General features: G+C 42.7%; 1 long non-coding RNA gene across 1 annotated transcript; it reads right to left on the reverse strand.

Moving 5' to 3' along the window:
• Positions 1-71,268: 71,268 nt before the first annotated feature.
• On the reverse strand, positions 71,269-95,296 carry LOC141145992 (uncharacterized). The gene is made up of 2 exons (XR_012244710.1): positions 95,247-95,296; positions 71,269-71,560 (listed from the first exon to the last, which is right to left on the reverse strand). It is a non-coding gene; the product is annotated as an uncharacterized lncRNA (long non-coding RNA).
• Positions 95,297-144,179: the final 48,883 nt, after the last annotated feature.

Consider the following 144,179-nt stretch of genomic DNA (forward strand, 5'->3'; position numbering starts at 1 on the left):
GGATATACACGTTTTTGGACTTCATTTATTCACTGTTTGTTATATCCTCTTGTATTTTATTTTGATATTTTAATTGATATGTTGTTTTGTTTGATCACTCACTTGCTGTGTTTCACATAGCACTGTGCACTTTATACTTTAGCACTTAGGGGTAGTTTTACGCATGCACATATATGTGAGGGGAGCTGATTATTTTAAAATCCTTTATACCTACATATTGCGCTATGGAGTTTTTTTCTCTTGCATAAACCATCTCCACTTGAGAACATTGGAAGTCTGCACAGCTGGTTCCTAATGAGCACAGGAGTGGCTCCAAGGCTTTGTTTGACATAGTCTAATCGCTGTGTCACACACAGGAAGGTGAGCATATACACCTGTGGGGGCGGCTGGAAGACACCACAGCATGTTTTTTGGTGGCACAGTTTGGAAGATAGGATATGTGAAATTCACCAAATTTTTGGACTAATTTATTTGGGCACTTCTATATCATTGGATATACACGTTTTTGGACTTCATTTATTCACTGTTTGTTATATCCTCTTGTATTTTATTTTGATATTTTAATGGATATGTTGTTTTGTTTGATCACTCACTTGCTGTGTTTCACATAGCACTGTGCACTTTATACTTTAGCACCTAGGGGTACTGCACTTTGAGTGCAGCGATTTTTTCTAGCGCAGACACATTGTTTTTTTATTTTATGAATGCAGCCCCCACCGTATTGACATGAATGCAGCCCCCACCACATTCACATGAATGCAGCCCCCACCGTATTGACATGAATGCAGCCCCCACTGTATTGACATGAATGCAGCCCCCACCACATTGACATGAATGCAGCCCCCACCGTATTGACATGAATGCAGCCCCCACCACATTCACATGAATGCAGCCCCCACCGTATTGACATGAATGCAGCCCCCACCGTATTGACATGAATGCAGCCCCCACCACATTCACATGAATGCAGCCCCCACCGTATTGACATGAATGCAGCCCCCACCGTATTGACATGAATGCAGCCCCCACCACATTGACATGAATGCAGCCCCCACCGTATTGACATGAATGCAGCCCCCACCACATTCACATGAATGCAGCCCCCACCGTATTGACATGAATGCAGCCCCCACCGTATTGACATGAATGCAGCCCCCACCACATTAACATGAATGCAGCCCCCACCACATTCACATGAATGCAGCCCCCACCACATTCACATGAATGCAGCCCCCACATTGACATGAATGCAGCCCCCACCACATTGACATAAATACGGCAGCCCCCACCACATTGACATGAATGCAGACTCACCATTGCTGTCAGTGCAGCCTGATTCATGTCCATCTGCAGCCTTGGAGGAGACAGGGAGGGGGCGGGACGAGCGCCAACAGATATACAGGAGAAATTCCTGTTTACACGGCGGCCTCTTTAATTGAAAGTCCCGCCTCCTATGATGGACAAAACAATTGTCCAATGGCAGCGCAGGAGACGGGACTTCCTTTTACACAGGACGCCGTGTAAACAGGAAATTCTCCTGTATCCTGTACGGCGCTTGTCCCGCCCCCTCCAAGGCAGCCAGCATATCTATCTTTTATGGCCCCCGGCGCTCGGGGATTCGTTGGGGGCCACAAAAGATATATATGTCAAAATTACCAGGCGGGCCGTCCGAAACCGGACCGCGGGCCGCGATTGGCCCGCGGGCCGGACTTTGGACATGCCTGATCTACAGCGACTGCACTTACAAGTGCACTTGTAGTGCAAAGTGGATTTGCCTTTAGTAAAAAAAACCCCAATGTCTTAACTTATACCTGGCGAAAACAGATATCTGTTTACTAAGGGGTACTGCACTCTGTGCACCATCTTTGTTTTTGGTATTAAATAAAGTTACCAGTCCAGTAGCAATATCCATGACCAGACTGTACTGTTCCTTGTTTCTTGAGCTGTAATAGATTCACAAAATAAAGCTCATTTAGTATTGCAGACTGGACAACATCAAAATGTTTAGATTTCTTAATGTTGGCAATTCAAAAACAATTTGCATGTGGGCAAATATGAAGTTCAGACAGGACCAATAAATGGTATCTTTCTCAAAGAAAACATAGAAAAAAAAAGGAATATTTTCTTGACTAGACACCTTGCTTCGTTAACAGCCATGAATAAATACAAGTTTGAAAATGTAATATAGTTTAACCAGGAAGTGATTGACCACAAAGGAAGTGGTTCCCAGCCGCAGGGACGAGTAGTCAAATCACAGTTGTGCAGTGACTAACAAACAGCTCTTCTACAATGACTGGATTCAGGACCTTGAATAAATAAATAAATCAGTAAACCTTGCGGTAAGGGAAAGCTTGTCATTGGTCCTTTAGATACACATACAGTTTGCTGACATGCATAGCCTTAAGGCAGTTTGAATGTTTTGTACTGACCTTTTTTCAAGGACCACCACTGGTAATATACAAGCAAGTTTATATGTGTGTAAAAGATGTTAGTGGATATTATGATGTATATCTACTGATGTATAATGATGTATAGCAGATGTATGAAGGAGCATGTCCTAAAATGTATACTGTAGGCCAGACTTTTAAGTACGAATCAGGTCAACTGTATCCAAGCAGCATAGGTTGCACATGACGCCATACTCTGGGAAGGTGGAGGCGCAGCCTGATTTTATCCCTATTATAAAATATACAATATATCAAAGTGTGATAAATAAAACAATAGAAAAATTGTACATAGCTGCTGAACTCCTAAAGTGTCACCAGCACCAGTGTAAATAATAATGCAATTATAATGGAGCAGTGCTAAATGCATATACTAATATAACTTAAATAAAGTGCAATCTCCTCAAAATCACAAAGATAATTCATAAAGTGCATAATAATCATAATAATCATTAAAGTGTAGATGCAATTAAAGTGAATTCATATATAAGACAATAGTCCAAATGATTGAGTGCAAAAAACAGTATGATGAAGATAAGCAAAAAATACTCCAAAATGTGCAAAAAACGAGCCAAAATAGGGGTGAGGAAAAAGTGTCCAAGTGCAAAGAAATTAAGATGTAAATGTGATCAAAATAGTGGACCCCTTTAGTAATCCATAACCAGTGTAAACTCTCAAATGACCTACTAATGGCTAAAGCCAATGGACACTATTCTGTACTACTTCTCCTGGATCTCTCTGCTGCCTTTGACACAGTGGACCACCCCCTCCTCCTCAAAAAACTCCACTCCTTTGGTCTCCGTGACTGTACTCTTCGCTGGTTCTCATCCTACCTATCACACCGCTCCTTCAGTGTCACTTACAACTCTACTTCCTCCTCTCCTCTTCCTTTTTCCGTTGGGGTCCCCCAAGGTTCTGTTCTTGGCCCTCTCCTTTTCTCAATCTACACCACCTCCTTGGGTCAGTTGATTGCCTCCCACGGCTTTAAATATCATCTCTACGCTGATGACACCCAAATCTATCTCTCCACCCCCCAGCTCTCTCCATCTGTCTCCTCATGCATTGCCAACTTACTAGCAGACATATCAGCCTGGATGTCACATCACTTCCTTAAACTCAACCTATCCAAAACCAAGCTCATGATATTTCCTCCCTCAGGTGCCACTTCCCCTGCTTTCCCTGTCAATATCAACGGCTCAACTATCAACCCATCTCCCCACATCAGGGTCCTAGGTGTAATCCTGAACTCTGAACTAACCTTTCGACCCCACATTCTATCACTATCCAAATCTTGCCGCCTCAATCTCCGCAACATCTCCAAGATACGCCCCTTCCTAACCAATGTCACCACAAAGCTTCTAATCCACTCCCTGGTCATCTCCCGCCTCGACTACTGCAACTCCCTCCTCATTGGTTTACCTCTAAATAGGCTATCCCCACTTCAGTCCATCATGAACGCTGCTGCCAGGCTCATCCACCACACAAACCGCTCAGCGTCTGCTACACCTCTCTGCCAATCCCTCCATTGGCTGCCACTCAGTCACTGAATTAAATTCAAGATACTAACTATAACTTACAAAGCCATCCACAACCTGGCCCCCAGCTACATCTCTAACCTAGTCACAAAATACCAACCTAATCATTCTCTTCGCTCCTCCCAAGACCTCCTGCTCTCAAACTCCCTTGTCACCTCATCCCATGCTCGCCTTCAGGACTTCTCCAGAGCCTCCCCCATCCTCTGGAATGCTCTACCCCAATCCGTCCGATTTTCTCCTACTTTATCCACTTTCAGACGATCCCCGAAAACTCATCTCTTCGGAGAAGCCTATCTGGCCCCCACCTAACAAATGTACACTTATCTTCTCAATCAGCACATCACCCACAGTTATTACCTCTTGTATCTCTTGACCTTCCCTCTTAGATTGTAAGCTCTAAGGAGCAGGGCCCTCTAATTCCTACTGTATCAAAGTGTATTGTATTTGTACTGTCTACCCTCAAGTTGTAAAGCGCTACGTAAACTGTTGGCGCTATATAAATCCTGTATAATAATAATAATAGTAATAACCAGTGTGCCTCTAGCCTCTCATTTCAAATAAAGACCACAATAGGTCTAGTCACGTAACCAGATACTCCTTTGGCAATCTCCAATCACCTTTTTCTCAGTTTGGAGGTGACACAGTGGAACAGGGAGGCAGCAGTTGTTGTAGATGATAAAAGCTCTTTTCCTATGTAATCCACATCTTTTAAGATCTCTCTCCAAATCTCCTTCGAGTGGTAAGCGTTAAATGAGAATAAAGGGAACCTCCATTGTGTAGTATTTAAAGAACAAGTAGATTTATTAAACGGAGCAACATACATTTAAAATGACACAGATCAGCACTGTGTAAGAGCCATGACCGGAAGTGACGACACCCGGCTCCTCGGGTGACGTTCCCGGTTGGCATCACTTCCAGTCACGGCCGAGACCAGAAGTATTTGATTTACACACTGCTGATCTGTGTCATTTTAAATGTAAGTTGCTACCTTTAATAAATCTACTGGTTCTTTAAATACTACACAATGGAGGTTTCCTTTATTTCCATATAACGCTTACCACTCAGAGGAGATTTGGAGAGAGATCTTAAAAGACGTGGATTACATAGGAAAAGAGCTTTTATCATCTACAACAACTGCTGCCTCCCTGTTACACTGTGTCACCTCCAAATGGAGAAAAAGGTGATTGGAAATTGCCAAAGAGGAGTATCTGGTTGTGTGACTAGACCTATTGTGGTCTTTATTTGAGGTGAGAGGCTAGAGGCACACTGGTCATGGATTACTAAAGGGGTCTACTATTTTGATGATGTTTACATCTTAATTTCTTTGCATTTGGACACTTTTTCCGCACCCAGCCCCCCACCTCCCATTTTGCTCCTTTTTTGCACATTTTGGAGAGACTATTTTTTGCTTATATTCATCATACGTTTTTTGCACTGAATCAATTAGACTGTTGTCTTATGTATGAATTAACTTTAATTGCATTTGCACTTTAATGCTTATTATGCACTTTATGAATTATCTTTGTGATTTTGAGGAGATTGCACTTTATTTAAGTTATATTAGTATATGCATTTAGCGCTGCTCCATTCTGATTACATTATTAATAGCATTAGGTTATCTCATAAATTCCTCTTCCTAATCTCATTCTATAAATTTTGAAGGAGCTATCTTACCTCTCTGAAAACCTAATGCTGGGAAGGTTGAGAAGCATATCAGGACCCAGCAGCATCAGTATAAACATCTTCTTATCCTGTAGGTTACAGCAATGTGTATATATTGGTATTGACACACTAAACCAAAAACCAGCACAGTGCTGAGTATATTGCAATTTATGTGTATTCCTTATCTTTGCAGTGGGGTGTTTGTTTACAAAGCAGAGATGCAGCCTTTGATGGGGACTGTTACAAGAACAGTAAAGAATGTTTGAACCTTTTTATACATCCAACTGGTTGATGAATGAGATATTTCAAAAGTAATAAGCTCTCATGAAGCACAAAGGTCAAGGGCCAGGCCATGAGTTGGCAGAAATGAATACCACTGGGCCTTAAAAATGGAATGATGAAAACAAGATAATTCAACTGAGACTGTAACACTTTCTTAGTGTAAAGAGTTTTTTTCTTTAAAATGCAGTAACCAACCAAATATATAAACACAAATTTGCCTCTTATCCACATTGGGTCAGACTGAAGGAATCCCGATTACAGTGATAAAATGGCCAGCCTAAGGTCTTTCATTTTTAATGCTCTCCTGTTAATAACAGTGTGTACCTTCCAACATGACAATTAATATTCATATAGATAATGAACATGCAAACATCCTTCTGTTGCATCATTTCGGTGCCAGTCAGTCAGAATGGTATATTTTTAGGGGAAGGGGCAGTAGTTGGTAAACTAATTCAATGATCCAAGTTCAGCATCAACAACTAAACCTAAATGCCAAAGAAATTAATCAAGTCATGCATTTGAAGCTGATGTTTAGTTATGATTTTTTTTTTCATGTTTACATCTGACCAATGTAAGTATGCATGTCTCATACCTGACCAATTCCTGTGGAAGCTGCAAATCACTGTAGTAGTCAGCACTACTACAGTGATAGCAGCAGTCTTGCAGGTTCAGTGCCAAGTGGCTGTCCTTCTGCTTTGTAACCACAGGGGGTCAATTGCTTGGTATAGCCACCATTTAGATAACTTAATATATATATTTTTTTAAATAAATACAAGACGTTCTCTGATTGAATCAGGTGGAGTTTGTGACATCGCCTACCTCCTTTTCCACCTCGTCCAATCAGAGAATGCCTTGTATTCATTGAAAAAAAGATATATGGGGCAGCCACTGAATGGCAGCAGTGCAGGGCAAGCAACCCTCTCTGGTTACAATGCAGAGGGGAGGCTGCATGGCATTGGACCCAGAAAGGCTGCTGCTACCACTGCAGTAGCTCTGACTATTGCAGTGATGTGTAGTTTTCACAGGGATCAGTCAGGCATGAGATACAGGTATGCATACTTCATTACATTGATCCAAACTGGACTAATGTAACTATGCAACAAAAAATATATCTAAACTTCAACTTAAGGAAGGCAGTGGTAGGACTAAGGCTTGCCATACACATTATCTCTTGTTCAGCCACTCATACTGATTGTGAGAAATCTATAGGTTTTCCCATCCTACAACTGTCAGAACATCCAAACAGTAACTGCATTAGATTGGCTGCAGTCCATTGCTGGGCTAAGAATTTTCAACCAAGCTTGATTTTTAGATTGATGTTTGTCAAGCTGGGTGGTGGCAACAGGGCCCCACAGCTCAAATTTTAGTCAATTCAGCAAGAATCAGATGAAATCCAAGTCATGTATTGCAAGGATGAGTCAAGTTTAAGCCAAGAAGTCATCCTCAGAGCTGGGTAAGCAAAGCATGCATTTAGTGAGATATAGTAAAACTGAAAATCATCTAAACAGCTGTAGAACTGGAATACATAAAAAAAAATATTTACAAGGCTATGTCCAAGAAAAACAGAAAACCGATGCTTGATTGTGGTTAATTTGTATTGTAATATGCAGGGTTGCCACCTCCTAAAGTAGATCTAAAGCTAAATCTCTTTTTATTTTGGGGAGAATAGGGGAGGGTTAAAAATCACTGTACTTTTTTGCCATATGTGTCTCACTGGGGAGATTTCCCTTCACTTCCTGTCCAGTAGACATAAGGAAGCCAAAGTATATGTTTCAACTGTACTATTGTATTTCGATAGTGGGGATTCCTCCACTGTCAGAATACACTGATCAGGGCTGCAGACTAGGATTGCCACCTGTCTGAGATTCACCTGGACAGTCCAGGTTTTGAATCATGTGTCCTGGTTTCAGTACACCTGAAACCCAGACACATACCTCCCAATCGTTCTGCAATGTCATATAAATATGTCCTGCAGATCTGGACTGGAGTTTTGGAGCCAGTGCAGAAGCAAGTTCCGGTACTGGACTCCACTCAGTAAGGTATCCCCAATGAGTGCAACATGTGCTCTCACACAGTGCATCCAGTGAGGATAACTGTTGGCAGCGCCTGCGTGTGCTCTGGCTTCTCCCCGCTTTATTCACCTTTGCAGTCATTGGTTGCTAGGACCGCTGGCGTTCTAGCAAGTAGCAACAAATGATGCACTTTGCCACTGTGTGGAAAATAGCACTTTGTAGAGTTCCTTCACCTCCCAGCTCCGTCCGCCACTTCCTGGCTTGCAGTGGCTGCCATATGGTAAGGCAATCTAATGGGGGTCTTTAATGGGCAGGAGCACTGATATAAGGGAGTCTCTGATCTAAAGGTTTATTAATTTCAGGTACTTATATAGCGCCGTCAATTTACGCAGCGCTTTACATATACATTGTACATACACATCAGTCCCTACCCTCAAGGAGCTTACAATCTAAGGTCCCTAACTCACATTCATACATACTAGGGACAATTTAGACAGGATCCAATTAACCTACCAGCATGTCTTTGGAGTGTGGGAGGAAACCCACGCAGACACAAGGAGAACATGCAAACTCCAGGCAGGTAGTGTCGTGGTTGGGATTTGAACCAGTGACCCTTCTTACTGCTAGGCGAGAGTGCTACCCACTGCACCACTGTGCCACCCGTTTGTAAGGGGGGCTGCTGATCTAATACTACGTCTCTATGGGGGGTCTAATATAAGGGGACTCTGATCTAATGGGGGTCTGTAAGGGGGATGCTTATATAAGGTGACTCTTATATAATAGGGGGTCTCTAAGGCTACATTCACACAGGCAATTAGGGCCAGTGTGAATAGTAGCTCGTGTCAGGAATCAGAGATTCCTGCTGTGGCTCTCACCGGCTAGGTGCTGTCGCCAGCCCTGTTAACTATGAAGGTAATCGCTGGCTGTGCAGACAGCAGTGAATAGCGTAGGCTTCTGGTGACCTGTTATAATGAACTGGGCTGGCGGCCGCACCTAGCTGCTATTCTCACTCCCTATAATCTCCAGAGTAAATGTAGCCTTGGGGGGTGTTGAAATAAGGTGACTCTGATCTAATGGGGGATTTCTAAGTGGGGGTGCCTATATAAGGGGACCCTGATCTAATGAGGGTACTCTAAGGGGGGGGCAAAAAAAAAAGATTCTTCAACATCCTATTTGACAACAGTTGATAGTTAGATCCACTTCAGTTGAGCAGGAATGCCCATGGTTCGAAATTCGGCCTGTCCCTGCTTAACTGGCTACATTTCGATCCATCTATGTCCAGCTATAGACATTCATCATGGGAACAAGTGCCCGGACAATTTCTATTCCTATTCTGGTGGCAAGTCAATATTTTGGATTTACCATTACTTTCATTTCTGGTGACATTGATGATCAAGACAATTGGAGATTTATTGGACAATTACATACAGCATTAAAAAACAGACAAAGATTCTTATCTCTCATCAGTCGATGGGGTCAATTCACTAAGAGTTAAATAACGGCTCATACAATGCAGTAAAATACTGCATGCTGTAACAATTGTGCAAGTGTTCATTCGTTAAGAATTTTGTGTTAAATACTGAATGCGGTATTTGTTTGATTTAGCAGTAATTACCGCATTAGTTAATGCGGTAATTTACAGCATTAAGATGGTTGCTAAGGAGTGGGCCAGGAAGCCAGCCACCGCGTCCTTAACAACGGATGACCCGTCAAAAATGTTGAAAAAAAACCAGTATGGGGTGCCCCAATGCATGCCATGGAGCCCAGAAGGTCAGGAAAAGGGGGGTGAGCGAGCGCCCCCCCTCCTGAACCATACCAGGCCACATGCCCTCAACATTGGGGGTGGGTGCTTTGGGGCAGGATGGGCTCTTCCCCCCTGCCCCAATGCACCTTGTCCACCTGTTGATGGAGACAAGGGCCACATTCCCACAACCGTGGACAGTTGTTGTGGGGGTCTGCAGGCAGGGGGCTTCCTGGAATCTGGAAGCCCCCTTTAAGAAGGGGCCCCCATATCCCGCCCCCCATGCGAATGAGTATCGGGATACATAGTACCCCTACCCATTCACCAAAAAATTAGTAATAAAATAAAGTAAAGTAATAAAAATACACACACAGTTTTTGACAATTCTTTTATTAAAAAATAAAAAATTTGTGTTCCCGGATGTAAATCCATCGTCAATCACGCCGCCCGTTGGACTCAAAAAAGAAAAAGAAAACAAAGACACTCCCGTCGTCAATGAAGGCTGGCCACCTACTGCAGCCTCCACAATTTGAAATTTCTTATATAGGTAAGGGGCGGGGTCATCCTGTGGTCCCCCTTGTGACATCCTGGACCGATGCATGCTGGGTTAGTGACTTCACAAGGGGGTGGTACCACCAGGTGATGTAGCCAGGTGGCCCCACCCCTTACCTATATATTAATAGTAAAACGGCAAAGCCTGCAGTAGGTGGCCAGCCTTCATTGAGGGAGCGTCTTTGTTTTGTTTTTTTCGTGTGGGGTGATTGATGATGGATATACATTTGGGGGGGGCGCTACTTTTTAATAAAGAAACTGTCAAAAACTGTGTGTGTTTTTTATTACTAGTGTTTTTATTTGGGGCAGAGCCCCCCTGTTCTAAAGCACCCACCCTCCCCCCTTTCCTGGCCTGCGGGGCTGCATGGTCAAATAAGGGTCTGGTATAGATTTTGGGGGGACCACACGCCGTTTTTTTTTTAATTTTGGCATAGGGTTCCCCTAAAAAGCCATACCAGGCCCGAAGAGCCTGGTATGCATTGGGGGGTCGCCATGCTGTTTTCTTTTTCAACATTTTTAATTGTCAGCTTTTTTTTTTTTTACATTCAGCTGTCAGCGGGAAACCCAGACAGCTGAAAAGTCATCTGTTGTTAAGGTCCCCTTGACCTCATTGCTGTTTTTTTGACAAATGCTGCATGTGATACTGCTAGCAAAACCCTGGTGGTAAATATGGCATGATTTTTTACTCTCTGGTCCGTTTGTGAATTGGACTTAAGAGCGAAATTTACTGGCACATTTTTTTTCCAGGTAAATACTGTATAATCGTTTTTTTTTTTTTTTAATGCATTGGACTGAGTAATATGATACCCTTATAGCATGCTGTAAAGCTTAGTGAATTGATCCGTATCTCTCAGCCCTCCTGCAAAGACCCACCAATGACTGTTGCTCTTGCCAGTGAAGTCCACCTAACACAGCTTACTATGATAGTGTGGCAATGAAGCTCCTGAATTCAGAGCAAAGTTGACACTCTCATGTAGGCTGTGCCTAATTGCAGAGGCCATGGCTATTAGCATTATCAATGCTGAATCACAAGCCTGTAGCTTGTCAGTCAACAGCTGGCCACAGCCAGACCTGCCCACTTCTTCCTGGATTGGCAAAACTGCTTCTGTCCCTCCCCCTGGGAGCTGCAGTGTTTGGGAGGGGAGTGTGTGAGAAACAAACAAAGGAGGATATGGCTCACTCTATGAAGGGAAATAAAGGTTTTGTTTACTTTATGATGTTTGTGCATCAGATAGTAATTGGATTAGGGCCTTGTTTAGACTGTCATACAGGAGCATTTAGTTGAATTGTAATTGGCTGCACCACAATACCAGATCAGCAGCAGTAAAATTGCACCTGTGAATACCAAAGGTATTTGTTTCCTCAAGAGCTTTCCAATTATCTTTAAAGATTTTCTTTAAGTGCTTAAAATAACTAAAGCAAAAGTAAAAATATTACTGCCATTCATTCAAAGAATTGTTTCATTACATATTCTTTTGACCACTTGACTTTGCTTAATGAATGAGATGGATAGAGGTGAATCATGTCAGACATGCTCTTCATCATTTATCTTTTCAACATAATTTGACATCCCTAATAAAATAAGCTATATGAGTGAATAATAGCTGGGCCCAACCCTCAGTGGTATTGTTATTCTCTTGTTTCAGTCATTGTGAAAAAGTGTCTGCTGCGGTTCCCATGCCACTGGTTTATCTACTGAATGGGAAATCGCAGGGATTATTTCATTGTTTTGTAACATTACAGGTGCACAGCAATTTTCCTGAGAATATAAACTTTCAAATCTAAAGCTTAGGAATGCAGCTCTGGCTTTGTTCTCTAAACAAAGATAACAACCTGTGGCCACTAGAGGGGTGCACATTAACAATCTACACTTGAAATGATCACATTTGCCCACTGTGTATACAGTTTTTGTTCCATTCACAGACATTTATTTAGTGTGCTTAGTTGAATTGTGCTGTATAATGAGAGCTTTAAATGGGCAAGTGAATTAAGCAGGAGCATATCTGCAGCACAATAAAACAGAGAAACAAATATACCTGCAGAGATCATAATCACTACACCAAACAACATTCATGCTATGTACAGTATCTCACAAAAGTGAGTACACCCTCACATTTTTGTAAATATTTTATTATATCTTTTCATATGACAACACTGAAGAAATGACACTTTGCTACAATATAAAGTAGTGAGTGTACAGCTTGTATAATAGAGTAAATTTGCTGTCCCCTCAAAATAATTCAACACAAAGCCATTAATGTCTAAACCGCTGGCAAAAAAAGTGATTACACCCCTAAGTGAAAATGTCCAAATTGGGCCCAATTAGCCATTTTCCCTCCCCGGTGGCATGTGACTCGTTAGTGTTACAAGGTCTCAGGTGTGAATGGGGAACAGGTGTGTTAAATGTGATGTTATCGTTCTCACTCTCTCATACTGGTCACTGGAAGTTCAACATGGCACCTCATGGCAAGAACTCTCTGAGGATCTGAAAAAAGAATTGTTGCTCTACATAAAGATGGCCTAGGCTATAAGATTGTCAAGACCCTGAAACTGAGCTGCAGCACGGTGGCCAAGACCATACAGCGCTTTAACAGGACAGGTTCCACTCAGAACAGGTCTCGCCATGGTCGACCAAAGAAGTTGAGTGCACGTGCTCAGCGTCATATCCAGAGATTGTCTTTGGGAAATAAACATATGAGTGCTGCCAGTATTGCTGTAGAGGTTGAGGGGGTGGGGGTCAGCCTGTCAGAGCTCAGACCATACATCACACACTGCATCAAATTGGTCTGCATGGCTGTCGTTCCAGAAGGAAGCCTTTTATAAAGATGATGCACAAGAAAGCCCACAAACAGTAAACTTATTTGGTTCAGATGGTGTCAAGCATGTGTGGCAGCAACCAGGTGAGGAGTACAAGTCAAGTATGGTGGTGGGAGTGTCTGGGGCTGCATGAGTGCTGCCGGCACTGGGGAACTACAGTTCATGTGACATATTGAAGCAGAGCATGATCCCCTCCCTTCAGAAACTGGGCCACAGGGCAGTATTCCAACATGAGAATGACCCCAAACACACCTCCTAGATGACCACTGCCTTGCTAAAGAAGCTGAGGATAAAGGTGATAGACTGGCCAAGCATGTCTCAGGACCTAAATCCTATTGAGCATCTGTGGGGCATCCTCAAACAGAAGGGGGAGGAGCGCAAGGTCTCTAACATCCACCAGCTCCATGATGTAGTCATGTAGGATTGGAAGAGGACTCCAGTGGCAACCTGTGAAGCTCTGGTGAACTCCATGCCCAAGAGGGTTAAGACAGTGCTGGAAAATAATAGTGGCCACACAAAATATTAACACTTTGGGCCCAATTTGGACATTTTAACTTAGGGGTGTACTCACTTTTGTTGCCAAAGGTTTAGACATTAATGGCTGTGTTGAGTTATTTTAAGGAGACAGCAAATTTACACTATTATACAAGCTGTACATTTACTACTTTACATTGTAGCAAAGTGTCATTTCTTCAGTGTTGTCACATAAAATATTTACAAAAATGTGAGGGGTGTACTCACTTTTGTGAGATACTGTATATAAAAATACATTAGATTTACTTTCAACTATATACAAATTGAAAGTGTTTAGGTATGACCTCATATTGTATGGTTTTGGTAAATCTAAAAGATGATTTACCAAAAAATTGTAATGTATGGCCAGCCCAAGTCAGAGACACCATCGGTAGACAAAAAAAGATTAGGGCTCCTTGTTGATTCATGGGATTAATGTTTGGGTGATATGTAAATTCAATTTCAAATAATGTCTCCCTACTCCCTAAACAAATACCAAACATCTTGCATATTATATAAATCATCAATTATTTATTAACTCCTATTAACCTCCTTGGCGGTATGATTATTTCAGATTTTTGATGCTCAAAGCTGTACAATGTTTTGCATGGAAATTTGGCGTTTTATATTGTAGGCCCGTAATTCTTAGGAATAACACACTTAAATCTGTCCAAACAAGAGTCTAGTAGACATCCCGGGTATTATAAAGTTTGAAACACAAAATCATAAATTATAATATAATAAATAACTATAAATAATTATAACAAATAATAATATAATAATAACAAAAATTATTCAATAATGTAATCAGTTTAAAAACACTGAAATTTGCTCAGTTGCAGAATTGTCGCTGTCATTATTTTCAGAGTTTGATGACGGATTTCCCATCGAATCACTATTGCTCAATTCTGCAAGTGATTCCAAGTTCTAAACCCACTTTTGATGTAAAGGGATGGTTTTGGTTTCTATGGACAATCTTCAGTTTCTAGGCAGAAAGAACAGTATTTATAATATAAAACTGCATGCAGGGCACTGGACATACCACTAGAGACAAAAGGGATGTGAAATTATTTGATACAATAATGTAATCTGTAAGATTACAGTGTACTGTATGTATTGTGTGTGTTTTTCACTTTTTGAATTTGGCGCCATGCTCCATCCCCGTGCGTCGCAACACTCGCAGGGAATGGAGCCCGGCGCTGTGATACATTGAGCGGCAACACGGCTCGCACATACAGTGGGGAGACATCGCAGGATCCTGGGGACAAGGTAAGCAACTGTACCTGGATCCTGTGATGCGATCCCAAGTGTGGCTCGGGGTTATCGTTTTTGGTACTGAAAATTTACCCCGAGCCACACTCAGGAATACCGCCAGGGAGGTTAAATTACATTAAGGGCAATTTATAAATAAAATGCTTATTGTGAGGTTTACATGCTCTTGCTATTATTTTTTAATTGTTTTTCTCTGTTCTTGCTCTGCTAACAGTGCCTGGGCCTAGCTGGTCTACTTTCTGTATGTATGTGAGTGCCCCTGTGCCTGCTGGGGCTTATAGAGTCTCACCAGAACCTCCAATTTATGTGTGCTTATGTTTAGAATTACAGCCTTACATGCAGCCATTCCCAGCAACACGCACACAGGAAGAGCAAGAGATACACAGAGCTAAAGCCACGCCTCTCTTCTTCCTCTACAGTGGCGATTCACAGCGGAGCCCCAGTCTGTGGCTCCCGAAATTACAGTTCCCCACGCACAGCTCATGTGTAACGTAAAGTCTACAGGCCTGGAAAAATGTGTCTGTAAATGGATAGAAAACTGGCTAAAAGACCAAATTCAGAGAGTAGTGGTTAATAAATCTTACTCTGAATGGTCTAAGATTATCAGTGGTGTACCCCAAGGTTCAGTGTTGGGACCCTTACTTTTTATTATCTTTATAAATGATATATTGTCTTGGATTAAAAGTACCATTTCAGTATTGGCAGATGACACCAAGCTATGCAGTTGAAATTACATCCTTACAGGATGTCTCCAACTTACAAGCCAACCTCAATGCACTGTTTAATTGGGGCAACTGTGTGGCAAATGAGGTTTAATGTTGATAAATGTAAAGTTATGCACTTGGAAGCTAAGATTATGCATGAATCATACATACTAGGGGGAGTACAACTGGGGGAATCAATGGGGGAGAAGGATCTGGGTGTTCTGGTAGATCATAAGCTTAATAATAGAATGCAATGCCAAGCTGCGGTTTCCAAAGCGAGCAAAGTCCTTTCTTGTACTAAGAGAGGGATGGACTCCAGAGAGAGAGATATCATTTTGCCCCTGTACAAATCATTAGTAAGACCTCATCTGGAATATGCAGTTCAGTTTTGGCACCAGTTTTTAAAAAGAATATGGGAGAACTGGAGAAAGTGCAGAGAAGGACAACCAAACTGATAAGAGCAATGGAGGAGCTCAGCCATGAGGAAAGATTAGAGGAACTGAATTTATTCTCTCTTGAGAAGAGGAGATTAAGGGAGGATATAATCAGCATGTACAAACACATACAGTGCCTTAAAAAAGTATTCATACCCTTTGAAATTTTCCACATTTCCTCATGTTACAACCAAAAACGTAAATGTGTTTTATTGGGATTTTATGTGATAGACCAACACAAAGTGGCACATAATTGTGAAGTGGAAGGAAAATTATAAATGTTTTTTCAAATGTTTTACAAATAAATATGTGAAAAGTGTGGCATGCATTTATACTCAGCCCCCTTTACTCTGATACCCCTAACTAAAATATAATGAAACCAATTGCCTTCAGAAGTCACCGTATTAGTAAATAGAGTCCACCTGTGTTTAATTTAATCTCAGTATAAATACAACTGTTCTGTGAAGTCCTCAGAGGTTTGTTAGAGAACCTTAGTGAACAAACAGCATCATGAAGGCCAAGGAACACACCAGACAGGTCAGTGATAAAGTTGTGGAGAAGTTTAAAGCAGGGTTAGGTTATAAAAAAATATCCCAAGCTTTGAACATCTCATGGAGCACTGTTCAATCCATCACCTGAAAACGGAAAGAGTATGACACAATTGCAAACCTACCAAGACATGGCCTTCCACCTAAACTCAGGTGGGAGAATCTGTCCACAGGACAACTATTAGTCGTGCACTCCACAAATCTGGCCTTTATGGAAGAGTGGCAAGAAGAAAGCCATTTTTGAAAGAAAGCCATAAGACGTCCTGTTTGCAGCTTGCGAGAAGCCATGTGGGGCACACAACAAACATGTGGAAGAAGGTGCTCTGGTCAGATGAGTCTAAAATTGAACTTTTTGGCCTAAAATCAAAACGCTATGTGTGGCAGAAAACTAACACTGCATATCACCCTGATGTGGGATACTTTTTTTCAGCAGGGACAGGGAAGCTGGTCAGAGTTGATGGGAAGATGGATGGAGCCAAATACAGGGCAATTTTAAAAGAAAACCTGTTAGAGTCTGCAAAAAGACTCGAAACTGGGGCGGAGGTTCACCTTCCAGCAGGACAATGACCTTAAACATACAGTCAGAGCTGCAATGGAAAGGTTTACATCAAAGCATATTCATGTGTTAAAATGGCCCAGTCAAAGTCCAGACCTAAATCCAATTGAAAATCTGTGGCAAGACTTAAAAAATTCTGTTTACAGACGCTCTCCATCCAATCTGAAAGAGCTTGAGCTGTTTTGCAAAGAAGAATGGGCAAAAATGTCACTCTCTAGGTGTGCAAAGCTGGTAGAAGACATACCCAAAAAGACTTGCAGCTGTAATTGCAGCGAAAGGTGGTTCTACAAAGTATTGAGTCTGGAGGGCTGAACACAAATGCACGCTACGCTTTTCACATATTTATTTGTAAAAAATGTTGAAAGCCATTTATCTTTTTCCTTCCACTTCACAATTGTGGGCCACTTTGTGTTGGTCTATCACATAAATTCCCAATAAGATATATTTATGTTTTTGGTTGTAACATGACAAAATGTGGAAAATTTCAAGGGGTATGAATAGTTTTTCAAGGCACTGTAAGTGGCCCATATAATGAACTTGGTGTTGAGTTATTCACTTTAAGCTCATCACAGAGGACAAAGGGGCACTCTTTACATCTGGAGGGAAGGAGATTTAATCTCCAAATACGGAAAGGCTTCTTCATAGCTGTGAAAATGTGGAATAGACTCCCTCAAGCGCTGGTTCTGGCCAGTTCAGTAGATTGCTTAATAAAAGGCAGATTCTTTCCTAAATGTGCATAACATAATTGGATAGTAACATGTAAAGGTAAAGTTGATCCAGGGATCATCCGATTGCCTCTTGGGGAATAAGGAAGGAATTTTTCCCCCCTTCTGGAGCAAATTGGATCGTGCTTAGCTTTTTTTTTTTGCCTTCCTTTGGATCAACTGTGGGTATAGGATTGTGTATATAAGATTGTAAAAATATTTTTTTTTGTTTTGTTTTCCCCTTTTTATTGGTTGAACTAGATGGAATTGTGTCTTTTTTCAAACAGACTATGTAACTATGTAAATCATGTTTAAAAAACATAAATCTGTAAAAATACACCAATCGATGGGGCTAATAAAGCTTTTTTTTTTTTGCCCCAGCGTGTCTTCCTAAAACGTCTTCACATTCTCTCCAGCATATTCCCAAAAAAGAAAAAGCTCATATATTGCAGTATCTTACAAACTGTAATACACTTTCCACTAGGGTTGTCCCGATACCGATACTAGTATCGGTATCGGCACCGATACCGAGCATTTGCCCAAGTACTTGTACTCGGGCAAATGCTCCCGATGCTTCCACCGATACTATGACAGTCAGCGGTGATCAGCGCGTGGGGGAGTTACAAGCTTCTCCCCCCCGCGGCTTTAGTGACATACAGCGGTGATCGGTGCTTGTAACTCCCCCACACGCGATCACCGCTGACTGTCACCTCATCCTCCTCCATGCCCCCTCCGTTCCTCTGTCCCCCTATGCTTTTCCCCTCTGCTGCTCTGTCCCCCTCCATTCCGGCGTTCCGCTGTCACCCTCCGTTGTTCTGTCCTCCTCCGCTGTCCTCCTCCGTTGTCCTCCTCCGTTGTTCTGTCCCCCTCTGTTACACTTTCCCCCTCCTCTGTCCCCCTCTGTTGTTCTGTCCTCCTCCGCTGTCCTCCTCCGTTGTTCTGTCCCCCTCCGTTACACTGTCCTCCTCCTCTGTCCCCCTCCGTTGCTCTGTCCTCCTCCGCTGTCCCCCTCCGTTGCTCTGTCCTCCTCCGCTGTCCCCCTCCGTAGCTCTGTCCTCCTCCGCTGTCCCCCTCTCCGCTGTGTGAATGGACAGAGTCAGCTGACTCTGTCTATTCACATAACTGAAACATTGTAATCTCCTGTGATTACGATGTGTCAGTTTATGAATGGAGAGGAGCCGCTGTCTTCTCTCCATTCATTCTCAGTGCAGCTGAGGCTGCAGAGAAAGGGACTGGGGAATCTCTATCCTTGGTCTCTTTCTCTGTCTCAAAGGGGAGATATCAGAGGTCTGTTAAGACCCCTGATATCTCACCAGAGCCCCCCAACAGGGCTGATAAAAAAAAACAAAAAACACACATATTGCAATAAAGAATATAAAAAAATGATTGTAAAAAAATAATGAATATAAATTAAAAAAACACTGTCATGTGACATTAAAAAAAAGTATCGGTAATTGGTATCGGCGAGTACTTGAAAAAAAGTATCGGTACTTGTACTCAGTCCTAAAAAAGTGGTATCGGGACAACCCTACTTTCCACTCATGGGCTCACATGTGTGCATACCATCATGCATGTGTAACCACCAGTGATCAGTGACTTTGTGATTCCTCTTTTGTCTAAATCCTTACCGAACAGAAAAAATCATCATGGCCATCAATCCAAATCTCTTCTTCCTCCCATGGACTACCCCTCATATTCATATTCAAATCCTCTTCACACTCAGTGTCACATGTAAAAAGGAACATTCAATAGTGCAGTATATTCAATACTCCATTGTTCGAATCTTTAATATATTGTGCTCACACTTTCTTGTGCTCACAAAAGTGACAAACATTAAACCACATTTCCATTAAAAAAAAAAAGAAAAATGCACTGCAATAGTGACACAAGGCATTTTCAATGGCACCTAAACGTGGTGCAGTTTTGCTGTGATTGTCACGCTCCTGCTCCTTTTTGGTTGGCAAGCTTTGTGAGATGTGGTTTGCCACGATTGCCTTGTGACAATTGCGGCAAAACTGCACCGCATTTACATGCCATTAAAAATGAATGGTGCATTTTGCCACTATTGCAGTGTAATGCCCCGTACACACGGTCGGATTTTCCGATGGAAAATGTGTGATAGGACCTTGTTGTCGGAAATTCTGACCGTGTGTAGGCTCCATCACACATTTTCCATCGGATTTTCCGACACACAAAGTTTGAGAGCGGGCTATAAAATTTTCCGACAACAAAATCCGTTGTCGGAAATTCCGATCGTGTGTACACAAATCCGACGGACAAAGTGCCACGCATGCTCAGAATAAATAAAGAGATGAAAGCTATTGGCCACTGCCCCGTTTATAGTCCCGACGAACGTGTTTTACGTCACCACGTTTAGAACGATCGGATTTTCCGACAACTTTGTGTGACTGTGTGTATGCAAGGCAAGTTTGAACCAACATCCGTTGGAAAAAATCCTAGGATTTTGTTGTCGGAATGTCCGAACAAAGTCCGACCGTGTGTACGGGGTATATTACTGCCTGAGATCCCAAAACGCTAGATGTATACGGGGCCTTAAAGTTCTAGTTGTGGCCCCAATTGAGCTTGTGGGGAGTTGCACTTTGAGATGTAGATTATAGAGGTGGCCTTTCCCAGTTGGGGAATGCCACATCATCCTGTTCTCTATGTAGCACTACCTCTGCAGGAGCTGCTGGTAATTTTGGGTCCTCTGCTCTTTCGCTGGCTCTAGCTGGAGCCTCACTCCTGCTGACACCACCAGAATGTCTTGGCTGGGGACTCCCAGCAGTCACACAAAGATGGTATGCGCTGACCGTTAGAGAATAAAAAGATGGTATTGGCAGACCAAAGTAAAAAAAAATTAACACAGCAGATCAGTAGTTCAGTGCCAACATGTGAGAAAACAATACAATACAAATACAATGCAAATAACCCACTTACCTTTAGGAGTAGACTCAGTATATACTGCAGTATCAAGTGCATAAACAATAGCTCCCTGACAGAGAGATTACACCTCATGTGAATCTAAAGGCCTAACAATAGGTACGGCAGGCTAGTTCACTTGATGTCTCTCAGAAATAGGGGCTATGCTTAGGCCTGTGAGTTTGACATGCTAAGAGCAACCCAGTTTTGCCCCCAGATATGTAACAAGATCTGAACAGTTAGTTGATGTAGGCTTCTGTGGGCACAGTTGGGGCCCTTAATGTTGGTGCACAAAAACGATGCAATGTTTCTAGGACATGAAATTTGAGAACAGTTAAACGAGGAGTTAGACTCAGTCAGTGGGTAAGGCAATTAGGTGAGCGTAAACATGTTCAAATAAAAGGGAAATGTAAGGTGGGGAGAGGATTGGAAGGAGTTATTGTTAGGGTATTATGCCGTAAATAGGAGTGCACAAGGAGTAATCAAAGTCAGCAATCTGGAATAATGGCAGCTTTGACTGGCTACTGTTCTAAGTTGAAAATGACAGCAAGTGTGTTTGGCCACTAATGGTAAACGTGTCAATGAAGGATAATGGCCTTCCCTCGGGCTTGAGCTGAAAACATTAGTTGACTATCCTCTCATCAGATCCCTCTGCACCAGTCCTCATGTGACAGTGAGCAGTCTTTACCGCGGGGAGCCCCCTTAAGCGGCGATGCAGCAACAGTCGGGCTCAATGAAGCTTGAACAGCATTTTCAGACTATTAGATGCTCCACCTGTGGTTACTTCTATGGCTCAGTGCTCAGGTCAGCAGTTTTCCCCTCAGCTCTGGTATGGCCTCATTGGATGGAGTTTAGCCTTGACTGGTTCAACACAACACAGCACAGCTAACGCACACCTTCCAGGTTGGCACGTCTCTCTCCAACTGCCCGGTTTCCTTCCAGGCTTTTTTGTATATTATACCTCTCCCTCTCTGGTGCTTGGGGGCCTTGTAGTTGTGACCCCAGCTTCACTGTGTTAAAGATCCTCCTTCAAGACTACATTTCCCAGACTGCTCTGGGCACTTGTGTTAGAACTATAATTAGGTAAAGTAGTGGACACTGCCATCTTGTGGACAAATAGAGTTCTGCATCTCAGTAATGATGCCTAATGTTACACCTATAAGGGCTCACCTATCTCCTCCTGGATCAGGAACTGCGTTGCTCTGGACTTTCATCGTTGCTGCTTTCTGCATGCACCTGCTCTGTCTCCGCCATGTGCTCTCCCACTGCGCCAAAAGAAAAGGGGCGGGGAATACACTAGAAAGAAGGTCAGGGGTGGAGTTTCACGCATGCATAGTGTATATAAAGCATAACACGCGTGCGTCGTACGTACGATCTGTGAGCGGAGGACGGAGTATCGTAAGCACCGATCATGCAAACAAAGGTACAATTTTATCTTGGGGCATCAGTGGTTAGTGGCCTATACTGCTTATAGATTTAGGCCTATTTTGGGACAAGATTAGGAGAATTTAGCCTGACATTAGGGTTTGTCTAAACCCTAATGTCTTGCAGAGAAAATTGATAAATTTACAGACCCTGACTTCCTGCCCAACTTCATAGACAGGTACAGGGAGCTGCCATGTCTATTGCAAGTCAAAAACAGTGACTACTCCAACAAGCTAAAGAGGGAGGCAGCGCTGGAGAAACTGTTGGAATTGGTGAAGCCGGTAACTCCCACAGCAGACATCAACTATTTGAAGGCCAAAACTGGTGGCCTGAAGAGCACATAAAATAGGGAGCGCAAGAAGGTCCAGGATTCCATGACATCTGGAGCAGCAGCAGATGATGTATATGTCCCCAGGCTGTGGTACTACGATAGACTGTGATTTTTGTCAGACCAGAGTGAACCCAGGGCATCGCTATCTACACTTCCTTCCACACTTCCTTACACACTTCCTTACACACTTCCTTCCACATCAGATGAGGCTCCTGAAGTCCAACCTGGTCCTTCCACCCAGGAAGATGTGGAGGAGCCCAATTTGTGCCAGGTATAGCATTGTTCAACATATTTCTTGTCAAAAATGTAATGATGTTAACTAGATGCTATTATTGAACACTAATTTCTGATTTAACAACATGGTTTACATATCAATAGACAATAGTAGCCAAAAATGATTGGGACAAGAATGAAAAATGCTGGGGTCAGTCTTTTCTATTCGGTAACATTCAATTTGCAACAGTCATGAGCTCAAAAATGTGTGTAATTGATGACCAAAAAACTAAAACTATGTGCCATTTTCATACACAGGAAAGTCTCAGCCAGGAGGAGGCCGTGGAAGGTCTCAGCCAGGAGGCGGCCGTGGAAAGCAGCCTGACAGAATCCCAGGTTCCTCCCCTCCGCCTTCCAACAAAAAAGACCAGGAAGGCGAGGAACCTGGAGGAGTCAGCGACTGCTTTAATTCGCCAGGCTACTGCAGTCCTCACAACAACCCCTGGTGGCCCCGAGTCATATGGCTGTCTGACAGCCAGTAAACTGGAACAAATGGAGCAGGGCCAACGCCTCATCTGTGAGGAGATAATACTTCAGGCCCTAAACAAGGCGATGATGGGCCAACTCACAACTAAAAGCCATGTGTGTGAGTTGGACCATACTACTCCTCCACCACCTCCAGCAACACCACCACCTCCAGCAACACCTCCAACACCACAGCCACCCAACCCACCACAGCAGCCTGGAAGGAAGCGTGGAAGGATGCGTTGAGAGTGATGGCCTGGGTTTGATGTGGTCTGGCAAAAGACGCAGGCTGTTGTATGACCACAGCCTCGGGATATAGATATCATCTGCTGCTGCTCCCGATCTCTCGGAGTCCTGGACCGTATTGTGCTCCCTATTAAATGAACTCCTCAGGGTAACAATTTGGCCTGTCAAATAACTGATGTCTGCCCTGGGGTACAAAGGCTTCACCAATTCCTTCTTCTCCAGCGTTGCCTTCTTCTTTATTTTTTTATGACCCCTAATAAATTTTACATTTTTGTTTTGACAAATACTTGGCTAAGTGTTTTACTTCAAAAAGGACAGTATGTTTGTGAGTAGGCAGGCACATTTCAAACATACAATGTTAAATTAACAAGGGACACCAACACCAACCAACCTATTTGAGGTAAAAAAAATAATAATGATAATGGTGTTGTGGTAACTTGACACACAAAACGACAAAAAAATATTATGGAGATCACTATAAAAAAAAAGATTATTCTGGAGATCTGGAGAAATAAAAAAAGGAGATCACTATAAAAAATAAAAAAAAAGATTTTTCTGGAGATCTTGATAAAAAAACAAGGCAAAAACAAAGATTATTCTTGAGATCACGAGAAATAATAAAAAATCAGTTTGTCAGAACTCTGTGTGAATATCAGCAGCAAAGCAACTTCATTATTCTAGCATTATAAAGAAGAAGAGAATGCGCTGCAGTGAAATATTTAAAAATTTGCAGCGTGACGAATGTGCTATCTCCATTATGAACGCTAGTTTTACAAGACCGAGCGCTTCTGTCTTGTACTTGATTCTGAGCATGCGTGGACTTTTGTGTGCGGACTTGTGTACACTAGGGATGGGCTGTCTGTTCGAGTCGAACACGAGTTCAACTCGAACATTGGCTGTTCGCCCATTCGCCGAACAGCGAGCAATTTGGGGTAATTTGCGTCACATTCGAAAAGCTGCGGAACACCCTTTAAAAGTCTATGGGAGAAATCTAAAGTGCTAATTTTAAAGGTTAATATGCAAGTTATTGTCATAAAAAGTGTTTGGGGACCGGGGTCCTGCCCCAGGGGACATGTATCAATGCAAAATAAAAGTTTTAAAAATGGCCATTTTTTCGGGAGCAGTAATTTTAATAATGCTTAAAGTGAAACAATAAAAGTGAAATATTCCTTTAAATTTCGTACCTGGGGGGATGCCTATAGTATGCTTGTAAAGTAGCACGTGTTTCCCGTGTTTATAATAGTCCGAGAGCAAAATTACATTTCTAAAGGAAAAAAAAGTCATTTAAAAGTGCTAGCGCTAGTGCCGGCTATTACTGAATTGTTGGTCCCGACAATACACATAAAAGTCATTGAAAGTCATTGAAAAATAAAAAAAAATGTGTGGGGGTCCCCCAAAATTCCATTACCAGGCCCTTCAGGTCTGGTATGGATATTAAGGGGAACTCAACGCCAAAATTAAAAAAAAAAATGGCGTGGGGTTCCCCCAAAAATCCACACCAGACCCTTATCCTAGCACGCAACCTGGCAGGCCGCAGGAAAAGAGGGGGGACAAGAGAGTGCCCCCCCAACCATACCAGACCACATGCCCTCAACATGGGGAGGATGTCCCCATGATGATGGGGACAAGGGCCTCATCCCCACAGCCCTTGCACGGTGGTTGTGGGGGTCTGTGGGAGGGATTGCTTATCGGAATATGGAAGCCCCCTTTAACAAAGGGGACACCCAGATCCCGGCCCCCCATGTGAATTGGTAAGGAGTACATTGTAAAAACTCTATAAGAAATGTAGCGCATGAAAAATGTTAATAAGATGTGCTCCCAAAGACCACAAACCTATCAGCCAGGTGTGGTAAATGGAACAAATAATGCTAAAAGTCCATGTGTCATAAAAATTAAGTGAAGGACAAAGTCTCTAAATGTGCGCATAAAGAAAGTCACTGGTAATGAAGGATGTTCCGAATGTAGGAAGGAGACTTGGTAGATCAGTACATGGACACCTCCTCAACTCACAACGGCATCAAAACAGAAAATGGTAGGCGTAAACCCTTACCGGATCCAGTGGACTCCCCTGTCAAAGACATGGAGCCATGAAGGCATGGTGCCATCCAGGGTATGTGGAACGATATCTGGACCGTCAAACCTCACAGGTAAGTAATTCACAGGAACTGGCAGGGTCATCGAATGGATGTTCACGGTGGATCTAGGCTGGATAATGCCGGCTGGGATGTGCTGCGTATGGTGGAGGTTGGGCATTCACTTCTTTATGTAAAGAGAAAAATAAGGCCTCCCCATGGTGCAGATAAAAAAGGTATCTTTTATTGCTAAAAAAACGATACATATATAAAAAAAAGTGATCACAATAGAGGTCAAGGGCAACAAATGAGATAGTGTGGAAGGCCGACACGTTCATGGAACTGTACTGATGGATCCCTTCATGGAACTGTACTGACTCCAATAGTTTGATGGTGTCTCGGGTGTCCTTTAGATAGGAGGGAGTGGAACGGACCAGTGGTTGTAAAAAATAATCTACATACCTTCCAATTCGGGCCGTTACAGAGTCAATCCCGCTGATTTTGGTCCAAGGCCAAAAGAAAAAGAACGTAAAGGGGACCGGTATATTCAATCTCAGCTCTGTCATTTTGACAGAAGCTGAAAAATCTGTTCTAGATGGAGGTCTCAAATTCGTTCCCCCTCGACCCCTGAACAGATTTACCACCTTCATTGACATCTTAAAATTTACGCGCAAGTTGAACATACAGAGACACTTCCTGGCACGACCGATTGGGCCCCCCACGTCTAACTCTGTTCCTCCACACACAGTGGTCTCTGCCACTATCCCCACCCAGGATAGAGTCCCTCCTCACACAGGTGCGCTGGCATCTGAGATGAATTTCACACATTCGGGACTATCCAACCCTTCTTTATTTAACCCTCCAGGTACAGTTGCACCAACAGTTCAGGTTTTTAAGAATCTTGTTTTATCTGATCTAGATAAATTAGAGAAATGCAGGAAATATACATATGTTAAATCAGAAATAAACACCGGTTTAAAATTACCGTATGTATTGGCGTATAACACGCACTTTTTTCCCCTTAAAATCAGGGGAAAATCACAGGTGCGTGTTATACGCCGATCCCCTGCGATCCTGAGCTGACAGATCTTCAAAATCGCCGACCGCGATTTGAAAATGGCGCGGCTGGCGCCGAAATACACAGAGCCAGTCCTTGGCTCTTCTCGGCCACTTTCGGCTTCACTCGAACGCCGCCCGAACCTAGCCGAGTGTACTTGGCTAGGTTCAGATAGCTCCGCTTACAGTCACGCCCATCCCGGGCGGGACTACGAGTGGAGCCGAAAGTGAACGAGAGCCGCCGAGAAGAGCAGAGGACCGGCTCTGTGTATTTCGGCTCCGGCGGCGCCATTTTCAAATCGCGGTCGGCGATTTTGAAACCCAGGATAGCAGGGGATCACAGGATCAAAGGCTGCACTGGGGCAAGGCTGCACTGGGGAAGGCTGCACTGACAAGGCTGCACTAACAAGGCTGCACTGGGGCAAGGCTGCACTGGGGAAGGCTGCACTGACAAGGCTGCACTGGGGAAGGCTGCACTGGGGAAGGCTGCACTGACAAGGCTGCACTGACAAGGATGCACTGACAAGGCTGCACTGACATGGCTGCACTGGGGCAAGGCTGCACTGAGAAGGCTGCAATGATGGGCATTTAAATGTAAGTTTTTTTCCCTTCAATTTCCCTCCTAAAAGTTTTTTTTCCTTAAAATTCCCTCCTAAACTTGGGGTGCGTGTTATACGCCGGTGCGTGTTATACGCCGGTGCGTGTTATACGCCGATAAATACGGTATTATGTGAAAGGAAAAATCTCATAATATGCCCTGCAGATAAGGGCGGTGGAATTGTCGTTCTCGACAAAACCAAATATCTGAGTGAGATGACTAAAATTTTGAATGACACAGATACATACAGTTAGATCCCTTCAGATCCCACCTCGACCTTCAAAAAGCCCCTGGTCGAATTAGTTGACGAAGGGTTCGCACTAGGAATCCTCAATAGAAAAGAAAGGAACTTTTTGGTTCCTCATGTTCCACGCATCCCTGCTATCTACTACCTTCCAAAGGTCCACAAGGACCCTGTCAATCCCCCTGGCAGACCTATAGTCAGCGGGATTGACTCTGTCACGGCCTGAATTGGAAGGTATGTAGATTATTTTTTACAACCACTGGTCCGTTCCACTCCCTCCTATCTAAAGGACACCCGAGACACCATCAAACTATTGGAGTCAGTACAGTTCCATGAAGGGATGTTTCTTGTTACCGCCGATGTGGCGGCACTCTACACGTGTATACCTCACCATTGAGGTTTCAATGCGGTGGAAAGCCATTTGTCTAGAGACGATAGGCTCCCTTTCTTACTGCGGAACTTTATTATGCAGTTGTTGAGATTTGCCACTAGACACAACTATTTCTGGTTCCAAAACCAGTTTTTCCTACAGAAGAGGGGGGTGGCTATGGGGGCCAAGTTTGCCCCCAGCCTTGCCAACCTCTTCATGGCCCAATGGTAAGAGGACGTCGTCTATGTCACCCGGAGACCCGAATTGGTTCTCTGGGCTAGGCACATAGACGACATCCTCTTCCCATGGGATGGAGATCGTAGATCCTTGAGTGAGTTCATGGCTATGCTGAACTCCGACGGGGGCATCTCCTTGAGCTATGAGGCCAGTACCTCTACAGTTCATTTTCTTGATCTGGAAATATTTGTGGCGGAACAACATTTGGAGTTCCGGACATATTTCAAACCCACCGTCCAGAAAGGATACATTCCGGTCGACAGTTGCCATCATGATCAATGGCTTAAATCGGTTCCCCGCAGCCAATTCTTAAGGCTGCGTCGTAACTGTACCAGAACTTCTGACTTCTTATCACAATCCCAGGTCCTCAAAAATACATTTTTGGAGAAAGGCTACAGCCCGGATCTACTTGAGACTGAAATCAATAAAGTTCTATCAATAGAAAGAACTTCCACCTTGACTGAAAAACCAAAAACCAATAATCAGATTTGTTCCTCATTGGAGGGGCAAATCACGTCTTCGGGGCATTTCTCGCCTCGAAATGTATTGGATATATGAGTTGAGGGCCTTTTTCCCGTTCGGTTTGAACGTGGAATGGGACCTCAACTCTTTTTTTAATCAATCATAGAGACTTTCCCTTTCCATTCTGTATTGCCACTTACTACTAACAGGGGATATATACATATTTTTCTATATGTTATTTTTCTTTTTAGGACATTTTTTATGTTTGAGAATTGGATCACCATTCTCTTTCTGTTTTTGAATATTTGTAGTGTCTGTAGGACTGCCTTTTTATGTGTATTCAATATTAACATTTTTACATCAGGTTATTAATATGATATTTCTGCAGTTCCATTTCCGGTTTGTATTAGTCTAGGTGACACTGAGTTTTGTGTCACACTGGCTGCACATACTTCCTGGTCCGGACGCTTTATGTCCCCACCACGTCGCATGTGTTGTCAGATCTTCTCATACGTGATCACGCTCGATCTCCGTCTTCTGTTAGGAGACGCAGTCGGGATGTTGGAGATGTCCCGAGACTTCTCCGCATGTGATCACGTCCGATCTCTGCCCCTAGTCAAGTGCTAGGAGTCCAACGTTGGGCGCGCCACTGTATGCAATGTGGGACTCTAATGTAGAACCCGCCGACCTACAGCTATGGACAGGGTTATTGCGGCCTGTGTTCATTGGTTGGTAGGTCCGCTTGTCCTTCGCCACATGACTCAGGATTGACGTTTGGCTCCCTTTTCGGGCCGGATGTCACATCCTTTTGCTTGACATGCGGCATTTAGAGTGGTAACATTACATGTTCTTTGCTAGCTTACGGATTGGCTGCTGAGTCTGTCTGTTTTCACTTTTGGGACATTATTGGCCAACTTATGTACAGCTGCCCATGTTCTGACCAGCTGACATCTAGTGGTCCAATTACATCGAGCCATTTTCTCCCCTTGTGATTGGTCTCAATTTTATGTATTATATATAAATATTGGCAACTTTGAGCTGGTGGTTTATGCCCCATTAGAAGACCTATAGGTCGAAACGCGTCGGGCTTCCACACTATCTCATATGTTGCCCTTGACCTCTATTGTGATCACTTTTTTTTATATATGTATAATTTTTTTAGCAATAAAAGATACCTTTTTTATCTGCACCATGGGAAGGCTTTATTTTTCTCTTTACATAAAGAAGTGAATGCCCAACCTCCACCATACGCAGCACATCCCAGCCGGCATTATCCAGCCTAGATCCACCGTGAACATCCATCCGATGACCCTGCCAGTTCCTGTGAATTATTTACCTGTGAGGTTTGACGTTCCGGATATCGTTCCACATGCCCTGGGTGGCACCATGCCTTCATGACTCCATGTCTTTGACAGGGGAGTCCACTGGATCCGGTAAGAGTATTACGTCTACCATTTTCTGTTTTGATGCCGTTGTGAGTTGAGAAGGTGTCCATGTACTGATCTACCAAGTCTCCTTCCTACATTTGGAACATCCTTCATTACCAGTGACTTTATGCGCACATTTAGAGACTTTGGCCTTCGCTTAATTTTTATGACACATGGACTTTTAGCATTATTTGTTCCATTTACCACACCTGGCTGATAGGTTTGTGGTCTTTGGGAGCACATCTTATTAACATTTTTCATGCGCTACATTTCTTATAGAGTTTTTATTGTTTGTTTGTCACACTGTATGTAGCTGCTTTTCTTTGTCACCAGCAAGCGCAGTGTCTTTTTTGATATTTTCAGGAGTACATTGTACCCCTACCATTTCACAAAAAGAAAGTGTAAAAATGTCAAAAACCACAGGAGACGGCTTGGGACAAATCTTTTATTAAAAATAAAAAAATAAAAAATAAAAAAGAGATTCCAGCAATGTAATTCAATAAATCCATGCTCCTACTCCAGCGATGTAATCCAATTCTTGATCTCCAGCGATGGATGATCTCCAGCGATGGATGATCTCCAGCGACTACAGCGAGCAACACGCACAGGATCCTGCCTCCACCGGAGGCACCCAGCCAATGACGGGGAGCCAGCTTGACAAGTCTTATGTAGCTGAGGGCGGGGCCACCCGTCACGTGACCCCATCCCCCTCTGACAAGGGGAAACGCCGAGGTCTCCTTGTGACGTGTACGGGTGACCCTGCCCCCTCTGATGCAACACAGGATTCTTGTTGCATCAGAGGGGGCGGGGTCACCTGTACACGTCACTGGGAAACCCCGGCATTTCCCCTTGTCAGAGGGGGATGGGGTCATGTGACGGGTGGCCCCGCCCTCAGCTACATAAGAGCTGTCAAGCTGGCATCGCGTCATTGGCTGGATGCCTCCAGTTGAGGCAGGTTCCCGTGCATGTTCCTCGCTGGAGTCGCTGGAGATCATCCATCGCTGGAGATCGAGAATTGGATTACATTGCTGGAGTAGGAGCATGGATTTATTGTATTACATCGCTGGAATCTCTTTTTTACTTTTTATTTTTTTATTTTTAATAAAGGACTTGTCCCAAGCCGTCTCCTGTGGTTTTTTAGCATTTTGACACGTTCTTTTTGTGAAATGGTAAGGGTACAGTGTACCTCTTACCAATTCACATGGGGGGGGCAGGATCTGGGTGTCCCCTTTGTTAAAAGGGGCTTCCAGATTCGATAAGTCCCCTGCCCGCAGACCCCGACAACCACCGGGCAAGGGTTGTGGGGATGAGGCCCTTGTCCCCATCAACATGGGGACATCCTCCACATGTTGAGGGCATGTGGCCTGGTATAGTTGGGGGGGGTGCTCTCTCATCCCCCTTCTTTCCTGCGGCCTGCCAGGTTGCATGCTTGGATAAGGGTCTGGTGTGGATTTTTGGGGGGAACCCCATAACAGTTTTTTTTAAATTTTGGCGCGGAGTTCCCCTTAATATCCATACTAGACCTGAAGAGCCTGGTAATGGAATTTTGGGGGACCGCTACGCATTTATTTTCATTTTTCAATAACTTTCAATGACTTTTATGTGTATTGTTGGGATCAACAATTCATCAATATCCGACACTAGCACTAGCACTTTTAAATGACTTTTTTTTCCTTTAGAAATGTCATTTTGCTCTCGGACTATTATAAACACGGGAAACATGCGTTTTACTTTACAGGCATACTATAGACACCCCCAGGAACAAAATTTAAAGGAATATTTCACTTTTACTGTTTCACTTTAAGCATTATTAAAATCACTGCTCCCAAAAAAACAGCCGTTTTTTTTTGCATTGATTCATGTCCCCTGGGGCAGGACCCGGGTCCCCAAATACTTTTTATGACAATAACTTGCATATTAATCTTTAAAATTAGCACTTTTGATTTGTCATGGTCGTGTCCCATAAACTTTAATGGTGTTCGCGTGTTCAAACAAATTTTTTGCCTGTTCACATGTACTGGATGCGAACCGAACAGGGGGGTGTTCAGCCCATCCCTAGTGTACACATGATCATAGAACCTGCTCTCAAACATTTGTGTGCGGAAATTCCAACAGCAAATGTTCAATGGAGCATACACATGGTCGGACTTTCCGACAACAAGCTCACATCGAACATTTCCCATCAGAAAGTCCAATCGTGTGTACGCGGCATTGGTTTCATAGTTGGTAAGGTTGAAGAAAGACACCAGTCCATGTAGTTGAACGTGTGTGTGTGTGTATTTATGTCTCTGACACTTCCCATATCCCTGTATATTGTGTTCAATAGGATGCTAAAGTTTCTAAAGTTTTTTTAAATTAGTGACACTTCCCACTGAAACCACAGTTTTTGGAAGGGAGTTCCACATTCTTACTGCGCTAACAGTAAAGAACTATCTACGCAGTTTAAGGTTAAATTACTTAACATCTAACTTCATGATGGCCACGTGTGTTCCTGATTAACCGCAGACTGAATAGTTTCCTCACGATATTGGAATCGCCATTAAGATATTTCTATATCACTAACATATCCCTTCTTGAGCATCTCTCCAGGGAGAATATGTTTAATGTTTGCAATTACTCCTCATAATTGGGGTCCTCGAGTCCCCTTATTAGTTTTGTTGCCCTTCTCTAGACTCTCTCCAGTTCCAGCACATCCTTCCTGAGGACTGGTGAATAAGAACTGGACGGCATACTCAAGATGTGGCTAAACCAGAGTTTTGTAAAGTGGTAGAATTATATTTCTATCTCTTGAGTAAATACAATTTTTTAATGCATGCTGATATTCTACTGGTCTTGATTGCTGTAGCTTGGCATTGCATGCTATTGCTGAGCCTGACATCAACTAGGACCCCCAGATCTTTTTCCATCCTTGATTCCCCTAGAGGTTCCCCCCCTAGCATGTAGCTTGCAATCATATTTTTAGCCCTCAAATACATTATTTTACATTTCCCTACATTGTGACGTTATATACAAAAAAACCGCTGTATATAAAAAATGTTATATATAAACAGCCATTTATATTACAATTTATTATATTAAAATGCATGAGGGCCAATCAGATGCACTCATTTATAGTTTAGCCTTTTCCTTTACTTTAGGGTCTCATGCACACAGGCTTGCATGGGGATGCATAGATGTTCCATCCAAATTGATTGAATGTGGACCGTGTGCATTCAGGGATTCACACATGCATGTATGTCAAATTGGGAGCAGCTGCTGTGTCCATGCATCTCAATTGTTATGAATTGGACTATTTGCATGGAGATGCATGGAACACTTGTACATCCTTGTACATCCTCTGCACTGACTGTCCTATTAGGACGCAGGACCCCTGACTCTCTATCTGGACAGTGCTGATTGGCCCTGTGCTGATCACATGCACCCTCCCAAGAAAAAGAAAAACCTCTAGCAATACACAAACAGCATGTTCAGCCTGTTCCCTGTCTATATATTATCAGAAAATATATTGGGGACAGTGGAATGAAGGGAGGATCAGAGAAGACAGGATCAAGCAGCCCCTTTACACAATGCAGAGGATTAACCCCTTAGGTTTCACAGTGAGTATAACAAGCATGCTTTACTGCATATACAGACTGATTTTACTGTTGCGGGTTTAGTAACACTTTAATGCAACATGCTACTATGCTTTAAGGCATGCTGTTTTTGAATAACTGTTCATTTTGGTGAGCTTCAACGTCTGTGCATTGTGTTGCTCTGACTAGGTGCATTGGGGTACCATTCAAAATTAATTCTATGGGGTTGAGTTACTAAACGCAAATAGACTGTGCACTTTGCTATTGCAGTTTGAAAGGCATTTGCTCCAAAGCTTAGTAAATGAGGGGAAGCTCTGTTGACTTCCAGCATCCAATCATCGACATGCAAAAATGTATTTAAAAAAAAAAATGTAAATGCAGTTTTTATGTTTTTCTTTTCCCCCCTTGCATGTGATTGGGTATTCTTTGCAAAGTGAAGCTTCACCTTATTTACTAAGCTCCGGAGCAAATGCCTATACAGAGTGCACAGTTGATTTGCTTTTAGTAAATCAACCTCTTTGTTTTGCAGTAATGTGTTGCAAGGTGTGCATTTTATTGTGTGTTACCGCAATGGGATTGTGGACCACTTTAAATAAAAAATTGTCTCATTATGTGAGAAGGAAAAGGTTAAACGTTTTTGGCCCTCTTGGGACTTTTGTAACACGAAGGGAACTACAGTAACAGCACGTCTGTAAGCTGTTGTATGATTTCCTTTATTAATTGGCAGCACTTAATGAATTCAATATCTTGTTGAGTTTTTTTTTTGGCTCGAATCGTCAACCAGGCCAAGTCATTTTATGTGGCTCTCTTATGCACAGCCTGTGAGTCCGCCTGAACGATCCCAGCACAGATGTGCGCAGTTCAACGGCCATGTTTTGATTTGCTGAAATGATGTATAAACACTGAGTGCAGATTTAATAAACAACCCTAAACTGTACAGATAAATTTATCATCTGCTGCTGTATTAAGGTTCATTTTCAATGTTCTTTTTCCCCAAAATAAACACTTGTATGTTTATGTGAACATATTTTTTATGTGTACATTTAGTAGATATACATTTACATCATGTTTTCCAATTCTATTTATTTTTTTTTTATGGACAAAAAAGTACAGAAAATGTTGGCAGCGACTTAATTTTATCCCAAATGAACTAGGGTCACTATATGCGGTTAAAGTCTGAAAAAAACAGGTGGGGTTACAGTTTTATGTCCTCTCTTTATTTCTTTGTGTGAATGTATCAGCAGTTGGAGATTTATAGATGGGCCATCTTATTTTTTGTCTTTTGGAGATTGTTTATTTACAATATATTATATTATGTGTATATCCCATGCTAGGCAAGCTGAAAAACTCAATACACACTTTAAATGGTTAATGGTGACAGCAGCACTGACTGATATTGCACACAAATGGGGGTGGCCTCCTGGTGCTGTCTAGTATTCCATCCTCCACTCCACTGTAATTGCAGCGAAAGGCGGTTCTACAAAGTATTGTCTATCACATAAAATCCCACTAAAATACATTTATGTTTTTGTTTGTAACATGAAAAAATGTGAAAAATATCAAGGGGTATAAATACTTTTTCAAGGCACTGTACATATACAAATACATACACAGATTTATAATTGATGTGATTTAGTATCGTTTGTGTATGTGACACTATATGTATGTGAACACATGCGTTTGCGTGTTCCTGCACAGCACAGTTTTATCAACCCATTCGTTTCAATTGGCTTTTACTTTGTGTCCCTGGTGTTCCCTTGTGCCCATGAGGTGGTCATGCTGTAAATATGTGAGGAAGTCCAGTAGTTTATGTGCCTTGGAATCCTGTCTAGGCTCCCACAAGGGGTGGTAAGAGTAGCAAAGTTGCAATTACATCCTCAGCAGCACTCTCCTTCTCTTACCATGCAGAGAGACACACAGGACATGACCTAGTTATAGGTCCTCTTTTTATACCTTTTGTCTGGCAGAGGGCAGTATTCAGAAAAGCCCGGGAAAACCTGGCCAGCAGTGTTAACCCTTGCCTACCAAACAGCGCTATTCTTGCTCTGCTGGGCAAAATTAACTAAGTAGCGCAATCTACCCCAAAGAGAACACGCTTAACCCAGGGAATAAAGAGGGAGTAATACCTCAGTAAGCACCTGCTTACAAGCCGAATGATCAGACAGTGGATTTAACCTGAACTTTTCCTGAATAGATTCAGATTGAAAACTGGCAATGCGAAGTGGCAAAGAGATATGCATATATTTTACAAAGCAATATACGTACAAATACAAATACAGAGAAATGGCAGGAAGAGTCTCTGCTCTGAATACAAAGGTTAAAGTGCTACTAAACCCAGAACATTCACATGCATTCACTATATCTGGTCTCCCACAGTACACAGAGCATGGAAATGCAATTATTTTAGTAAATATAAACAGATAAATACCTTTTCTCATCAGCAGTATATAGCAGACTTATGACTTCTATGAGTTTTCATTCTCCTCTGACTGTCCTATGAGCCTGCAGGTCCCCTGACCCCCTATCTGGGCAGTGCTGATTGGCCCTGTGCTGATCATATGCACACTCCCAACAACAACAAAAACCTCTCTAGTAATACACACCAAACTGAGCATGTGCAGAGTGCCCCCAAGGCTCTGTTCTATCAGGAGACGGATTGGGGACTGTGGAAGTGTGAATCTGTGAAATTGGCTAAATAACCTTCAACTTCCAACTCTTAATGATCAACAAATTGCCTCCCTTAAAGAACCCTGCACTGACCTAGAAATCATTAACATAATTAAATCCCTTAAAACACTGACCGCCCCTGGCCCTGACGGTTTCACAACATCATACTATAAAAAATTTGCACCGCAATTAGTGCCTAAACTAACCAAGTTATTTAACCATATCCCTGAAGATACGCTCTTAGCCAATTTATCTTTAATACCCAAACCTCTTAAAGACCACACCCTCCCACAAAATTTTTACCCTATTTCAGTACTCAATAATGATTTGAAAATCTTTGGCAGACTTTTGTCAGACAGACTAGCAGCAGTTATCACATCCCTAATTCATATTGACCAAACTGGATTCATCCCAAGCAGACTGATAGTAGATAATATCAGACTTGTTACAAACGTAGTACAAGATGCCAACCTTTACTCTCGCCCAGTGTGTCTTCTTAGCCTCGACATCCACAAGGCATTTGACAGTGTAAACTGGTCATACCTTAACCACCTACTCCCCAAATTTGGCATTACAAGATAAATGTATACATGGATTTAATGCTCTCTACCATCTCCCCCAAACTAGAATGAAAATCCCAGGCAACAACTCAGACTTCTTTTCCCTAAGTAGAGGCACAAGACAAGGCTGCCCTCTCTCCCCACTTCTATTTGCATTAGCAATAGAACCCCTAGCACATGCCATAAGGAACAATATAAACATTAACGGTTATAAAAAAGGTCCAAATGAATTCAAATTAAGTTTACATGCTGATGATGCTCTCCTATTCCTAACAGACCCACTCATATCCATACCCAACCCCCTTTATGAACTAAACACTTTTGATACTTTGTCTGGTCTAGGTATTAACATAAATAAATGTTTGGCTCTTCCCATCAACTACTCCCCCAACTTGATCTCCCTATTACAACAAAACTTCAATCTTATATGGTGTTCCCATTCATTCAGATATCTTGGAATTCACATTACATCCCATCATAAATTACTATACAAAACTAACTACCCCCTCTTTTCACACATACTGTATAAGCTCTCTACTTAAAATATGGTCCTCTTACCACATCTCCCTTCTTGGTAGGATATGTGCCTTCAAAATGACAATTCTTCCCAAACTCCTATACTACTTTCAAGCTCTCCCTACTAATCTTCCCAAAACTAGAATAGAAGCTCTTCAAAGAGAGATCAACAGATTTATCTGGTGGAATAAAAAACCAAGATGTAGTCATTCTCTCATGTTTAGACCCCAAAATAAAGGTGGGCTTGGCCTTTCAAACATCTGGCAATACTTCCTAGCCAAACTCACACAGATTGCCCAATGGTTTGCCCCTGCCCTATATATTCCATGGTTAACCTTTCAATCAACTTCAATGTCCCCATTTTACTTACAAGGTGTCTTATGGTCTAATTTAAATTCTCACCAAAAAATCCTCAAATCAAACAATATAGTAGCCCATTCTCTCCAACTATGGCTCAAAATCAATAAAACCTTTAAGCTCTCTTTCGAAACCCCCCTGTGGCCTTCTTTTTAGGCAACTCTAGACTGTCACAAAATTACAACGATAACAGCTCATTCTCACAATGGCAAAATAACAACCTGACCATACTGAGATCTCTAAGTTTTAGCATGAAATTTCCCTCCTTTTCCTCTCTAAAATCGAAATACAATCTTTCTTCCTCAGAATTTTCACACTACCTTCGGAGCAAAAACTTCTACGCAGAACACTGCTCATTATCTATCCAATCCCAAGTCCCATTATTTGAACACATCTGTATAAACTCCTCGAGGGACAGAGGTCTGATCTCCCAACTCTATAGATACCTCAATAATCTTATGATGTCTGAAAAATCTGGTCCTGTGCTACACTGGGAATCTGATTTAGATCTTAGCTCTTTTTCCATGTAATACTATGATTGATAACCTCCGTAAAAGTAACCGAGCAGTTTCCTTAAGAGAATCCCCGTTGAAACCCTTTTCCAGATTGTATATGACCCCCTCAAAAAGTCATTCCTTCTACCCTGCAGCCTCTCCTTGCTGTTTCAGGGGATGTACTGAACTAGGATTTTCTGGAGCTGTAAACACTTAGAACCAATATGGCAAGCTGCTGCAAGTAAAATAGAGTTGGGATCAAACAGAAATATTACCCTTTCACCACAAATATGCCTTCTATATGCCCCAATTCCGGTTATACCCTGATCCTGCAATAGACTGTTCCACTCTTTATTCAGTTCTATTCAATGGATGATTGCCCTTAATTGGAAATCCAATAACTTAATATGGTCTCAGGTCATATCCAGGATGGAAATGCTCAAATTATCTAAAAGAATCCACCATACCCTATGCGACAGTATACACATTTTCAATAAAAAATGGACCTATTGGAATTTACCATAAGCATGTACTATCATATATTGCATTACCATTATAGAATCTTATGCAGTTATACCAATCTCTCCAACTTTCTTCTAATTGTTTATTACATAATCTCACCCAACACTATGATGTATTATTCTTAAGCTGTTATACATATAGCCTGATTTGAAAATTATAAAACCAATACTGTATACTATATTCCAATGTACAACACTGAAAATGTTCTTTAATCTTCCAAATAAAACTTTTGTAAACCAAAAAAAAAGAAAGCAGCTTTAGTCCCCAAACCAAAAATGTCATATTTTGCAGCTTACCAATCATTTGATTTTTAGGCTTTTTTCCCTCTTTTTTTATCTGGTGATCTGGTCAGTAACACACCTCCTGTATTAGAGTGCCCCTACTCTGGATGAAGGAGCACAGGGGCACCTTTGGACAGCAGCACTTTCAGTCTGGGGGGAAGGGAGTGTTAGATGTAGTAGCACACTCAGATAACAAATTGAAGCCAAACTCTAGCTAACACTTTATAAGCAACTACAGCATACAGTTTTTTTCCTTTTAGGATAAAGGCTTTATATGAATAGAAGCTGATCATTGTAAGCACCCCTGTCATTGTTAAATGGTTTGTCTCAACATTCTACTACATTTGAAGGAGAGAGCTTGTTCTGCTGAGGAACGGACTTACTAGCTGGATCACCAGATGAAAATAAAGGAAACAAAATCCTAAAATGTAAAGCAATACAGCCACCACATCCAAGAATTGGTGTAAAACACTGCATTGTTACTGATTGCAGCTTGTTAAATGACCACAAGATGGCAGTGCTCTGCAGTTTAGTTGGCACAGGAACCAATATAGCAATGCTATGAATATTGGGACTTGCATGCTACAAACAGGTCTTCTTCATTCAGTTTAGCTGGAATAGAACTACTGATCCCAAGCAAGGTAGCAAAGGGGCGAGAGCTTATAAAATAAAAGCTTGGGAACCCTCGGGGAGGAGAGGAGGAGACCGACAGAGAGACGGGATGTGTGACAGAGTGGAGTACTGATCCAGGAGACCACAGGCCAAATTGGATTGGACCGGAGAGCGGAGAAGGGAATTTCCAGATCGCTGATTGTACTGAGAGGCAGGATAGTCTGCCCTGCAGGCAGACAGATCAGATCTTTGCCTTTGGCACCACTAAACAATGGAAGGACAACAAGAAAAAGGGGGCCCCCCAGCAGCAAGACAATTGCTTCGCACTGATACATTGAAGGATCGGGTGAGAAGGTTCCCAATCCATATCACACTACCACATGCTTCAAGTTCACTTGTTGTTGCCAGTTATTCAAAGTGCTGTTCCAGCCACAAAAAAAAATAAATTAAAAAGTCAGCAGCTACAAACACTGTATCTGCTAACTTTTAATAAGGACACTTACCTGTCCAGGGAGCCCATGATATCGGCCCCCGAGGCCAATCCGTCCATCGGATTGCATGCAGGCACCGCCATTCCAACTAAGGGAAACTGGAAGTGGAGCCTTGCAGCTTCACTGCCGGTTTCTGACTGCGCATGGGATCGCCGCAGAAGAGGACGTGACATCCTCGGCCACGACACGGCTGGATCGGAAATACACTCAGTACTTCCAAAAAAGGTACTATAGAAGAAAAAAATACGTTTTAAATATCCAAAAATGTGGGGTGGAGAGGTGGTCTTTTGTTTATGACCACCTCTTGAAAGTGGGTGGAACTCCGCTTTAGGCTAAAGGTAAAACTTTTTTTTTGTTTTGGCTAGTGTTGAGAGGGATTAGAACACTTGTAATTTTTTATTGCTGTCTGTGCTCCGCTACTGAGATTCAGCCTCTCTATTTGTCCTGTTTACCATTACCATTGAAAACTAAAATAAAAAAAATTCCCAAATTTTCAGTTACCCCCAGAAAAGTAATAGAAGGGAAATCTCCCAATAGGGACACTAGTTCTGATGACCTGGGGGTCCCCAAGGAATTCCTATAATTTGCAGGGATTTCTACTCACTTCCTGTTTGGCTTTGGGACAGGAAGTGAAGGGAAATCTCCGCAATGGGACACAGATGGTGAAAAAAAAACTCACAGGGGTTATAACCCTCATTTGCTCTATCAAAAATGAAAAAAAAGTTTTGCCCAAAGTTCTACTTTAAGTCCATAAATCTTTCAGCACAAACTGCCACATAGAGACACAAACTCTGTAGCCCAATCAGTGCTGCGGCCTATCTATTCTACGCTAGCAGCCTATTGAAGTACAGCACATAGGATATCAGCCTTAATACTTTCTGCCTGCTTGATAGGCAGAAAGTGTAAAAACATATTACCTCAGGCCTATTCTATTCAAAGAAGCAACAAGTTCCACAAGCCAAGTCTTGCACGTAAAGGGACATACTTCTGCTAAAATCTGCTCCCAACCTTTCTTAGCTTGAATAACCTTTATAATCTCCTGATGTCTTTAACCACCTCCCACCTGGCCACTGCACATATACGGCCGGGTGGGAGCTTCCTCCTTTTGAGTGAATGTTCAGGAACGTCCCTCAGAAGGAGGGGGATCGCGCGTGCTTGTGCATCGGTGCGATTCAGATGCGCTCGTGTCAACCCGGACAAGGTGCATCTCCGATCGGCAGGAGGGCTCTGTGATTGGCCCTCCTGATCACATGATGGCCGTGTCCAATCAGAGCCATCATGTGATGTAAATGGAGAGCTGGTTGCTAGGTGATCGGCTCTCCTCTCCTCACACGGAAGTTGTCAGTGAGGAGAGGAGAGCAGATTGCTGTAGCCAGCCAGTGATCAGTGAGTATGAGCTGTTTTTTACAGATTTTTACACACTGATCACTGGCACAGTGTTCCCACACATGTAAACACACAATGTAAACACACAATGTCCGCAAAATAGTGTCCCCAAAACACTGTCCCCACACAAGTCCCCACACAGTAAAAACACCTGTCCCCACATATGTAACACTAAAATCATATGTCCCAATGATCATCAGCACACATATGTCCGTGATCATCTGCGCACATCTGTACATGATCATCTGCATACATATGTCCGTGATCACACAAACCAATTATTATATCCTTAACAGGATTTTTTTTTACCAAAGACATGTAGCAGAATACATTTTGGCTTAAATTTATGAGAAAATTAGATTTTATTGGATCTTTTTTAAAACAGAAAGTAGAAAATATTTGTTTTTCAAAATTTCTGCTTTTTTTCGCTTATATCTCAAAAAATAAATAATTGATTTGTGAATAAATACCACCAAAAGAAAGCACTATTTGTGTGAACAAAATTATAAAAATTTAATTTGGGTACAGTGTTGCATGACCGCGTAATTCTTATTGAAAGTGCAAGAGCACAGAAAGCTGAAAATTGGCCTGGGAAGGAAGGGGGCGAAAGTGCCCAGTATTGAAGTGGTTAAAGTAAATTCCCAGCTGTCACATTTATTAAAGGGGAACTCTGCTTGCTGTATCACTATGTCTGTGGAAGTGTCAGTTTTCATAAAAAGGGGACTACACCTCCATTATGCACCAATATGACGAGCTCCATCAAGCCAGAAGAAGAGTTTCTCCTACATTTTGTGATAGGTTCTATATGGGACATTTTGCTTACCAAAACCCTCAGAGAGTTAATCCCTGGCTCTGGTTACTGGGAGCCCACAAGCAAGCTAGCCTAACATTCGTTGCTCTCTCTCTTCTGCTTCTTTAGGGAAAATTCTCTCAGTAGGAGAGCTATGTTTAAACTACACTTAAACTTTACAGTGGTGTCAGCAGGGGTTGTTCCCCACTCAGGGCTCAGAAGCAGTGACGGATGGTGCTCAACTTTGTTTTTTTTGGGGGGGGGGGGCGTGGCAAACCTGCCCCCCACCCACTGTGCTGTGCACCCCGAACTCACCCTTTTTGAAGCCTTTGGCTCTAATCATGTGCTTGAAAAAAAAAAACCCTCACTGAAATCCATGCGTCCAGCGCCCTGCATGGAGATTAGGGACTGGGCGCATGGATTAGGGGGACGGTGCTCCTACTCAGAAGTGAACAGGGGTCTCATTATACTCAGTGGCACCTGAGGGGGTAGCTCTACATTGGTAAACTTCAGTATTATAAATGTTTGCTTTTGGGGTTAAAGTGATACTAAACTCACAACAGTAAAATCAGTCTGTATATGTAGTAAAGTATGCTTGTTATATTCATTGTGGAACCTAAGGGGTTAATCCTGCGCATTGTGTAAAAAGGCTGCTTGGTTCAGTCTTCTCTGATCCTCCCCTTCTTTCACTGTCCCCAGTCAATCTCCTGACAGTACAGAACCTTGGGGGTACTCTGCACATGTTCCATTTGGTGTGTATTGCTAGAGCTTTTTTTTTTTTTTCTTGGGAGGTTTCATGTAATCAGCACAGGGCCAATCAGCACTGTCCAGACGAAGAGTAAGGGGTCCTGCAGTCTCATAAGACGGTCAGAGTAGAATGAAAACTCCTCCTACAAGCTTTAACCAGACACTGATAAAAGTCACAAGACTGCTATATACTTCCGATGAGAAATGTATTTATCAGATTAAATTTAATAAAATAATTGCATTTCCATGTTCTGTGTACTGTGGTAGACCAGATATTGTGAATTCAGGGTCCTGAGTTTTAATGAGTTTCACTTTAATATTGCTTTAAGCTTGCACTTGGAGTTAGTCAATAATGAGCCGTGTGCTAACTGTACTTACTGTGGTTTAAAATGCAGTAAAGATACTTATGCTGCTGTATGACTAAGAATAGCTTAAACACATTAAATTTTTTGAAGAACTCTTTGAACGGCTATTACCAAAACAATGGAAGCCTATGGGATCAACTAACCCTCCACCTAGCAATGTCTGATCATGTATCGCTAAAGGGGTTGTAAACCCTTGTGTTTTTTTCACCATAATGCATCAAATGCATTAAGATGAAAAAACTTCTGACACTGAGCAGCCCCCCAGCCCCCGTTTTACTCACCTGAGCCCATTAGTTCCCACAGCGGAGACACGCTCTACCTCTCTGCCTGTTGTCTCGGCTCTTGATTGGATAGATTGATAGCAGCACAGCCATTGGCTCCCGCTGCTGTCAATCAAATCTAATGACGCGGGCACCTGGGGGTGGGGCCCTGTCCTGCTTTCTGTGTGAATACACACAGAAGCAGGACTCCGGAGCGCACCCACAGGGGTGTCCACCAAGGAGAGCACTTCTCTAACGTGGACGCCCGATGTGGGGAGGAGCTACCAGTGCCGTAATTACACGTAATTACAGTAATTAGCAATCAGCTGCAGAAAAATGTGCAACCAAAAATATCATCTAATTTATAGTGTAAAAATAACACAAATTCATCCTTAGGATAGCATTTGACACACAGAGGAAAGGGAAAATCTGCAACATCTTTAATTAGAAATACTGCATTATCTGTAATTAGAAATACTGCATCAACTGAAACTGATCAACTGTAATCAGAAGCATCTCCAGAGCGAGAAAAAAGATCCAGGGACACATCTTTATAATTCACCTCTGTATGGTCTATATGGAAATGAGGGATAGTTGGCAAACATAAATATGACATAAAAAAAATAATTCCTCCACGCATCCACTTGCAGCAGTCTGTGATGCAAAACAGACGGAGACTCTTGACTTAATTCAGAGCAGTGTAAGCAACTTCAAAAGCGTATATGAGAATGACAGAAATTCCACAATCCTATTCTTGTCTCCTGGAGTGATGAGACTATGATTTTGTGGTAAAAGAAACTTCCCAAAAATGCTATTGTTTGGCTTTTTTTCACTGTGTAATGGCTATAGCTGTGCCTGGAAACAAGCTTATGCCTGCTAGGGGAAAAAAAAACTTTAAGAAAACAATACAGACTTGTCAACTCATGCATATTCCAACTAATTAGCATTTCTTTAAATGGAGGAGAGACTACCATAAAAGGTATCTGTGTATCTCAAATAACTTTACACACTTTAATTCTGCACATTCATTTTTTATGGATTTTATTATATTCTTCAGTTATTTTCAAATATTTGTTCGAAATAATGGTAGCAATACAGTAAATGAATGGCAGCAAAAAAAACACATTGTGGGGTATATTTATGAAACAGTTAATCTGACATTTACTAAAGATTTACTACAGATGAATCTTCCTTGTGTGTGTTTTTAATGACAATGATTGATTCACCGCCAGTGAATATTTGGTGAAAGGCACATTCACCAGTTTATAAATACTCCCTGAAAAGTTCACTCAGTGACATAGGGGGTTATTTACGAAAGGCAAATCCACTTTGCACTACAAGTGCGCTGCAAGTGCACTTGGAAGTTCAATCGCTGTAAATCTGAGGTGTAGATTTGAAATGAGAGGAAGCTCTGCTGATTTTATCATCCAATCATGTGCAAGCCAAAATGCTGTTTTTTATTTTCCTTGCATGTCCCCCTCGGATTTACAGAGACTGCACTTCCAAGTGCACATTCAGTGCAATTTCAAGTGCACTTTGCACTTGTAGTTTGCACTTGTAGTGCAAAGTGGATTTGCCTTTAGTAAATAACCCCCATAGTGTTACAGGTTGGAAAGAATCAGTTCATTTGGTCTCAGGGACTCAATGTAGCCAAAGGCAAAAAGTTTGTCCCTACTAGTATCCACTACTGCCTGTTTGTACTAATGTGCATAGCACCATAATTTATAATTACCATAGCCTTCTAACAAACGCAAGCTCCTGGACCATACCAGAGCCAGCACCATAGCAATGAATGACGCCGAAGGGCCTGGCTACTCAGCGTCATTGGTTGTTGTGATGCTGGTGGCCACCTGATTACTCCTTGGAAACACATAAAGGATAGGTGTCTGCAGGTCATATAAAATATGTAGAGGGCCAGATGTGACCCATGCACAACGCTGTATCCTGGCCTAGGCCGACAAGGCCCAGGCTTAGGGCAGTACTTTGCAGGGGGGCAGCACGGAAAGAGTCCCTGCCGGCTTGCGCTACACTGTTAGTGTAGCACCAGTCTTATGGGGCGGACTGGGCTGAGAGGCAAATTAGTCTAGCACCCCCATAAAGCGGCCACACTGCTTTCAGTATGCGGGCGGCCGGCATTCCGCAACTGTGTGTGTGTGTGTGTGTGGGGGGGGGGGGCACTGCTTCTAATTTTGACTGTCCTATCACCCTGGACCACAAACCTTCCTCACTGTGTAATATGTTTTCTGCTGCACCATTGGCATGGTTATCTTCTTTGTCCTCTCCATAAAATGATCAGAAATTTGTACTTAAAGTAGAACTATAGGCAACACTTTTTTTTCATTTTGGATAGAATGAGGGAGGGTTATAACCCCTGTCAGTTTATTTCTTACCATCCCTGGCCCATTGCAGAGATTTCCCTTCACTTCCTGCCCCATAGCCAAACAAGAAGTGAGAGGAAATCTATGCAAATTAAGGAAATCCATTGCCCCCCCCCCCCCCCCCCCAAGGCCCTCAGAATTAGTGTCCCCACTCGAAAATTTCAGGGTAGGTCTTAAACAGCAAGGGGTGGGTCATATTTAAATTAGGGGGTGCACGAGTTTAGTCAGGCCTAGGGCAGCACAAAACCTAAATACACTACTGCCCATGCACTAATATGATGACTAAAGGCAAAGAATAGTGCAAAATCAATTCAACTGGTGATTCAACAGCTCAGATCCCTCTATTCTCTCTGTCAGGCAAATGTTCTATTTGTTCTTAAAAAATTTGTGAAAAGTGATCCTAAGGACCACTAACCTGTTCACTTTAGGATGCAGAGTGTGCAGCATCCCTCCGCCCCAAACCTGAAGCCAAGGGAGCTGTGTGACATCATTATCTTAGCATTGAAGAGCTAAACTCCCATATACAGTATATACAGTGCCTTGAAAAAGTATTCACACCCCTTGAAATTTTCCACATTTTGTCATGTCACAATCAAAATTACAATTATGTGTCACTTTACAAAGTGGCACATAATTGTAAAGTGAAGGAAATGATAAATGGTTCTCCAAATTTTTTACAAATATATATGTGAAAAGTTTCACAGTGGGGATGGTGTGTTCAGGGTGATGTGCAGTGTAAAGCCCCATACACACTATTAGATTTTCTGCAGATTTTTGTCTTCGGATTTACGAAAACCATGTAGTGCAAGGGCCTGCCCGATTGCATACAAATTGAAACTTTTTAAGGTTTGACCTCATATTATATGGTTTAGATGGATAAATCTGAAGACAAAAATCTGCAGAAAATCTAATTGTGTGTATGGGGTCTTAGTTTTCTGCCACATGTAGCGTTTTGCTTTTAGGCCAAAAAGTTCAATTTTGGTCTCCTCTGACCAGAGCACCTTCTTCCGCATGTTTGCTGTGTCCCCCACATGGCTTCTCCCAAACTGCAACCAGGACTTCTTATGGCCTTCTTTCAACAATGACTTTCTTCTTGCTACTCTTTCATAAAGGCCAGATTTGTGGAGTGCACAACTAATAGTTGTCCTGTAGACAGATTCTCCCACCTGAGCTGTGGATCTCTGCAGCTCCTCCAGAGTTACCATGGGCCTCTTGACTGCTTCTCTGATTAATGCTCTCCTTGCCCGGCCTGTCAGTTTAGGTGGACGGCCATGTCTTGGTAGGTTTGCAGTTGTGCCATACTCTTTGCATTTTTGGATGATGGACTGAACAGTGCTCCGTGAGCTGTTCAAAGCGTGGGATATTTTTTTTTTATAACCTAATCCTGCTTTAAACTTCTCCACAACTTTATCACTGACCATTCTGGTGTGTTCCTTGGCCTTCGTGATGCTGTTTGTTCACTAAGGTTCTCTAACAAACCTCTGAGGACTTCACAGAACAGCTGTATTTATACTGAGATTAAATTACACGCAGGTGGACTCTATTTAATAATTAGATGTCTTCTGAAGGCAATTGGTTTCACTTGATTTTAGTTAGGAGTATCAGAGTAAAGGGGGATGAATACAAATGCATGCCACACTTTTCAGATATTTATTTATAAAAAATTTGGAAAACCATTTATCATTTTCCTTCCACTTCATAATTATGTGCCACTTTGTGAAGGCCAAGAAACACACCAGACAGGTCAGGGATAAAGTTGTGGAAAAGTTTACCCTGTCAGTACTGAGTTTTTGGTCGAACATATAAAATTCCAATAAAATACATTTACATTTTTGGTTGTAACATGACAAAATGTGGAAAATTTCAAGGGGTATGAATACTTTTTCAAGGCACTGTAGAATAGCACCTAAGAAGCAAATTTACCACTTCATTTTAGGTCAGTGATGTCAAAGGAATTTTCACCCCATACCTTCTTTCAGAAAGTGGGATCCCATAGGATCTCAAAAGGGTAAGTATTTGGGAGGCCTGCTGCTTTGGACCACTTTTCCATGTTCAGATCAGGTTTGAGGGAACTATGCTTCCTGGTGAACTTTGGCATGGACATCTTCTGACTCCCTTAGATGAAAGGTAAAAATCTGTCTGTGATGAAAGGTGTCATTTGATTGAGTGATAAAGGTAAAGCTGCCCTACATTATACCATTTTCTTACTCCATTTCCTTTAGATTTACCTTCAACTACGTAGTGGAAGGGCCTGCCTGATTGCATACAAATTAAATGTATTTAGGTTTGACCTCATATCATGTGGTTTTGGTAAATCCAAAGGAATATTGAAGAAGAAAATTGTATAATGTATGGCCAGCCTTATTATACCTTGTATCTCCTGGCAGTGCTTTGTTAAATAAACGCAGTTGTGTTATGGGGCACCTGTTCAAAAAAATGCAGCTAAAAAATCTTTAAATGTTGCTGGGTTTTCAGTGTTATTCTACATGGAGTCACTGTAGGCTGCATGTTCTCTGATCTAAAAGAGTTAATGACTGTTTATTAGCTAATGGGCCTACATCCCTTCACATGCAGTTTAATGTGCAGTAAGAAGAGGGATTTGAAAATGTATCCTTTGATAAATTAATGCCATATTTCCTTCTAATGCTGTTGATGATTGATGAAGATGACAGGAAATGTGTTGTAAATATGTTTCTTTTAAGTAAATGTCCTATAATTAGGATAAAGCCCCCTGGACACATGTTTTGTTCTTATGAAATATATCATTTTGGTGAATTGCTCTTCACAGGGTGTCATGCTATAAACTTTCATGTGAAAAAAACCCCCTAGAATGTGTGATATTGGTTCTAGAGGTATGCCTACCTGACTCCAAAGACGTCACTGTGTCTGATGCTGTGATTACAGGAGTCAGCCTCTGCCAGCAGGACAGGACTTGCTTATTTACATAGCTTAGAAGGGTCATGACAACAGAGTAGAAGACTGTACGTGGGAAATAGGGGAGCATGGTCTTCTGCACAGCTACTAGCACAGGATTCTAGTTAGCCTGAGGTATACACAGTTCTGCTTGAGAAATTGAGACCTATATAAAACTCCTCGCAAAAGTACATACAGTGGATATAAAAAGTCTACACACTGTTAAAATGTCAGGTTTCTGTGATGTAAAAAAATGAGATAAAGATAAATCATTTCAGAACTTTTTTCACCTTTAATGTGACCTATAAACTGTACAACTCAGTTGAACAACAAACTGAAATCTTTTAGGTGCAGGGAAGTAAAAAATAAAAAAAATAATAATAATATGGTTGCATAAGTGTGCACAACCTTAAACTAATACTTTGTTGAAGCACCTTTTGATTTTATTACAGAACTCAGTCTTTTTGGGTACGAGTCTATCAGCATGGCACATCTTGACTTGGCAATATTTGCCACTCTTCTTTGCAAAAACACTCCAAATCTGTCAGATTGCGAGGGCATCTCCTGTGCAGTGGCGTTTCCAGCTTTCATATTTAGGGGGGGCACATGGGGGGACAGGGACAAAAGTAGGGGGGAGGGGCAACTATAAAATGCAATTATATATATATATATATCCTGGGGCCCTTTACTACGATCTCACAAGAGCCCTTTGACATGTTCTGCAGTGAGCTCCCTTTCTACTGTATTGGGCCCCCCCCAGGGTGGCAGAAAACAAGATTTTCAATGGGATTCAGGTCTGGGTTCTGGCTGGGCCATTCCAAAACGTTAATCTTCTTCTGGTGACACCATTCCTTTGTTGATTTGAATGTATGCTTTGAGGTCTTGTCATGCTGAAAGATGAAGTTCCTCTTCATGTTCAGCTTTCTAGCAGAAACCTGAAGGTTTTGTGCCAATATTGACTGGTATTTGGAACAGTTCATAATTCCCTCTACTTTGCCTAAGGCCCCTGTTCCAGCTGAAGAAAAATATCCCCAAGCATGATGCTGCCACCACCATGCTTCACTATGGGTATGGTGTTCTTTTTGGTGATGTGCAGTGTTGTTTTTGCGCCAAACATATCTTTTGGAATTATGACCAAAAAGTTCAACTTTGGTTTCATTAGACCATTTTCCCCACATGCTTTTGGGAGACTTTAGATGTATTTTTGGAAAATTTAGCTGGGCTTGGATGTTTTTCTTGGTAAGAAAAGGCTTTTGTCTTGCCACTCTACCCCATAGCCCAGACATATGAAGAATACGGGAGATTGTTATCACATGTACCACACAGCCAGCACTTGCCAGATATTCCTGTAGCTCCTTTAATGTTGCTGTAGGCATCTTGGCAGCCTCCCTGGCCAGTTTTCTTCTCGTCTTTTCATCAGTTTTGGCGGGACGTCCCGCTCTTGGTAATGTCACTGTTGTGCCAAATTTTCTTCATTTGATGATGACTGTCTTTACTGTGTTCCATGGTATATCTAATGCCTTGGAAATTCTTTTGTACCCTTCTCCTGGCTGATACCTTTTAACAATGAGATCCCTCTGATGCTTTGGAAGCTCCCTGCGGATCATGACTTTTGCTGTAGGATGCGACTAAGAAAATGTCAGGAAAGACCTACTAGAACAGCTAAACTTTATTTGGGGTTAATCAGAGGCACTTTAAATGATGGCAGGTGTGTACTGACTCCTATTTAACATGAGTTTGAGAGTTTGAATTTTACCTAATTCTGAACACAGCTACATCCCCAGGGTGTGCACACGTATGCAACCACATTATTTTAGTTTTTTATTTTACTTCCCCCCTTAAAAGATTTCAGTTTGTTTTTCAATTGAGTTGTACAGTTTTTAGGTCACATTAAAGGTGGAAAACGTTCTGAAATAATTTATCTTTGTCTCATTTTTTTAAATCACAGAAACTTGACATTTTAACAGGGGTGTGTAGACTTTTTTTATATCCACTGTATATACAGCTGTCAAAAGACCTGTACTTCTGTGATTACTTCCTATGTTAGCCCTTCACTCCAGTCTGCTCAATGGGCAATGAATAGGCAACAATACCTCTAGCTGATAAACAGGGAGGTGAAGGTGATCCAGAAATCCATAAAGCTAAATATGGATTTAGTAAAGCTGAAAAAGGAAGCAGAGTGAGATTTCTGCCTGTACAGTATTACAGAAATACAAAAATCTAAGATTGGCTGAACAGAATTACAAATACTTAGGCAGGTAGAACAGATCACCTAAATATATATCGGACTGCGCAGAATTCTACTTACACTTAAAGCTGAACTCTAAGCCGATAAAAAAAAAAAAAATACAGGTTAATGCAGCTCTTTAAATCATTAATACATCATTAAATTAAATGCAAGCAGTGTTAGCACATGCATTTGACCTTATATTATTAGCCTCTTGCATTCCCAGTACAACATGTACAGTATCTCATAAAAGTGAGTTCACCCCTTACATTTTTGTAATTATTTTATTATATCTTTTCATGTGACAACACTGAAGAAATGACACTTTGCTACAATGTAAAGTAGTGAGTGTACAGCTTGTATAACAGTGTAAATTTGCTGTCCCCTCAAAATAACTCAACACACAGCCATTAATGTCTAAACCGCTGGCAACAAAAGTGAGTACACCCCTAAGTGAAAATGTCCAAATTGGGCCATTTTCCCTTCCCGGTGCCATGTGACTCATTAGTGTTACAAGGACCCAGGTGTCAATGGGGAGCAGGTGTGTTAAATTTGGTGTTATCACTCTCACTCTCTCATACTGGTCACTGGAAGTTCAACATGGCACCTCATGGCAAAGAACTCTCTGAGGATCTGAAAAAAAATTGTTGCTCTACATAAAAATGGCCTAGGCTATAAGTAGATTGCCAAGACCCTGAAACTGAGCTGCAGCATGGTGGCCAAGACCATACATTGGTTTAACAGGACAGGTTCCACTCAGAACAGGCCTCGCCATGGTCGACCAAAGAAGTTGAGTACACGTGCTCTACGTCATATCCAGAGGTTGTCTTTGGGAAGTAGACATATGAGTGCTGCCAGTAGGGATGAGCTGAACACCCCCTGGTTCGGTTCGCACCAGAACCTGCGAACGGACCGAAAATTTGCACGAACATTAGAACCCCATTGACGTCTATGGAACTCGAACGTCCGAAATCAAAAGTGCTAATTTTAAAGGCTAATTTGCATGGTATTGTCCTAAAAAGGGTTTGGGGACCCGGGTCCTGCCCCAGGGAACATGTATCAATGCAAAAAAAAGTTTTAAAAACTGACGTTTTCTCGGGAGCAGTGATTTTAATAATGTTTAAAGTAAAAAAAAAAAAAAGGTGAAATATTCCTTTAAATATCGTACCTGGGGGGTGTCTATAGTATGCCTGTAAAGTGGCGCGTGTTTCCCGTACTTAGCACAGTCCCTGCACAAAATGTCATTTTTAAAGGAAAAAAGTAATTGAAAACTGCTTGCGGCTTTAATGTAATGTCGGGTCCTGGCAATATGGATGAAAATCAGTGAAACAAACGGCATGGGTACCCCCAAGTCCATTACCAGGCCCTTTGGGTCTTGTAAGGATATTAAGGGGAACCCCGCACCCAAATTAAAAAAGGAAAGGCGTGGGGCCCCCAGGCCCTATATACTCTGAACAGCAGTATACAGGCGGTGCAAACAAGACAGGGACTGTAGGTTTGTTGTTAAGTAGAATCTGTTTGTAATTTTGAACTGGTACATTTTTAACATGTTTAGCTCCAGTCAAAAAATCTATTTTAAGCTTTTTGGAAAACCTAGGGAAAGGTTATCACCCCTGTGACATTTGTTTTGCTGTCTGTGCTCCTCTTCAGAAGATTTCACCTCACTTTTTGTCCCAATGACAAATGTTTTTTGAAAATTTGGGGTTTTTTGTAAAACAAGGATTGGTGATAAAGCATCAGTGGAAAGGAGAAAAGTTTTTCCCATATTAACTCTTACAGGAGAGAATTTCCCTTCCTAGGGGTAGATTTCATCTCACTTCCTGTTGTCTCATTCCGTTTGTAAGTAGGAGTCCTTTGTAAGTTGGATGTTTGAAAGTAGGGGCCTTCCCTATATACTCAGCAGAAATTTGGGCCTTAGGTGTTCTTGTGGCCACAACACTGTAAGCCCTCACAGGGCCCTGCTGTGAAATATTAGATCAAGAATTGTAATTACATGCCCCTGTTGAACAGGGGCAGAAAAATTGGGCCTTTGGTGGTGGTGGTGCTGGTGCCACAACACTGTAAGTCCTCACAGATACTCTAGTTGGAGCGCAGGAACTAGCCCTGCTGCAAAGAATTGCATCAAAAATTGTAATTACACGCCCCTGTTAAACAGGGGCTGAAAAATTGGGCCTTAGGCACTGGTGCTGGTGCCACAACACTGCAACACCTCACAGATACTCTAGCTGGAGTGCAGGAACTAGCCCTGCTGCAAAGAATTGCATCAAAAATTGTAATTACACGCCCCTGTTAAACAGGGGCTGAAAAATTGGGCCTTAGGCACCGGCGCTGGTGCCACAACACTGCAACCCCTCACAGATACTCTAGTTGGAGCGCAGGAACTAGCCCTGCTGCAAAGAATTGCATGAAAAATTGTAATTACATGCCCCTGTTAAACAGGGGCTGAAAAATTGGGCCTTAGGCACTGGTGGCGGGACTGGCGGTGCCCAGAACCAAAACTGTTCTTACAAGCTATCATCATGATCATTGAGGAGGAAGAGGATAATTACTCAGTATAACAGGATAGTCACTCAGCATCAGCATAGGCAGTCTTTGAAGGGATCTGACATTTCAAAAAGATTTATTCGGTTATATCAGCATCAGGTGCTTGGTAGCTGGTGGTGATCCAAGACTGATTCATTTTTATGAAGGTCAGTCGAACGACCGAGTCGGTGGACAGACGCACCCTGTGACCGGTTACAAAGCCTCCAGCAGCACTGAATGTGCGTTCTGAAAGAACGCTGGATGCAGGACAGGCCAGTAGCTCAATTGCATACTGTGCAAGCTCTGGCCAGTGATCCATCCTCAAGACCCAGTAACCCAAAGGATTTTCGGTGGGAAAGGTGTCCAAGTCAGATCTTGCCCCTAGGTATTCCTGCAGCATGTAAAATAGACGCTGGCTGCTGGAACCGATCATACCTTGGGGCTGTGGACTAAAAAATTGTCTGAATGCATCGGTCAGACGGCCACCTTCTCCACCGCTCCTTCTTTGACTGACCGAAGCCTCAGCAACACGTTGTCCAGAAACAGGAGTTTGTAACCTCCCAGTCTCTGGGAACACGTTGCACAGACCTTTCTGAAAGGCCTCCCGAAGATGTTTCATCTTCTACTCGCTCTGCGACGGCAAGATAAAGTCCGCAACCTTTCCCTTGTAACGTGGATCAAGGAGGGTTGCCAGCCAGTATTGTTCCTTTTCCTTGATACCACGAATACGAGGATCCTTCCGCAGGCTTTGCAGGATCAGGGAGGCCATGCAGCGTAGGTTTGCTGAGGCATTCGGTCCGGAGTCCTCTGGGTCACTAAGGACGACATGATCCGCAGCCACCTCCTCCCAGCCACGTACAAGTCCATGTAGTCCATGAACGGCATGTAATATGGCATTTATTGATAGTTTTGTTTATGATGTGGGCATAAGTGTGAGCAGCCTATTGTATTAGGGTGTGCACCCTAAAGTTTAAACACACGTGTGTGTCTACATACATACATACAGTATGTGGCCCTGGCACATTGATCTCCCTGCCAGCAAAGGGAAAGAGAAGTGCTTAAGCACTTATCTTTTCGCAGAGCCGGTAAGATGGAGATCTTTCCTATCTTCCTGGCGGCACACAGAGTGATAATGCTAATGCGTATGGGGTGATTCCCAGGCACACTCGGCACACCCTGTGCTCGCGCCTATGGATGTGAGTTTAGTGGCACTTTAAGCAAAGATACAGTGTTTGCTGGAATGAATTAGTAGCTCACTGAGACCTGCAACCAGCATACAATTATCATGCTAACTTGGATCCAAATTATGAAATAAAATGTTAGCTGAGCTTGATATTGAGCTACTTTGGCTTCAAACAGCAAATGTACCTTTATCTTCTTTATCTTTCACAGCAGGCTTCTGAATAGTAGGACATTTATACACTGCAAAAGTGCAATGTGACCACTGGGACCATTCTCACCTTTTCCCCTTTACCATTTGTAGCTCTGTGGCAGGGAGACAGTATGGGGATAAACAAAGCTTGAGCAATGGGCTGGAATGAAGGCAGGCACACACATGAAAGTCAGGAGGATCTATGGAATTATGCAGAGGGTATGAATGTGTTGAGATAAGAAAAGGAATTTTCAGTGACTGAAACAAGGAGGTGGGGGGGGGATGCAATGAAATAATGCAAGTGAACTGTGCAGAACGCCTGGATATTTACATAGCAGTGAATGGTTTGTACATGCGCTGCTTCTCTCAGATGTGTCAGGTACAGTAAATTATTTCTGCTTTAGTGATTTAATAGAAAATGTTTTGTGAGATGGATCTGCTGTCTAGTAAAAGTAATATAATGCAAAACAAAATAAAAAAACAACAACGTACCACTCCTGGTAATCAATCTATAATCACTGCACTCTCCATGGTACCGATTAGGATAATTGCAGCAACAATATTAGATGATAATTATCTAATGTTAAAAGCTACTTTCCAAAAAACATTTTTTTAACTTGGAATAATACATTCTAAAGCAGAAACGGAAATCTTCTATAATGCTACTTCTGTATGGACCAACTAGCTATTACACAAAATGACATTTCATTAGGTAGGGAACCCCTCTGACACCAAATCTGGTATATTAAGTAACCAGAATTCAGATGCTGCGTAACTGCACTGTGTAACCTACAGATTAGGCAGCAGTGGCGGCTGGTGTTCAAAATCTTTGGGGGTCGCAAACAAACTGAAAAAAAACATCAATTGCAGCCACTGTGCCATCAAGCACAGCTACTGTGCCCATCAAACGCAGGCACTGTGCCCATCAAACGCAGCCACTGTGCCCATCAAATGCAGCCACTGTGCCCATCAAACGCAGCCACTGTGCCTATCAAATGCAGCCACCTGCCCATCAAACTCAGCCACTTGCCCATCAAATGCAGCCACCCGTGCCCATAAAATGCAGCCACTTGTGCCCATCAAACGCAGCCACTTGTGCCCAAACGCAGCCACTTGTGCCCATCATATGCAGCCACTTGTACCCATCAAATGCAGCCACTTGTGCCCAGTGAGTACGGATGGGGTGGCTGGGTACGGCTGAGTATGGCTGGGTATTGCTGGGTATGACTGAGTATGGCTGAGTATGGATGGATGGATGAGTATTGCTGAGTCTGGATGGCTGGCTGAGTATGGATGGATGGATGGGTATTGCTGAGTATGGATGGATGGCTGAGCATGGATGGATGGATGAGTATTGATGAGTATGGATGGCTGGCTGAGCATGGATGGATGGCTGGCTGAGTATGGATGGCTGGATAGCTGGCTGAGTATGGATGGCTGGCTGAGTATGGATGGATGGATGGCTGGCTGAGTATGGTTGGATGGCTCAACAAGATTAAACCTGCTCTAATGATACCTGCAGGATTACCCAAACCAAACCTCCAGCTAACCAGACAAGCAGAGACACCTGCGGAGAGTACTGTTCAGCCCTAGTACATTAGCTGCTGCTGTTCATTAACCACGTGACATGCAGAGTGTCTCTAGAGAAGCATGCAGGCAGGTTACAAATCTTCTCACATCTAGTCTGGCGAACTGCCACCATGGAAATACAATTATTACAATACGGTTATTACATGTCCCCCTTCCAGCCAGTGCAGCCCTCATCATATGCTGCGTGAAGTGCTTTCTGTGTGACTCTGTCATTACTTACCTTCCAGCTCCACTCGGGCCATGCGAAGAACGGAGCTCCCGACGTCACTTCCAGTTTCCATCCTCGTCCACGAAACCTGGAAGTAACCTAGTCTACACTTAAACAACAAAGCTCCCTCCCACAGTATACTATGGGCAGAAGGCGGAAGCTGCTCGGCGCTATGGATTGCGCCACAAAGCAGCTAAAAATACTGCAAATGAAGCGCCATGTCTGCAATCTCATGATTGCATTGACATGGCGCTTCCTATAGCGCACTGTGTTCGGCGCCCAAACACAGTGCACTTAAAGGAATTTTTTTTTTCTTTTTCTTAAAGGGCCTTTTTAAAAAAAAAATGTTTTTGTGTGACTACAGGAGGGGGGGGGCAGTGATACAGCCCGCCACCAAAGAATAAGTGCCAATTGTACATAACCTACCTATATGTGTCTATCTAAGTATATCATTTACATACATTAATTGAAAATTTTAAAGAGGTATTAAACCTAAAGCAAAAAATATAATATATTGCAGCTTACCAAGTATTAGATGTGGTGGCTGCATTTGTTTTCTTTTCTTTTTTAGGCTTTTCACCTGGTGATCTGGCCAGTAACACAATCCTCCTGTATTAGAGTGCCTACACTCTGTATGAATGAGCAAAGGGGGCACCTTAGGAGAGCAGCATTGTCAGTCTAGAGGGAGGGAAGGGTTAGGCCCCGTTCACACTTGGGCATAGCGGAAACAAAAGCAGAAATGCACGTTTCTGTCCATGTTTCTGTCAATGCATGAAATACGCGCTAAAACACATGACTCGCTCGTGGTGACATTATTTCTAAATGGCACCCCAAACGCAGGTAGCAGTCGCATGAAAAATGCTGAAAAATGTGCAAAAGAACACGCTTGGCATGTGTTCAAAGTTTGGTACATGAGCTTCTTTAGCATGTTTTTTGGAGCATAGGGAGGCCCATTCCAATGAATAGCGCCACTAAAAAACACGCTAGAAAACACCCGTAAAACTTGACTCGGTAACATCACCCAAGTGTGAACAAGGCCTTAAATGTACTGAACAGATTTAAATACACCATCAAATTGAAGCTATGCTTCAGCTAATACTTCATAAGCAGTTACAGCAAACTGTTTTTTTATTCCTTTTCGCATAAAGGTTTTCCATAAATAAATAAAACCGATCGTTGTAATTTCCCTTGCCAGTGTTAAATGGTTTGTCTCATCTCTGTAACTGATACATTCTGGTGGAGAGCTTGATCTCTTGAAAAACAACAGACTTACTGGCCAGATCACCAGATGAAAATAGAAGAAAGAAAACTTAAAAATTAAAATGAATGCAGCCATCACCATAAGAATTGGTAAGCTGCAATATAATAAATGTTTGTTTTTGGGTTTAATACCACTTTAACCTATTTGATTTTATCCTTTACAATAGTGAAACATATAGAATCAATCTCTAATGCCACAACTGAGCCAGAAATATGTTATTATAATGTAAAGTAAATTATGTTTTTTAGTTACTTTAGGTTTGAACGTCACACAAGATGTATCATCACTGGAAATGGAGGCATGTAGAGCCCTAGCATCACATTGCTCACATTACTAAGAGCTGTCATGTGTTCATAAATGGAAATCTCCATATCACTGTCATCAGAGATGTAACTAGAACCTTCAGGGCCCCGGTGCAAGAAACCATGAAGGGTCCCCCTGACCTCTGATCCCGAGGCCTTACCTCCAAGCCCGAGGCCCTTCCCACTGATTCCGGGGCTCTTTACTTTTTCCACAGGGCCCTTTATTATGGTTCCGCAGTGGGACCGTTTCACATGTTCTGCAGGAGGCCCCCTTCCTGTTGTCTTGGGCAGGGTTGCCACCTTTTCTTCAAGCCAAACCCAAACACTTTAGCGCACAAAGCAATTTTTTTTTTTTTGTAGTATACACTATACATATATTTTGTCAATAAATAACATTTCTAATCACATGGATTAATTGACAAGTGTCCCCCCTTACATCAGATTCTACAGAGTTCCCTTTTACATCTAAATCCACAAAGGTGAGTTTCCCTTTACATCCGGATCCACAGAGCAGAGTCCGCAGAGCCCTCTTTATATCACAGTCTGCAGAGCACCCTTTATATCAGAATCTGCAGAGCCCTCCTTGCATCAGAGTCCTTAGAGCCCCCTTTATATCAGAGTCCGCAGAGCCCTCCTTACATCACAGCCCTCCTTACAGCAGAGTCTGCAGAGTCCTCTTTACAACACAGTTCAAAGAGTCTCCCTTACATCAGATTCTGCAGAGGCCTCCTTACAGTTAGTGTCCGCAGAGCCCCCCTACATCAGATTTCGCAGAGCCCTCCTTTCATCAAAGTCCACAGAGCCCCCTTACAACACAGTCCACAGAGCCCCCCTTACATCAGAGTCTGCAGAGCCCTCCTTACATCAAAGTACGCAGAACCCCCCCTTTCATCAGAGTCTGCAGAGCCCCCCACATCAGAATCTGCAGAGCCTTCCTTACATCAAAGTCTGCAGAGCCCCCTCTTACATCACAGTCTGCAGAGGCCCCTGCCGTACATCAAAGCCTGCAGAGGCCAACTTACATCAGAGTTTGCAGAGGCCCCCTTACATCTGAGTCTCCAGAGGCCCCCTTACATCAGAGTCGGCAGAGCCCCCTCTTACATCACAGTCTGCAGAGCCACCTCTTACATCACAGTCTGCAGAGCCCCCCTTACATCACAGTCTGCAGAGCCCCCCTTACATCAGAGTCCACAAGAGCCCCCCTTACATCAGAGTCTGCAGAGCCCCCCTTGCATCAGAGTGGGCAGAGCCCCCCTTACATCAGAGTCTGCAGAGCCCCCCTTACATCAAAGTGGGCAGAGCCCCCCTTACATCAGAGTCTGCAGAGCCCCCCTTACATCAGAGTCGGCAGAGCCCCCCTTGCATCAGAGTCTGTAGAGCCCCCCTTACATCAGTGTTGACAGAGCCCCCCTTACATCAGAGTCTTCAGAGCCCCCCTTACATCAGAGTCGGCAGAGCCCCCCTTACATCAGAGTCTGCAGAGCCCCGCTTACATCACAGTCTGCTGCACACTGAAGGTTTTTATCTTCATGCATGCATGAAGATAAAAAATCTTGAGCCTTTAGAACCACTTTAACAACTTCAACCCTGGAAGGATTTACCCCCTTAATGACCAGGCCATTGTTTGCCATACGGCACTGCGTTATTTTAACTGACAATTGCGCGGTTGTGTTCCCCTGTACCCAAACAAAATTGATCCTTTTTTCCCACAAATAAAGCTTTCTTTTGCTGGTATTTGATCACCTCTGCGGTTTTTATTTTTTGTAAACAAAAAAAGAGCAACAATTTTGAAAAAAAAAAAAAACAATGTTTTTTTTATTTTCTGCTATAAAACATATCCAATAAAAATATGTAAAAAATCTAATTTCTTCATCAGTTTAGGCCAATTTGTATTCTATATATATATATGTATATTTGTATTGCTACATATTTTTGGTAAAAAAAAATCCCAATTAGCATATATTGATTGGTTTGCGCAAAAGTTATACAAACTATGGTATAGATTTAGGAACGTTTCATTTATTTTTTACTACTAATTGCGGCGATCAGAGATTTTTAGTGGGACTGTGACATTACGCTGGACAAATTGGACACTAAGTGACACTTTTTGGGGACCAGTGACACCAATACAGTGATCAGTGCTAAAGAAATGCACTGACACTGGATAAATGACACGGGCAGGGAAGGGGGTTAACATCAGGGGCAATCAAAGAGTTACATGTGTTCCCTGTGACTGTTTTCTAACTGTGTAGGCAGGGGATGGATACACTAGACAAATAAAGAGATCTGTGTTCCTGATTAGTAGGAACACAAGATCTCTCTCTTCCTCTGTGACAGAAGGACGGTCTGCCTTGTTTAAATAGGCAGACCACCGTTCTGTCATTTTCCTAAATGACCGCGGGTGTCCAATCACAGTGGGAGAGATCGCCGGGCGGCACGTGCGTGCGCCCGAGGCCAGGGAGCACAGGCAACCTGCAGGTGCAGGTACGTTGTTTTGCGCAGCCGGGCTGCCCTGCCGCAGTATATGTGTGGTGGCCGGTCCGGAACTGGTTAAGCTGAAAAAAAGCACATCAAAAGTGCATTGGTGCGAAAGGGCCCCTTAGGGCTGGTGTGCAATGCGATCCGACTGAGATCAGCGCAGTAAGGACTGGCTGAGCTTGGTGGATCATACTGTTTACTTTTTTTTTAATAAACAAACTTTATTGAGATGTCAAACAGACGTCTCATAAAATTCAATTGCTAGCTGTGCGGCGGAAGGCAGTGGCTTGCCTCGGATTGCGCTAATAAAAGTACATTTTTTCTAGAAAATCATGCCTACACACCACTGCAACGTGTGAACCGGGAACATAGGAGAAAAAGCATTTTGCCTTGTCCATGCGGTGGGATTGCACTTCAATAGCCACCCAACGGCTTCCCACAGCATCTGGTGTGAACTAGCCCTTCTAGATTAATATTTCCACGTGAAAGGCAACCGCTGGAAGGAAGGTTATCTGTCTGTTCTTTTATCAAAGAATAAAGTTTCAGAATTTGCGAAATATCCTAGAAAGAGCTTTGCTCAGCAGCTTTGCATGAGGTGACATTGGCAGTTTACTGTGGAGGAGCAACCTCCAGCATTGAGAAGGAGCCTTGGTTGTGCCAACTATCAAGGAAAGTAGGAGACATGAGTGAAAAAAAACACACAAGCATCCAACATACCTGTGAATTTAGGGACAACTACAGACCATACTATAGTCTTAAACTATTAGGTAGCAGGTAGAACGCCAAGCATTTAAGGAAATAAATAGCCTTAAAACATGTTCTAACATCTTTGCAGGTTGGGCATACTTTTTCTGCTTCATTCAGGCTGGTTTTGCACCTGCCACAGGCAAGTGTCTCTGTGAGTGAAATACCTTTCTGCTATTACAGGCCCAAGCCTGTTTTACATCCTGCTTTACCTGAATGATTTTATCTTCTTTACCTTGCAAACTTCTCAATAGACTTCAGTGGAAAAAAAAAGAAAACTATCGGCCTCTTTACAGACACCTGATAGTCGTACGTGATGCTGTATGCAGCAAATGAACAATCATACAAAACAAAACAGGCTTTACAAAATTCCTGACATGCTGTAATGAATTCTTTGGTTATATACACATTGGGCAGCATGGTGGCCAAGTGGAATTAGCACCAATATAGCAGCTTCAACTCTTCTGGGAAGGCTGTCCACAAGGTATAGGAGTGTGTCTATGGGAATGTTTGACCATTCTTCCAGAAGTGCATTTGTGAGCTCAGGCACTGATGTGGATGAGAAGGCCTGGCTCACAGTCTCTACTCTAATTCATCCCAAAGGTGTTCTATTGGGTTGAGGTCAGGACTCTGTTCAGGCCAGTCAAGTTCCTCCACCCCAAACTCGCTCCTCCATGTCTTTATGGACCTTGCTTTGTGCACTGGTCCAAATCATTTGGTGGGGGGGGGGTTATGGTGTGGGGTTATTTTTCAGGGGTTGTGCTTGGCCTCTTAGTTTCAGTGAAGGGAATTCTTAAGGCTTCATCATACCAAGACATTTTGGACAATTTCATGCTCCCAACTTTGTGGGGACAGTTTGGGGATGACCCCTTCCTGTTCTAACATGACTGCGCACCAGTGCACAAAGCAAGATCCATAAAGACACAGATGAGCGAGTTTGGGGTAGAGGAACTTGACTGGCCTGCACCCAATAGAACACCTTTGGGATGAATTAGAGCGGAGACTGTGAGCCAGGCCTTCTCGTCCAACATCAGTGCCTGACCTCACAAAAGCGCTTCTGGAAGAATGGGCAAACATTCCTATAGGGGGTTTTTTACTAAAGGAAAATCCACTTTGCACTGAAAGTGCACTTGGAAGTAAAGTTGCTGTAGATCTGAGGGGGACATGCATGGAAAATAAAAGACAGCATTTTAGCTTGCACATGATTGGATGATAAAATCAGCAGAGCTTCCCCTCATTTCAGATCTACCCCTTAGATTTAGAGTGACTGCACTTCCAAGTGCACTTGCAGTACAAAGTGGATTTGCCTTTTGTAAATACCCCCCATAGACACACTCCTAAACCTTGTGGACAGCCTTCCCAAAAGAATTGAAGCTGTTATAGCTGCAAAGGGTGGGCCAACTCAATATTGAACCCTACGGACTAAGACCGGGATGCCATTAAAGTTCATGTGCGTGTAAAGGAAGGTGTCCCAATACTTTTGACAATATTGTGTATCTGCAATAAATATATCAACTTTTTCAAGTGCAGATTACTGGCATTTAGCTGCTGTCAGATATAAATGTCCAATATAAATGCTGTCAGATATAAATGTCCTTACTTAGCTGCTCTGAGGACAGAGTATTGAATATGAAAAAAAATCATATACCTGTTTCCACCAGGTACATAAATCTGTCGCAAGCACCAACATTTGTTGTGCGGTGTCTATAACACTCTTTATGAATTCCAGGGAGCTTTCCTCTCTCTGATTGAAAGTCAAAAATGAAAGCTTATATATATATATTATAATAACAAAACACACTTGTAGTTTGTTATTTGATATAATGTAACCCATCCTCCTATTTATAAAAAGATGAGTTTGCTGTATTTAATAAGCATTATGTTAAAAGCTGAATGAACGGCAATGATGTTTTGGATTAGATTTTGTACATAACTTTGTTTTATCCTAAAATGATGTTCAGAATTTTTGGGTTAATTATGCCTTAATCCTAGTTTAATGCTCAATCATTGACAATTTCCTTTTTGCTCATTCCCTTGCTATTTGCAGCAAACAAAAATTGTAACAGCATGTCCACTAAAAAAAAAAACAGAAAACATGTGGCTCTGTTCCTAGTGCCCGGTGCAGATTGGACGTCTATGTTTTATGAATAGTTGCCTATGTTTTAGATGTTCTTGTAATGGATATGACCTTTCCTCTCCCTTTGTTCACCTGTGCACACCTGTACATTGTCTTGCAATACAAGATGTGACCACACGGCGTCTATGTGAGCTCTTCTGCACTATATGCTATAAAGCAGCCTAGATTCCCCCTGTGTCATCCTCAATATTTTCTTGAATAATATGAGCATAGTGATTTAGTGCATTGAAGGGACACAGAGCAGAACTGGAGATACTGACAGGTATGTTTAGAAGCGAGGTCACTAAAGAGAAACTACGCTTTGGTTAAATAAATAAAAAAATCCCCTCTGGGTGATCAATGTACATTTTAGGGATTTTAACAAACTTTGTAGCTGATTCCTACCTTTTCCTAGCTGTTTGTTCCACTCTGTCCTTTGATTCTGTTTCCTGTGTAATGTACATGCGATTCAGCAGTGTTGGCCGGTGGAAATTTTTTTTGGGGGGGGGCGGGGCAGCAAACAGTATGTCCCCCCCGGGTCGGTCGGTTGGTTGGTAGCATTTACCCCATCAGCGGCGGCTTCCCCTGCTTGGTGGCTTCCCATTCTCCTGCTGTTCTCCTGCGGCCTCCTGTTCTTCGGGTCTGCACGGTGGCGGCGGCCAATTGGGAGTCTTCTCTTTTTGACCAATCGGAAAACAGGTCTCACACCTGCTTCTGATTGGCCGGATTGAGGATCAGTGTTTCAACAGAATATTCATTCGCTGTTGCAACACACCTGGGTGAGATCGGAGCGCATCATCTGCGACCAGAGCCCATCCAATTTTGAAGCCTATTAGAGCCTCTGGCTCTAATCAACTGCTTAAAAAAAAACCCTGGCCGCTGTAATTCATGCACCCGGTGCCCTGAAAGGGGCCGGATGCATGAATCTATGCATTGCATATAGGGGGGTGGAGTGGAGAGAGGGGGCGGCACCCAGACTAATGGACGGGCCGCCCCTGCGATTCAGTGCAGTGCAGTATGAGCTGATTCATTTTGAATGGGCCCAAATCGCACTGTATTGCACCAAAGAAGTACTGTACAGGCACCTTTTTTTGGAGCCGCAGCACAACCAGATCGCATGGTCGTTATGTACCACGTGATCCAGTGCAAGCAAACAGCACTGCGTTTGCGATGTGTTTAGGGTGTCATTAACTTTGTATTGACACCTTCAGCAGATTGCAAACAGTGTAATTGCAATGTGGTGCAGTAAACACGCAGGGAATGCTGCGCTTCCAGCACCACATATGTGTGAACCTAGGCTAAGACAGAATGTTGTCTTTAACACAACACTTATTTGTGCAGCACAATTTTCTCCAAAGAGGTCTCCACTTTGTATTTTAGGCTCGGTTCACACTGCAGCGATGCGGGAAACCTGCAAATCCAGTACAGGTTCCCGCATCGCATGTCTCCCGCAGGCAGTTCACACTGCCATATGCGAACTGCTGGGAGTGTCAATACAATGTTAATGACACCCCCAGATCGGTTCGCATATCGCAGTGCGAACTGTCAAATCGGACAGGAATCGGAATGCATGGGTGTGAACACCCATGCGATCCGATTCTGGTGCGGACCAAAAAAAGGGTCCTGCACGAGTTTTGTCTGAATGCCATGCAGATTCAGCCATACAATCTGTCGCACAGACATTGCAGCAGTGGGAACCGGCCTTTACTGGTATGTAAAACTGTCTAGCTGATTTTGTCGCACATGTCAGAAATAGCAAGAAAAATATCACACAGCTATCATGGATCTGGCACAGGACTTTCTAATACAGCCATAATGCCAAATGCCTTCTTGCCTTTACTCTTGTCCAAATGGCAGTTGGTCCTTTTATGCTTGCAAAAATGGAAAGTTTTTATATACCTGAAAACACGATAGGTAAAGATAGCTTTTCATGTGCAGCTCTTGACTAGGAATTCAAATTTTTCGACTGCGTGTATATTTTTCCTGCTGCAAAGCAGCATGGTGTGTCTTCAATAAAGGCAGCTCTTGGGAGCCTCTATTTATTTTACTAAACCAATTTTATAAAACCAATAGTGTCAATGCGTTATCTATAGGGAATGTCCAGTATTAAATAATACAACCATTTATGGCTGTGAAAGAGCAGATTGTCTTCAGATACAATGTATAATACACTTTATATCTTCTACTCCTTCTCTGGTTTACTTCTTTGATTTCAGGACTAAAAAGAGTTCTTTTAAAGAACAGTAAATAGTACAATAAATGCAGATCTATTTGGATTACTATCTCTTTCTTCTTTTTTTAATCTTTTTTTTTATATATATATATATATATTAATTTTATCAATTGATATAAACCATTTTATAAGAGTATGCTAATAACTAATACTTATTTGCATGTATGTGGAATATTAACATAATGAACATGATTTCTCAATGTATGGTCAGCATTTGTGCAATGGCTCTATGTATTTTTTTTATTTAGGGAAATCTGTACTCGTGGAAAGACAAAGGCTTTCACTATCAACTTTTATTCTAATTTAATGAGGCTTGGGGTGGGTGCAGCGTGAGTCCCGATGCTGAAAACAGAACTGTATTGGATTGAAGTTCGGAAATACGCAACAAGCCCAGCGGGAAGGCACATGACCAGGAACACTCACAGGATATAATAACGATGAGTATTAGCAGGAGGTCTCAGGTGTGCCGACAGCATCTGTCTTGAAGGGCGAAGTGCGGCCTGACTGGTCCCAAGTGGGGAAGCTTACAGGTAGGATGAATCTATCTATTGCACTTTCCCTACTCGTCTTTAACCTCTACTTAACGCTAAGCACTGTCCCTGGCAGATTGGTGACCTATCCCTACTCTAGCCACACATGTAATGCACACCAAGCATGGGAGCCAGGGTCTTAAATAGACTCCACCTGAGCCAAGATGGCCACCAGAGTCACATGGGCACCACATGCTGCCCCCTCTTACCCTCTTACTAAATTCCTCTTGACTTCCTCTTCCCAATGCAGCTGCGGTTGAGCGCCACCTGCAGTGGAGAAAAGCAGACTGCACCTGCCTAGAGGTTAGTTACCTGACATCTCGCACTTACAATACTTTCTAAATAACTGACCTGGAACAAGTATGTTCTCCCCGTGCCTGCGTGGGTTTCCTCTGGGTACTCCAGTTTCCTTCCACACTCCAAAGACATGCTGGAAAGTTAATTGGCTCCTGTCTAAATTGGCCCTAGTATGTGTATGTGTGAATGTGAGTTATGCCGCATACACGCTATCAGAAATTCGGCCAGCAAAAGACAGATGAGAGCTTTTGGTCAGAAAATGCGACCGTGTGTATGCTCCATCGGACTTTTTCTGGAGGAATTCCCGCCAGCAAAAGATTGAGAGCATGTTCTCAATTTTTCGGTCAGAAAATGTTCCTATCCGAAAATGCTATCGTCTGTACAAATTCCGACGAGCAAAATTCCTATGCATGCTTGGAAACAATTCGACGTATGCTCGGAAGCATTGAACTTCATTTTCTTCCCTCTTGACGGTCGAAAGTTCAAAGAACTTTTGTGTGACCGTGTGTATGCAAGGCAAGCTTGAGCGGAATTTCATAGGAAAAACCATCCAAGTTTTTTTCCGATGGAAAATCCGCTCGTGTGTACGCAGAATTAGGGGCTTAGATTACAATCTAAGCCCCTAACTCACATTCACACATACACATACTAGGGCCCTGCCCTCCTTAAAGGGCAGGGACTGATGTGAATGTACAGTACATATGAAAAGCGCTGCATAAATTCACTGCATTATATAAGTATCTATAATATATTAAATAAATAAATATTGTAATGAATTCTGTTAAATGCTTCTGGATGAATTTTAGAGGCTTTCAAATTAAATTAGTTAACTCAATAATGGCAAGATCGAATGCTCTGACGAATAATTTTTTAGAACTTTCATACTTGCATTCAAACAAAATTCTACTAGTGTATGGCCAGTTCAAGAGGCTGCACTGCAGGAAAAGTGTGAGCACTGTAATACTGTAATGAATAATACACACATAAATACTATGTCATCACCTAAGGTTTTCTTCTACTTGTGAAGAGCACAATTTAAGGATGATGGGAATTCCAATGCAAGCCCTCAGGCAGTCCGAATAATAAACCACATATCTGTACATGTAATGCTGCTGGAAACATGTTACTGTTTAGAATAAGATACTATTCACTGCCAAGGGAGATTCCCAATGATGTATCTGTAGAGATCTGTTGCCAGGTTTTTTTCCCACCCACATTATTTATCAACTTTCCACCTCTCCAGGGCACATAGAATCCATTGCAGTTCTCCGCCATTGTTTGATGTTCTTACTGTAATGTAGGTCAGCTTTATGTATCATTACAGATACATGAAGTGCCAATCCTTAGCTGTGTATTTCTAGATGCCTCTGGACCTATTTCTGTGTGGTCAGCCCATGTGCTGCACCTCATAGAAATATGTGGGAATGGATCGTAAATGTGCTTATCATGCATTTGATTAATGTGTTGTGGGAAATTCATATTTATACTAAAAGCAAAATACTCTTTTTAAGAGAAACCTGCACCTGTAGGCTGCGATTACTGAACTTTTCTACTAAAAATACTAGTTGCCTGGTTGCAATGCTGGGAAAAATGTTTAAGGTGAGAAAGAAAGGAATTAATTAAGGCTGATTAGGGTTAGCAAAGGGTTAACAAATGGTTAAAGAGGCACAGTTAAAATCTAAAATATATATATACTGTTAACAGAAGTTATGTGCAAATCGAAGGACACTCTTTTGATCTACACATAATAGAACTTGCAACATTTTTTATTTTATTTGTTTCAGGTACTTGTATAGCGCCGTTAATTTATGCAGTGCTTTGAATTGACATTGTACATTCACATCAGTCCCTATCAGGGGTGTCCAAACTATGGCCCTCCAGTTGTTCAGGAACTACAATTCCCATCATGCCTAGTAATGTCTGTGAATTTCAGAGTTTTACAATGCTTCATGGGAAGTGTAGTTCTGCAACAGCTGGAGGGCCGTAGTTTGGACACCCCGAACTACAATTCACATCATGCCTAGTAATGTCTGTGAATTTCAGAGTTTTACAATGCTTCATGGGAAGTGTAGTTCTGCAACAGCTGGAGGGCCGTAGTTTGGACACCCCTGCTCAAGGAGCTTATACTCTAAGGTCCCTAACTCACAATCACACATATTAGGGCCAATTTAGACAGAAGCCAGTTAACCTACCAGCATGTCTTTGGAGTGTGGGAGGAAGCCGGAGGAAACCCACGCAGGCACAGGGAGAACATGCAAACTCCAGGCAGGTAGTGTCATGGTCGGGATTCGATCCAGCGACCCTTTTGCTGCTAGACAAAAGTTACTAACCACTACACCACCGTGCTACCCACGTATTATTGTTATTGTTTATATTATTCGGGATTTATATCACACCAACAGTTTGCGCACATCTTTTCAAAATAAAGGGAGACAGTATAGTTATAATCCATTACAAGGGGGATGAGAGGGCCCTGCTCATGAGAGCTTACAATCTAGAAGGGAGTGTCAATTGATTCAATAGGTAATAATAGTTAGGGGTGAGATTATGGGGAAAATAAGACTTAAGTTTATTGGGTGGAGGCAGGATGAGCCTTCCTGAAGAAATGCGTTTTCTGTTATCGTCTACAGGCAGAGAGAGTAGGAGATAATCGGACAGATTGGGGTAGGGAGTTCCAGAGGATGGAAGAGGCTCTGGAAAAATCTTGGGGGTGAGCATAGGGGGATTATGAGGATGCTAGAGAGCAGAAGGTTTGGTTAATATTTTGACATAAGGTTGGTGATGTGCGTCAAGGCAGAGGTGTAGATGGCTTTGTATGTTATTGTCAGTATTTTTGAATTCTATTAATTATTTAGCAGAAGCCATTAGAGTGATTGGCAGAGATGGGTGACGGACACCCAATATTTGCTAAGGTGGATGAGTCTGGCAACAGCATTTATGATCATTGTTGGGGGGGGGGGGGGGGTATTATAAACTCGGATTTAGAAAGCTAGGGGAAGTAGTTATAGATCCATGCATATATTTCAGTTAGTAATTAGTGATGTGTGAACTGTGTGAAGACACTTGTGTGAAGAGACTGATGAAGCAAGCAGAGGAATAGAGAGATAGAGTTAGTTGTCATCAGCATAAAAATGAGTTTGGAAGCCATGGAAGGCTATCAGTTGACCCAGGGAGGGGTCAGATAGATATATGAGGAGGTCTTAGTACAGAACCTTTGGGGACCCCCACTGAAAGAAGAAGAGAAGAGGAGGAGGTAGTTTTAAGTGACATTGAAGGTGCATTAGTATAGGCTAGCAGTAAAACAACCAATGCCATAGGGAAAGGCCATTAGTTTCATCAGTTAGAAAGTTGTTAATGAGTTTTAGGAAGGCGGTTTCTGCAGAGTGTTTTAGGCAAAATCCAGACTGAAAGGAGTCAAAAAGGTTGTTATTTGTGAGGTATTTGGAGGTAGAGGTGAGCAACAAGATGGGTATCAGTTGTTCAGATTGCTGAACAAAGTAGAGAGTTAGAGCCCTTTCACATTGAGCCGCAGGCCACGTCAGTGTTGAACGCCGCTAGCTTTGGTTAAAAGCACCCCGCTAGTGGCCGAAGAAACGGTTAAATGAGCCCGAAAAGCACTGCTTCCAAAGCACTTTGCAGGCGCTTCGGCAGCGCTGTCCATTCATTTCAATGGGCAGGGGCGGTGAAGGCGCGGTGTGTACACCGCGCCTTCACTGCCCCAAAGATGCTGCTTGCAGGACTTTTTTAATGTCCTGCCAGCTCAGAGCCCCGGGTATGAAAGCACTTAGGCTTTCACATTGGGGAGGCATGGGGGAAGTTTATAGGTGCTATTTTTAGCGCTAAAATGCCGGAAAAATGCCTCCAGTGTGAAAGGGGTCTTAGAGTTGTTCTAAACCTCAGACATGAAATATAAACAAAGCGCATCGCTCTATAGTGTGTACCTGTGTCAATCTAGAGCACTAAGTGTCATTTCTGTTTGCTGTCTCCTTTTTCTGCTATCAGCATAAATTGCTTCTGACAAGTTTTCCTGACACCAAGAGAAAAATGGTGACGGGGTGGGACCTCCAGCAGATTGACAACCCCAGCCCTGTTCCTGTGTGTTGTGTGTTGTGTGAAGGGGGGCATGTCTCCGCCCTCCATTCAGCTCTCAGAGCTCTACTCACTGAGCACTGCAGAGTGTAACTTTTGTTCACTGCCCCTTTTTTCTGAACTCTCCAACAAGGTTATAAATTCAGCACTTTGAATGGATGTAGTTAAGAAAAGACTCCAGATAAACAGGTACAATGTATTTTGTCGGATTTGTTTCATCTCTGTGTATCACCTGCAGGTAATCCCTTCACTGGGTATATGTAAAGGTTTACAACCACTTTAAAGGTAGAAAAGAGTAGAAGGGGACTGCATGCCCTATAAATATCGTCCATTTTTAACACAGAGACACGGAGTGAGATATTTGACAGCCAGGTCTCGACAGGTACAGTGGCAGAGCAGCTGCAGCAGAGGAAAAAAGGCCAGGGCGTAAGGAGTATGCCATAGGAATGTATTGTCAGAAACCATGAAATCAGGCTGAGACAAAAGTACAGTTAAATCACACTTGTTTAATAATAAAAGTAAAAATAACAAACGTAGTCAAAACATAGCCAAAGTGCAGTAACCGGAACGGATAGTCAGCCAAAGCCTGAAGTCAGGGATCAACGTAATGGAACAGCAAGCAGGATCTGGAGCCAGAAGGGATGTTAGCAAAGCAAGTCTTGAACAGGATCGCAGGAGATAGTTTCTATGATGTTGACCAAGGCGAAGGCAGAGCTCCTCTGGACTGGATGGCTCAAGTAGGCAGGACTGACGAGCAGGATCATCAACAGCTGAGGAACTATGGAGAGATAGGAACAGGCAATTAGCCGACAGCTGAGCGGCCAGCTCAGAGAAGGAAGGGCTGAGCCCAGCCCTGACATGTATAGATTACATTTACTAGGGCACACCTCATACTTCCAAAGTCCACTACTAGAAAAGTCTTGAAATCAGGGATTCTGACACTATTCCAACGTCACTTGCTGAGTGCTTGTTTGGGTATAAGAGGAATGGTTGCATTTTGTAATGAACTAATTTCAGTTTATTGCATTAACAACTTGTCCTGTATTGGAAAAGCAAATCAACCATAGTGACCAGGAATATGGGGGCCTTAAGGGATTCTTCCATTTCCTCCAAAACATACTCTGTGGTGCCATATGGACACAGACAGTTATTGCAGTACTAAATGTACTGGAGGAACTGATTGTTGATCCATAATTAAATTATGTACAGGCTGCACAGGCTTTAGTTATGAGTAAATCAGTAGCAGATTGAGCGAATAGTACAAACAATTCTTCAGCCATTGCTTGTAGGATGTTTGTGTGTATGTGTGCTTATTTGTCACAAATCTAGGTTTTGTGACTGGGATAGGGCAATGGGTAGGTATGGTTAAGGAGCCTGCACCCAAGTTGCTCTGATACTGGCTGTAGTCAAAATAAAATTGTGCCAAAATCACTGTCGTCGTCACATATAACAGACAGCTGCAAGTGTTTGTCAGTTTTAAAACACCTGTTATTAATCTAAAACAACAGTTAAGGCCTTGTTCGCATGGGCATACTACAGCCTATGGGCATATTACAGTGTACGCCTCTGCAAGGGTCATGTTTGCCAGCACAGGGATGCACAGGTGTTCTGTTTTATGGTCAAGGTGTTTTATGTCAGTTGGGAAGCAGTGGCTGCACCAACACGGCTGTTTCTTTCAGTTTGACGGTCGTGCAAGTCAAATTAGGAACAGCAGCTGTGTCCGACAGACACTGCTTCCCAATTGACATGAATGAGACTGCCTGCACAGGGATGCACGGAAAACCTGTGCATCCCTGCTCTGGCAAACACGGCCCTCGCACTGGCATACTAGCATATGCACCCTATAGGCAGGTGCACTCCACTTTCTCCACTGCAGGTGGCGATCAACCACAGCAGCATTGCAGAGGGAGAGGAACAGGGCTCCTCTATGGTTTCCTGGGTCACTGGGGCAGCGATTGGATTATGACAGCCCATTTGACTCTGGTGACCATCTTGGGCGCGCATTCTATTGCATGGTTAGTGTAGGGATAGGTCACCCATCTGTCAGGGACAGTATTAGCGGCAGAGGAAGCTTAACAATGAGAAGGGAAAGCTTAGGGATTCACCACTCTCATGGAAACCTCCCCAGTTGGGCTTGGACCAGCCAGGCTGCATTCCGCCCCTCGGGACAGATGCTGTCAGTTCGGCTGAGACCTGCTCTGTAACATGCTGTTGTCATACATGAGTGTTTACTAGGTGGTCCCTCCTTCCTTGTTGTCTACTGCTGTAATTTAACTTAAAGTTTTTCAACTGCCTTTGGAACAAGTGTGTGTTACTGCCGCTGCACCACGCAATTATACAAAAAAATGTATTAGGCAAACCTAAAGTGGGTTTTTTTTTTAACCACTACTATTCCTTATACTTTTCATATTCCTTTATACTGGCTTTTGAAATTTACAAATGCAGAAATGTAGAAATTGGATGAAAGGTTTAGCACAATTATATAGACCAAATGAGGGACAAATAAGGAGGAAAGAGGGACAAAGAAGGGAGTTTGTTCCAAATCCGGGACAGTCCCTCAAAATCAGGGACAGTTGGGAGCTATGGGACACAGCTTGGCTGTCATACACAAACATGCAATACGGTAGACATGTGCATGCCAAAAAAAATCTGTTTTGTTTCGTTTCATTTAGATTAGTTAATCTAGTTATTTAGTTTCGTTAAATTCGGTTGATTTGTTCAATTCGTATTCAGAATTTTTAGAATTTTCTTCAAATGTACCGATTTTTTAAAATTCAAATAGTTTAAATCGATAAATTTCGAATCGGTTGAAACCAAAATGTTAATTTTTTTTTCAATTCGCATGCGGCAAAGTGAACAAACAAAAGAAAAATCTTCATCAAATGATTACAATGACTCTTTAAATCACCTTTGGCTTAACAAGAACAACAATATTTCAAAATGGTACACAAACAACACACACAGTCTTTGATTTTAGAAATAGGTTTACAGTTCAAATTCGTATGGAATTCCATGTAAAGTTCAATTCGAATTTCAATTAGATTTTCCGAAATTTGGACGAATTTTGTTTAGTTATTCGGAGCATTCGGTAAACTTTGTTTATACTGTAATTCGGGTATTTGGATATATTAAAATCTCCGGAATATGAAAAATTTGTCTGAATATTAATTCAGAACGTAACGAACTGCACATGTCAACAATACGGAAAACAAGCTTAGAAGATCCATGATCTTCTCTGTGTGTCATGGTTTCTCTGCAGTGCCAATCTGTGTTTGCCAGAATTTCAGTAAGAAGATTAAACTAGAATTTCAATCTAAGTCTAACTAGTCTTAAAATGCTCACCACCCTCCCCAACACCTATGCTGACTAATCTGTGTAGGAAATATATACTTACCTATTTTCAGCCTGCTGCGGTCCTGTCACGTGATCCATCTTTCTTGTGTAAGTAAGCAGCAGAGAAGAGGAAACGCTTACAACAGATGGACCATAGGAACATTAGGGTGCTGTCACCGCTCCCAGACATTTCCAGCCGTGGTCGACTACTCTATCCCCAACCCTGAGGCCGCCCCTGGTTGACACAGGGGATCACGTGAACTGACCAGCGCATGCCTTAAAAATAGTATAGGGTATATGATATAAGTATATACATCGTTATTACCCACGTTAGTCAGCATAGGTGTAAGGAGGGAGGAGAGAGGAAGCATCTTACTTAGCGACCACCCGCCCACAATGTACTGTGGGCGAACGGCTGCTGTAGGCAAAGCAACGTACCCATACATCACTGACTACTTCCCAGATAGCAAGCAATTGAGCTGCAAGTTTGAAAACGACTTGCTAAGCTATTGCTAGACTTACCAGGCTTCACAAGTTTGTTGCATAATTGCATCAAGTCCGCATTGCATGATTCCATATCAACTTTCTTTGCAAACATTCTGCAAATCTGCTGCAAGTTCTGGTTTAGTTATTTTGTGCAATAGTCATCCCACCACAGGGGTCACTGTGGCTGAATTTTCATGCTGTAGATTTGCAGAGCTCTTGCTGTAGACTCAACACTGCAACTTTGCTCTTGCCAGAGATTCACCACGCAAATTTGCAACAAATTGGAAAAGCGTCAACTAGATTTTGTGTTTCAGATACTCTGCAAGTGTATAACTTGCCAGTGAAAATGTGCAGCAAGGGGTTGTAAAGTCTAAACATTTGTTACCTTCATGCATTCCTTGCATGAAGGTAAAAAATGTTTAGATGTCAGAATCGCCCCCTCAGCCCCCCTTCACTTACCTGAGACCTGTGCCATGCACGTCGGCAGATCGTTTCTTCCCTCACTTCCAGGTCTTGCTGGCTTCTGGCTGGCTGTCAACCAAAGCCAGTGACGACGGAGCGGGGGGCGGGGCCAAGTCCCTCTGTCTGTGTCAATGGACGCAGCAAAGGGACTCGGGTGCAATCACGCACGAGTGCATCCATGGGGGCACTGGGCAGAGAGGAGGGGCCAGGAGCGCTGGCGGGGGACCTGAAAAGAGGAGGTGCGATTCCATTGCACAGAGTAGGTAAGTATCGACATACCTTTACAAACCCTTTAGCAAGACTTACAATTCAACACTGCCGCAAATTTGTGGCAAGTTAACCTTGCTATCTGGGTTCCGGGTTCATGCATTTTCCCCCCTCCACGCCCAACTCCCGCTGTGATTGTACACAGCAGAAGCCTGTCAGAAAGTCCTGCCCAATGATTCACATCCGGAACCTGGTGATCGGCTGTGTGCAATCACAGCCCAGAGCCCTGTGTTGGTAAACAACACAGAGCTCTGTACAGAGGGAACGATCTGTCAGTTTCTGATCCCTACAAAGCAGCTGAGAGATCTTTAATAAAAAGCAGCACACTTTACACATATTACACAGTTAGGCACATATTTAACCACTTGCCGACCGCCTCACGCATATATACGTGAACAGAGCGGCACGGGCAGGCAAAATCACGTACCTGGTACGTGATTGCCTTCCCGCGGGCGGGGGGTCCGATCGGACCCCCCCCGGTGCCAGCAGCGGTCGGCATTTGTCTGGCAGCGATCAGAGATGAGGGGGAGGCCATCCGATCGTGCCCCCCCCCCTCGCGATCGCTCCCAGCCAATGAGAAACATCCCCTGCCTGTGTATAGTACACACAGGCAGAGGATGTGATGTCATCTCTCCTCGGCTCGGCAGTTTCCGTTCCGACGCCGAGGAGAGAAGACATCCAAGTAAGTGTAAAACACAAACACACACAGTAGAACATGCCAGGCACACTAAACACCCCCGATCCCCCCCGATCGCCCCCCGATCCCCCCCCAATCACCCCCCTCCCCCTGTCACAAACTGACACCAAGCTGTTTTTTTTTTTTTTCCTGATTACTGATTGGTGTCAGTTTGTGACAGTTAGAAGTGGTAGGGCAGTTAGTATTAGCCCCCTGTAGGTCTAGGGTACCCCCCTAACCCCCCCTAATAAAGTTTTAACCCCTTGATCACCCCCTGTCACCAGTGTCGCTAAGCGATCATTTTTCTGATCGCTGTATTAGTGTCACTAGTGACGCTAGTTAGGGACGTAAATATTTAGGTTCGCCGTAAGCGTTTTATAGCGACAGGGACCCCCATATACTATCTAATAAAGGTTTTAACCCCTTGATTGCACCCTAGTTAACCCTTTCACCACTGATCACTGTATAACCGTTACGGGTGACGCTGGTTAGTTTGTTTATTTTTTATAGTGTCAGGGCACCCGCCGTTTATTACCGAATAAAGGTTTAGCCCCCCCGATCGCCCGGCGGTGATATGCGTCGCCCCAAGCAGCGTCAGATTAGCGCCAGTAGCGCTAACACCCACGCACGCAGCATACGCCTCCCTTAGTGGTATAGTATCTGAACGGATCAATATCTGATCCGATCAGATCTATACTAGTGTCCCCAGCAGTTTAGGGTTCCCAAAAACGCAGTGTTAGCGGGATCAGCCCAGATACCCGCTAGCACCTGCATTTTGCCCCTCCGCCCGGCTCGGCCCAGCCCACCCAAGTGCAGTATCGATCGATCACTGTCACTTACAAAACACTAAACGCATAACTGCAGCGTTCGCAGAGTCAGGCCTGATCCCTGCGATCGCTAACAGTTTTTTTTTGTAGCGTTTTGGTGAAATGGCAAGCACCAGCCCCAGGCAGCGTCAGGTTAGTGCCAGTAGCGCTAACACCCACGCACCGTACACCTCCCTTAGTGGTATAGTATCTGAACGCATCAATATCTGATCCGATCAGATCTATACTAGCGTCCCCAGCAGTTTAGGATTCCCAAAAACGCAATGTTAGCGGGATCAGCCCAGATACCTGCTAGCACCTGCATTTTGCCCCTCCGCCCGGCCCAGCCCAGCCCACCCAAGTGCAGTATCGATCAATCACTGTCACTTACAAAACACTAAACGCATAACTGCAGCGTTCGCAGAGTCAGGCCTGATCCCTGCGATCGCTAACAGTTTTTTTTTGTAGCGTTTTGGTGAACTGGCAAGCGCCAGTGGCCTAGTACACCCCGGTCGTAGTCAAACCAGCACTGCAGTAACACTTGGTGACGTGGCGAGTCCCATAAGTGCAGTTCAAGCTGGTGAGGTGGCAAGCACAAGTAGTGTCCCGCTGCCACCAAGAAGACAAACACAGGCCCGTCGTGCCCATAGTGCCCTTCCTGCTGCATTCGCCAATCCTAATTGGGAACCCACCACTTCTGCAGCGCCCGTACTTCCCCCATTCACATCCCCAACCAAATGCAGTCGGCTGCATGAGAGGTATTTTTCTTTATGTCCTCCCGAGTACCCCTACCCAACGAACCCCCCCAAAAAAGATGTCGTGTCTGCAGCAAGCGCGGATATAGACGTGACACCCACTATTATTGTCCCTTCTGTCCTGACAATCCTGGTCTTTGCATTGGTGAATTAGTGAATTGCTTGCTATCTGGGAAGTTTTGAACGCTACCATGCACTAGTTGAGTATTAGCGTAGGGTACAGCATTGCACAGACTAGGACACACTTTCACAGGGTCTCCCAAGATGCCATCGCATTTTGAGAGACCCGAACTTGGAACCGGTTACAGTTATAAAAGTTACAGTTACAAAAAAAATGTAAAAAAAAAAAAAAAAACACAAACAAAAATAAAAAAAAATAAATAGTTGTCGTTTTATTGTTCTCTCTCTCTCTATTCTCTCTCTCTATTGTTCTGCTCTTTTTTACTGTATTCTATTCTGCAATGTTTTATTGTTATTATGTTTTATCATGTTTGCTTTTCAGGTATGCAATTTTTTATACTTTACTGTTCACTGTGCTTTATTGTTAACCATTTTTTTGTCTTCAGGTACGCCATTCACGACTTTGAGTGGTTATACCAGAATAATGCCTGCAGGTTTAGGTATCATCTTGGTATCATTCTTTTCAGCCAGTGGTCGGCTTTCATGTAAAAGCAATCCTAGCGGCTAATTAGCCTCTAGACTGCTTTTACAAGCAGTGGGAGGGAATGCCCCCCCCCCCACCGTCTTCTGTGTTTTTCTCTGGCTCTCCTGTCTCAACAGGGAACCTGAGAATGCAGCCGGTGATTCAGCCAGCTGACCATAGAGCTGATCAGAGACCAGAGTGGCTCCAAACCTCTCTATGGCCTAAGAAACCGGAAGCTACAAGCATTTTATGACTTAGATTTCGCCGGATGTAAACAGCGCCATTGGGAAATTGGGGAAGCATTTTTTCACACTGATCTTGGTGTGGTCAGATGCTTTGAGGGCAGAGGAGAGATCTAGGGTCTAATAGACCCCAATTTTTTCAAAAAAGAGTACCTGTCACTACCTATTGCTATCATAGGGGATATTTACATTTTCTGAGATAACAATAAAAATGATTAAAAAAAAAAAAAAATGAAAGGAACAGTTTAAAAATAAGATAAAAAAGCAAAAAAATAATAAAGAAAAAAAAAAAAAAAAAGCACCCCTGTCCCCCCTGCTCTCGCGCTAAGGCGAACGCAAGCGTCGGTCTGGCGTCAAATGTAAACAGCAATTGCACCATGCATGTGAGGTGTCACCGCGAACGTCAGATCGAGGGCAGTAATTTTAGCAGTAGACCTCCTCTGTAAATCTAAAGTGGTAACCTGTAAAGGCTTTTAAAGGCTTTTAAAAATCTATTAATTTTGTTGCCACTGCACGTTTGTGCGCAATTTTAAAGCATGTCATGTTTGGTATCCATGTACTCGGCCTAAGATCATCTTTTTTATTTCATCAAACATTTGGGCAATATAGTGTGTTTTAGTGCATTAAAATTTAAAAAAGTGTGTTTTTTCCACAAAAAATGCGTTTGAAAAATCGCTGCGCAAATACTGTGTGAAAAAAAAAAATGAAACACCCACCATTTTAATCTGTAGGGCATTTGCTTTAAAAAAAATATATAATGTTTGGGGGTTCAAAGTAATTTTCTTGCAAAAAAAAATAATTTTTTTATGTAATCAAAAAGTGTCATAAAGGGCTTTGTCTTCAAGTGGTTAGAAGAGTGGGTGATGTGTGACATAAGCTTCTAAATGTTGTGCATAAAATGCCAAGACAGTTCAAAACCCCCCCAAATGACCCCATTTTGGAAAGTAGACACCCCAAGCTATTTGCTGAGAGGCATGTCGAGTCCATGGAATATTTTATATTGTGACACAAGTTGCAGGAAAGAGACAAATTTTTTTTTTTTTTTTTGCTTAAAGTTGTCACTAAATGATATATTGCTCAAACATGCCATGGGAATATGTGAAATTACACCCCAAAATACATTCTGCTGCTTCTCCTGAGTACGGGGATACCACATGTGTGAGACTTTTTGGGAGCCTAACCGACGGGACCCCGAAAACCAAGCACCGCCTTCAGGCTTTCTAAGGGCGTAAATTTTTGAATTCACTCTTCACTGCCTATCACAGTTTCGGAGGCCATGGAATGCCCAGGTGGCACAAACCCCCCCCAAATTACCCCATTTTGGAAAGTAGACACCCAAAGCTATTTGCTGAGAGGTATAGTGAGTATTTTGCAGACCTCACTTTTTGTCACAAAGTTTTGAAAATTGAAAAAAGAAAAAAAAAAAAATTTTTTCTGGTCTTTCTTCATTTTCAAAAACAAATACGAGCTGCAAAATACTCACCATGCCTCTTACCAAATAGCTTGGGGTGTCTACTTTCCAAAATGGGGTCATTTGGGGGGGGTTTGTGCCATCATGGCATTTTATGGCCTTCAAAACTGTGATAGGCAGCGAGGAGTGAAATCAAAAATTTATGCCCTTAGAAATCCTGAAGGCGGTGCTTGGTTTTTGGGGCCCCGTACGCGGCTAGGTTCCCAAAAAGTCCCACACATGTGGTATCCCCGTACTCAGGAGAAGCAGCTGAATGTATTTTGGGGTGCAATTCCACATATGCCCATGGCCTGTGTGAGCAATATATCATTTAGTGACAACTTTTTGTAATTTTTTTTTTTTTGTCATTATTCAATCACTTGGGACAAAAAAAATAAATATTCAATGGGCTCAACATGCCTCTCAGCAATTTCCTTGGGGTGTCTACTTTCCAAAATGGGGTCATTTGGGGGGGTTTTGTACTGCCCTGCCATTTTAGCACCTCAAGAAATGACATAGGCAGTCATAAATTAAAAGCTGTGTAAATTCCAGAAAATGTACCCTAGTTTGTAGACGCTATAACTTTTGCGCAAACCAATAAATATACGCTTATTGACATTTTTTTTACCAAAGACATGTGGCCGAATACATTTTGGCCTAAATGTATGACTAAAATTGAATTTATTGGATTTTTTTTATAACAAAAAGTAGAAAATATCATTTTTTTCAAAATTTTCGGTCTTTTTCCGTTTATAGCGCAAAAAATAAAAACGGCAGAGGTGATCAAATACCATCAAAAGAAAGCTCTATTTGTAGGAAGAAAAGGACGCAAATTTCGTTTGGGTACAGCATTGCATGACCGCGCAATTAGCAGTTAAAGCGACGCAGTGCCGAATTGTAAAAAGTGCTCTGGTCAGGAAGGGGGTAAAACCTTCCGGGGCTGAAGTGGTTAACCCCTTGATTGCCCAGATGTTAACCCCTTCTCTGACAGTGTCATTAGTACAGTGACAGTGTATAGTATTAGCACTGATCACTGTATTAATGTCACTGGTGATGTCAGTTTCAGTTAGTCAGTTCCCCCCAGCGCCAGTTAGTGTCAGATTGCCCGATCTTAGTCCCATTATGTCGCTTATCATCACCATTAGTAGTACAAAAAATATATAAAAATAAAAATTCCAGTATATATACCATACTTTGTAGGTGCTATAAACCAATCAAAATACACTTCCTGGAATTTTATTTTAATCAAAAATGTGTAGCCGAATACATTTTGAAGAAGTTAGATTTTTACATTTTTTTATTGCATGTTTTATAGCAAAAAAAAAATATTGTTTTTTTTTTTTCAACATTTTCAGTCTTTTTTCATTTATATTGCAAAAAATAATAAACCCGGTGGTGATCAAATACCCCCCAAATGAAAGCTCTATTTGAGAAAAAAAATTAAACAAGTTTTGTTTGGGTACAGCGTTGCATGACCGCGCAAATACTAGATAAAGTAACACAGTGCCAAATAGCAAAAAATGGCCTAGTCATGAAGTGGATAAAACCCTCCTGGAGCCCAATTGGTTAAGGTCTAGTTAGGATTAGCCTGGAATTCTACTTTATTTCTCCGGTGGTGTAGGGTGGGCAGATACAGAAGGCAGCAGTAGGTAGCTTTTCTCATTCCTTTATTTCTCAACATTTTTCAGAATGTGGCTCTGTTATTTTAATAGTAAAGCTGTAGCAATATTGTTTATTATGTTTTGGACTTTTTTATCTCTTGAGCCGTGTTGTATTGTCTCCACCAATACTGATAGTAATTGACTTGCTTCTTTTTTAACTGCTTAATTCTGAATACTGTAGATTGTTTACTTTTGGTATGGTATGGTCCATATGGTATGATTGACACTAGTCAACTGGATTAATACATAATAATCACAGGAGTAGTTTTAATGTAAAACCAACAGAAGTTCTAACTCCTCCATATTCTACCCATCTATAAAAGAACCATTTAGAACACACAAACACTTTAACCACTTAACCTCTGGAAGATTTACCCCATCCTGCACTTTTTTCCCCCCACAAATAGAGCTTTCTTTTTTTGGTATTTGATCACCTCTGCATTTTGTATTTTTTGCGCTATAAACAAAAAAAAAACAACAATTTTGAAAAAAAACTGTATTTTTTAATTTCTGCTATAAATCACATCCAATAAAACAATTTTAAAAATGTAATTTCTACATCAGTTTAGGCCAATATGAATTCTGCTTCATATTTTTGGTAGAAAAAAATCCCAATAAGCGAATATTGATTGGTTTGCACAAAGGTTATAGTGTCTACAAACTATGGGATATTTTTATTTATTTATTTATTACAAGTAATGGTGACTTATAGCGGGACTGCAATATTGTGGCAGGAAATTTGGACACTGACACTTTTGACACTTTTTGGGGACCAGTGACATTATTACAGTGATTAGTGCTAAAAATTATGCACTGTCACTGGCTGGGAAGGGGTTAACATCAGGGGTGATCAAAGGGTTACATGTGTGCCTAGCCAGTGTTTCTCTAAATTGTGGGAGGTGCTTTTACTAGGGGAAGACATGGATCCTAGTCCCTGCCCCATGGCTCCCGGTGTGTGTGATCGCATGCGCGCATCCTACCTGGAAGAGCCGGATCACGTATATACGCTAAATTGTCAAAGTATTGGGACACCTCCCTTTGCACGCACATGAACTTTAATGGCATCCTAGTCTTAGTCCGTAGGGTTCAATATTGAGTTGGCCCACCCTTTGCAGCTGTAAAAGCTTCAACTCTTCTGGGAAGGCTGTCCACAAGGTTTAGGAGTGTGTCTATGGGAATGTTTAACCATTCTTCGAGAAGCCCCTTTGTGAGGTCAGGCACTGATGTGGATGAGAAGGCCTGGCTCGAAGTTTCCGCTCTAATGCATCCCAAAAGTATTCTATCGGATTGAGGTCAGGACTCTATGCAGGCTAGTCAAGTTCCTCCACTCCAAACTTGCTCATCCATGTCTTTATGGACCTTGCTTTGTGCACTGGTGCGCAGCCATGTTGGAACAGGAAGGGGTCATCCCCAAACTGTTCCCACAAAGTTGGGAGCATGAAATTGACCAAAATGTCTTGGTATGCTGAAACCTTAAGAGATCCCTTCACTGGAACTAAGGCCAAGCCCAACCCCTGAAAAAACAACCCCACACCATAATCCCCACCCACCCCGCCAGGCCTTCTCGTCCAACATTAGTGCCTGACCTCACAAATGCGCTTCTGGAAGAATGGTCAAACATTGCCATAGACACACTTCTAAACCTTGTGCACAGCCTTCCAAGAAGAGTTGAAGCTGTTTTGCTACAAAGGGTGGGCCAACTCAATATTGAACCCTACGGACTAAAGCCTCGTACACATGGTCTGATTGTTGGATGACTGAGCATCTGATTTTTGTCAAAAGGGTGCAGGATTTTGTCTAGCATACTATCTGCAAATTGTCGTTTGAAAAACGCAAACATAGTGACGTACTATGAGAGTATAAAGAGGAAGTTAATTTCTTAAGCGCCACCCTTTGAGCCCTTTCTGCTAATTTCATGCTAGTAGAAGTTTGGTGAGCGTTGATTCGTGATTTTCAGATCGTACAAAACAAATGCCCTTTAAAATACGTTTGACATTACTACTTCAGTATCACCAGCAAAGCAGCTTCATTATTATCCCATTAAAGAAGATGAGAATTTTGACATTTCATCAATTCCCGCATCACAAATGTTAATTCTAGATTACGAACAGTAGTTTACAAGACCAAACTATTCCCAGTCATTCCTTGATTCCGAGCATGCACGTTTGTACTTTTGACTTTTGTGTGAGGGATTTTTGTACTGACCCACCGAAAATCAGACATTGAGTTCACATCAGACACAAATTTTATAGCTTGCACATCCAGCTTTTGTCTGATGTAAAAGTCAAATCGTCTGTCGAATGCACCGTACTATCGATCTGAAAATCCGCAAACAGCTCGTCTTCAGACTTTTCCCTTCTGATTTTCATACCACGTGTACGAGGCCCAAAGCCCTGTACACACGATCGGACATTCCGAAAACAAAACCGTGGATTTTTTTCCGACGGATGTGGGCTCAAACTTGTCTTGCATACACACGGTCACACAAATGTTGTTGGAAATTCCGATCGCCAAGAACGCGCTGACGTACAACACGTAAGACAGCACTAGAAAAAGGAAGTTCAATACCAAGTGCGCCACCCTTTGGGCTTCTTCTGCTAATCTCGTGTTAGTAGAAGTTTGGTGAGAGACGATTTGCGCTTTTCAGCTTAGTGCTTTTCAGTTCATTATTGCACTTCAGTTTGTGCTTGTGGGTTCGTATCTGTTCTTCAGTGCGTGTTGTCAGTTGGTATCTGTTTTTCAGTGCGTTTTTGTCCGCTCGTTTCTGATTTTCAGATCGTTCTTCTCAGGTTCTTTCTGATTTTCAGTGCGTTCTGTTAGTTTGTTCTGACCAGCCGACCGTTTTCAAGCCATGTTGCTGATGCGTACTCGTCGTACAGTTCGTGCTGTGCAAGGGCTTGGTGTTGGAGTTCTTTCTTTGACCCAAGCCCAGTCCATGAACAGGGCAAGGAGTTTATGGACGAAGAATTAGTTGCTCCAGCGTGACCAATTCTTGCACATGCCTTTGTTGCGGGAGATCCAGGAGAATAATCCTGATGATTTCAGGAATTATCTCCGGATGAAGGACCCCATGTTTTTAATGGTCTGTTGGCTTTGCTGTCCCCTTATATTACCAAGCAGGACACCTGCATGCGGCAAGCCATCACTCCCAAGCAAAGGCTCATCGCCACCTTGCAGTACTTGGCGATGGGGAGAAGTCTGCAGAACATCAAGTTCTCGACAGGCATCTCCCCCCAGGCTCTGGGAATCATTATTCCAGAGACTTGTTCTGCCATCATTCATGTCCTTCAGAAGGACTATATTAAGGTAAGTTTTCTCCTTTAACATCACATTCAGTGTATTTAATGTTTGCTAAGTGGACCTTATACTTTTGTCTTAAAATACTAATTTCAATAAATGTTATACTTATGTTGGCCAAGAATGTTTGTGTCTAATCTGCTTGCAATGTTATGTGCAAAACTACTCTTTTTTTTTTCTTGTTTGACTCCACAGTTTCCTTTAACGCCACAGGGATGGCAGACTGTGGCATCCCAGTTTGCTCAGCAGTGGGACTTTCCTAACTGTAGAGGGGCAATCGATGGGAAGCACGTCCACATCATCCCACCCCCCAACTCGGGGTCATACTATTACAATTATAAGGGGTTTAATAGTATTGTGATGTTGGCATGGTGTGTGGGGATTTCCTCTTCTTTAAGAGGTGTGGTGTTCTTGGTGTCCTCAGATGTTCCAAGTCTTTTCTCCCCTATGTGAATTAAAAATAAGGTATACTTAGCACACAGATATTTGAGGCAAGAAATAGGAATATGAAACATTGCTTGGAAGTATCGTACAATTGTCTGTTTTGGCAGAGTTCCAAGCTGAAGACATGTTTTTTTCCCTTTCTAAAGCTGGAATACTTACCTTTTTTGTTATTAAAGTTTCACAGATGGAGAGACCCCTAGTATCCACTGTAGCACCTGCGTGGGACACCCTAAAAAGGGTGTTCTGGTGTCCCATACTAGTGCTCCTGTGTCCAGATGTGTAAACAGCTGCTGAGTGTCCTCTCCTTACACTGAATCAAGTTTGCATTTCATTCTAGTTACACACATCTAGACAACAATGCACTAAACTTCTTTTCATACAAATAGGCATGAACAAATGTGGTTAAGCTGCATCTGCCAAAAACATCGTATTAGGAGTCGAACGAACGATGTTTACTACGGACGAACGATGTTTACTACGGACGCATGATGTTTACCACGACGATCTAACGAACAATGTTTACTACGGACGATTACTGTTCCCGTGCCATTTTAAAATGTACAACAATAAAGAAAAGCACATGGAGCAGCATGCAAGTAAAATAATTGGAACACACGACAAATTACTTACTTTTTTGCAGCACTCTCTTGATCCTTCTGTACTGATCCTGCTCCCTCAATTTGAGGTCTTACCAGCGTTTCCTCAATTGCTCCTTGGATCATCATACCCCAAAATTCTTCTGCAGACTTATCACAACTTTAGTCATGATCTTGGCCTTTCTCACATTTGGGTTGCTGTACGGTCCATACTTTCCATCATAGTCGGCCGTCTTCAAGATGTCCACCATCTCCACCATCTCTACAAAGGACATATTTGATGCCTTAACTCTCCTCCTGGATTGGGACGTTTGTGGCTCCGGGCTTTGCTGAGATTATCGTAGATGAGATTATCATACACCTGTTGTCTCTCAGCCATGTGCTACCCACTGCGCCGAAAGAGAAGGGGTGGGGAATATACTAGAAAGAAGGTCAGGGGCAGAGTTTCACGCATGCGCAGTGTAGATAAAGCGTAACACGCGTGCATCATACGTACGATCTGTGAGCGGAGGACGGAGTAGCGTAAGCGCCGATCGTGCAAACTAAGGTACCATTTAAACTTGGGGCATCAGTGGTTAGTGGCTTATACTGCTTTTAGAGATTGAGGCCTATATTGGAACAAGATTAGGAGAGTTTAGCCTGACATTAGGGTTTGTCTTGTGTTGTGTCTTGCAGATAAAATGGATAAATTTAATGACCATGACTTCCTCCCCAACTTCATTGATAAGTACAGAGAGCTGCCATGTCTGTGGCAAGTGAAACACTAATTTTATAACAACAAACTAAAGTGGAAGGCAGAGCTGGATCAACTGTTGGAATTGATGAAGCCGGTGATTCCCAAAGCAGACATAACCTATTTGAAGGCCAACATTGGTGGCCTGAGGAGCACATATAATAGGGAGCGCAAAAAGGTCCAGGATTCCATGAGATCAGGAGCAGCAGCAGATGACTTATTACATGATTTATGTCCCCAGGCTGTGGTACTATGACAGACTGGGGTTTTTGTCAGACCAGAGTGAACCAAGGCCAGCCCTTTAACCCTTCCTTCCACACTTCCTTCCACCCCAGATGAGGCTTCCGACGTTCAACCTGGGCCTTCAACCCAGGAAGATGTGGAAGAGCCCAGCTTGAGCCAGATATAGCATTGTTCAACATATTTCTGGTCAAAATTTTAATGATGTTCACTAGATGTTATTATTGATCACTAATTTCGGATTTAACAAAGTGGTTTACATATCAATAGACAGTAGTAGCCAAAAATGATTGGGACAAGAATGATAGTCTTTTTTATTTGTTAACATTCAATTTGCAACAGTCATGAGCTCTAAATTGTGTGTGATTGATGACCAAAAAACTAAAACTATTTTCATACACAGGAAATTCTCAGCCAGGAGGAGGGCGTGGAAAGTGGCAGCCAGGAGATGGCCGTGGAAAGTGGCAGCCAGGAGTTGGCCATGCCCAGTAGCCTGACCGAATCCCGGGTTCCTCCTTTGCCTTCAAACAAAAAGGCCCAGGAAGGGGAGGAACGTGGTGGAGTTAGCGCTTGGTTTGATACGGCAGGCTACTGCGGTCCTCAAAAACACCCCTAATGTCCAGGAGCCTTTGCATGTATGACGGCCAGTAAGCTGCAAGAAATGGAGGAGGGCCAATGCTTCATCTGTGAGGAGGTCATATTTCAGGCCCTAAATAAGGGGGTGAGGTGCCAACTCACCAACAAAAGTCATCTATGTGAGTTGGACCATACTCCTCCTCCACCTCCTGCCACAACTCCAACACCACAGCCACAGCCTGGAAGGAAGCGTGGAAGGAAGTCAAGAGAGTGATGGCCTGGGTTCGGTCTGGTCTGGCAAAAAACGCAGGCTGTGGTAAGACCACAGCCTGGGGACATATGTCATCTGCTGCTGCTCCCAATCTCTCGGAGTCCTGGACCGTATTGTGCTCCCTATTAAATGGACTCCTCAAGCTACCAATTTTGCCTGTCAAATAATTGATGTCTGCCCCGGGGTACAAAGGCTTCGCCAATTTCAACAGTTTATCCAGTGTTGCCTTCCTCTTTAGTTTGATATAACCCCTAATAAATTACTATTTTTTTTTTTACAAATACTTGGCTATGTTTTAGTTCAAAAAGGACAGTTTGTTTGTGAGTAGGCAGGTACATTTCAAAAATACAATGTCAAATTAACAAGGGACACCAACACCAACCAACCTCTTTGAGGTTAAAAAAAACCAAGATAATAATGGTGTTGTGGTAACTTGACACACAAAATGAAAAAAATATTATGGAGATCACTATAAAAAAGATAAATAAATAAATTCAGGAGATCTTGATAAAAAAAAAAAAAAAGTAGATCACTCTAAAAAAAATTAGACACATTATTCTGGAGATCGGGTGAAAAAAAATAAAAAAGATTATTCGGGAGATCACGAGAAATAATAAAGAAATCAGAAGTGTGTGTAAATATCAGCAGCAAAGCAACTTCATTATTCTAGCATTATAAAGAAGAAGAGAATGCGCTGCATTGAAATATTTAAAAATTTGCAGCGTGACGAATGTGCTATCTCCATTACGAACGCTAGTTTTACCAGACCGAGCGCTTCCGCCTCGTACTTGATTCTGAGCATGCGTGGAATTTTGTGCCTCGGACTTGTGTACACACGCTCGGAATTTCTGACAACAAAGTTTTATGTCGGAAAATTTGAGAACCTGCTCTCAAACTGTTGTTGTCGGAAATTCTGACAGCAAATGTCCGATGGAGCATATACACGGTCGGAATTTCCGACAACAAGCTCACATCGAACATTTCCCATCGGAAAATCCGATCGTGTGTACAAGGCCTAAGACTGGGATGTCATTCAAGTTCATGCGCGTGTAAAGGCAGGCATCACAATACGTTTGACAATACAGGTGCCGTCCCGTAGTAGTAAACCTGCTTTGGGATGGGCCTGAAGGGTTGAAAACTATATTTAAATCTTAATCTTGCCTGTTTTGTATAATAATACTTTGTAAAATGACATTGGTTAACATTTTGTTAAAATACATTGAAGCCCAATGAGGAGAAGTAAGTTTTAACGCATACTTTCCCTGAGCGCATTACTGAGGGTTTTAACAATAAACAGCCTTTGAAGTTGTTTACAGTTTCCAGCTTTCTGACAAGTTAAAGAAACTTTGAACCTTTCTAAGTAAACAGGCATTGTGTTGAGGAATGTCTCTTCGGTGAATATACAATAAAGCTGCATAGAAAATAGTGAAGGAAATGACAGCAGCCATCAGTGGTATAATCATTCACATCATTAAAAAAAAAGTCACTGGCAGACAAGTTCATATTCAAGCACTAAAAAAGTATTCTGGATGACAATCCTTTACAAACTATGCGAGCCTTAGCCAGCCGCCATAATAAGGGCAATAGGCAAGCTATACCATCATGAGGGAGGTAAAAATAAAACACAAATATGTGTGTCTTAAGGGGAGGAATATTTTCTGGAGGGACCAAGTAGGACATGTATACTGGGTAAACAGAAAACCGCAAATTGCAGAGGACAGAGCTGTTAACAGATCAAAGGAATGTCACTGTGAATAGGTATGTAATAAGTGGTGACACACTGATGGGGAAGTGAGCTCTCGCCAAGGAAAAACACATACTACAGCTAGTAAATCTATAATGATGGGATATTTTCCATTTCCTCTAACACCAGGGAGTTTTGGCTTTTTAAGAAGGACTCCGTATTTTAAAACTTGGCTATTGTGCCAGTGATGTTGTCAATGACATAAGAGGTGGTTTGTTAGACGCGAGCTACAATACTTGCAAATGCATACTTGATTACTATTATTATTATTATACAGAACTTATATAGTACCAACAGTATGTGCAGCACAGGACAATATAAAGGGAGACCCTAAGCTTAAAATGCAATCCAATATTGAAGGGGTTGTAAAGTCAGAAGGTTTTTTATCTTAATGCATTCAATGCATTAAGATAAAAAGCCTTCTGTGTGTAGTAGCCCCCCTCAGCCCCTATAATATTTACCGGGATGTTTGCCCCCCCCCCCCCCCAAATATTGAACACCACTGCAACAAAGCAGGTAAGTATAACATGTTTGTTATTTTTATAAAAAAGAAAAAAAAAAAGAGACTTTACAATCACTTTAAAGGGTTAGGAGGGCCCTGCTAATGAGAGCTTACAATCTAAAAATTCCATCCCCCCTACTATTTCAAAAATATAATTGTTCTTTATTTATATGTAGCACCTTGGTCCTAAACAGGGCTGTTAATAAATCTATTTGTGCTAGGTGGTAACTAGCCTGGCTAATTGGTAAGTTGATCCACTAATTCCTGTACTGATTCTGAGTTTGGTGTAGTCTCTCTATCCTGTCAATAGGTGGCACTGTTGCTTTTGGCACTAGAATGATGGATTACCATAAATTCAGGTAATGAGTAACTAGGTTGTCTCAGCCAATCAGCAGGAGTTTATCTGACCGCTGTGTATGCTGGGATAAACTATTTAATTGGGAGGAGTCAGGTGATCGGGGTTCTTCCCGCCTGAGGCTGCGGCCTGGGTGGGTGTGTGTTGAGAAGTTCCTGGTTGCTAGGCCTGAAGGCTGAGGCCTATCCAGGAGGCATGCTGGCTGCTAGGTCCACTAAAGGCCTATCCAGCAGTTCAGGGTTCCGCAAAAGAAGGAACAGCCAAGGTTAAGCCCCAAGCCTGAGGCAGAACCGCATGTTTTAGAGGCTCGGCCTGGGGGGAGCCTGTTCGTTGTCAGAGGTAAAGGAGAAGCGGTTGCTACAAAGGGATGACCACTCCTGTTACCGGAGGCAAGTTTGGAAGGGAGGATGAAGTTCTGAAGGAGTACCAGAGCAGACGCTTCATTAGCCAGGGACAGTGAAGTAGTGGGAAAGCTTCAGTAGAGACTCATCCAGGAAGGCAGCGGGTAGCTGTGAGTAAAGCTTGAAGGAGTACGACGGGTAGCTGTAAGTAAAGCTCGAAGATAAAGTACAGCAGTTAGCTGTGGGTGAAGCTTGGGAATCCAGCAGGTAGCTGAGAGTCCAAGAATTCTAGTGAAAGATGGCGAGCTGAGCTTAAAGTGAAGTTCCACCCAAAATTGGAGCTTCCGCTCGTTGTACTCCTCCCCCCCTCCGGTGCCACATTTGGCACCTTTCGGGAGGGGGGGGCAGGGTAACTGCCTTTCACAGGTATCCTGTTCCCACTTCCGGGAGCCTCAGCCATGGGTATTGATGTCGCCGCCCGGGCTCCCTCCTCCTACCTCCTCCTTCCCCGGCCGCTAGGCCAGTAGGAGAGAGGAGCGGAGCCTCACACATGCGCATTAGGGTTCCCGGCGTGAAGCCGTAATGCTTCAATGCCAGGTTCCCTTACTCGCAATGGAGGCAACATGCACCCGACAGCTGGACAGCTGGACAGCAGGACAGCGGTGGGCGGACCTCCACTTTAAGAGTCTAGAGTGGAATACTGTGAGTTAAACTGGAATATCTACAGTAGGATACTGTGAGAGAATTTGTTGCCATAGGAGACAGCAGTTGCTACAAGATACAGATTGCTGCATTCAGCTTAATCACTTGCCAACCAGCTCCTATAGATATACGGCGGCAATGTGGCTCCGTCCTGCTAATTGCCGTACCTGTACGGCGGCTCCTTTAAGAGCCATAGAAGACATGCACATGCTGGCTGCACAGTGGGGGATCCGATGCATGTGGCCTGCGGGCGCGATTGCCCCCGGCCACCCGCAATTGCGGCATGAGAGCCAGAATAGGGATTTGTATATGCAAACACACAAATCCTCGTTCCGACAGGAGAGAAGAGACAGATCTGCTGTTCATAGTAATTGCGAACAGCGATATGTCTGCTTCCCCAGTCAGTGCCCTCCCCCCACATTTAGAAACACTCCCTAGGGAACACATTTAACCCCTTGATCGCCCCCTTGTGTTAACCCCTTCCCTGCCAGTGACATTTAAACGGTAATCAGTGCATTTTTATAGCACCAATAGCTGTATAAATGTCAATGGTCCCAAAAAAGTGTCAAAAGTGTCCAATCTGCCCGCCGCAATGTCGCAGTCCCACTAAAAATAGCAGATCACTGCCATTACTGGTAAAAAATAAAATAATAAAAATGCCATAAAAATGCCATAAAGCTATCCCCTTTTCTGTAGACTCTATAACTTTTATGCAAACCAATCAATATACGCTTATTGCGATTTTTTTACCAAAAATATGTAGAAGAATATATATTGGCCTAAACTGATGAAGAAATGTGTTTGTTTTTTTTTCAATTTTGGCATATTTATTATAGCAAAAAGTTAAAAAAAATGTTTTTTTTTTTCAAAATTGTCAGTCTTTTTTTGTTTATAGCGCAAAAAATAAAAAAACGTAAAAAAAGGATGTCAATTTTATTTGGGTACAACGTTGCACGATTGTCAGTTAAAGTGACGTATCGCAAAAAATGGCCTGGTCATTAAAGCGGAGGTCCGCTGAAAAAAAAGTATTAAAAGCCAGCAGCTACAAATACTGCAGCTGCTGACTTTTAATATATGGACACTTACCTGTCCAGGGAGCCTGCGATGTCGGCAGGCGAAGCCGATCCGTCCTTCGGTATGTAAAACAGAACCCTACGCTAGCAACTCACCATGCAAATAATAAATTAGGAAAAACAAATAATATATGCACAATTAATGTGTGCTATGTGAGATTACACAAAAAACCCCTACAGGGCTAAGTGACTAATAAACAATAATACACTAGCTGTGTATTTTTACTTGAAACATACAACAAATGTGGTCTGTGTGAAATTACCACAAAAAAACACTTAGATGCGATGCGACTACAGGGCGATAAAATATCGCTAAACTAGTGCAAAAAAATATATATATAAACAAGCATATAAATTAATATTCGTGATCCACAAACAACAGTAGGTGAATCTCTATAAAGAGATATAAACGCCAAATTGTAAATGAAACAAAAAAAACAAAAATAGCTAGTGGCAGAGAGTCTATTATATCAGGGTGTTTCTCCACAAGAAACAATCAGCTGACTTCAAGCTTTTCCTCCATATGATAGGTCTGGACAAGAAGGTAAGCTGATACTGGTGATCGTTATGAGGAGGCTTATGGGACCACAAAATTCACGTTCCTCCAAAAAGAAAGGAGAAAACATATAGTGTGAAACCTATAACACCGTGAGATCACCTGCGCATATAAGCGCTACTCACGGAACCGATGTGCAGAGCAGGCATTCAGATATTTTAATCGTCGGTGTTCGCTGCTGAACGGCGTGCGTTCCACCAACTCCTTCGGCTCTCGGCTGCTGCCGCCGTCATCCTAGGTAAGGGAATAAGGAAGTGAAGCCATGCGGCTTCACTTCCTGGTTCCCTACTGCGCATACGTGATGGCGCTGCATGTCCTCTCTCGTCCCTGCTGTATTCTGTGTCTCACAGAATACAGAGGCGGAGGAGGACAGAGTAGGCGCCGGAAGTGGCGTAGGTCACCGCAAGCACCGCGGTGATCTATGCCAGGAAGTGGGAGCAAATACCTGTATTAGACAGGTGTCTGCTCCCTCCTTCCCCCTGAAAGGTGCCAAATGTGACACCGGAGGGGGGGGGGAATCCAAAAAGTGGAAGTTCCATTTTTGGGTGGAACTCCACTTTAAGGGGGCATATCCCTCCGGGGCTGAAGTGGTTAAAGGCCCTCATTCTGTATTGCTGTCTGCCTAGTTCTATTTTTGTTGCAGAGTTTGCCCTAATTGCTACTGCATTTGCCTAAGGGTATCCTGTGCCCTAAACCCTCTCTCCCCACCGTTCCTGTTAAGAGAAATAAAACGCTCTTTGTTCATTTTTACAAAAAGTGACTGGCGCCCAATCTTTTCACCTTGCACCACACCCACTATGCCTCGTAACCTGCACCCTGAGGAGGAATTTCAGTTCTCCCTGGCTCTGGGGGGGTCACCATCAGACCCTTGGAAGTCGGGGAGACCACTACATATACACTAACAGGACATCATATTGCATTTTACACTATCCTCAGCCATGTTTCTGCTGGTCTATTGTTGGAGAATTCTTAAAGTATATGTAAATGATCACCTTGCAAAACAACCCAATCAGTAAATAGAAATGAAGGGAGAACATTTGTGTATAGATATATAAACATTATAAAAACCTTTTTTTCTGTTTTCTGATCATATACCCTCTGCTCTCAGCTGCATAAGAGTTTAGGCAGGAGAAAGGGCAGCACACTGGTCTTTCCAGTGAATGGCTGTGTGTGCGTGTGTGTGTCAGGAAGGGGGGGGGTCAGGATAAGTCTAAACATTGGAGGAGAGCGGGTTGAGTTCCCAGCACAGCCAGAAAACTGACCATGATGTGCTCTCATGGCTGGTGTGGTCAGTTTTTGATAGAAAAGCGGAGGGACTGACAGGAACACCAGGGATTTTACACAAAGGTGGCAATACAAAGAGAACAGGATACTTTTTCATACAAGTACATGGTACAATTATTTCAGAGAATAAAGATTGATGTCATTAATGGTAATTCATTCATGATAATTAAATAATGGTAATTGTGTGTTCCCACTAAATTTACAACTCCTACACAATGCCAGAGTAATTTTATTTTCTTCTCTTTGTCTGTTTGGTACCTATGCATATGGACTTTAACAGTTTTGTCAGTATTGCTAAATATTTGCTGCCAAAGCTGAACCTCCTAATTAAAGTGATTGTATACTCCTTTAGCTAATTTGTACCTACAGGTAAGCCTATAATAAGGCTTACCTGTAGGTAAAATGAATATCTCCTAAACCTGTACGGTTTAGGAGATATTCACCTTGCATGAAGCCGCTGACATCAGTGGCGCATGCGCTCTGAAGGTCCGGCGGATTCTGCCGGACCTTGCTGGAACGGACCTTGCCAGAGCTTACGTCATCATGGCTCTGGCCACTCACAGTGCCAGAGCCGTGAACCCGGAAGACACGCCGAGGGCAAAATGTCAGCTCCCTCGGCAGTGACCGGGATGCGATGCTGACGCTTCGATCTAAGGTAAGTTTTTCATAATGAGCTAGTATGCAGTGCATACTAGTTCATTATGCCTTTGCCTTACAGGTTTTTTTTTTCTGCGGGTATACAACCGCTTTAAGGACAAAATAAAGAATACAAATTATAATGACAATGTATGTGTTCAGGTGCATGCATCTCACAACCAAATTTTCCATCCCACAATTTTGATAGTCCTAATATTGTTAAAAATAATCAAGATGATGATAGGCTTCTATAGCAATTACATTTAATCATTCTCAGTCTGGAGCAGGCTTAATGGAATATAATTACTAGTTGCTTACTATCACTTACTGTACCTTGCATGTTGCTTGTTGCCTTTTTGAATTATGGCCAAAGGAGAACTGAATACAAACACACAAAGAAAACATGAATTCTTGCAGTTATTGCCTTCGTTAGGTAACTAGAGGATGATTCCAAAATGTATAAATACTTTAACAACGTCTCCACAGTATGCAGTAAATGGCTCTGGTCATTACGGCATCACTATTTAATGTGTTTCTAAACCCACAACAGTAAAATCAGTCTGTATATGCTGTGAAGAATGCTTATTATACTCACTGTGGAACCTGAGGGGTTAATCCTCAGCATTGTGTAAAAAGGCTGTTTGATCCTGTCTTCTCTAAACCTCCCCTTCTTTTACAGTCCTCAATCCATCTGCTGATAGTACATAGCCCTAGGAGACATTCTGCACATGCTCAATTTGGTGTATTAAACAAAACGGAAAAAAGGAAAAAATAACTGCGCTTCAAAAACATGTAAAATAAAGTGAAATAAAGCTGCGATGTCCTAAATGTGACACAAACACACAACGTAAATGGGAAAAATTGGTGACTCGCGCTAAACAAATTGGTGGGTGTGTGGCTAAGGAGTGCCACACCTAAAAAATCAAAATACAAGTGCCCCTGGAACACGAGTGCCCCTGGAAGACGCAATTTTCTTGCGAAACGCAGTGTAGGGCTGAGCGGTATCATCGCGCCACCTCCCATTGACGCTGTACATCCAGCAGGACGGGCTATCTGTGGTCATCCGGCCGGTGCCACAGACTGTTCTTCTACTCATGATGCTGATTTTCCTTACTTACATGTGAGTGTTCACTATTCTTATTTCAATAAATACCGTTTGCTTTTACACTATGGGAGCCCTCCCTTTTTTTCTTCCTATGATGACAACACTATGCTGAGGGCTGAGCCCTTTTCTGTGGACCCATCCATCTCCACCACAGTCCCTGACGTCCTTTCCAGTTTCCATCTTCGCTCCTGGGAGTTCCGGATTAGCAGGATCTCACAGCCCATTTAGACCCTCTGTAACGGGGGGTCATGGGGTTCTGGTAAGCGACCAGGCTCTTTATTTTTGGTGGTGGACCCACACACCTAGGATTCCATACAATTGAATAACCCGGGATTGTCAATCACTGTTTTGGGGTTTTCTCCATATGGACTATTCCTTTAATAATTCACATCTATTTCTTTATTTCTGTATTTATTACACACAAACTTATTTCTAAATATTTTTGCACTAATTGTGATATATTATTTGCACAGATTGTATATGTATCCACTAAGGGGGCTTGTGTATTCCCCCAATTTTATATAGTGTGCTACACTATACACATTTATATATATTTGTATTTTGATTTTTTAGGTGTGGCACTCCTTAGCCACACACCCACCAATTTGTTTAGCGCGAGTCACCAATTTTTCTCAGTTTGGTGTATATTGCTTGAGAATTTTTTCTTTTGGGGCTGGTGCATGTAATCAGCACAGGGCCAATCAGCACTGTCCAGACAGAGGGCCAGGAGTCATGCAGCTTCATAGGACAGTCAGAGGAGAATTAAAACTCCTCCTACAAGCTTTAACCAGTGCTTGGCCGGACACTGATAGAAGGCACAAGACTTCCTAGTGTCCTCAGTGTTTCCTAACAGAGAAGATTCCTAGTGTCCCCCAGTGTTTCTGTCAGAGAAGGACTTTTTCTACCCTTGCTCGCCATGCTCCTGCACGCATGCGCGGCGGATTGGCGCTCTGGCACACACACGTGCGTGGCCCGAAGGTGCAGCGTGTGCGTGTGCACGCAGTGTGCGTAATGGCGCACGCCAGGGCGCACGCTATGGCGGGCATTTTCAGACAGCTCTGGCGCCCAGACGGGTTGCTGGTTTGTCGTCAGCTTCCTGTTTGTGCCTGTTTCCAGTTTGCCATACCTGACTACCTGCTGTGACCCGGACTGTTCCTGACTACGCTGCTGCTCTCCTTGATCTGACCCTCGGCTTGCTTAAACGGACTTTGCTTGATCTGCCTACCAGTGTTTGACCCTCGGCCTGCCTAACAGACTTTGCTTGATCTGCCTACCAGTGTTTGACCCTCAGCCTGCCTAACAAACTTGCTTACCTGCCTTGCCTGGATTTGACCTCTGGCCTGTTTCACGGACTTGTTTACTTGCTCTGGTACCTATTTCCTCTGTCTTGCATTGGACTTTCAGCCAGTTCCTGGATCCCAGCTAATCCTCCATACAGCTCTTCAGTCTTTTCAAGGAACTCACCCCTGCTGGTGGCCCGTGCCTCCGCGTGCCACCTGTTCCTTTATCACCTTCAGGGGACGGGGTGCGCGTGGTCGCAAGGGCGAGCTATCCGTGACAGTATCCGAGGGGAAGTACTATCCGTGACAGTTTCTTAGTAGAGAAGAATCGTAGTGCCCTCCAGTGTTTCTTAGTAGAGAAGATTCCTGGTGTATCCCAGTGTTTCTTAGTAGAGAAGATTCCTAGTTTCCCCCCAGTGTTTCTCAGTAGAGAAGAATCCTAGTGTCCCCCAGTGTTTCTTAGTAAAGAGGATTCCTAGTGTCTCCCAGTGTTTCTCAGTAGAGAAGAAGTCTAGTCTCCCCCGGTGTTTCTCAGTAGAGAAGAATCCTAGTGTTCCCCAGTGTTTCTTAGTAGAGAAGATTCCTATTGTCTCCCCCGGTGTTTCTTAGTAGAGAAGAATCCTAGTGTCCCCCAGTGTTTCTTAGTAGAGAAGAATCCTAGTGTCCCCCAGTGTTTCTCAATAGAGAAGAATCCTAGTGTCCCCCAGTGTTTCTTAGTAGAGTAGATTCCAGGTGTCTCCCAGCATTTCTTAGTAGAGAAGATCCCTAGTGTCTCCCAGTGTTTCTCAGTAGAGAAGAATCCTAGTGTCCCCCAGTGTTTCTCAGTAGAGAAGAATCTTAGTGTCCCCCAGTGTTTCTTAGTAAAGAGGATTCCTAGTGTCCCCCAGTGTTTCTTATTAGAGAAGATTTCAAGTGTCTCCCAGCGTTTCTCAGTAGAGAAGAAGCCTAGTCTCCCCCGGTGTTTCTTAGTAGAGAAGAATCTTAGTGTCCCCCAGTGTTTCTTAGTAGAGAAGATTCCTGGTGTCTCATAGTGTTTCTAAGTAGAGAAGATTCCTAGTGTCCCACAGTGTTTCTTAGTAAAGAAGAATCCTAGTGTCCCCCAGTGTTTCTTAGTAAAGAAAAATCCTAGTGTCCCCCAGTCTTTCTTAGTAGAGAAGAATCCCAGTGGCCCCCAGTGTTTCTCAGTAGAGAAGAATCCTAGTGTCTCCCAGTGTTTCTTAGTAGAGAAGATTCCTAGTGTCCTCCGGTGTTTCTCAGTAGAGAAGAATCCTATTATCTACCAGTATTTCTTAGTAGAGAAGAATCCTAGTGTCCCCCAGTGTTTCTTAGTAAAGAGGATTCCTAGTGTCTCCCAGTGTTTCTCAGTAGAGAAGAAGCCTAGTCTCCCCCCGGTGTTTCTCAGTAGAGAAGAATCCTAGTGTCCCCCAGTGTTTCTTAGTAGAGAAGATTCCTAGTGTCCCACAGTGTTTCTTAGTAGAGAAGAATCCTAGTGTCCCCCAGTGTTTCTTAGTAAAGAAGAATCCTAGTGTCCCCCAGTCTTTCTTAGTAGAGAAGAATCCTAGTGGCCCCCAGTGTTTCTCAGTAGAGAAGAATCCTAGTGTCTCCCAGTGTTTCTTAGTAGAGAAGATTGCTAGTGTCCTCCGGTGTTTCTCAGTAGAGAAGATTCCTAGTGTCTCCCAGTGTTTCTTAGTAGAGAAGAATCCTAGTGTCCCCCAGTGTTTCTTAGTAGAGAAGAATCCTAGTGTCTCCCAGTGTTTCTCAATAGAGAAGAATCCTAGTGTCCCCCAGTGTTTCTTAGTAGAGTAGATCCCAGGTGTCTCCCAGCGTTTCTTAGTAGAGAAGATCCCTAGTGTCCCTCAGTGTTTCTCAGTAGAGAAGATTCCTAGTGTCTCCCAGTGTTTCTCAGTAGAGAAGAATCCTAGTGTCCCCCAGCGTCTCTCAGTAGAGAAGAATCTTAGTGTCCCCCAGTGTTTCTTAGTAAAGAGGATTCCTAGTGTCCCCCAGTGTTTCTTAGTAGAGAAGATTCCAAGTGTCTCCCAGCGTTTCTCAGTAGAGAAGAAGCCTAGTCTCCCCCGGTGTTTCTCAGTAGAGAAGAATCCTAGTGTCCCCCAGTGTTTCTTAGTAGAGAAGATTCCTGGTGTCTCATAGTGTTTCTTAGTAGAGAAGATTCCTAGTGTCTCCCAGTGTTTCTTAGTAGAGAAGAATCCTAGTGTCCCCCAGTGTTTCTTAGTAGAGAAGAATCCTAGTGTCCCCCAGTGTTTCTTAGTAGAGAAGACTCCTAGTGTCCCCCAGTGTTTCTCAATAGAGAAGAATCCTAGTGTCCCCCAGTGTTTCTTAGTAGAGTAGATTCCAGGTGTCTCCCAGCGTTTCTTAGTAGAGAAGATCCCTAGTGTCTCCCAGTGTTTCTCAGTAGAGAAGAATCCTAGTTTTCCCCAGTGTTTCTCAGTAGAGAAAAATCTTAGTGTCCCCCAGTGTTTCTTAGTAAAGAGGATTCCTAGTGTCGCCCAGTGTTTTTTAGTAGAGAAGATTCCAAGTGTCTCCCAGCGTTTCTCAGTAGAGAAGAAGCCTAGTCTCCCCCGGTGTTTTTCAGTAGAGAAGAATCCTAGCGTCCCCCGGTGTTTCTTAGTAGAGTAGATCCCAGGTATCTCCCAGCGTTTCTTAGTAGAGAAGATCCCTAGTGTCTCCCAGTGTTTCTCAGTAGAGAAGATTCCTAGTGTCTCCCAGTGTTTCTCAGTAGAGAAGAATCCTAGAGTCTCCCAGTGTTTCTTAGTAGAGAAGATTCCTAGTGTCCCCCGGTGTTTCTCAGTAGAGAAGAATCCTATTGTCTCCCAGTGTTTCTTAGTAGAGAAGAATCCTAGTGTCCCCCAGTGTTTCTTAATAGAGGAGAATCCTAGTGTTCCCCAGTGTTTCTTAGTAGGGTAGACTCCAGGTGTCTCCCAACGTTTCTTAGTAGAGAAGATTCCTAGTGTCCCCCAGTGTTTCTCAGTAGAGAAGATCCCTAGTTTCCCCCAGTGTTTCTCAGTAGAGAAGAATCCTAGTGTCCCCCAGTGTTTCTTAGTAAAGAAGATTCCTAGTGTCCCCCAGTGTTTCTTAGTAGAGAAGATTCCTAGTGTCCTCCAGTGTTTCCTAGTAGAGAAGAATCCCAGTGTCCCCCAGTGTTTCTTAGTAAAGAAGATTCCTAGTGTCCCCCAGTGGTTCTTAGTAGAGACAATTCCTAGTGCCCCCCAGTGTTTCTTAGTATAGAAGATTTCTAGTGTCCCCCAGTGTTTCTCAGTAGAGAAGAATCCTAGTGTCCCCCAGTGTTTCTCAGTAGAGAAGATTCCTAGTGTCCCCCAGTGTTTCTTAGTAGAGAAGAATCCTAGTGTCTCCCAGTGTTTCTTAGTAGAGAAGATTCCTAGTGTCCCCCAGTGTTTCTTAGTAGAGAAGAATCCTAGTGTCCCCCAGTGTTTCTTAGTAGAGAAGAATCCTAGTGTCCCCCAGTGTTTCTTAGTATAAGAGATTCCTAGTGTCCCCCAGTGTTTCTCAGTAGAGAAGATTCCTACTGTCCCCCAGTGTTTCTTAGTAGAGAAGATTCCTAGTGTCCCCCCGTATTTCTTAGTAGAGAAGATTCCTAGTGTCCCCCAGTGTGCATGCCTGCTATAGCTTTTAAAGGAGCTGATATACACCTGCGCTAATTTGCGGGAACCAGCCGACCTGCCGCAATATAATGATAGTGGCTGGTCGGCAAGTGGTTAAAAGTGTAAAAAAAATTCTAAAAACTAAAAAAAAAATGTAGATTTTTTTAAAAAAAAGTAAATAATTAGGGGTTTGCTAGCACCTTGGTCTCTGAAGAGAGTAGTTCACTGTCCCGTTAAAGCATCCCTCATTCTCAATTTTAAAGTTGCCAGGCATAGTGTCCCCATGGATTTCTGACTGCTTCTAATAATTCCTGTTTATCTCTTAGCATTGCTATTCACTCCTAGTAGTCCTGCGTGTCTCCGTGCACTGCTACCAGTTTCTGGTGCCTGTGTATTACCATGCACACCTGCTAGCTTGGGCTGTACTCCCTGCTGTTCTGTGATCCCTGCACCTCAGTGATACAGTGTATACCTGCCTGATTATCAACCCTTAGTTCCCAGTGGCTGCCTGCTTGGGTTAGTCAGAGGACTTTAACATGGGATTCACCTACAAGGTCAGCTGCAGCCTGCACAGGTCCCTGCCTTAAGGATCTTACAATTAGGGATGAGCTTAGAGTGATTGTAAACAATCACCTTGTAAAACAACCCATTTAGTTTAAAATAGAAATGAAAGGAAAAATATTTTTTGCCTAGATATAAAAAACACTATAAATACTTGTTTTCCCCTTTTTTTTATAAGTGATCTCATTCCCTCTGTTCTCAGCTGCATAAGAGCTGGGGGGAGGAGAAGCAGCAGCACACTGAGCTCCCCAGTGACAGGCTGTGTGTGTGTGTGTCAGGACAAGTCTAATCATTGGAGGAGAGCACTCTGAGTTCTCAGCATAGCTAACGAACTGACCATGATGTGCTCTCCTGCTTAGTGTGGTCGGTTTTTAATAGGAAAGCAGGAACACCAGGGATTTCACACTAATGCCGCATACACACGATCGGATTTTCCGACAACAAAGTTCCGTTGGCGGAAAATTTGAGAACCTGCTAACATTTGTTGGCGGAAAGTCAGACAGCAAATGTTCGATGGAGCATACACATGGTCGAACTTTCCGACAACAAGCTCACATCGAACATTTCCTATCGGAAAATCCGATCGTGTGTACGCGGCATAAGCAAACAATACAGGAAGAACAGGATACTGTCTCATACAAGCACATGGTACAGCAGCCACAAATCAAGAATACGAAGTCTTGGGGTAACAGATGCTTTAAGCTTCGCCCTGAACATTGGCTGTTTAGATGACAAAATGTTGAACGTCATGTATAATAGCAGTTATACTAACACGATAATACATGACAGCTTCCTGGACACAGGCACTGCAAAGTCCTTAACAATCATTGATATTACCAGCTCCATTTGTTTACATGCTGGGGAATCCCTGGCCATGTAATAAAATGATTCAGGGATAGTTAACCATTTCAGCCCCGGAAGAATTGGCTGCTCAATGACCAGGCCATTTTTTTGCGATACGGCACTGCGTCGCTTTAACTGACAATTGCGCGGTTGTGCGACTCTGTACCCAAACAAAATTGACGTCCTCTTTTCCCACAAATAGAGCTTTCTTTTGGTGCTATTTGATCATCTCTGCGGTTTTTTTTTGCGCTATAAACAAAAAAAGAGCGACAATTTTGAAAAAAACACAATATTTTGTACTTTTTGCTGTAATAAATAGGCCCATTTTTTTTTAAAAAAGCAATTTTTTTCCTCAGTTTAGGCCGATATGTATTCTTCTAGGGGGTAGATTTATGGCATTTTTATTATTATTTATTTTTTTTACTAGTAATGGCGGCGATCTGCAATTTTTATCGAGAATGCGACATTATGGCGGACACATCGGACACTTTTGACACATTTTTTGGTTGATTGACAATTATACAGCGATCAGTGCTATAAAAGTATAATTGCCACTGGCAGGGAAGGGGTTAACACTAGGGGGGATCAAGGGGTTAACTTTGTTCCCTATGTGTGTGTTCTAACTGTGGGGGATGGGACTGACTATAGGAGAAGAGATCATGGTTCCCAGCTTGTAAGAACTCATGATCTCTCTCTCCTCTCCTCAAAGAACAGGGATTTGTGTGTTTACACACATGTCCCTGTTCTGCCTCTCTGCCCGCGATTGCTCGTGGCCGGTGGTCATCGCGACCGACAATCACGAGAATCGGCCCCTCCCGCAGTGCAGCCAGCTTGTGCTCGCCTGCTATCCTGCTTAAAGGGACCGACGTATAGCTATGACGGTTTGAGCGATCGTGCCGACCTGTCGCAGTATAATGACGGCGGCTGGTCGGCAAGTGATTAAGAAAAAGCCCTAGGGCTCGTCAGGTCTGGTATGAATTTTAAGGGGGATCCAATGCAAAAAAAAGAATATGACAAGAGGTCCCCCAGATCCTTCAGGTCATTTATTTTTATTATACAGGATTTATATAGTGCTGACAGTTTGCGCAGCGCTTTACAACATGAGGGCAAACAGTACAATTACAATACAGTTCAATACAGGAGGGATCAGAGGGCCCTGCTCATTAGAGCTTACAATCTAGGAATTTACCGTATATGGGCATGGACTGAATGGTCTGGATTCAATGGTAGTTTTTCTGTACTATATTAAATGCATCAATTCACAGGAATGGTCAGGGCATCCCCTAGGCTTGTTATTTAATAGATTGTTAAGCTGTTCATATCTCACTTTAAGCATTTTGAAAATGTCTGCTCCCCGCCAAACGAAATGAAAAAAAAAAAAATTCTTACTTTGGTACACATTCCCTAGGGCAGTGGTCAGCCCTCATTGTCATTTCTTTGACAATATCTTGCCTATTAGCCTAGAAAATGGCCACTACTGTTTTCTAACATTCAGCTCTCACTGACTTTGGATTCCGCACCCGAATTTTAGTCATGGTCGCCAAACCTGCCCCAAACATAATCCAGGTATGTTCGGCTCATCGCTACTTACAATCTAAGATCCCTATCTCACATGCATATATACAGCCATATATACAGTCATACTTTTTGGCTTTTGCAAGCAAACCAGGAAAGCAGCATTGTTTGGAGCACTCCTCTGTGAAAAGTGGCTGTAGATAAATTGTACAGGATATTGGGGCGTGGCCAAAAAAAAAAATGGTTTAATATAGTCTAAGCCTACTCAAAATACACGTTACACATACACTATATTACCAAAAGTATTGGGACGCCTGCCTACATGCACATGACCTTTAATGGCATCCCAGTCTTGTTGTCGGAAATTCCGACCGTGTGTGGGCTCCATCACACATTTTCCATAGGAATTTCCGACACACAAAGTTTGAGAGCTTGCTATAAAATTTTCCGACAACAAAATCCGTTGTCAGAAATTCCGATCGTGTGTACACAAATCCGACGCACAAAGTGCCACACATGCTCAGAATAAATTAAGGAAAGAAAGCTATTGGCTACTGCCACGTTTATAGTCCTGACGTACGTGTTTTACGTCACCACATTCAGAACAATCGGATTTTCCGACAACTTTGTGTGACCGTGTGTATGCAAGACAAGTTTGAGCCAACATCCGTCGGAAAAAATCCATGGATTTTGTTGTCGGAACGTCCGATCAATGTCCGATCGTGTGTACAGGGCATTAGTCCGTAGGGTTCAATATTAAGTTGGTCCACCCTTTGCAGCTATAACAGCTTCAACTCTTCAGGGAAGGCTGTCCACAAGGTTTAGGAGTGTGTCTATGGGAATGTTTCGCCATTCTTCCAAAAGCGCATTTGTGAGGTCAGGCACTGATGTGGACGAGAAGGCCTGGCTTGCAGTTTCCACTCTAATTAATCCTAAAGGTATTCTATTGGGTGGAGCTCAGGACTCTGTGCAGGCCAGTCAAGTTTTTCCACCCCGAACTCAATTATCCATGTTTTTATGGACCTTGTTTGTGCACTGGCGCACAGTCATGTTGGAATAGGAAGGGGCCATCTCCAAACTGTTCCCACAAAGTTGGGAGCATGAAATTGTCCAAAATGCCTTGGTAAGCCGATGCCCTAAGAGTTCCCTTTACTGGAACTAAGGGGCCAAGCCCAATCCCTGAAAAACAACCCCACACCATAATTCACCCTCCACCAAATAATTTGGACCAGTGCACACAGCAAGGTCCATAAAGACATGGATGAGCGAGTTTGGGGTGGAGGAACTTGACTGGCCTGCCCAGAGTCCTGACCTCAACCCGATAGAACACCTTTGGGATGAATTCAAGCAGACACTGCGAGCCAGGCCCTCTCACCCAACATCAGTGCCTAACCTCACAAATGCGCTTCTGGAAGAATGGTCAAACATTCCCATAGACACACTTCTAAACCTCGTGAACAGCCTTCTCTGAAGAGTTGAAGCTGTTATAGCTGTAAAGGGTGGGCCAGCTCACTATTAAACCCTACGGACTAAGACTGGGAGGTCATGTGCGTCCCAATATTTTTAGTAATTTCGTGTATGTGTAGAGTGTATTTTGAGTAGGCTTAGACTATATTAAATTATGTTTCTTTAGGCCACACCCAATACAATAGTAGTGTATATGCTGCAGCCTTGTAGACACAAAATACTACTTCACTTCCTGCAGAAATGGCTGTGTGTATAAGTGGGTGCTGAAGCGACCACTGGCTGGAACCGTGAGCAATGACAGCAGGAAATGTCACCGGCACACCATGGATCTCCAAAATGGGTCCAAAGCTTTATTCAGGGATCACGTGATTACAACAAACAGCAACATTTCGGAGCCTCACAGGACCCCTTCATCAAGCATGTCACCCACCCATTGGAAAATTCTATTACTTTTCTGGGGACTACCTAAAATGTGGAGATTTTTTTTACTTTCACTTTTAATGATAATGGTATACAGGACAAAATAGAGAGGGTGAATCTCCCTAATGGGGGCACAGACAGCAGTAAAAACTGTCAGGTGTTGTAATCCCTCTCCGCTCTATCTTAAATTTAAAAAAACAGTTTTGCCTTTAGTTGTACTTTAACTGCATTTTCCAGCTGAGGTCTTACTAATGACATGTAGAGGGGTAAAATTATATCTCTCTCTCTTTAGTTTGTACCTCTTTTAATACAAGAAAGTATTTTTACATGCTTAAAGTGTAACTCCACATTTGTTGAGAAAAAAACATTCCCCTCTGGGTGATCTATGTACATTGTAGGGATTATAACAACCTTGGTTTTCCTACCTTTTGTTATTCTGAAGAAATCATTGTTTGTTCCTTTCTGCCTCTGTGCTAAGTGGGTCTAATGGGAGTGGTTTCATAATTATCTGTCAGCTGTGCACCTGCACAGCACTAATGAGGAAATCTGCTGGGCCTGTATCCCTTTTGGTATGTTCCTATTAGGAGTATCTCACCAAAAATGACATTTTTGTTGCAGGGGATGCCTGAAATCTGACTTGTATCTAAGGCCCCTTTCACACGGGACGGATCCGTGTTGATCCGCCCCGTGTTTATCCGCTGCTCAGCGGGGATCGCTCCGCTTTCCCCAGCTGAGCAGGCAGATGACAGGGCGGGACCCGCACATTGTGCAGGGACCGCCCTGTCAGATCTCCGCTCTCCCCTATGGGGGATCGGTGGAACACGGACCGTCTGTCCGTGTTCCTCCGATCCGCTTGCAGACGGATAGAAAAATAGGATTTTCTTCCGTCCGCAGAATCGGACGAGAGCGGAGGCGGACGACATCGGGTGTTAGCGGATGTACATCCACTGACACCCGCTATCCCATAGGTATGCATGTATGTCCGTATTTCATCCGAAAGCGGATGGATGAAATACGGACATACTGTCCGCATGTGTGAAAGGGGCCTTGGGCAGACTTCTGCAAAAATTGGTGAGCCAATCACACAAGCAGGAAATGATGTTTCTGGGGAGTAGTCAGTACACATTCTGTGTACAGAACAACTCCAGGTAGCCATATTGCATTGCATTTTCCGAAAATTAAAGCGGCTGCCGATTGAAAAGGAAAGGTAGTTTTTAATAACATTGAATTACAAGATGACTTGTGTCACAATTGTATACCCTATATTATTTTTTCTTTAATTGCTATTTTTTTCCCCACGAAAGTGGAGTTACCCTTTAAGTAATAGCTGGGCAGTTCTTGTGCTATGGTGGAATTTATTATAAGGGGAGTTTCTGGATTCCCTTAATAGCCTCCGTATACCCCACAACTACTTGAGGCATTGAAAAAAAAATGGTCCTTAAAGTGGAACATCACTCTTCCACTCAACATTGATTATTTTTAATCCTCATGCTGCTAACATTAGTAAATGCATAGGAAAGTATATCATATTTACTTGTTTTAAACATTTTTTTAATTTCTCCAGTTACTTCCTGGTTTCTTGCCTAGGCAAATCATGTCATACATTCCAGAAGTCTTCAGGAGGGGAGGAGATAAGGAGAGTTTTTCTCAGCTAAGCACACTCTCCTGCATGCAAGCTTGAGCTAAGGGCAAAGGGATTCCAGGAAGTAAATGCTACTTGAATAATTGCCCTTACTCAAGATGGCCATGGCTAGAAATGCTGGGTGGTTGTTTTTTAAAGTGATTTATCAACAAAATAAAGCATAGAGACATGGATGGATGGGGAGATTGCTTTGAATATTAACAATGATTGAAGCAGTGTTTTTGATTTGCGGCTCAGATGCAGTGAAGATCCGCTTTAACATTGGAAAAAGGTGCCCTGCAAGGTACCCTGTAAATGCTGAAAGGCATGTGGCCTTCTGTGATACCAGTTCAGGCTCACTGCACTCCCTTTCCTGGCTACCCAAGTTGCATGCCTGGATGAGGGCCTGTTGAAAAATAAAAAAACAAAAAAAAAAACAGAAAAGAGACATAGCTGTAAGTATATTGTAAAATTGGCTAACAATAGAACAATTTTATTCATGGAGAATTAGCTAAATGTATCGCTAAAATAAATGAAAACCCCAAAATACCATCCTGAAACAAAAATCTGATTTTTTTTTTTTAAAGGAAGCCTTGCAGCAAAAAAAATAAATAAAAAGTATGTCCTATGGGTTGAACAGTGTTTAATATTAACCATTGATGTCAAATCAACCACACAATAAAATTAAAGATAACAAATTTATTGCCCAAAGAGCTAGCCTAGCAATCAGAGATCTAAATGACTATAATCTCTGCATTTTGACAGCTTTCCCTATCTTTCTATACAGCAGCTTTAGTACTGTGACACACGATGGTTGTTCCCTACTCCCTTGTTCATAATAATGGGCTTGTTTATTCAAAACCCCCTTTTTGGCTCTTCTAAGCTTATAATTCAAATGCAATGAAAAAAAAATATCCTGGGCAAATGAGCACCAAAAAAATTCATTGTGAATCCACAGAATGTGCCTCAAACCCATAGCAGCAGTTAACCAAAACCTCATTCCCTATACCTAAATACAATTCTACTGATAGCCTGCTGATTTATATGAAGTCATTATTAGTTAAACACATAAATAGCTGGCGTGGTATTGTAAAATGTGGGTATGTTTATATGTGGGTCATGAAGTTGTAATATATTAGTCACTGTAACTTTTTGTAGACACCAAATTACACTGCTGAGCTGCTGACTTACTGATAAGTTGTACCTCAAGGCACATTGACAATGGCCTTTGTCTTATAAATGATTACATGCAGTCCACACTGAAGTGTCCTATTCAGCAAGTATGTCCACCCATGGTTTGCCTATGGCAAAATAGCCAGAGAATAGAATGGAGAGACATATACAGGCTCTCTGGATATTTTACAAGATTGATTAGCCTAAACTACTTATGTATAGGCAATTAAAGAGCTAGCAATATATTACCGTCATGCTGTGCATTAAAGGCTTGTATAAAGAAGACAGCATTGTCTGTTGAAAAAGATTTCAGACAGACACAATTTTTGGAACTAAGCAGTTCACTCTATGCTGACATGTACATTAGAATGATGTATGAATTTATGGACAACATAGTCATATGGTTAGTAATTTTCCTATTTTAAATGGTAGCAAACCCATCAATACATTTGTCATTTAGCACATATTTTACAAGCTCTAACACAGTCAATTGTCCACCTTAGAGGGTCTTATTTAATTGTGCAAGTAGAAAAAAATAAGTCATGGACCAAATACAACTATAAGGCTGGAAAAAAAATATATATATACACATCATTGTGTATAGGAATATTATAGTTTTCAAGTTTATTTCATTTTTTTTACATAGATTAGCATTTTGGGAGTAAGACTCGTACACATAGGGTGCAGGAGAGACCCTTGGTGCACTTCATTTTAGTGCTTTCAGTCATAATGGCTTTAATCACATTTAAAGCCTAAGTGCAGCCAAAATCACAAACAGAAAAATCAGCACAAGGGGCATAACTTACAGTCAGTGGACTGTATCCCTTGTGCTAACTCTTTCTCCTTCCTTTCTCCCCTCACCCCTTCAATCTTTCAGTTTGGTAGGGGGTTAATAAAAGAAGTTGTCTATGCCTGCCCTTTCCATCCAGCAGTTCCATACTACAGCTTCTATGAATGCAACAACATGTATGAATGGAAGGGGTGGAGCTATCAATCGCTTGTCCTCCAGTCTTAGATCATCCATTACATTACATTGTTGGTGATATTGATGACACTCTCGGAAATGCTTGACTGAATTAGGCGCAGGTAGTACCTAAAATAACTACCATCAGAGAACTGTTGTTAGGACCTTTTTGAATTCACCAGATTGTGTAGGGAAAGGGAAATTGGGAGATTAGTCATTTTTGGGGCATGTCTATGTAGCACCCTCTAGTAGTGTGCTAGAGAGAATAGGTACATTTAAGCAGGCCTGGCTGGTTGCTAGTCCTGTTGGTTTTCATTCTGGGCTGGGAGTGGCTCAGGGTAGGGCTGGGTGACTCACAGGTGGTATCATCAGAACCTTCCATTTCTTTCCAGAGGCTTCTAGTGTTTTCTGTAAAAGAGGTGGGAGTGGAGGTGGAGCCACCTGGGGTGTTTAGGGAGCCCTGACCAATCCCCAATATGGATTGGCAGGGGTAGGCCTCCTTAAATGCTCAGGGTCAGCCCAGCCGGGGAGGAGTTGGGTGGAAGAGCTGGAGTGAGAGGGTGCGAAGGCTGTCGGGGCCTTTGAAGGAGTTCCCCAGTCTGGGGGTGGGGTGACCTTGGGCCAGGGCTCGGGTGTAGTTGGGACCACTTTCAAGAACACCTGAAGAGGTTCTGGACCGGAGGCACAAGAGAGAGCAAGGAAAGGACTGGGGGGGAGAGCACTGCTAAGAGATTCCAGGGAGGACAACTGGTCGCAGCCAGGAGGGCTGGTGAGTGAGACACATTCAGGAGGACTAGGGAGGCACGCCTGGGAGGACTGGGAGCTTCCAGTGTGAGATGAGTGCAGAACCAGAAGTGTGGACTGTGGTTAAAGGGGCAGTGGAGAGAGGTAGCTGCAGCCAGGAGGGCTGGCAGGGCCCGAATAAGGCTAACGGGGATCAGTAGCTATATTTAGGGAAGCTAGCACAAGGACTTTTTCTGCTACACCACTGGGGCCCGTGGTCCCAGCCTACAAAGGGCATTTGCTGAGGTCTGGCTGTGTCAGTGTCAGGCCTAATGTGCTTGTGGAGTGAGGAGTGATGAGCTTCAAGTAAGTTTGTGCAGAAGGAAGTTGAAGGAGTACATAGTTGTCAACAGTCCCGGGACAATCCTGATTTTGGGACCCTCGCCCCGATCGGGGGCCGTCCCGATTCCGGATTTTGCCTTTTGTCCATGGAAAAAACGTGAATGTTTGGCTCTGCAGCAGTTCTGGCTCCTGGCTCCAACAAAATGGCCGCTGGTGCTGCCGCAAGAGCTTTCCCTTTGTGTTCAGCTACATCTCCTCTCATTCCTCGTGCTCGGTGGAGAGGGGAGGGGCCAATCCGTGCAGCCAATGAATCGGGTTCTCTGTTCACAATTCTTCAGCTGGGAGTAGCTGCATGGATCGGCCCCTCCCCTGTCCACTGAACATGAGGAACGAGAGGAGATGTAGCTAGACAGCAGCCAACACTCCGTCTGCAGCCAACACTCCGCTGGGGGCACTGATTTAAGAGCAACTCCGCTGGGGGCACTGATTTAGGAGGCAGTCCACTGGGGGCACTGATTTAAGAGGGACCCTGCTGGGGACACCTGATGTAAGAGGCACTCCGCTGTGAACAATGACCGTTGGGGACACCTGATGTAAGAGGCACTCCGCTGGGGACACCTGATGTAAGGACAGACTCTGCGGGGGGCACCTGATGCAAGGACGGACTCTGCTGGGGGGAACCTGATCGTATCTGGTGGCAGGTGGCGTTGCAGGTGACACGCTCAGGAGTCCCACTGATTCTGGATTATGGTGAGTTGAATGATTTCATTCTATATTACAATGTAATAATAGTAATAATGCACTTCAATCATCCAGACACCACAACAACCATGGTGCTGGGATGATTGAAGCGCTAACACCAGGTGTTTGGAGTATCTTTATCTGCTGATTTGTTAAACTCTGGAATACACATTTCTATTGTGGTGTAGATCTGGGCCTGCTGTCCCTCCATCCCTCTTTCCTTCCTTCTCTCTCCTTCCTTCCTTTTTTCCTTCTTTACTTCTTTTTCTCTTCCTCCCTCCCTCTTTTCCCCTTTCTTTCTCCATCTCTCATTCATCTCAGAATCTACCCACACAACCATTTGAACACGCCGATATAAGCCACGCCCACAATTTCACGTAAACCACACCGCATTTTTCTTTTTTGCTATGTCACGCCTACAAACGCATACCCCGCCTCCTAATTATAATAAGACTCCGCCTACAGCCAAAAAAGTGTCCCTATGAATTTTTTTACAATGTTGGAAACTATGGGAGTATGTACAGGTAGTGTACATAGTTGTCCCAAAACCAATCACTGTTTATACTGATCTATGATGGGCATCCCATAGCTCCCATCCCCATCCAAGTTATACCCCTCAATAAACAAAAAAGAAACAAAGTTCACTGACTGCTTTATGTCTCGGAGTGCCTGAGAGTGAATGCAGGGCTGGGCAGGGGGACAGACAAACAACATTTCTCAGCAGCCCTTATGGGGATACCGCTACATCTATAACAATAGGAAATGAGCGCCCATATCTGGTGATTTTACAAGCCTTGTGAAGATGTCACAGACAATAAAAAAAATAAAAATAAATCTGGGACATGCTTGAGAGGCTGAGAAATAAAAACAAATTTGGGTCATACTTATATAGATCCTTAGATGACAAATGTGACACTGACAGCATTCGGATCTTGTAGATGGAAACTGACACAAAGTCCCTCTAACAGCAGCTTGGAGGGTATGCTAGAGACAATAGGAAGTCTTTCCAATATTCCAATAAACACTCATGTGAAAACAAAATGGCAGAAATTGCAGCTTCACAGACCACTGATAATCCATAAAGTGGTTCTAATGGCTGGACATTTTTTACCTTAATATATTCCCTGCATTAAGGTAAAAAATGTCTCTTCGTTTGTATTGCCCCTCACCCCCTGTATACTTAACTGAGCCCGATCTTCATTCATTGCTGTGCCCATCTGCAGTGACTCTCTCCTCACAGTGGCAGCCGTCAAAATCCTCTGTGTGCAGTGAGTGGGGGGCAGGGCTGAGCCACACTGTGTGTGTCAATAGTTGCACACAGCCTGGGTTTGGAGCGAGCTTGCAGGTGCACCCCCATAGGAAGCGGTGTCCTATAGTGGCACAAGGAGAAGTGGAGGACCCCAGAGTGCTGGCAGTGGACCCAAGAAGAGTAGAGTCAGGGTCGCTCTGTGCAATACCATTGTACAGTGCAGGTAGATATGTTTATTATTTTAATTAAAAAAAAGCTTTACAATCACTTAAGTACCCACTACATGCGAAGCATCCAAACTCTCTGCACACCCTGACTCATGTGAATTGGGTGTATCATCACTAACTCATGCACTGATAGATGGACACAATTAAAGCCTCAGTTAAATCGCTTTTTAAACAACACAATTTTTGTGGATATATATATATACTGTGTATATATATATATATATATATATATATATATATATATATATATATATATATATATATATATATATATATATTAGCATTTACATCTTATGAATTGTCATTATTAACTTTTGCTAAAAATCCTGGAGAATGAAAGAGGCGTTTGTGTTTTTTGTTGGGTAAAGTAACTGCAGAGCGGATGTATGTGTTGTAACCTGTTGGTGGAAATGTCTTCACCTGGCCTTAAAAATAGTAGCCCTACCCTCTCTACACTCCTAGTTTTTTTAATCTTGGCATCCTGGTTATTTTAATCTCTTCTGATGATCCAGGACCTAAGTTTTACTCTGCTGTCCTGACTTGCATATTTAATGGAATGGGATATGCTTGTTAGCATGTGCAGGCACAGAGGCCAACTGTGGCAAGTTATAATACATTTATATAATAATGATTATTTCATATTGGTATATAGTTCTAAGGCATTTTAACTTCAGCTTTTTACTGTTTGTGAAAAAAAAAAATCTTGATTATGTAGCCATGTCCTTGTAGGGGTTGCTGTGTGTAGTGGTTCACCCGTCACCCTGCCCAGCCAGACATCCATCCCAGTCACTCAGAGACATGAAATCAGTCCATCACGTTGTTTTGTTTTGTTTATTGGAGGAAATTGAACTTGGATAGGGATTTGGGATATATAGGAAGCCCATAAAGATTTAGTGCAAACATGCTTAGGACGTCTATATACTCTCCAGCATATACATCTCACTCTCCACTCCAGCACAAACAGTTGTTGCTCACCATTCCTCCTCCAGCACTTTGCTTGCTGCAGACTGTTCCTCCACCAACATTTCCCTGGCTGCAGACTATCACTCCTACAGACTAGCTAGCACCGCATGGTTGGGCCTGACACTAACTGTAGAAAAGTTCTGGTGCTAGCTTTCCTTTATTCAGCTACCTCTCCCAGATAGCTCTCTTCAGGTCCTGCCAGCCAGCCCGGCTGCAAAGACCCCTTTACACTGCCCTTCTCCACAGTCCTCTCTCCACTGGTTCTGCATTCATCTCTCAAACTGCCATCTCCCAGTTCTCCCGACTGTGCTCACTCACCAGCCCTCCCGGCTGCAACCTGTAGTCCTCCATGGAGGACAATTAGAAATGTTCTCTCCCGGCTGTCCTCTGCTTGCCCTCTCATGTCCCTCTCCTTCCAGGATCTTGACACTCCTGCTGGATGCACCTGAGCCCAGCCCAGGGTCACCTCCCCCAGATTGGGGAGCCCTCCATGGGCCCCGACAGCCTCCACATCTCTCTCACTCCATCTCTTCCACCCAACATCTCCTGCCCAGCTGGACTAACTCCAGGTGTTTAGGGAGGTCTGCCCCCTGCCAATCCAAGTTGGGGATTGGTCAGGGCTCCTTAAGATACCCCAGACAGCTCCACCTCTCTTTCCCTCCTCTCCTTCCAGCACTTTCTAGAAGGAAGAGGAAGGTTACCGAGAAGTGACACTGCCTGTGAATCAACCTCGCTCTAGCACCTACTACCTAGAGGGTGCTTCAAATATAAAGAGTTTTTTATTTTGTCTTTCAATTGAAGATTGAAGATCAAAGTATTTACAGGAAATGCACAATTGCACCCAAAACCTATTGTTTTCAGTTTAGGGTATCATGGCACAACCCTCTTTGCAAAATTCCTAAAACTCCAAGCAGGCCATGACAACTGCAGCTCAGCTGATAGCTATGTCTCCTGTTTTTTACCTACAGCAATGGACTGTCCAGATATATTTATAGAACGTTTTGCTAGAAAGTAGAAGACAAGGAAATGCTATCAGTTTATTTTAGCCACTCTGCCTCTAGTGGAGTCTCCATAAGAATATATGAGAGATTGGATTGATGATTAGGCAGCTGAAAATGTTTTCAACTCATGTAGCTTTATTTAAAAAAAACCTACAGACCAATAAAAGATCTCAGCAAAATGTTTTACAGATTCCAGCACCATAAAGTAAGGTGGATTTTCGTCTTCTTACAAATGGCACATTTGCTTTAGGTTCAGGACTTGAGCATCAGAAATCCCAGTTTCAATACTTGTACTTCGCCAATATATATTTGGCACTAAAAAATACACTGTTCATGTGATATTTCAGTGTACATTTATCATACCTATCCTATTCATTAAATCTGATATCCTAACAAATCCCCCATCCCACTGCCCTTTAGCTCAATCCCCATCCCTTCTAACTAATTGCTTGTTACATAAAAACAAAAATTGGTCATCTAAAAGCCACAAATTCTTCCCTAAATCCACAGTCACTTGTGGGCGGGGTCTTATGCACCTGTGCACATGGGGTAACACTTGAGTGGTGCATGCTTATCAATGCTCGGGACCAGATGGAGACTGTGGTTATGTGAAGAGTTGAACATTAAGGCAGTTCCCCAACTTAGAGATCTTTCACTGTGTACAGCAATAAAATACAGAGTTCCTCTGAAAAGCGACTTGTCCCATGTCACTGCACACTGTAACTTGTATGTTTGCATTAGGAGGAACGTGCTGAGCCTGCGCCCACTACACCAGTCCTGATCACCCCCACCCCCCTGCTATTGGAGGGCCTGTCATCTAATCAGGTACCGTGCCAAATGACTGGTTACTTGTAGTGTGTTTCTTCACTTGGTTACCCATAGCAACTACCTCTTCTTTCGTGACTTGCCGAGTTAAACTTTTTAGTTCAATCTTATTTTATTGAAAGTTCAGAATATAATAACAGGTATGAAGGTAACATATTTAAATGACATTGTTGTAAAAGTAATAGACATCACAATTAAGGTATCATATCATATACTCTACTCTCTGTCTTTGGCCTTGAAACAAAACTATTTAGTATAACATAGGACGGATAATGACTAATATAAAGCTAGGCTATCAAATTCCGAGTAGCAGAGGTGCTGCAAAAACTATTTGATTGATGTACATGGGAGAAGTGAGTGTAATTCCTAGATTTAGGGTATAGCACCTTCCAGACATCAATGAGATGCATATTGTAGATAGCCTTCAGGGCCCGGAGTTTACGGAAAGAGATTAAATGTTATGCCAATGAATCTAATAGAGGCTCCAGTGGGGTGTTGAAATCTCCTCCAAGAATGAGCTTACCCTCCCTGAAACCCGCTAGGGTCTTTAGGTACCGCAAAGCTGATGGTATTTGGTTAACTTTTGGTAGGTAGATGTTAGCTTCCGTAAATTTAGTCCCTCACACTGCAAATTTCACAAAGACATACCTTCCCTGTGGATCAGACATATGGTCAATGTATTTAGATAGGGAGCGTTTTGTGAAAGGCAATAGAGACTCCCTTGGCCTTCTGTGATGGATTTGTACCACCTGGGCCACCTGTTGAAGTATCTTTTGAAGCAGGATAGGGTGGAATCAGAATGAAAGTGCGTCTCTTGCAGTAGGAGAACGTTGACCTGTTGTTAGTGCATTTGATAAAAGATTTGACCTTGTTTAGAGGCTATATTGAAGCCATTTACGTTATAGGACCCACAAATTTTGATAATGTTAACATATTTTATACTTATGTGGTGGAGGTATTTTTCTTCCTTTTTTCAAATGATGTTTTGGTGGAATTGTTTTCAATAAAGATTACTTTTTACGTTTTGCTATTTCAAGTTTGTTCCTTTTTGAAGAAACCTGTCCAGACCTTTGGTCCACTCTCTCTCCCCGTTTTTTCCCATTTACGTTATAGGAGTTATAGGAGTTTTAGCCGGGGCGAGAACTCACCGTATGGGCCATGATGGAGTGTTTAAGGGGGTAGATTAGACCAAGTGGGGTTGGGGAAAGGAGAGAGGGGGGAAAGCGGGATGAAGAGGGTGAAGAAAATGGAGCAGAAAGGAAGGGGCTCTGTGGTGGGCCCCATAACTGCCGAACAGAGAGAGTAAAAAGTGGGTTAGCAGTGTTTTTAAAAAACTGTGAATGGAGAGGAGTCGGGGTCTAGGGGACTGAGGGTTTTTGCCTGGACATGGACTTTAATACTAATATATTCCTCAAGGTAGCCCCTAATCTAACTTGTAATTGTAACTCTAAACTTCAGGCAAACTTTATATAATCACAATTATAAATACTATACTACCAGTGGTAAAATCATCACAGTGACATTTGTGCCAATACTACTATTATTCTGTCATAGATAATGGTAGAATAATAAGACTGCTTCTCTGACATGTCTACTTATGTTTTGTATACACTTTCCATGTTCTCTAATGAATTGTGTGTTTAACCGCTTGCCGACCAGCCGCCGCAGTTATACTGCGGCAGGTTGGCACGGCTGCGCAAATCACCGTAGCTATACGTCGGCTCTTTAAGACGCTATAGCAGGCTGTGTGCGCGCAGCGTGACCCCGGGGCCGACGCTCGTGCACGGTGGGCGCGATGTTCACCGGGCACCGGCGACTGCTCATGTCAGACCAAGAATGGGGATGTGTGTGTGTAAACACACAAATCCCGGTTCTCTCAGGGGAAAGGAGACAGATTGTGTGTTCATACTAATTATGAACACCGATTGGTCTCCTCCCCTAGTCAGTAGACATGTGCGATTAGTTTCGTACGAATCGAAAATTCGTATGAATTTCCGTAAATTCGTACATTCGGGAGGATCCGAAATACGAATTGCTATGCTTCCGAATTTTGTACGAAATTTCGTTTACGAATTTCGGATCCAAATTCCTAACGAACATTCGTAATTGTTATGAAATGTTAACGAACCTAAAAGTTAAAAACCCAGGAAGTCAGCACAGCACAGGGATGGTGGGTGCCCCTCATAATGATAAATTAATCATAATGAACATTCGTAATTGTTACCAAAAGTTAAACCTTAAAATTTAAAAACCTAGGAAGTCAGCACAGCACAGGGATGGTGGGAGCCCCTCATAATGATATATTCATCATAACGAACATTCGTAATTGTTACGAAAAGTTAACGAACCTAACGAAAATTCGTATTTCATACGAAATTTCGGACACGAATTACAAAATACGAATGAATTCTAATACGAAATGAAACAAAATTATTGACGGCGCACATGTCTACAGATCACCGCTATTACTAGTAAAAAAAAAAATAATAATAAAAATGCCATAAATATATTCCCTATTTTGTAGACGCTATAACTTTTGTGCAAACCAATCAATATACGCTTATTGCAATTTTTTTACCAAAAATATGTAGAAGAATAAATATCGGCCTAAAATGATGAATAAATTTGTTTTTTTTTCTTTTTTGGGGGGATATTTATTATAGCAATTGTCAGTTAAAGCGACGCAGTGCCGTATCGTAAAAAATGACCTGGTCAGGAAAGGGGCAAATCCTTCCGGGGCTGAAGTGGTTAATAATGGCTAATGCCGCATACACACGATCGGTTTTCTCGTTGGAAAAAGATATGACGGCTTTTCCGAGGGGATTCCTCTCAAAGTTGCCTTGCATACACATGGTCACACAAAAGTTTGCTGAAATTACGACCGTCAAGAACGCGGTGACGTACAACACTACGACGAGCCGAGAAAATGACGTTCAATGCTTCCGAGCATGCGTCAAATTGTTTCCGAGCAGGCATAGGGATTTTGCACGTCGGAATTGCCACAGACGATCACATTTTCGTATTGGAACTTTTCCCGACCAAAAATTGAGACCATGCTCCCAATCTTTTGCTGGCTGGAATTCCACCAGCAAAAGACCGATGGAGCATACACGTGGTCGCATTTTCCGACGAACAAATCTGTCTTTTACAGGCCTAAATTCTGACTGTGTGTACGCGGCATTAAGTTTGCGATAGTTTTATTCCTCTGCGTATTGCTCATGAACATGCAAGAAATTGTATAGTTTATTTCTTTGAGAGGAAGAAATGTTATGCTTACAATGCTAATTTAAAATTCAGAATTGGGCAAAGACATTGTTTAAAAATGTATTAGAACTGTGGCTGTCATTATTATACATTTTATTTGTTTATAGAACAGAAACATATTATGCAGAGCTGTCAAAAAAGTCAAAGCATTGTGTCTAAGGCAGGCCATACATTATGCAAAAACCCATGGTTGAAGGAAAGAAAATTGCTCCATTTCCCCATCAACACAGTCAGCGTTGATGGGGGAATCCCTACTGCTGCACTACTGTATTTTGACAGCGGGAGGTTTCCCAGCAAATTAACTGCCAAAGATTTGAGAAAAATCAAATGTCAAGCTACCAGGAACCCATTATCCTCCAGTGCTGTCATATTCCAGAACTGCAACCTACCTGGAGTGCCCAGAAGTAGATGGTCTTTAGTGCTCAGAGACATGGCCATGGTAAGAAAGACTGAAATCCGACCACCAATGAACAAGAGGACACATAATTTGAAACGTCAAGACTGGGCCAAGAAATATCTGAAGACACATTTTTCAAAGGTTTTATGGCCTGACGAGGTAAGAGTGACTCTTGACGGACCAGATGGATGGGCCTGTGGATGGATCAGTAACAGGCACAGAGCTCCACTTCAACTGAGGCACCAGCAAGGTGGAGGTGGGGTACTGGTATGGGTTGGGCTGGGTTTATTAAAGATGAGCTAGAGTTGGACCTTTTCGGGTTGAAGATGGACTCAGAATCAACTTCCAAATCTACTGCCAGTTTTTAGAAGAAACTTTCTTCAAGCAGAGGTATAGGAAAAAGTCTGCATCTTTCAAGAAGACCATGTCTATGCAGGACAATGCTCTATTACACGCATTGAAGTACTCCCCTGCGTTGCTAGACAGTAAAGGCCTTAAAGATTAAAGAATAATGACATGGCCGCCTCACCTGACCTAAACCCTATTGAGAACTTGTGGACCCTTCTTAAACGGAAGATTAAAGTGAAGAAAAACAGTAGACCTCTCTGTGTCTGGATGGCTGTGGTTGCTGCTACACAAAAAGTTGATTGTCAACAGATCAAGAAGCTGACAGAATCCATAAATGGAAGGATTATGACTGTTATTAAAAAGAGGGGTGGCTATATTGATCACTGATTTTTTTTTTAAATGTTTATTTGTAAATTTTGAGTTGTTTCTTTATTATTCTCACTTTAACAGATGAAAACAAGCAAGTGAGATGGGAACATTTTCATTTTAATTCAGTTGCATAATAATTCTGCACACTAATAGTTATCTAATAATTAATTGTGCACACGTAGATGTTCTCCTAAGGAAGCCAAAACCTCACTTTTACTTTCTTAAATATTCAGATTTGAGGTTTATTAACATTTTGGTTGACCAAGAGCTGTTCAATATTGAAAGTATTCCTCAAAAATACAACTTGACTATATCTATATAGCGAATATTATAGGGCATTCGTGGCAAATTTGAGCACTGCGGAATGCCCCATAATGCACTGCGAGATCGCAGTGCATTGATGTCTGATGATTGACCAAAGCATGCATCTGACCTGCATGCTTTGGCCAATTACAGCGCGCTCTACTTTGGCCAATCATGGCTCAGGGCGACTAAGTCCATGCCCCACACTATATAAGGCTGCTTACATAGCGGCCGTGTATAATGTGTGATTGTGGACAGAGATAGATCAAGCTAGATTAGGCAGGCAGGTTAGTTAGTGGCAGTGTATTTAATATATATAAACAGTCTAGTATATGATTTCCTTGGGCTAGCTTTTGCTTTTCAAGGGGAACTCCACACTCCACTCCATTCTCAAAAGGCTGTGAGCTACCTTCATCAATCCAAACCACATCCTTTTTCAGAGCATACAACAGGGCCAGCTAGGAAAGGGACGAGAAGAGCGATCACCCAACCCCCTCCTGAACCATACAAGGCCACATGCGCTCAACATAGCTGGCTGCCTTTGGGGCATGTTGGGCTCAGCCCAATGCCAACCACAAAGCACCGTGTAACCACTAGTTTAAAGGGGCTTTCCTCATTCTGTAAAGCCCCCTGTCTGCAGCCCCCCACAACCCCAGCCTAGGGTTGTGTGGAAGAGGCCCTTGTCCCCCTGAATATGGGAACAAGGTGGTTGACTTTTGGGGTGCCCAAGCCCCTCCTGCCCCAAGCATCTACCCCCTTTCATGTGCTGGCTTGCTGTGTGTTTGGCTAGGGGTTATTGTGTGGGTGGGGCACAATATTTTTTTAGTTTGGGGTGGTATTTTTCAAGTGGGGGTTCTCATTTTAAGCCTTAACAGACCCAAATCGCCTTGTATGTATGGGGGGGGGGGGGGGCAGGCTATTTTTTGTTTTGGGTTAAAATCTTGTAGCTGTGATGTAGATTTGTAAGTTTTCTCTAAAGCTGTACATCTTTGAAGCAGCATTTTGGATACATAGTACAGATGCACCACTTTACCACTTTACAGGCAGAGTAAACGCCCCCCCCCCCCCCAAGTTACTAGCTTTTACGCAATTATACGCAATTTTGCATTTAAATGCACTTGTTTCATTTTTGGGATTGTCCAAATTGTCCAAATGGGTGGGACCTGGCCCCCCCTACCCATTTTAAGGCCAATAACTAGAATATAAGCCAGCCAAATGGGGTCTAGCAAAATTAACAAGTCAGTTCCCATAGACTGCAATGGTATTTGTTGTATAACTTTTGCCCATGTTAGGTTCTTTATTTGCTCCCCTGGACAGGGGGGTGTTTGCCCCATCTGTAATTTTGTAGCATGCTGGATGATGTGCTTAATTTTGGACAGGGGGTGGCTTATTTTGTGCTAGCTGCATTTGGGTTGTTCTGGGCATGCTCATGGACTTTGTTTTTTTTGTGCTCTTTGTGTGTGAACAGAAATTGGATTTTTCTGGGCATGCTCAGAGAGTTTTTTTGGGGGGGTTAGTAATTTAAGGACATCCTTAACAGGTGTACCCACTTTGAAGTTCTGTCTCTACATTGGGTGAACTTGTAATTGTGTGTTTCATGGAGTGTGTGTGTGTGTGTGTGTTTTGCAAAACAGATGTGTTTTAGAGCAAGTATTTTTTACTTTTTTTTACTTTTATTTTTTTTTGGGGGGGGTATTTTTCATGTTGTCAATGTTTGTAGGTAGTTTCACTTTGATTTAATTGTCTGTGCTGCATTATTTTTCTAAATCTTCCGCAAGATGTTGTGACTAATAATTATTTAAATCCTTAAGAGACAGTCCATTTTTGGGCGCAGTCCTTTTAACTGCTGTTCATTTCCTCTGCAAAATAGTCAGACCTCAAAACCATATTCTATTAGTGTCTCAAATTAACATTTGTGTGTTTTTTGCTTTCCTTGCTTGCAAGTAATGCATTTTACACTCCCCCTAAATAATTTTCAACATATTTCTCAGCTGCGGCTTAACTAGGCTGATTGGCATGGCAAAACAAAAAAAGGTGTGATTTGTCTAAAAGCTACATTCCTGGTGCCTTCATGGTAACATATGCATGGATTGTGTGTATACTGCCATGGATAGGCACCAGGAAAGGAAAATTACAGAGGTAAGTATTCAATTTTTTATTTTAGCGCAGTGGTTCCCAGTCTACAAGTACCCCCGACAGGACATGTTTTGGGAATAAAATCTTAGCTAAAATAGCCGTCCAAAATACCAAGCCATTAACTCTGATTTAAAGCACCTGTGCAAGATGAAGGAAAATCTGCAAACATGGCCTGTTGGGGGTAATTGAGGACAGGGTTGAGAACCACTGATTTAGAGCACTGAGCTAAAATCTAGCTCAAGACAATCCTAATTCTAATTGTGGGCATTTGAGGGAAACCAAGTGAGTGTTAGAACCCCTGCTTGTCTTTTTTAGGTTGGGCTTTGTGTCCCTTTTCTGAAAATTGGCTTCACTTCCTGTCACATAGCCAAACAGTAAGTGAGGGTAAAACCCTACCAATGTCTTTCCTTGGGGACACACAGGTCAATCTAACTAGCCTCCCCATTAGGCAAATTGCACTCTAGCACTTTGTTGTGTGCACCTCAAATTATTAGGTATTTTGGGGTTTATTAAAGGCAAATCCACTCTGCAAGTGTACTCGCTGTAAATCAGAGGGGAAGCACTGGTGATTCTATCATCCGATCATGTAGAAGCAAAGATGCTGTTTTTTTATTTTCCTTGCATGTCCCCCTCGGATCTCAAGCAACTGTACTTCCAAGTGCACTTGTAGTGCAAAGTGGATTTGCCTTTGATAAATAAACCCCAAAGTCCAAGATACTGTACCTAATAATTTGGGGTGTACAGAGCCAAATGCTAGAGTGCAATTTACCTAATGGGGAAACTATTTAGATTGACCTGTGTGTCCCCAAGAAAGACATTGGTAGGGTATTACCCTCACTTCCTGTTTGGCTATGTGACAGGAAGTGAATAAATTTGAAGGAGAAATTGGCAAAATTTGGGAGGTGTCTTCACCCAATCAGGGGTGTAGACATCCCTCAAAATTGACAAGACTTCTAATCCCTCTGCACTCTATCCCCAAGCAAAAATAAGAAAGGACTTCATTTAGCTTAACTTTGCAAATACACATTCCTAAGTTCAACTGTGATGGATGTCAATGGCCCATTTAGACCTTGTTTAATAGAAAACACCGGTTGCCTTTCACTATAAACATTTGTTAGTCCAGTCCTGGAAATCTGCATCTACTTTACTATTAATTTCCATAAAAATAGGGTTCCTGTAGCTAGATGCACCAAATGCATCTAAATGCACAACCGATGTGTGTGTGAGATGCGCAACTGCTGTGTGCACTGAGGTATGTACCCATGGCGCATATCTGGTTCCCGGAAGCGGTGGCCAGCACAGAGGAATGACATCACACCCCTCTAGGAAGTTGCTTGTAATGCTGCTAATTTCTTCCCACCACCATGCCACCATGCCACTGTTCTCCGAGGAAGAGATGATCCTTATTTGAAAATTAAGATAATTTTTAATTTATTTTTACATAGGGTGGTGTTTGTGTGGGTCATGTGGCTATGTCTAAATGATTTGGCCCCAAAACACACACCTACTTCCTGTGTACAGATTCACTTCCGGGCCAATGTTTCAGTGTGTGTGTATATATAGATATATCTATAGATGTAGGTTCATGTGTCCACCAGCAGAGAGAAGTTTGTTAGATGCCACACTCCCAATTCTGGAGGCATAATAATGGTCTAGCACAGGGGTCTTCGAACTACGTCCCTCCTGTTGTTCAGGAACTACAATTCCCATCATGCCTAGTCTTGTGTGTGAATGTCAAAGTTTTACAATGCCTCATGGGATGTGTGTAGTTCCGCAACAGCTGTAGACCCGTACTTTGAAGATTCCTGATCACTCTAGCATGTCTTGAAAAAAGGTGTTTTTTCATGTGCCTTGTATAATGCCCAATAGATATCATTTGGAAAATACAAGTGGGTCATGGCACATCTACATTCCAAATTTGGCTTAAGATGGTCATGCACTATGCAATCTGATTGGACAATCTCTGTACAACTCGATATTTAGGCAAAATAGGTAATAGGAAGAAGCACTTGAACAATTAATTCAAAATATAGGAAAACAAACAGGCTCTTGCACTAAATCTAATTTATTTAGGATCTAACTGATTGCAGTGTATGGTCACCTTTAAAGATCAAGATCGTAAAAAAATAATTTATTGGGTTTAGAAAAACTTCTCATAGGTTCTTACCCTGTCAGTCAGGTGGCAGCAGGGCATGGCTTACTGGCACTGTGTGTGTCTATGGGCGCACACAGCCTAACTCGGGAGCATGTGGCCCCTTAGCATGTGGCCCCTTAGCTTGCTGAGAAGGCACTTGGAGGAGGAAGAAGCAGACAGTGCCTGCACAGAACAGAGAAAGATAACGTCTCTTTTATTTTAACCAAATAAAACCCCCTTTAAAATCACTCACAGGCCCTAATAAATACAGAGTACTTATGAATTAGTACTAATTCTTAAGCACAGTAACCCTTACCAACTGTTCAGAATCTGCCTTGTACTACAGCAAAGTTAATTCAGATTGGTTTCTATATTTATTTCAATTGTTTATTTAGCCATTTGCCTCCAGTGCATATTAAAAAGCGTCAGAATAAATAACCATGCAAACCTCATTTTTCAAAAGATAAATATATTACTAAAAAAAGATGAGCATTATTGGAAAATAACCTTAGCAATGATGCATAAGACACAGAGAGAAAAAGTGACTTGCTGACCAAGCAGAATTTGATGTCAATGTTAAAGTAATTTACTTATTGTATCGCCATTCACGGCAACTCGTGATTTAACAAAGGCAGCACCTTTATCTGTGCCAGCAACTGCATAAAACAATGGATTCTGTGAATAATATAATAAGGCACTTCAACATTTTTCCAAGGTCCAATAAAATTTCTGTAACGGTTTAATCTGGTGATTTCCAACGTAAATCACCCAATTTCTATCTTTATAAGTTCCTACCTGAACCGAAGTGTAGTGTCATTAAAAAACAGAAGACAGTACAAAGTTAGGAAAGAATGTACAGAGTTACTGGATGTCTACACCCAGAAGCTTACAAAACAGAAGGTTCTTACACCTGTGGGGATAGAACAAGTGTATCAGTGTCCCAGGATTTGCCTCAGCCTGTCTCCTTTGTTGCTTGGAATGTGCCGATGAGACAATCAGGTGCATTAGGCGCGTGGCAGCCTGCTTGAAGATGAGTACCTGAGACAGGGAGGGGGCAGTGACTCACTGCTAGCACATACACATCATAAGCTGATAATAGTCATTGTAAGCGCACTGATTAAATATATAATGAAATGTATTGTGCTATTCAGGTAAGGTGCTGCCACTTGTGCTGCTTCTGCGGTTCACACTTTGATTATTATGTTCTCCAAAGGGAAGCCTGGCAGGACATGAACATTGTGTCCTTCTTTAATCCAAGCCATCCTGGAAATGACTGTAATATAGACATTTAAGGGGTCATGACAAATAGGTGTTGAAAAGCTACGCCTGCAAGATTTTGTGTAGTCTACCAGTGCTTCAAAACTGGAAACAACCTCTAGTAGTAGTTTGAAGTAAATCATACCTCCCAGCATTTTCAGATGGGAATGAGGGACACCTACTACCAAACGTATGTAGGCATAGGACATGCCCCCTGCCACACCCCCTTAACCACTTAAGGACCGAGATACCTTTCTAAGATTTGTTGTGTACAAGTTAAAAACAGTTTTTTTGCTAGAAAATTACTTAGAACCCTCAAACATTATACATTTTGATAATGCCAGGTTTGCAAGATAACTGAAATGCATCACAGGTGATATCATTTTCTGCTCAGTGATTGCAGTATTCTAGTCTGCATCTCCCCAAGGTAATACATAAAACCTGGCCTGTTAGTGGGCCCTGAGGACAGGGTTGATGACCACTGCCCTAGAGAATAAAATGCCGGTCTGTAAAATACTTTCTGTCACACCGTATTTGCGCGTAGCGGTCTTACAAGCGCACTTTTTTTGGAAAAAATAAACTTTTTTGGATTAAAAAATTAGACAACAGTAAAGTTAGCCCAATTTTTTTTATATTGTGAAAGATAATGTTACGCAGAGTAAATTGATACCCAACATGTCACGCTTCAAAATTGCACCCGCTCGTAGAATGGCGACAAACTTTTACCCTTAAAAATCTCCTTAGGCGACGTTTCAAAAATTCTACAGGTTGCATGTTTTAAGTTACAGAGGAGGTCTAGGGCTAGTATTATTGCTCTTGCTCTACCGATCATGGCGATACCTCACATGTGTGGTTTGAACACCGTTTTCATAAGCGGGCGCTACTCACGTATGCGTTCGCTTCTGCACGCGAGCTCGTCGAGACGGGGCGCGTTTAAATTTTTTTTTTCCTTATTTATTTTACCTTTTATTTTTTATTTTTACACTTTTTTTTTTAAAAAAAATCACTTTTATTCCTATTACAAGGAAAAGCATTTAAAAAAAGCATTGCAAAAAAAGCATGACAGGACCTCTTAAATATGAGATCTGGGGTCAAAAAGACCTCCAATCTCATATTTACAGTAAAATGCAATAAAAAAAAAATTGTCATTTAAAAAAATTATTTTAAAAAAAATGGCCCTTTAAGAGCTGTGGGCGGAAGTGATGTTTTGACATCACTTCCGCCCAGCAATTGTATGGAGACGGGTGGGGGCCATCTTCCCCTCACTCGTATCCATACCTAGCTAACGACAGGCCGCGATCACCTCCGCCGCTGCCGACGGCTCCGGTAAGTGGCGGAGGGCACCCCCCTCCCGCCGGCGATAAAAGTGATCTCGGGGCGAATCCGCCGTGAATCCGCCGCAGAGACTACTTTTATCCTGTAGCGGACCACCCGCTGAAGAAGGGGATACCGGGGTTATGGCAGCTAGCTGCTGCCATAACAAAGATATCCTCCTTCAAACAGTCGATGTAAAACTGGGGGCGGTCCGTAAGTGGTTAAAGGAGAATTAACCAAAAGAAAGGTTAATTAAATCCACAAGGTCTTTTTTTTAACACCACTATTTCTTTATATTGGATTTTAAAATGTACAGATGCAGCAATTTAGAATTTGGATGAAGGGTTTAGCACTGGGAAACACTTTTTGAAAGATAAAAAGTGCATTTTATATATAACTATATAGATCAGACCAAAATGAGGGACAAATGAGGAGGAATGAGGGACAGAGCAACTTTGCTCCAAATCAGGTACAGTCCCTCGGAATCAGGGACAGTTGGGAGCTATGGTATATGGATCTTAAATGTAATTAAAATTCACTTGCAATGCCTAAATTGATTTTAGATTCTTAATGTTACTTGCTTTTAATTAGGAGTACTAGTAAACTCACTAAGAAACTTTTTTTGATCAACAGGGATTTTTAAGTGGTACTATGAACAAATGAGTATTGTCCGTGATACTTTGGGGGTTATTTACTAAAGGCAACTCCACTTTGCACTACAAGTGCAAACTACAAGTGCAAAGTGCACTTGAAATTGCACTGAAAGTGCACTTGGAAGTGCAGTCGCTGTAGATCCGAGGGAGACATGCAAGGAAAATAAAAAAACAGCATTTTAGCTTGCACATGATCAGATAATATCAGCAGAGCTTCCTCTCATTTCAGATCTACCCCTCAGATTTACAGCGACTGCAATTTCAAGTGCACTTTGCATTTGTAGTGCAAAGTGGATTTGCCTTTTGGAAATAACCCCCCCCCCCCATTTATTTGAACTAACAACCACATTTTCAGGACAAACTTTCGGGGTTGTGTCTGCTTTTTCCAGGTCTAAGCAGTGCTAATACACTCTGGGGGTTATTTACGAAAGGCAAATCCACTTTGCACTACAAGTGCAAACTACAAGTGCAAAGTGCCCTTAATTGCACTGAAAGCGCACTTAGAAATGCAGTCGCTGTAGATCCGAGGGGGACATGCAAGGAAAATAAAAAACAGCATTTTAGCTTGCACATGATTTGATAATAAAATCAGCAGAGGTTCCCCTCATTTCAGATCTACCCCTCAGATTTACAGCCACTGCACTTCCAAGTACACTTTCAGTGCAATTTCAAGTGCACTTTGCACTTGTAATTTGCACTTGTAGTGCAAAGTGGATTTGCCTTTTATAAATAACCCCCAATGTTTTACAATCACCCTAACCACTTGCCGACCAGCCCCCCTGTCATTATACGGTGGTCCCTTTAACAGCTACAGCGGGCGCGGTGGGGGAGCCGATGCGCGTGGCTGGTGGCTGTGATGTTCACCAGCCACCCGCGATCGCTCCACAAAGAGCCAGAATGGGGATCTGTCAATGTAAAACAAACATTCTGACAGGGAAGTTCAGAGTGATCGTCTGTTCCTAGTGATTAGGAACAACGATCTCTCTGTACTCCCAGTCAGTCCCCTCACCCCAGAGTTAGAAACACCTCCCAGGGAACACATTTAACCCCTTGATCGTCCCCTAGCGTTAACCCCTTCCCTGCCAGTGTCATTTATACAGTAATCAGTGCATTATTATAGCACTGATCGCTGTATAAATGTCAGTGGTTCCAAAAAAGTATCAGAAGTGTTCGATCTGTCCGCAGTAAAAATCACTGATCACCGCCATTACTATTAAAAAAGAAATAATAATAAAAATGCCATAAATCTATTCCCTATTTTGTAGACGCTATAACCTTTGCCTAAACCAATCAATATATGCCTATTGCGATCTTTTTACTAAAAATATGTAGAAGAATACATATCGGCCTAAACTGATGAAGAAACTTGTTTTTTTTACATTTTTTTGGGGAGTATTTATTATAGAAAAAAGTAAAAAATATAGTTTTTTTGCAAAATTGTTGCTCTTTTTTTAGTTTATAGTGCAGAAATTAAAAACTGCAGAGGTGATCAAATACCACCAAAAGAGATCTCTATTTGTGGGCAAAAAAGGACGTCAATTTTGTTTGGGTACAGCGTCACATGACCACGCAATTGTCAGTTAAATCGACGCAGTGCTGTATTGCAAAAAAATGGCCTGAGATTTCTTTTGGTGGTATTTGATCACCTCTGCGGTTTTTATTTTTTGCGCTATAAACCAAAGAAGAGCGACAATTTTGAAAAAAACACAATGGGGGCCATTTACTAAGATGAATGTGCTGCGGCGGGTCATACCTTAATCGGTACACCGGATAAATCCTTAATTGAGCGTGTGAACCGGCGCACGCACAGCAGTACCTGCCCGCGAGAATGTTTCCAGCGCAATCCCATTGCGCTGGTTCTCGGCGAGGTACATCTCGCGCTCCCTGCAATAGGAAAAACACATCTTCCTATTAAAGCAGCGCGAGAAAAACTGGCATGGGTTCACCCTCCAGGGGTCTGTATACCAGGCCCTTCGGTCTGGTATGGATTTCAAGGGGAACCCCCTACTCCAAAAAAAACGGCGTGAGGGGTCGCCCCAAAATCCATACCAGACCCTTATCTGGGCACGCAGCCTGGCCGGTCAGGAAAGGGGGCGGGGACGATTGAGCGCCCCCCCCCATGAACCGTACCAGGCCGCATGCTCTCAACATGGGGGATGGGTGCTTTGGGGAAGGGGGGCGCGCTGCGGCCCCCCCACCCCAAAGCACCTTGTCCCTATGTTGATGCGGACAAGGGCCTCATCCCCACAACCCTTGCCCGGTGGTTGTGGGGGTCTGCAGGCGGGGGACTTATCGGAATCTGAAAGCCCCCTTTAACAAGGGAACCCCCAGATCCCACCCCCCCCCGTGTGAAATGGTAAGGGGGTACAAAAGTACCGCTACCATTTCACAAAAAAGTGTCAAAAGTGTTCAAAATGACAAGAGACAGTTTTTGACAAATCCTTTATTTAAAGTCTTCTTCTTTCCATCTTCTTTCTTCTATCTTCGGTTTCTTCCTCCATCTTTTTCTTCCTCTGGTTCTTCCTCCGATCCTCTGCTTCTTGCTCCGGTGTTCTCGTCCGGCATCTTCTTCCACGGCGTCTTCTTCCCCGCTTCGTTCTTAGGCCGCTCCGCATCCATGATGGGAGGCTCCCGCTGTGTGACGCTTCTCTTCTTCTGACACTTATATAACGGAACCATGCTTCAGAGGGGGCAGGCCCCGCCCTCCCTTATATAAGAAGTGTCAGAAGAAGAGAAGCGTCACACAGCGGGAGCCTCCCATCATGGATGCGGAGCGGCCCGAGAACGAAGCGGGGGAAGAAGACGCTGTGGAAGAAGATGCCGGATGAGAACACCGGAGCAAGAAGCAGAGGATCGGAGGAAGAACCAGAGGAAGAAGAAGATGGAGGAAGAAACCGAAGGAAGTAAGAAGGAAGAAGACCCGAAGAAGATGGAAAGAAGAAGCATTTAAATAAAGGAATTATCAAAACTGTCTCTTGTCATTTTTAACATTTTTGACACTTTTTTTGTGAAATGGTAGGGGTACTTACCATTTCACACAGGGGGGGGCAGGATCTGGGGGTCCCCTTGTTAAAGGGGGCTTCCAGATTCCGATAAGCCCCCCTGCCTGCAGACCCCCACAACCACCGGGCAAGGGTTGTGGGGATGAGGCCCTTGTCATCATCAACACGGGGACAAGGTGCTTTGGGGGGGACCCCAAAGCACCCTCCCAATGTTGAGGGCCTGGCATGGTTCGGGGGGGGCAGTCTCTCGCCCCCCCCTTTTCCTGCGGCCTGCCAGGTTGTGTGCTTGGATAAGGGTCTGGAATGGATTTTTAGGAGGACCCCACGCCATTTTTTAAAAACTTTTGGCGCGGGGTTCCCCTTAAAATCCATACCAGACCTGAAGGGCCTCGTATGGATTTTGAGGGGCACCCCCACGCCATTTTTTTTTCTTAATTTTGTTTTTTTTCTTAATGCTGTTTTTATCAATGAACTTTTATGTGTATTGCCAGACCGACATTTCATTATAGCTGCAAAGTAAACCAGCGTTAAAAAAAAAAAAAAAAAGTTTAGAGGTGCGCCCGTTCAACCTATGTAAATGCATTTATGTTGCTTGACATTTACTAAGATTTTGCCGGCACACTGAACCAATGCATCTGAATGTGCGTAAATGCCGTTTGAGCATGCGCAGTGCATAAATTGACCTCCCGCAGTTCTAAATGCACTTGCCGGTGCTGCAGGCTTGTTCAGAGAAAGATACTTTCTCGTTCTATTTTGGGCATGTTTGTGACTTGGGCAGTTAGCACTACACTTCCTCACATCACCCCATATCACACCCATAATATTGGCACTTCCAGCTTGTTTAAATTTTCAGTTAAAGATGCCGTGCACCATGTCTATAGTGGCGTACCGATCACCTCCTCCTGTGCGCCGGGAAGAGAATAGTAAATGGGAGATTGCGCTGTGTTACCAGTGCATATGTTTTGTAAATACGAAAATGTAATTTGTGCATCAGCGTGCGCCGGAACTCATGGCGCAAATGCTTCGTAAATCAGCCCCAATATCTTTTACTTTTTGCTATAATAAATATCTCCCCAAAAAAGTAAAAAAACAAATTTTTTCATCAGTTTAGGCTGATATATATTCTACTACATATTTTTGGTAAAAAAATTGCAATAAGCGTATATTGATTGGTTTGTTTTTTTTTTACTAGTGGCGGTTATCGCACCTGCCGGGCACTCGCACGGCTCCGGGCACACGATGCGGGTGCGCACGCGCCCCTAGTGGCCAAAAGGAAAAGCTACGTAAGGTAACATCGATTTGCCCAGACGAGCCGACCTGCCGCAGTAATTGCAGCCGCTGGTCTGGAAGTGGTTAAGGGGGCAAATCTTTCCGGTCCTTAAGTGGTTAAAGGAGTTGTAAATGTAATGCATTCTATGCATTAAATGAAAAGCCTTCTGTGTGGAGCAGCCCCCCTCGCCACCCCTAATACTTACCTGAGCCCCATCTCTGTCCAGCGATGTCCACGAGTGTCTCGGCTGTCCAAGACTCTCCCTCTTGATTGGCTGAGACACAGCAGCGGTGCCATTGGCTCCCACTGCTGTCAATCAAATTCAGTCAGCCAGTCAGGAGAGAGAGGGGTGGGGCCGGGTCACAGCTCCATGTCTGAATGGACACAGGGAGCTGTGACTCAGATTGGGTGCCCCCATAACAAGTTGCTTGCTGTGGGGGCACTCGACAGGAGGGAGGGGCCAGGAGCACAGAAGAGGGACCAGAGAAGAGGAGGATCTGGGCTGCTGTGTGCAAATCCACTGCACAGGGCAGGTAAGTATAGCATGTTTGTTATTTCTATTGAAAAAAAACAAGACTTTACAATCACTTTAAGTGGTACCATGAATGACATATGAGTATTAATTATTTAAAAAAGAACAATCAGTTTTATTATACACAATGAAACTAAAATAGCTTATATTGCAGATTAAAATATACAAAACAATGACCTCTGGGTCATATGAATACCCTCTCAATGAAAGTGTTGACCCTAGTGACCACAATACTGATAAACAAGCATTTTAACAGTCACATAATGAGATCAAAACAAGCTGTCAAAGCACAAGGACCTGAAGCTTATGGGTTGTGGCAGCCCCCTAAAAAGGCGGGACATGTCCCTGCGGATGTCGAAGACCAGGCACATGCAATAGTAGAGGTATTTAAAGTATATCTTGTATGGAAGTGGTGAAAGCACCCACCTAAAAAGGGAACCTCCACCCCTATACAGGCAAACCGGCCCTTTCAAAATTATAGGGGTGAGTATGGTGATCCCCCTGTAATCCTGTGGAGCATTAATCCTATGAGTTAACTTCAAAGTCGATCCTGCTGTGGCACCCACCAACAAAAATGAACGGCCATGATTTCCCTTTATTTAGGAGTACTATTTGTCTGAGCTGAATGCAGTTCAGTAGTAGTAATGAACGAGAAGATATTGTCACATGATACAATCAGTTGTGCAACCTTAAACTGTGGTGAGCAAATGATCACATAGAGCCAGACTTGTGTTCTGCAAGAGTGGGTGGGGAAATTTTTTTTTTTTTTTTTTAAATAAATCACCCCTTTGTTACAGCAGCAGACATAATTTGACATTTCCTTGTCTGTATTGAGGATAACACCTCAGTGCTGTCTCTTGGCCTAGGCCAACAAGGCCCAGGCCTAGGGCGGCATTTTGCGGGGGGCGGCAAAATAGCCGCACCCCCCCCCACACACACACGTAAAAAGTCCCCCTCCCCCGTCCTCCCGAGTCTCGCACGGCCGCCTCCCGCACATATACAATCCCGCTCCAAAGATGCTGCTTGCAGGAGTTTTTTAACGTCCTGCCAGCGCATCGCCTCAGTGTGAATGCACTCTGGCTTTCATACGGAGACTGCAGGGGAGCCATTTTTCATGCACTTTACAGGCACTATTTTTAGCCCAAAAGCACCTGAAAAACGCCTCAGTGTGAAAAGGGTCTTAAGGCCTGGCTAATGGCTCATGACTTGAAATTTTGAGGCCTGCATTGTACATTCACATTGGTCCCTGCCCTCAAGGAGTTTACAAGTAGGCACTTTTAATGTACAGAGAGGAAGAGGTGGACCCTAAAGAAGAAGGGGTGTGGTTTACAGATGACCGGGTGGGTCTTAAACAGAAAGGGGTGTGGCTTTGACAGGAAGGGGTGGGGCATATTTAAATTAGGGGGTGCACGAGTTTAGTCAGGCCTAGGGCAGCACAAAACCTAAATACACCTCTTATTATCACACTCTATTGTTATGATAAGCTATAAATAAAAATAATGTACTTGTGTTACAGAAAATTCAGCTTTAGGATCTCATAACAGCCCCTCACATGATTTTTTGGTGAACTGTTGACATGATCGTAGCCAAAGGGACTTAGGGACTGGTGTTCAAGCAAAGCTGGCCCAAAGGAACATTTTTGCAGTGCAGGAAAGCACTACAAAACTAAACAATTATTTAAAAGGATGTGGTAGAATGATTAGAATGGTGGAAAGTTGTATTTATACTGTATGTAGGTCCACTTTAAAATGCCCAGATAAATAAGGATCCAGGTTAGATGTAATATTTGCTAACAAATGCCCTTTGAACTGAGAAAAACTGAATATCAAACAATTTCACTCCAATAAAAAAAATGTAGGATATACATTATGGCCCTATGATGATACACCTGCTGTTATAAGTAATATAGGGTAGAGGTCTGGGGTTTCTGTTACCATTGGTTTTTGAGGTGAATTTGCCGATGATGTCATTGGCTACATATACAGTAAATATCTCCTAGACGGTGCAGGTTTAGGAGATATTTACAGTACCTATAGGTAAGTCTTATTATAGGCTTACCTATAGGTACAAACAATCGATGGAAGTTTTCTTCCTCTTCAAATATTGTCCCCATCTATCCTTGGGGCCCCCAGTGCGCATTCACCTGCACTTGCACACCTAGTAAATTGGGATGACCAGCTGTGTCCATGCAGTAATTTTCTAATGACTGATCACTGAGAGGCGCATGGGCATCTAAGCACCGAATCTCGCCATACTTGTACACATGCACGGGAGTTATGTAATCCCGGGCCAACCAGTCAAGATGCCCAAGGATGCCAAACCTGGTAGAAGACTGAGCAAACATGTCAGTGGTGGAAACAAGGGAAAATGCAGCTGTGCCAATGTTGGAGAGGGTTCCTTTTGCAGGTAAGTCTGCAATAGTGTGCAATATACTGTGCATATGGCTAATGCCCACCCACCACAATGTGGATTAAGCTGTGCTTTAGGGGTTATATGGCTGAAAACAATTCTGGATTAACTTTTTTAAGACATGCCCTTTTAGATTCTTGTATACCACAGATATCCAATTCTATTTTTCACACAATCTGGAAGTTTGGTTTAGTTGCCAAACATCTATATTTGTTACATTTTATCATAAACATTTATGTCCATTGGTTTGCCTGATTTATTCATGCATTCAGCATTTATATACAGTGCCTTGAAAATGTATTCACTCCCCCTGAAATTTTCCACATTTTGTCATGTTACAACTAAAAACATCAATGTATTTTATTGGGATTTTATGTGATAGACCAACACAAAGTGGCACATAATTGTAAAGTGGAAGGAAAATAATAAATGGTTTTCAATTTTTTTTACAAATAAATATCTGAAAAGTGTGGCGTGCATTTGTATTCAGCCCCTTTACTCTGATACCGCTAACTAAAATCTAATGGAACCAATCTATATAAATACAGCTGTTCTGTGAAGCCCTCAGAGGTTTGTTAGAGAACCTTAGTGAATAAAAAATATCCCAAGCTTTGAACATCTCACGGAGCACTGTTTAATCCAACATGCAAAATGCAAAAAGCATGGCACAACAACAACTGCAAACCTACCAAGACATGGCCGTCCACCTAAACTGACAGGCAAGGAGAGCATTCATCAGAGAAGCAGCCAAGAGGCCCATGGTAAGGGCCCTTTCACACTGGGGCGGTTTGCAGGCACTATTGCGCTAATAATAGCGCCTGCAAACCGACCCGAAAGTGCCGCTGCTTTGTCTCCAGTGTGAAAGCCCCGAGGGCTTTCACACTGGAGCGGTGCGCTAGCAGGATGGGAAAAAAAGTCCTGCTAGCAGCATCTTCGGAGCGGTGAAGGAGCGGAGTGTATACCGCTCCTTCACCGATCCTGCCCATTGAAATCAATGGGAGAGCGCGGCTACACCGCCGGCAAAGCGCCTCTGCAGAGGCACTTTGCGGTGGTTTTTAACCATTTCTCGGCCGCTAGCGGGGGGTAAAACCACCCCGCTATCGGCCGCATACCGACGGTAAAGCGCCGCTTACAATAGCGGCGCTTTACTGCCGACGCTGCCCCCACCCCAGTGTGAAAGGGCCCTAACTCTGGAGGAGCTGCAGAGATCCACAGCTCAGGAGAATCTGTCCACAGGACAACTATTTGTCGTAAACTCCACAAATCTGGCCTTTAGTGGTGTATTGATTAGTATGACATCTTTACCAGAGACCCAACAAGGAGAGACTTAAAGGAGATTCAGGTACAGAGACCCTACTCTAAGTTATGAGCAGAAGAATTACAGGTTAGACACGATAAAGGTCATGATGATGGCACACAAGCAACCTACATATTGGAAACCTTGTCAAATCTCTTTTTCCAATCTCCAGTGTTTTGTTCCTCTTGGATGTCAACATTGCAATGTGACACTAATAATTCAGTAAACAAATAAAATGTTGTTTTTATATATCAATAATTTATTCAAGGTATAATCCTTGGGTTGGCTTCTAGAAGCCCAACTCATAATATGCTAACTTACTATTATATTTTGTAATGAATCATCTCTTATGACCATAGACAGGTAAAACGAATCTGGATTGCACTGCCTGTGTGTAAAAATATTTAACTGTTTTGTCTTTATGATAATAGCTAATAAATGTATTGTTGCATCCCTATATTGTGAGGTCTGAGCTGACACCCGTGTTTGTAAGTCTTCAGTAGTTTACTTTGTATTTCTTCTCTTTCAAAATTAACATTTTTTTTGCTCCTAACATTCCACTAGCCATCTCATTAATATGTTGTTTGTAATTTCCTATAGATCTTCCATTGAATTAATATAGATCTAGATCTGTCATCCAGTGCTGAATTTTCCTGCTACAACTATTGAGATTAAACTGAAGAGTGTGATCAAATTTAACCAAAAAATGTAAATAAATACATGTAGGCTCAGTTGTTATGTAAAATACCATTGGAATGTTAGTGCAGACGCCCAGCAGTGCATTCTTACCCCAACATCCTCGGGCAGGGCATTCCAATTTGCACACTTTGCCAGTGGTATTCTCTCTAAAAAAAACAATGCAATTAATGTGCTGGGTTATATAATAGTATGTGCCAGCAACTTTTTTTTTTTTGTTATACAGACTCTCTTTTACAGTACAGTATGACAAAACCTGTTATGAGCTTGAGCAATTCAAGCAAAGCATGTGTAAATATGCACAAGTAGATGCTACTTTCAAGAAAAAATGCATTTCAAATAATTAGTACATGCAGAGATACTGTATATAGGTGGCAGAAGTTATATTATACGGCAAAACGTTTTTGGACAGCTGACTATCACCTGACTACCCAAAATGGCCAATAAAATGTAGACAGCTCTCCAATTTATTGGCGTTCAGGTGTTTCCAGGGAACGAGCACAACATTTTTTTTAAACAATTGTGCCTTGGTGCAATAGTTTTGGGAAGACTGTTGTCTGTTTCTGCACGACTATACTTCATAAAACATTTGTAATTATCCCAATGGTCTTGATTTTGGTGAAAACTCTCAGGACTTTATTTGGATGGCTGGATGGATGAGACTTTAAAGACAAGATAAAAAACCTTTCTCTCTCTCTATACACACAGTATCTCACAGTATCTCACAAAAGTACACCCCTCATATTTTTGTAAATATTTTATTATATCTTTTCATGTGACAACACTGAAGAAATGACACTTTGCTACAATGTAAAGTAGTGAGTGTACAGCTTGTATAACAGTGTACATTTGCTGCCCCCTCAAAATAACTCAACACGCGGCCATTAATGTCTAAACTTCTGGCAACAAAACTGAGTACACCCCTAAGTCAAAATGTCCAAATTGGGCCTGATTAGCCATTTTTCCTCCCCGGTGTCACGTGACTCGTTAGTGTTACAAGGTCTCAGGTGTGAATGAGGAGCAGGTGTGTTAAATTTGGTGTTATCGCTCTCACTCTCTCATACTGGTCACTGAAAGTTCAACATGGCACCTCATGGCAAAGAACTCTCTGAGGATCTGAAAAGAAGAATTGTTGCTCTACATAAAGATGGCCTAGGATATAAGAAGATTGCCAAGAACCTGAAACTGAGCTGCAGCACTGTGGACAAGACCATACAGCAGTTTAACAGGACAGGTTCCACTCAGAACAGGCCTCGCCATGGTCGACCAAAGGAGTTGAGTGCTCAGCGTCATATCCAGAGGTTGTCTTTAGGAAATAGACGTATGAGTGCTGCCAGCATTGTTGAATGGGTGGGGGGTCAGCCTGTCCAGACCATACGCCGCACACTGCATAAAATTGGTCTGCATGGCTGTCGTCTCAGAAGGAAGCTCTTCTAAAGATGATGCACAAGAAAGCCAGCAAACAGTTTGCTGAAGACAAGCAGACTAAGGACAGGGATTACTGGAACCATGTCCTGTGGTCTGATAAGACCAAGATAAACTTTTTTGGTTCAGATGGTGTCAAGCATGTGTGGCGGCAACCAGGTAAGGAGTACAAAGACAAGTGTGTCTTGCTTACAGTGAAGCATGGTGGTGGGAGTGTCATGGTCTGGGGCTGGCACTGGGGAGCTACAGTACATTGAGAGAACCATGAATGCCAACATGTACTGTGACATACTGAAGCAGAGCATGATCCCCTCCCTTTGGAGACTGGGCCACAGGGCAGTATTCCAACATGATAACAACCCCAAACACACCTCCAAGACTACCACTGCCTTGCTAAAGAAGCTGAGGGTAAAGGTGATGGACTGGCCAAGCATGTCTCCAGACCTAAACCCTATTGAGCATCTGTGGGGCATCCTCAAACGGAAGGTGGAGGAGCGCAAGGTCAATAACATCCACCAGCTCCGTGATATCATCATGGAGGAGTGGAAGAGGACTCCAGTGGCAACCTGTGGAGCTCTGGTGAACTCCATGCCCAAGAGGGTTAAGGCAGTGCTGGAAAATGATGGTGGCCACACAAAATATTGACACTTTGGCCCAATTTGGACATTTTCATTTAGGGGTGTACTCACTTTTGTTGCCAGCGGTTTAGACATTAATGGCTGTGTGTTGAGTTATTTTGAGGAGACAGCAAATGTACACTGTTATACAAGCTGTACACTCACTACTTTACATTGTAGCAAAGTGTAATTTCTTCAGTGTTGTCACATGAAAAGATATAATAATATATTTACAAAAATGTGAGAGGTGTACTCACTTTTGTGAGATACTGTGTATAAACTGGTTCAGATGATTAGGGCAAAGATTGGGTGTCAGGAACCTCTTGTCAGCTGTCAGAGAGATTGTGCTCATTTTCATGTGAATGTGCATAAAAGTGCACTTGTTTTCAGCATGGAAGCATTCAAGGATGCACAGGCACGAGGGAACATGCATCCTTGATCCTGAATCCTGCTTGACCATCTAATCTGCATCTGGACTACTGCTGCCTATTTATGTCTGTTGCCTATCTGTGCTACTGATTTTGGCCTGGACCCTTGACCAAGATCCAGCCTATGGATTCGGTACCTTCTTGCCTGCATGTTGCAAACCTCTGCTTGTCTCTAACCTTGATCCTGATCATGATTTGGTGCCTTCCTGCCTGGCTCTTACCAAACTGGGCTTGTGACCCGTCTAGGGTTGCCACCTCCTCCCTTTACGCCCGAACACATATGAATTACACAGGTTCTGAGAATATTTTAATGCAAATAAGGCACCAAGTGAGTTTAATTACCACCTTAATTAGCCATAGAACCTGTGTAATTAATATGTGTTCGGTTTAAAGGGATGAGGTGGCAACCCTAGACCCGACTCTGCTCTATCCTGGTCTGGGTGAAATTGGGGTGCCCTCATCACTGCACTTCTGCTTACTTGACACCAGTGCTCGTAAGTTCCAATCTGTGGTTCCATCTTCCTCCAAAGGTGCAAGAGGCCCCTCTCATACGATTAACTGATACTGGGAGACCCAAGACACTTCAAAAATGCAGTATATACTCACTTTTTGTTGTAAAATGTGAGAAATTGTGTATTTGTTGTGGAACAATAAAATACTGCAAATGTCAGGTCACTTCAACTAACTAGTATTTTGAAAGATCACAATATTGCACCTTTCTGGTGGACACAGAAGAACAAAAAAAATCAACCAGAAAAAAAATCATAACTTTAGACTTTGGAACTCAAAAAAATTCAAGATGCATGAAAAAGAGTGAACCTGAGTTTCATGTAATGACTTTCTTACTGAGGAGCTTAGTGGCACTGGCATGCCTTTACATGTGATTAACTCCCTATATTCCATAACTGCTAAAATACATTGCACTTTACACCCATTGAAGGTAAAGCGTGCCTGTACTGGTGGTTAGCACTGTTATGATAAATGTCAACAATTCTCTATAGACATTTGATGTAGGTATTTTTTTCTGAAAGTTCACAAAAGAGGATTTTATATGATGTAATCTACTCCTTTGTGAACAAGTGAGGGCTTAATCTGATGTATCTCAATGGAAAATATGATAATGATATGGCTTGATTGGATTCACTATATAATTTAGGTTTTGCTTAATTTACACTTGGAAAACACTGGTGAAGATGTAGGAAACTATTCTATGATACGTAATGGTCCATGCTTTTGGTGATTTCCGCTCCGACTAACCTCTTAAATCTACAGCTTGTTTATTTACTAAAAGGAGAAAAACAATGCTTAATGTGTTTCTTGCCTGTTTCTCCATGTCTGTGTGTCTGCCTATATAGTGGTCACCTATACAACAAAATAAGTTGTACAGTGTGTTAGAGGGCTCGTGTAGACTATAAGTAACTTATACAGGACTTGCATGATGAAAGAGGTGAGATACTGAGAGTGGATGTGACAGTCCACAAAAGTTGGTTACAAAGTTCCAGGGACATTACCAGGCCTTACCAGGTACCTCGGAAGATGTCAGTTGTGACAAAACACATAGGGCGGAGCCTGCTGTAACATCATCGTGCAAACGGAAGCTAGTGGAAGGCCATTTTGCTGTTGCTCTGGAGTTTGTTTATAAGTAATTTTATCTACATAAATGTGAATTTTTTTTACTTTTTAATAAAACAAGTTTTAATCCGTTCACACTATTAGGTGCTTCTTGCTTTGTCTTTGGTATGTCAAATACCTGGATGCACGCGTGATTAGGGAGATCCAAATGTGTCCCCTGAGATGGTTACAGCACCTGTCACCTTTGACGACTACATTGAAGGAGACCCGCATGTTGTCTGATGTTCTAAGTGTGTTTTGACCTTTCTATAACAAGAGAGTCATGGGCCAGCACAAAGGTATTTAGTAATAAAAGAGACCACACATCATTAATCAATTTAAACATATTTATTAGTTTGGGATTATAAGGCCACGGTGTTATCCATGGGGGGCTAACTTGAACATTATAAATTTAAATAAATATAAAGCCATCTTGGCTAAAATACATTTAAACAAAATTAAGCGGTGTCCATCCAGTCAATGCTGGATGACTACTCCCCCATTTGGACAACATCATGACTTGCTGAATATAGGGAGGGCAGGTGGGCGTTGCGGTCTGGTCAAAAACAGTCAGTGAGACCCCAGCTCCAGGTCCTTTTATTGGCTCCTTCCGCACTGGCTTTCCAGCTGCCAAATTTGACCAATCAGCTGCTGGCCTTACCTACCAATCTCATGGCTCTTGCTGCCCAGGGATACTGCTGCAACCAATGGCAACCTGTAGAAACAAAACAGGGAAACAGAACTGCAGATTCCCCTTTGAGTTATCCCATGGTGGTCTAGCATATTGCTATGACCTTTCATGGGCCAGCACAAAGGTACATCATTAATCATTAATCAATCATTAATCAATTTAAACATATTTATTTATTTGGAATTATAAGGCCACAGTGTTATCCATGGGGGGCTAACTTGAACATTATAAATTTAAATTTATAATTTAAATAAATATAAAGCCATCTTGGATAAATACATTTAAACAAAATGAAGTGGTGTCCATCAAGTCAATGCTGGACGACTACTCCCCACCGGCCGAGGCCAGCTGCGGAGCTACTGGCTGAGGCCCCCCCACCACCGTGGCCAACTCAATTCGATTTTGCAAACCCATATTGAATATGTCCAAGCCTATTATTGATAGATGAACCATATCCTCTCGAAACAAACCTGGCACAAAACCTTCCAAAACCTTCCAATTCGGAGTGGCGAAAAGATAATCCACCAGACAAAATTAGAAATCTATGAATTGTCCTATTAAGTCGTCTCCTAATCTTATCCAAATAGAATAGATTACCAAAAGGCAACCACAAAAGTCCCAGGATCATCTCAGAAAAAGCCAATATGGTGGAAGTGAACTTAAGCTTTATCGCATACAAATCCCTCTTCATTTCACACAATAATTCCCATGTTCCCATCTTACCTAAATCATTTGCCCCGGCATGAATGACTAAAATTTGGGGGGAAGGCCATATGCTTGACAAATAGCTTAATTGGTTTTTAATACTCCACCACCTTCACCCCCTAACACCTGACCATAAAACCATAAATGACTTAGTGTCCAGACCTAAATTGGAGGAGTAGGTCCTAGTTCCATCACGTTCAGCAGCCCAGAAAACGTAGGCGTGCCCTACTATCCATACAATTGTTTTGGGAAAATCTGAAAAAGAAAATGACAAAGTTAGCAATAATAAAATATAAATATAATTTATACCTGTCACACTCCCATTTCCCTCAATTTCTCTGAGCCAAAGAGTCAGCTGTAGTAGCCACCCCAATCCTAAATGAATGGGAAGAAAAACAAAAACCAAAAAGGTTTAATCGTTTCAAGCATGAGGCCAGGACAGCTGAAAATTGGTACCTGGTCAGGGAAGACTGTTCTTGATGAATAAAAAATGAACCGTCAGAAATAGGCCTGAGTACCATATACCTAGAAACGTGTAGAACCAGACAAATTGCTGTATTGGTAGAACTTGTCAAAGAAAACCACTGACCCTTACCTACTGGCCGAGACTTAGACCTACAAAGGAAAAGGTTAATGGCCCCTTGATGTAACAAAACATGAGAATTTCGAAGGAAAGAGAAAGACCTCCTATTCATGGCCATAAATTCCCCAATCCTAAGGGCTCCAAAAAAGGCCACAGAGAAAGCAGCTCTGAAAAGAAGGAGCTCAAACTCCGAAAAACATACTTCTTGTATAATTCTGAGAAGATCCAACAACAACGTAACCGAAATGGGGCACCTATTATCATGAGAAGGTTTTGACCTCTTGAAACCTTTAAGAATTTGATTAACTTGAAAGAAAGAAGTTAGGGATGGTAAACGCGCAAATTTCAGAAAAAATGAGACACCGCTAGAATCTTGCTTACAGACGCTGGGCTGAGGTGTGACTGGATTAGAAAAGATGTAAATGCCAAAGAGACAAAAGAGGTCACAATCAACTCATCCAGACCCAAACCTTGACAAAAGGAACACCATCTGGACAACGAAAGCCTATAATCTGACCACGTCTTCTCTGATACAGAGTTTCTGAGGTTGGAAAGTATCAACTCCGAATTAAGCCCCAGAAGAAGTCTGGGCAAGGAGTCCCATGCTGATCCGCTGCTGGAGCCAATTCCCGAAACTTCTCGAACTGTGAACGAGACAAAGCATCAGCAATGTTATTACGTACACCTGCTATGTGTTCAGCCTTCAACCAAATATTAAAACGCATGCAGTGTAAAACAAGAAAGCGTAGTAGCTTAATCACAGGTTTTGATTTAGAGGATAATGCATTAACAGCAAAGAAAACACCTTTGTTATCTGTGTGAACCAGGATTGTTTGGTTCATGAAGGCATCTCTCCAAATTACCATAGCAACTATGACCGGGAATAACTCCAGAAAGATGAGATTTTGAAGAACATCCTTCTGCAACCATTCCTTGTGCCATTTACTAGCACACCAATGACCATTCATAAATGCTCCAAAGCCTGACGACCTGGCTGCATCTGCAAAGAAACCCAGCTGGCTGTTAGTAATAAATTCTTGCTGCTATACTGTGGAACCATTGAAGTTACACAGAAAAGCATCCCAAATCTTTAGGTCTTCTTTAATACCCTAGGAGATACGAATATGGGAATATGGGTTCTTAAGACCTCTAATGGCCAGGGAAAACCTGCGAGAAAACACTCTAGCC

This window comes from Aquarana catesbeiana, linkage group LG05, assembly GCF_042186555.1.
Source record: "Aquarana catesbeiana isolate 2022-GZ linkage group LG05, ASM4218655v1, whole genome shotgun sequence".
NCBI classification, from domain to species: Eukaryota; Metazoa; Chordata; class Amphibia; order Anura; family Ranidae; genus Aquarana; species Aquarana catesbeiana.